The 144,179-nt window shown below is 36.0% G+C and overlaps 1 protein-coding gene across 14 annotated transcripts; it reads right to left on the bottom strand.

Moving 5' to 3' along the window:
* Window positions 1-6,137: 6,137 nt before the first annotated feature.
* On the bottom strand, window positions 6,138-106,830 carry PICALM (phosphatidylinositol binding clathrin assembly protein). 14 transcript variants are annotated; one of them, XM_060605428.3, is made up of 23 exons: window positions 106,407-106,829; window positions 73,280-73,422; window positions 69,860-69,935; window positions 66,696-66,798; window positions 60,024-60,117; window positions 56,749-56,860; window positions 55,377-55,483; window positions 53,343-53,384; window positions 50,854-50,939; window positions 48,666-48,789; window positions 48,267-48,403; window positions 45,808-45,911; window positions 40,127-40,276; window positions 36,295-36,375; window positions 31,828-31,935; window positions 29,352-29,468; window positions 29,227-29,257; window positions 28,954-29,053; window positions 25,143-25,166; window positions 23,676-23,735; window positions 22,057-22,161; window positions 8,777-8,879; window positions 6,138-7,509 (listed from the first exon to the last, which is right to left on the bottom strand). In XM_060605428.3, exons 1-22 carry the CDS (start codon window positions 106,534-106,536, stop codon window positions 8,787-8,789), a joined length of 2,127 nt encoding a protein of 708 aa, XP_060461411.3. In that variant the 5' UTR covers window positions 106,537-106,829; the 3' UTR covers window positions 6,138-7,509; window positions 8,777-8,786. The 14 variants fall into 14 exon arrangements, with proteins under 14 accessions (XP_060461411.3, XP_060461410.3, XP_060461412.3 ...); XM_060605427.3 differs by having other exon boundaries at window positions 29,352-29,483; window positions 106,407-106,828; XM_060605429.3 differs by lacking the exon at window positions 25,143-25,166 and having other exon boundaries at window positions 29,352-29,483.
* Between the last annotated feature and the right edge of the window lie 37,349 nt (window positions 106,831-144,179).

Here is a 144,179-nt window from a genome sequence, read left to right on the forward strand (position 1 = left end):
TGAACATGAGAGTAAGGTATCACTTCAAGATCATGATTTTGTTCCCTGCAGATATATACCCAGAAGTGGGATTGCTGGATCCTACTTCTATTTTTAATTTCTTGAAGAAATCCCATCCTGTTTTCCGTCGTGGCTGTACTAGTTTACATTCCCACCAACAGCACACAGAGTTCCCTCCTCCACATCTTCACCAGCATGTTATGATTTCCTGTCTTTTTGAAAATAATCTTCAGCTCTGTTCTTTTCCTGGCCTTTACTATATATCCCTTAATAATGGAGATAATCTCTGGGATTTATCCCTGAACTTGCCCTTATTCCACACTCACACAGTTGTTTCTTTGATAATCTCAATCCCCCTTCCCCAGATATATGGTGCTGATAAAAACAGCTTGTTAAAAGTCCACCTTCTCTTTACTCCAGATCCCTTAATACTGGGATTTTTATGGAGGCTTCTAATGAGTGGCTTGGTTTTTCTAGTGACCAGCCTTCATCCTCTGAAGGCATCCAGGAGCCAAGAGTTGCCTCATTAGAGCAAGACACCCCTGGCACCCAAGAAATTCCAAGAGATTTAGTAATTTTGTGTCAGGAACCAGGGTCAAAGGCCATTTAAAACAAGAGATGCTCCTAGGACTAACACTTAAATTATAAGAGTTTTAGGAACTCTGTGCCAGGAGTAGGGAACAGAGACTTATATTTTCTATAATTTCCTATTATCCTATTGTATTGTTGCTTTTAAGCCAGAATGACACCAGTTTAACCTTTGTAAGATTAAGTGAACCGTCATTCTTTCATTTCTACTTCGGAGCCACTATGTGACGTAAATTCTATCACAAATTATTAAGGTCCACATATGAGTGTAATGGTTGTAAAAGATCAGCTCCGAGCAACAGGTGTTATGAACACCAAACAATGGGCACAGCCATCTTTATTGGGCTTCGTGTCATCTCTGTTTTTCCCCCCCTCCTACCACAGTGCCTCTGCCTGCCTTTTCCAGGCCCTTGGAACCTCCTTCAAGCAATTACATGGAAGCGAAAAGCTTTTCAATTCCTACCCTACTTCAGGACAAAAGTGACCAGAGAAATACAGATTTCATTTTGTGCCTTTTAACATGACCCCTAAGTTAGCTGGCAGTGCCGTGTGGTGTGCCTGATGCTTCCATGTAAAGAGTTCCAGAAAGGCCAAGGAAATCAACTGGAAGTTCTGCATTAGTGCAGACAGCATGGAGTCCAGGTGCAGGTGGGGAGTGGGGATATCTACTTTGTTGATACTTTCTTCCCTACAGTCCCAGTCGAGGGGCAAGGGCATGATAACCCTGTGCTTGTTTAAATGGGAGTATAAGACAGCTGACAAGTACCCAGTCTCAAGGGAGACAGGCAGGGTGCCTGAGTGTGGAAGGCTCAGACTGAGCTAAGGTTAGCTCCCCAGGCGATTCTCACACGGCTATTTTTATTTCAAAACCAACCTTAAAATAATTTTTGGGGGAAGCCTGGGTGGCTTAGTCTGTTGGTTGAGCATTGGATTCCTGATTTCGGCTCAGGTCATGATCCCCAGGGTCATGGGATTGAGCCCTGCCTCGGGCTCCATGCTGAATGTGGAGCCTGCTTAAGAATCTCTCTCCCAGGAAGATCTCTTATGCACTGCTGGTGGGAATGCCAACTGTGGAGGAGCTGTGGAGGATAAGCTTAGGAATCCCCAGGGCTTACACCAATGGATTAACAAGGCATAAAGAAGTACAAAGCCATAGGTTGCTCACAGGTGAGTTTGGGTAAACAAGATTAGGTAAGGATAGAGAGAGGGGGCTTAAGCCCCCAGAATAGAGAGGGAGAGGCAAAGGCCCCAAAATAGGGAGGTGCCCAGGCACCAATATAGAACATAGGTATAGGAAATAAACAAGATTAGATATTCAGAGTGGAAGCACCCCCAATTTAGTACTATAGCAGAAAGCTGCTTTCAACAGGAAGAAAGGACTAAGTTAGGTAAACAGGTAAATAGGTCTATAGACCTCTGCGCTGCAGGTGAAGCAGCCCAGAGGAGAGATGGTTAACAAAAGAAAAGGTGCTTTGTCAACCCTGAGGTGATTTCCCCAGTCTCATCCCTTAGGCTAAGATAAACAGAGGTGCTGCCTCACGTCCCCTGCAAACAACCTTCCGCCAGGCTGCCCGCCGTCAGGATTTTGCTTTCTATTAACCCAAACCCCTAACCCCAAATATCTTGAAGACCCCCTTTCCCTCACGTCCACAAGTTAATGTTCAGAGATTTATTGTCTCTTTGTGCACATCCACCGCCATGTTTGTAAGCCTTCTGATCCTAATAAAAACAGGCAAGGACCCTTATTCGGGGCTCTTGTCTTTTCCTGGACATTTAGCCATCTCCTGCTTTTCATCCTGAGTCCTACTCTCTTGCCAGACAAGAGAGAACTTTAGACCCAGAGTCTATGACAGTGAAGCCATTCTGGAAAACATTATGGAGGTTCCTCAAAAAAATTAAAAATAGAACTATCCTACAACCCAGCAATGGCACTACTAGGTATTTATCCAAGGGATACAGGTGTGCGGTTTCGAAGGGGCACACGCACCCCAATGTTTATAGCAGCACTATCAACAATAGCCAAAGTATGGAAAGAGCCCAAATGTCCATCGACAGATGAATGGATAAAGAAGATGTGGTATATATATATATATATATATATATATATATATATATATATATACACACACACACACACACACACACACACACAATGGAGTATTACTCGGCAGTGAATGAATGAAATCTTGCCATTGGCAGCTACATGGATGGAACTAGAAAGTATTATGCTAAGTGAAATTAGAGAAAGACAAATATCATGACTTCACTCATGAGGAATTTAAGACAGAAAACAGATGAACATAAGGGAAGGGAAGCAAAAAGAATATAAAAACAGGAAGGGGGACAAAACCCAAGAGACTCTTAAATATAGAAAACAGACAGAGGGTTCCTGGAAGGGTGATGGGCTAAATGGGTAAGGGACATTAAGGAATCTACTCCTGAAATCATTGTTGCACTATATGCTAACTTGGACGTAAATTTAAAAATTTTGGAAAAAATACACTAAATGTGATGAGCACTGAGTAATGTATTCGTTTGTTGAATCATTATGTTGTGCACCTGAAACTACTATAACACTGTATGCTAACTATATTTCCATAAAAATAAAAGGATTGTAAAATATGTATTTGTAGCTGAAAAAAAAAAAACACTCCATCTCCCCTTCTGCCCCTGCCCCACTCGTGCATGCACGTGCACACTCAAAAAAATTACATTTCGTAGCAGATAACTATTCTATAGTTTTTGTGTGTTTTTAAGTAGGCTCCAAGTCAAATGTGGGGCTTGAACTCATGACCCTGAGATTAAGAGTCACTTGGTTTACCACTGGGCCAGCCAGGTGCCCCATGGAAGAGCTCTTCAAAAAATTTTTTAATGTTTTTATTATTTTTGAGAGACCAAGTGTGAGCAGGGGAGGGGCAGAGAGAGAGGGAGACACAGAATGTGAAGCAGGCTCCAGGCTCGGAGCTGTCAGCACAGAGCCTGACGCAGAGCTTGAACTTGTGAACAGTGATATCATGACCCGAGCCGAAGTTGGACACTTAAACGAGAAGCCACCCAGGCGCCCCTGGAAGAGGTATTTTAAATAAGAACCTATTGGAAAACAAAGCTTCTATAAAATTTTCCCTTTTTTTTCTCCTGTCTGCCTACCATCAGTGTAACCTACTATCCTGCCTCAAGAGAGTTGTACCTGCTCCCTCCCCCATACCACAGAAAGAACTTTACACAACTTTTGACAATGTGAGTAATTTCATATATGGCTTAAGAACTCAACTTGTATGCTTCAATAACAAATGGGACATTCACTAAATGCTTACATGAAAATTAGACTACAAATACTAGCTGAAGACTTAGAAAACATTTCTAATTGGTGGCACACCGAAATAGATGATGATACTGCAGCTCTCCATTCAGAGCCCAGACAGCAGAATTCCAAGCTAGTCAGACCCATGGAAGGTAGCAAGTATGGCTGAACAAAGAACTAAGCTACTTGGGGAGGCCACTGATGGAAGCTGTGAAGCCATCTTTTCTCCAAGAGTAAGTTCATCTGGCTGTGTGCTGTGACCTCTCCATACAGTCTGTGACCCAGCCACTGCTGAACACATGGAGCCACACTCATCCCGAGTACTAAGTACATCAGTACTCTGAACCTCAGACTTTGAAAATGTTTGGTGATGATGATGAATAAATTATTCAGTTGAAGGAGAAACTTATCCCATAAAGGCCTATTTTTCAGGGGTCATGTTTTGTTGGTTTGTGGAGAAGTAAAAAATTCCTAGTGTAACATAGGTCTTTTCCTAAATATGGACTCTCACAGTCACTGGTTAAGAAAAAGACAGCTTTAAAAAAATGAGTCTGGGTGGCTCAGTTAAGCCACCTGATCTCGGTTCAGGTCATGATCTCGTGGGTTGTGAGATCTAGCCCTACACTGGGCTCCGCACTGACAGTGTGGAGCCTGCTTGGGATTCTCTCTCTCCTTTCTCTCTCTGCCCCTCCCCTGTTCATACTCTTGCTCTCTCTCAAAATAATACACTTTATTTTTTTTTAAAGATTTTTTTAAAGTTTATTTACCCATTTTGAGAGTGAAAGAAACAGCAGGAGTTGGGGAAGGGCAGAGACAGAGGGAAACAGAGCATCCCAAGCAGGTTCTGCACTGTCAGCACGGAGCCCAATGTGGAGCTTGAACTCACAAAACCATGAGATCATGACCTGAGTCGAAACCAAGAGTTGGATGCTTAACCAACTAAGCCATGCAGCAGGTACCCCTAAATAAATTAAAAAGTAAAAAAAAAAAAAAAAAAAATTAAATTAAGAAATGCTGAATGATAATAACAAGATGTTAAGCCAAAAGCAAAAGACTAATTTTGAAAATGATTTGGGACGAGTATAGCTGCCCTCCGTAGCTAATAATCTAACTTCACTCTGCAGCCTCCACCAACTTGGTATTTGGGAACTAAGATGGTTTGGGCATGTACAGGTTTATAACCTAATAATATAGTTATGCATTCAACATCTAAGTTACCTCACTTGTTACATTGTGATTAAAGTTAATATGATCATATATTTTGTATATTTCCTAGTCAATAATGTCTGGGCATCAGAGCAGGAAGCAGGAAATGTGCTTTTCAGAGAGGAAGTCCGTGTGGAAATGAAGAGTAGTCATCGGTCTACACTGCACAGGGATACAAATCTTTGTTTAGTTTATACACCTGAATTAACAACAGCAGGTCATAAAAAGGACAATGGACCATGAAACTAAAGACCAGACTCCTCTATTAGCTTATCAACCTGATCAAGTTCCTTTTCTAATTCCTGATTTCAATTTGTAAAATGGGTAAAATATGGATAATACCTATCCAACAAGCCCAGAAGTTTTTTCAGCAATAGGATGAAAATATTTACAAAGCACCCTCATAAACATACAAAACACTACTGCTGCTGTAATTATAAAAGGAACAAGCCATAGACCTGAAATATGAACATCCACTCAACATAAGACAAATCAAAATCTGTGAGAATGTTAAGGAAGTTAACTACAAAAGTACAATTTCCCAGTTTATATGAAAATGGTTTAATGATAGTGAAACTTAAAAACTAGTAAAGTTAACAAAGTATATTGGCTACAGATGAATTTTTTCCAACCATGGCAAATACTATGCAGATAATTATCAACACAAAGCCTTTAATCCCTCTCTCATGTACTCTGAATCCTACTTACTCTTCAATATGAAACACGATACAGTCAGAGGTTTCCTTGGCACAATAAACACATGCATTAATATGCCAAACATCAAGCATTTTCTCCCTTAAACTTACCTGACTGAAGGCATCTGATCAAAAGACATAAACAATTTTAGTAAGTAGTTTAGATTATCAATGAGTCTAAAAAGTGACACAAAAGTACAAAGAAAAATCCTTAAGGAAATTAAGTTAAAACAAATAAAATTTACATTTTATTAAATCAGCAAATATAATCACCTGGGTATATTTTTATTAGCAAAAAATGATACTGATGATAAGGAAAAAGGAAAAAAATGCACCTCAGACCAGAATACCATAACAAAAATTTTGTGGAAGCTGCATTTTATTTGAAAATCCACCCATTTTTGCTAACATACATTTTAATATTGTAAACAAAAATAGAATCTGCAGAGACAATGCAACAAGTATGCTTAAACTCATGTACAGAATTGCTTTCCTACAACGAACTGTCCTTCTTAAGGCCCCTCTCAACCGAAACGTTAAGATGTATTTACACAAAGCACCGATCAACAGTGCAGTTTAATTCTTCGTTAACTAAACTCTTGGCTAGACATTAACTTTAAAGATACTATTTCCCCTTATTTAAAAGGTACATGATCATAACATGGCATGAGCCAAATAAAAGGTTTCAAGGATTTTGTCCCCTTCCCTCCCCCCATAACACCTCCTAGAGTTTTACTGAAAAGAAGGAAAGTCTTGAAGTGAAAGCAATTCCTCACATTCATTTTGGAAAGGCCCTAATGTCAAATGGAAAATAATGACATGCCAAGCACAAAGCAGTAAAGTTCCTTCCCAATGCACTAATGCTGAATTTAAAATGTAGTGCTTTTCCTAGTCAGTGAACTGTTCCCTTGCAAAATCCTAGGCACAGAATTGACTATAAGGATTAATGCATTTATAATGCTTCCCTAAATCCCATAGAGACTGAGAATTCTGAAGCGATTCAGACCTATGGACTTGCCTTAAAATATTTAGTGCTCTGTATGTCAGCTGAAAAGCATTCGGAATCAGATTCATTCTTATGGATAAAAATCAAACATACTGTTTACATCCATACTCATTTTCATAAAGAGGTCTGATACAATATTAATGTTACGTAAATTGATAATCATAAATAAATACAAATACTTAAGGAATGTCTACTGCAAACTGAATATATAATTTTTTAAAAGAAAAGTTAATTTTAGTTACTGTTTCTGTGTCTGTGAGGACTGGAGAAAAGAAAGATACTGCATAATTAAGAATTATGATTTTGATCCCCCCAAAAGAGTCCTGTTGCATTACAGGAAAGGACACAGCTCTTCTCTCCAGGCAGCTTTTCCAAATACAAATTTCACACTTTCCAAATAAGGGCTTTTTTCTTGGTAGGTTACTGATTATGGGTATTAATAAGAGTTGAAAGAACTGAAGGGTTAGTCACCAAAAAGATCTTAGTCTGAAATCATGGCAATTCTCGGCTTTATAAACTGTATTGATACGTTCTCCTATATACTAGTCCCAATTTCCTTCATGGGCCTTCACTGGGTTACTGTAGCATTCTAATGGAAGAAGAGAGTTTAAGAGACAGCAGTTTGGATTTTGCTCGAAGTAAGTATTTGCTGCTTGAGCACTTGTCTTTTTGGAGTAATTCCATTCTCTTCCATCTAGTTACATAAACTGTATCTGGAAAAAAAAAAAAAAGAGTGTAAGTTGATTCACTGCATTCTAGGAAGTCTTCTCACAAATAAAAATGCTTTGTGGCTTTTACCATTCAACTGGCCCAGAAATGTTTATAGCATGTTTATCACAATGCTGATCACCAAACTAAGTCAGTATTATCAGCTTATCATGTGTCAAAACTCAATATGTAAAGACTAACTATAGGGACTTCAAATAGATTTTTCTAATTATTAAAAACCAAGAGATGGGGAAGAAAGAATATGAACGAGCAACTTTTCAATAACAAGTTCAGAACATCTCTCCATAAACACAAATATTCTATGTGAAAAATCTCATTTAGAAAAGCAAAGTGTGAATTATTATTTACAAATGATGTCATAAAATTAGAGATAATTGAGGGAACTGTAATATGCTTACTAAATCATTTCTTTACTAACATAAATCAAAATCTCAAAGATCTACACAGGAAAAGATTTCAAATAGGGCATCACTATTTGCTCAGATACTTCACTCATGAATTCCCTTAAACTGTTCCTCCAAAGACATTACTGAAGTAGATGTGCTAATAAACTTGTCAAATCAGAAGAATACAAACTCTCAAAGATCTAGAAGCTATATACCTACACACTGGGGGTTAGAGCACCAAGAAGAACAAATTACACCGTCTTCCAACAAAAAGAGGCAGTGTGAATCAAACACAGAATCCTTCTATCAAAAAGGACAGAAGTGTTCCCTTGCCCTTAATTTAAAAATAAAACAAAAGTCTGTTTTGGGAAAATGTTACTATTTTTAAATGAAAAGGCACACATAAACATAACACTTTAAGAAACTGTTAAAATGAATTCTTCACAACTAACATTCAAGGACATTATATTAAAACTAGAGATGCTCCTAATCAAGCTCTAATCCAGTGTGTAAAATTATGTTTTCTATGCAAATCTTTTAAGACTGACGAAAATACCCAGTTTTTAAGGGTGGTATTTGATCTCATCCATCTGCTGTGGGCAGTGGATGCTCACATGTAAACATGAAAGATGGTTCTTTGATTTCACACCTTCTAATTATGTTAAAGGTATTTTCCAAAATTGTTTGTCCTTATGTCCTATTTTGATCTATTTTTATTCTTCACCTAAAGAACAGAGAAGGAGGAGGAAAAGAGAGAACCTAGAGTCCTTTAAAGAAACAAAGGAGAAGAGTGAATTGTGTTTAACACTTGATAAATTTTTAAAGTATATAAGTCCCCATCTCCCCCAACAAGCAGCAATAATACCTAAAGTGATTTATAAGAAATCCTCCAAAGAGAGCTCTGCAAAAGGGTCCTTTCCTGAAGCTCTGTGAGGACTGTGACTGGAGGGGCTGGATGCTGCCGACAGCTGGGGGAAAAGAAGACAGAGAGAGGGAAAGAAAAAAAGATCTCTGAATGACAGAACATGAAAGCAGAAAATGTAATGAAAGAAGAAGTGGTTTTTGTTTTGTCATCTTTAATAAATATAAAGGCAGCCTTTAGAGAAAATGGAATTATTAAAACAAAAGTTTCAATCACATGTCAATTTAAAGGGTATCCAAATGGCATGTGTTTTTCAGAAAACAAATTGTTTCTGAAATTCCAGAGGAATAAAGTATCTTATTCAAAAAGGTCGATAAAAGCTGACCCACAGTTAAGACTTCTATTGGGGGTGCAGGGGAGAGAAGAAGTGCTTGTGATTTTTTACTTTTTTAATTGAGGGAAGATGGCTTCGTGTATCCAGGCTATCTGTCAAAAGCTGTGCAAAGTCCAACCTCAGTCCAAACCAAATGCATCTAGCTGCCAATAGTCTTTCCTTCCTTCCTCCTAAGAGGTGGAAGGTCACACTTTTTTCACATGGGAGTTGTCTCCTGCCTGTTTCTCTGGATATGCTGTAGTTGATACATATACTAAGAGGTGAAAGTGATCTTTGAGGTCACCTAGTCTAACTGCCCACATAATACCTTGAATATAGGGAATACTTCATATCTTTGATTCTGTTTTCTACTTTATTACATTTGTTTGATTCTTGGAATTAGCTGCTATCATTTAATTTGAGGCAAATCGTTTATTAAACTCAATAACATATCTTTAGTATTCCTTCAAAGAAAGACAGTTCCTGAAGAACAAAGATGTTCATTTCCTTATGTCACCAAACCTACCTTGAGTATTTCAAACCAAACCCGAGCCATTTTAGTTTGGAGTAAACTTTTTTATGGTTTTTTTTTTTTTTTTTAATGTTTATTTATTTTTGAGACAGAGAGAGAGCATGAGTGGTTGAGGGGCAGAGAGAGAGGGAGACACAGAATCTGAAGCAGACTCCAGGCTCTGAGCTGTCATGGGGCTGGAACCCAAGAACCGTGAGATCATGATCTGAGCCAAAGTCGACATTAAACCGACTAAGCCACCTAGGTGCCCCTAGTTTGGAGTAAACTTTAATTTTTTTTTTTTTTTCCTCTCCCCCTGCAAAAGAATGCAAAGGCATGCAAGCACGGGGCTATTATGAAATGAGTCGTCCTTTTAGGGATGTTCAATTGAGTACTAAATCAAAGATGATCAAGTGGGAATGGTTTCAATTCATACTTCCAACATTCAAATTCTATAACAGATTTCAAGCCTCATAATCTGTCTTTGCTAGTTGAAGGTGATCTCATTTCTACCTTTAATTTTTTTTTTAAGAAAAGCACTATAGAAAATGGATAGCCAATGACTTTCAGCAAATATTACATCACAAGTACATGCAATTTGTTATTGTAGATGCCAAAGTCAATTTAAAAGTTGAAAAATCATCCTCAGTTATTTTAGTGGTTGAGTCATTTTCCTGATCCATACTTTGTTCTCAGAAATAAATGTTCTAAGACAATGGAAAGAGACAATGGAAAGATGATGGAATTACACAAGCAGCTACAGACGGGAGGATGGAGCAGCTCTCTGGGTTTGGGGATTCAAATAACATCCAGGTAGAGACAGATTAAGGTGCAGCTTAATTGAAAAGACGTCTCCTCCCCACTTCAATTTTGTTATTATTTTTAATGTTTATTTTTGAGAGAGACAGAGACAGAGACAGAGCATGAGCTGGGGAGGGGCAGAGAGAGAGAGAGAGAGAGAGAGAGACAGAATCTGAAGCAGGCTCCAAGCTCTGAGCTGTTAACAGAGCCCAACGTGGGGCTCGAACTCACGAGCCTGAGATGAGCGACTGCGCCACCCAGGCGCCCCTCCTACTCCCCACTTCAGAGCAATCATGGATGACCATTCAGAAACAAGAATGATTATATGCAAAGTGATCATCAGTCACTGAGCTGGATAGAGTCTAAGATTAACTGGGTTTCTCTCCAAAACAGATTCTTTCACTTGAAGTTAGAAATAAAAACAACAAAAATCCCTGCTTATTGTGGATAGACTGCATCCAAAATATGAAGTCTCCTATGAGAGCCCACAGTAAAATGTCTTCTTAAATCACATGTTTTATGAGGATAGCAGGCAGTCTGAAAACCTGCCAGTCCTAGAGGGAAATGCCCCTTCTATTCTTCTCAATGTGGAGCATACTGATAGGGAGAAGTCCCACAGGCTTACAAATAATGTTTAAGAAGATCAGTATCTTTGGAGGGGGAAAGTGCCAGTTTCTAATACTACTATTAGTCTCTTAAATTGGTAAATTTAACACGTTTATCTTACATTTATAAATATGTAGCTAAATTAAAACATGAGAAAACAAGATCTAATACCCCTGTAGTAAGTTTCAAATCATCAATGCTCATCCCAAGCATATGAAATGATGGCCCAAATTGGTTTGGCTGACTGGAGAGTGCTAAGGGAGGGGCCATGAAGCAGCCCTGGACCACCTGTACCCACCTCTTCCTGGCACCTGTACCAAAGCACAGACACACGATGCACTGGTGAGAAGTAGCCAGTTCTGAGTAGTAAATAAGGATAAAAAAGTAAAGGAAATATGCTGTAATAGCCCAATTACTGCTCAAGGAAAGGAGGAAGAACAAAAGAGCAAGACAGGGCAACAGGATCTGGTGGGAGCACCTGCAAGTAAAAGAGCTGACCCTCCTTTACTTAAGTGAGTAAATCAGAGCCTATGTAGGGCTCTAGTACTAAAATACAACTAATTTAAGAAAAAGAAAAAAATCCAACTATCTTCATTAACTGTAAAATCACCAACTTTTAAAAGTCAGCAAAAAACAAACTGTAGGTGACCATTCCAATTAAGTCCTATTACAAATATGCCATCACAAAAAGACAAAACATAGCCAATTACCCATTTATTTCAAGTAATATTCTCTATACCAATTCCCACAGACCTATAAAAAATTAGCATACCTATCACAGTTTGTTCAAATTAAACTGACCTATACCACAAAGGAATATGCCCTTTAAAGAAAGTAGTCATTTACCGTGAGTCTAATACAGACATATTACTTACTCTTCCTTTCTCATTTTATAGGAAAATAAAATACTGAGAAGCAGTCAAAGGGCAGCACATAAACAGAAGCACTAAGATTTACAAGTAACTGATGATGGTAACTCTTAGCTGAAATTCTTCTACCCCTTCCCTCCACCCTAATCAACCTTTAAAAAATAATGTTGACATGAAAACAAAAATTCTAATGTTACCAAAAACTTTTGCTTTTATCTACAGAGCAAAGATTTTTTTGGTTGTAGGTGTGTTTCGTATAATAAAGGCAGAGTACAGAAAACATAAGTTATCTTTAATAAATGGCAAACACACTTAAAAGGTTTTTTTTTTAAACAAAGAATTCTACTGCTACACCAAATGTCATAAAACAAAAATGGTTACTCCCTCATTAGACTCCTGTCCAACAGCAAAGAAAGAAAATTTCAGGTTAGAACAAGAAAATAACAGCAGTCTCAGAGAGAGACTAGTCCAAGTGAAAGCTTTGGAGAGAATGAAGAATTGATATTTAAGGATAAACTTCTGACATATCATTGGCTGTGCTTAAAATTCTTAGAGAAGAAGCAACTTTGCCGCATCTTTTCTTTCCATACGAATTCTGCAGTCACCCCAAAGCCTGGGTAGCAAATAGCAATGCTGTAGAGATTCACTTTGTCTTTGGTGGAGAAGTGAAGTCAACATCTTAAGAGAAAAATGGGTATTACTTCCTTTGTCCAGGATGACAGAGTTTCGAAGAAGGATGGCATTGAATCTAATCCTGGCTTTTTTATAAAATGGAGTTTAGACTATCTAGACCTGATATGCGTGTCTCCCTTTAAGACTATCTTGAGAATTAAAATATACATAAAGCAACCAGTATGTTGCCTGGCATATATTAGTAGCTCAAATACTAATTACACCTACAATCAAATGCTCTTCTATTCTTAAATAAGAGCCCAACTCTTAATCTATGTTGCTCATATTCTTCCACTGTGTTCTCAACACTCTGTGTTTCTCTTCTAATCGTTCTTATTGTACCATCAACCAGTCATTTGTTTGTCCATATTATACTCACCTTAAACGGAGAAAATATACTTTACCTGATTCTTGTTCAGAAACTAGCAACCATTTACACATAGTAAGCATTCTATAACATGTTAAATTAAAATGCTTTTTGGTGATAAAACATGCTGTGTATAAAAATAAAAATGATCTACAAAATAGGACATTAGAAATAAAACCTAGAACTTCTCTCTTAATTTTTACCTATTTAACACTTCTATTTTTGTATATTGCTGTAGGAACATATAATTTATAAATATACATACACTATGGGTTACATGCTTAAAAAAAATATTTTCCCGATAATGCTGTACAATCAAAACACTCAGAGGCAGAAATACCAGTTATAAAACTGAACACAGAGTTACAGAACATCAGGACAGGAAGTTGTTTTTGGATAATATGAACATATGAATATGAACAGAACATGGCCAGGACACTAGTGGTGCAATTGGATCCAGTTGCATAGGAACATAAGTATACAGTGTTGCATTCTGGTATTTTATATTAAAGATAAAGCTATTCCTCCTTTGTCCCTGTGAAGTGTGGCTAAAAGGATTTCTTTACTGTGGAAGGTAGAGGGCCTGCCCTGTAGGTTTACTCTAGTACCTCTGATAACTGCTTCTTGGGTTTGTGCTCAACATAACCCCATCTTGGGTTTCTGCCCATCAGTAATATCACAAAGTTATGCCACCATTATTCCTGTCACCCTCAAAGCACTACTCACCTTGAGGGCATCGGACTACTGCTAGAGTCTATAATAATTTACAACTGTTAATACGGAAGCAATAAGTTATTCCAAAATGGCATCTAACGTCATCTCATTAGAATTAGGGCAACCTACATTGACCAATAGTTAAAGAAAACCAAACTGGAGAAAGGGAAATAGATTACAAGATTTCCTAAACTCTGGGAGAAAATATTAACTGACCTAGCTAAAAATAAACATCCTCTGTATATCATAAGTGCTTCCTAGAGTAAGAGAAGTCCTTTTAAAGTCCTACTTAATGGGTGGGCATCACAGAACACTGGCTCAACTTAGTTGAAATAAGTGCTCACTGCTGATTCCTACTAGATTTCAACTTCTTACTCCTCAAAAACCAAGGAAAATGAAAAGCTAAGGTTTATGTCAACTGGTGCCAGAAGACAAAATAATGAAATGTGCCTATAATGTACTACTTATTTGCCATTTATTGGAAATGCAGCACTTCAGCTTGGCTAAAAAAGTTTTTCCAAACTGTCTTCCATATATGAGCTTGCTTTTGCCTGATTTATATACTGAGTTTCCACTAAAAATTTAAATATTGAATATATATTGAATTCAATATATACTGAATTTCCACAAAAAAGTTTACCCCTCCCCCAAAACAGAGTAGTTTGTTTATTTGGTCCAAAAAAATATTTCAATTATTATAAACTAAAGTTTTATACTTCTGGGTAACACTATCTTCCATAAATGGTGAGCCAATTAAGGTGCTTCTGATACAGTCCTGAAGAATGATGTATCTTGGTTCTTAAGAACGATGTCCACAGTACACTGTGCATGTGGACAATCCATGCCCTAAAGCACGCTGTGCTCAGCCCGACTTCCCCATCTCACCACCGTGGCCTATGCCTGCGTATTTACATCTGATGTTGTCAGAAAATAGTGAGTCGTAATTAAGGTTTCAAAGTAATGAAGTATGAATTATTTACAATCAAGATTACTTGTAATGCATGGAAAGAAATATAAACTGTATTAGAATTAGAATAAATTAAATTAGAATATGGAAATAGAGACAAGCACTGAACATGAAGCAACCTTATAAAATTTCCTTCTAAAAACAAAAAAGTTCCTTATAATAATCAACAAAGAAAAACAACAAACCTCCACATCCCTAAGTCAATTTCAAATATTTTTATCTGATTCTTATGGCAAACATAAAGTACACAAGGTAAAATTACCATTTTACAGATAAGGAAACTGAGGTCCATGCAAGTTACTTAGGCAACTTGCCCTGAAATACCGTTAGTGAGAAGGTGACACTATTGAATTGTGTCCTCCCACAAAAACATGAAGACCTAAACCCCAGGACCTATCTCTGAATGTGACCTTAGGGAAACAGCGTCTCTGCGGATGTCATCAAGTTAAGATGAAGTCGTTAAAATGGGCCCTAATACAATGACTGGTGTCTTTATAAGAGGGAAATGCCACATGCAGACAGACACAGGAGGACGCCACGTGACAGAGGCAGAGACTGAAGTGCCAACCAAAAAGTGACTGGGGCTACATCTTTCCCTCTGAAAAGAAGAAAGGAAGGATCTTACTCTGGAGGATTTGGAAGGAGCATGTCCCTGCTGACACCCTGTTTTCAGATTTCTAGCCTCCTGAACTGTGAGAATACACTTCTGTTTTAAGCCATCAAGTTTGTGGTCCACCTTGTTACAGGCAGTCCAAGGACACTTAACAGTAGACTCAAAAGCAGATCTGCTGACACCAAGGCAGGTGCTTTGATTCCTCTCTAAAATCTGCTATCCCAATTAATTTCAACTTAGCTAGAATTTATGGCTATATTTAACATACAGGGAAAAATTATAGTGAGAGTAGAGAAATAATTTTTTAAAAGGGACTTCTCTAGTAAATGTTAAACAGTCAATAAACTGTTGTGTTTTCATCTATACAGTGCTGTATATGGTCACTGATGTTCATCACGAAGATTTTGTAGAACTTTACAGTCATTCAAGATTTTAAGAATATGTTCTGGTTTCAAGACAAGAAATTAGATCTCCACTTTTTACAAAGAAAGTCCTCAGCAAAAACCCAGTAAGAAGGTCTTACTCTACAGGTTGTCTTAATATCTTCAATTGTCAGCAGATGGGACTCCTCAAATTTTTGACTGATTCACGTGTGCCCTGGGGACTACAGAACCACTCTCACCTATGGTGCTAAATCCCAATTCCCAAAATAAATTTCCTTACAGTCTACCAGGCAAGAATAAATGAGCATAACACACTGCTGACAAGGCAAAAGGCCTTTTTCACAGAAATCCAGCTGGACAGATCAGCTGACAGAAGAGGCACTGCCAACACCCACAATTAATGCACCAGGAAAGTTTAAAAAAAAAAAAAGAAAGAAATAAAGAAAAAAAGAGAAAGAAACTAAGCCCCAATAACAAAAAGAGTCACTAATTCTGACACACAAGAAAGTCATTAAAAAGGCAATTTTTTGTAAAACTTGAATTATTCCTATATCTAACAATGTTCCTATTTAGAAGGGTAAAAGGCACTCACAACAAGCCTTTGTTTCCTTTCAGACACTTAACTGATGTCAGACTTATTTAAAATTGGCCAAACTGGCCATTACAAACAAAACACAGCATCCATTTTGCATCTTTAGCCATATCCTCCATAAACAAAACTGGCAAGCCTCCATTTAAAAAACAAACAAAAATACAACAATACCAATCAAAACCAATAAAACTCTTAAAAGCTATTTTAAAAATTAAATACCCAAGTGTAACATTCTGTTTTTCATATTGCTTTTGAGAAAATACATTGGTATGGAATCAGAGTGAGTTTCTCATACAAGGAAGTGATAAGAACATAACTAACACAACATTCACTCCCACCTCCCCCTGCCCCGCCCCGCCTTTAGGATCTTCAACAACATCTAAACTGCCTGATATTCAATAAAAGAGTGTTATTTTACATCATAATGACTTTCAAAAGAAAACTGAAACTAACTAGATTAACTGTCTCCATGCTTCTAATAGAATAGCTGCATATTGCAATGCAGGATAAGTTTAACAAACTACTGGTCAGCAATGGACATTTCCATGTATACACCAGTATACATGGTATCAGTAAGTATTAGTAAGATTTACATAAAACACCATTAAGAGAAGGTGTAAGAGTCCCATTCTACTCTAGTTAACAAAAAGGCACACTTGTAACAAGCCATTAAATAGTGAATAAAACTGAGAGGAAGCACAGAAGAGAAAAAAAAAAAATCACTAACCACAGGGAGCTGGTATTTTCCATGTAGTCAAACATCTAGGAAGATGCACTAATGTAGAACACATATATATTTTTTTAAGCTACAGTGTTGGGCATGAAACAGAACATAATCCCCATCTTTTTAAGCAACTAACAGTTACACAAAACTATCTAAAAAATACAAAATAAGCCTGCACAAAAAAATGAGATGAGAACAGGGTAAGTGTATAGAAAGTCATAATTTCACTACTATAGTGAATACTACAGTGTAGTCTATTAAAGACAATATACTAAAGAACAGAATAGTCTAGTCTGAGCTAACAGCCATCCGGAAGGTATTAGCTAACAGGCACTAATGCAGCACTTATAACCTAGATATAATGTAGGACACAGAACATATTGTTTGGAATGGCTCATTAAATGTAATAAGATGAACATATCTAGGAGGGCTGAGATACTCTCAAAAATATTAACTTTATTTAGAATAATCACAAGACCAGAAGATACAAGTAACGTTCTGGGTGAGTAACAGGACTCAAAAAGGCACTTCAAGGAGCAGGGAAAGATTTTTGGCACTAGGTGTAGAACTGGGAGTTGATTAAAAGGTTCTATTTTAATGGGATTTCATTTTACATTTAAATTACCATTTCATTTACCACGTACAAAGATGGTGTTGGTCTTCAAGTAAGTAGGAATCCAATTGAAAAAAGGGGCGGAGGAAATAATGAGAGAACTAAAAGGTAATTCATTAAGAAAAATTATTCTGGGGGGGGCACCTGGATGGCACAGTCGTTTAAGGGTCCAACTTCGGCTCACGTCACAATCTGTTAGTTCGAGCCCCATGTCAGGCTCTGTGCTGACAGCTCAGAGTCTGGAGCCTGCTTCAGATTCATTCTCTCTCTCTCTCTCTCTGCCCCTCCCCCACTCGTGCTCCGTCTCTCAAAAATGAATAAACGTTAAAAAAATTTAAAAATGTAACTATCTGGTTACAGCTAGCATTTGAATGGACAAAATTAATTCAAGGGACTACCTAAGAACAATTAAAAACTAAAACATGAAAAATACTCACCTACTTCAAACATAAATAGTTTAATTGTTTTAATTATTAAAAACAGTCAATCATAGGGGAGCCACAGTGGCTCGTGGCTCATGAGTTTGAGCACTGTGTTGGGCTCTATGCTGACAGTGCAGAGTCTGGAGCCTGTTTCAGATTCTGTCTCCCTCTCTCTCTGCCCCTTCCCTACTTGGGCGCTCACTTGAGCGTGCTCTCGCTCGCTCTCTCAGAAATAATAAATAAATAAACTTAAAAAAAATCAATCACAAAATTAAAAGTATCTTCATTCCTTAGGTGACAGTTGTCAAATATTTTAGGTTACAATAACCATTAGCTAACAAATTAAACCAATCTTAAACATTGCTCTAAATTATTACAGTGGTCATAAGTAAGTAAAAAGAGAGGTCAATGAGGAACAAGTAAGTTACACAACAGAAAAGGAAAGTTTTTCAACCAGATTCACTTGTTTGACAATGTTCAAAACTATTACGAGTCAGGTACTATTCTAAGAACTAGGGACACAGAAGTAAACAAGCCACATAGAAGCCTGCCTCTAGGAGGCTTACAATCTACTACAGGAGTCTCTTGTTACACTGGATGGATGGATGGATGGACGGACGGACGGATGGATGGATGGATGGATGGATGATGGATGGACAGATGGGACAGATGGGACAGATGAACAGATGTTAGATAGTGGTAAGTTCTATAAAGAAAAATAATACAGGATAAGGAAAAGAACTTTAGATCTCAGAAGTACTGAAAGGGCATGAGAGATGACTAAAGAATTAGTGAAGAATGAACACTGGGACATGTATGGAATTGTTGAGTCACTACACTATATACCTGAAACTAATATAACACTATGTGTTAACTAACTAGAATTAAAATAAAAACTTAAAGAATAAATAAAGAATTAATCTACTTTATGACAGATAAAGGCCTTGTGGCAAAGATAGTAAGTAGCAGCAGAAAACTGGATACTTACGGAGAACTATAAAGGCATGGGAATTGAAGAACCTGAATATTCTGTTTACTCACTATTACTGTTACAAATATGGAGACTTTGTGAGGCAGCTGTTAAGCCAGAAGGAAAGCTAAGGGATGTTCATATGTTGTTATATTTAGATTCACTTCCTTATTTTTAAATATGGAGATAAGACGCTAAAAATACTGCCATATCAGATTACTGGAGTATTTATAAAATAGATTAAATTACAAGGCAAGATACACAGGGAAACTACTGCAAAAGAAACCTGAGATTAAGGGTCCCTGCAGAAGACAAGAAGGGTGGATCTAATGACAGCAGAGGAACAATTAGTAGGGCTTTGTGATGAGACACCTGGAGAACAAAGGGAGAAAAGGAATTAAAAGTAACATTAAAAGATTTAGGATTCTGCCGTTCAACTGATTCAAACTGACTGAAGCTTTTTTGAGTCACTTCATTGCCACCTGATTTGTTTTCCTGGTTATCCATTTGCTTCCTTTATGTGCTTTCTTTAATCTATAATATTCAAAGTTAAGTACTCACATCAAATTTGATTTCTTAACTGGAAGAAATCAGTTAATTATTATCAGCAATAATAGAGCATTATTGCTCTAATGTTTTCATTTCTTTTCTCTTTTGACATAATTTGATTAGGAAAAGGTAGTTCTGCCACTGTCTCTCTTCATGACATGAAAATTATAGCATGTTTTTTGATGTTTCATGTTTGCATATTTTGGTGTTATGTGGATTTTAGAAGGCAACAGTATATAAAACCTGGATTAAGAGCAGATGCTAGGGAGTCAGCACTTTTTATAAAGGTAGATTTTTACTATGATTTTTTTAACCATATATTTTTTTAAAAAAGCAAAATTCATACAAAATGTTTCAGGAAGGTTGAAAGCATTCCCTACAACTATAGATGTTCTTGACATTTATAGTAGTTATATCCTGAAATGTGTAAATGTAGTTTATAATCCAGCAGGAAACTCAAAAGATTGGCAGAGTGGTTCAGTGCTACATGCTAGTAGAATAGCCATATGGACTCAGTCCCATTAGTACAGAGGCAGAGTGATACAAATGAGCACTGCACCAGAAATGAGGGATTCCTGGGGATAGTTGCATTTCACCATTTACTTGGCTGAAGAACGTTTCCAAGTCTCAGCTTTCTCTATCGGAAAAATAGGATGGTTGGCCCATCCACCTTAAGTATTATGTTGAGAAGAGGGTGAAACAGTAAGTGCCTGCAAACAGTCTGGCGTTATCCAAGCTTAAGTTTATGAAGTATTATGTTTCCGAGACAGGAGCCTGCAAGATAAGACCCAGACTGGGGATACAGGGTTTAGTCACACATCAGGGAAAAATTACTGTAGTCAGTAGTTCCTGGTAAATGTATAGCTCTGGACTGTAGCTTTTTCTCTTAAATACATTTCAGGTGCTAATCACTTAGTCCAATCAGCAAAAAAAATAAAAGTAATTTTTAAAAATAAATGATACTGGGGCCCCTGGGCAGCTCAGTTGGTTAAGCATCCAACAACTTTGGCTCAGGTCATGATCTCACAGTTCATGAGTTCAAGCCCTGCGTCGGGCTCTGTGCTGACAGCTCAGAACCTGCTTCAGATTCTATGTCTGCCCCTCTCTCTCTCTGTCCTTCCTCCCTGTGTGCTTGCTCTCTCAAAAGTAAATAAACATTAAAAAAAAGTTTTTAATTAAATAAATGATACATATCTGAAGTTAAAAGTATAGATAACAAAGAAAAAACTGAAAAAGAAAAAAAACAGAAAAACAAAATGACATGAGGAAGACATATAATCTCAAGAAAACATCTACACCAACAGTTAGGGAAATCATCAACATTTTAAAAGATTATCAAAATCTAATATATTTCTTTCTTTAGCAAGTTAAGTCAGTACTTAGGCCTACTACTGGTAAAAGAAGGGAAAGAAAGGTATACATATCCATAATCCATCTTATAAAAACAAATACATACGAAATAAGTGACTTATAAAAAAGTTATGGCTGCATCAAGTACCCTTACTCCCAGCAACCTTCATGGTAAATACTCTGATAAACAAACAGGAAGATCACTTTAACATGGAAAAAAGAGGCAAGAGGGTAAATACATGAATTGCAAAGAACATGGATTTTACCTTTTAATCAGAACGAAATTCACTACCCATTCCAAGTTACTGGTACTCCCTAAGATGCTAACTTATGAAATGAGTTAAATTCTTCAAAAGGGCTGAAAAACAAAAGGATCGATCCCCTTGTGATAGAAAAAAAATTCTATCACTTCCTGAGTGTCTCATCCACTAGTATGCCAGAAAGAAGGGACTAACAAATTTCATAGCTCTCCTACCCATAATGAGGAGAAACTTTCAAAAAACAAAACAAAACAAAAAATCCAGATTCCTCTAATGCTAACAAAAATGGGATGAAAAACAAACAGTATTTGGGGTGAAATTTCAGGACCTGGGAGAGGGTCTACGAAACATCTGAAAAGTCTCTCCTTCAAAGAAATTAGGTCAGCATGGCATTTCAAGTTTTTGTTTGTTTCTTTGTTTGCCTTCCTCCCCACAACCCCCCCACCCCCACCCCCACCAGTTTGTGTTTAAATACAATCCTCAGTGGCAGGAAGTTATCTAATAAAAAAAAATAACATTCACATCTTTTTGTAGACGTGTCTTGTGGTACAAACATCTCAAGGGCAACGTCTTTCGTGTAGCACCATTCAAACCAAGGGAGCTCAGTTTCTAGGGTTCACAAAGGAGAGCAAGCCAGAATCATGAACAGAAAGTAGGTTCCTTAATCTCAGAAAAACCACCCTCTGGATTGACCAACTACAAATTATCAAGAATTTTTCATCTTTAATGTTTGTAATCTGCTTGTGCTTTCCTTCCAAATAATATTCTTAAAAGCTCTTAGATGATAAAGAGGCAAACAAGACAACATTCACCATCAATGGGGAAAAAACACTAATAGCCTGTTTCTCAAGTTGTATAAGAGGAATTCTTAGTATTATATTCTTTCTACATCAAGCACATTAAAAGTTACATATGGCACATTAATACCTGTGCTCCTGATACAGGACCAAAGGGGTTTGGTGGTCTCATGACAGGCTGGCTATATATTAAGGTTGGTTGGGTCATTACAGGTACACTTCCCATTTGAGGAGGCTAAAAAAATAGAAAAATATTAAGTTAAATGATGTTGACGGACATCTTCCTTAAGTAGTACACAAGAAGGATGTCAATAATGAAAAATACTAGTACTTTTGCTTTAACTCAAAGGAAAAATTCTTGTAAATACAGCTACAAATTCTTAAGAGCTTTTTTTAAGTCTTTAATGTACTCACTTCTAAAGTCTGTTTTTTTTTTTTTAAAAAAGCTTAAATTTAAGAAAAACATAAATCTTACTACAGTATGACAGAGAAAGCAATTCAAACCAATCCAAAATTTCCAAATTTGTCAGTTTTAGACACAGGAAAACTTAAAAAACTGTAAAATAGTGAAGCTATTTCAAAGTAAACTGCCTTTGTATATTAGATCAAGTTCTTACATCATTATGCAAGTAATCACAAGTGAATAGAGTTGTTTCTTTGAAGAGGTTTACTCTCTATGGCTCTTTAACTTTATTTCTGCTACTGTTAGGGAGAACCAAGAAGAGGTTTAAACCAAGAAGAGGTTTAAATAACACATGAAGAGCTTAGTTCATTCTATAACTGAAAACAGAATCACAACCAACCATCTGTTTTTTTAAAAATCACCACTCCATGGTATAAAATCAGCATAAGTAAGTGACCAAACAGAACATACACAGACCACTATGTTATTTTGGTTAAAATGCCATACTCTGAAGTCTTATCTTTCCATAAGTTCTATTTAACCTTTCAACTAAATTCCTATTTATAGCAAGAGCTTCACTTTAACCTGTGAGATTTTGTGCACACTCCTTTCTTCTATAGTAACCACCCATCCAAAAGCTGTGAAACTTCTTCATATGTGGGAAACAAGCTACTTCCAGAAGATGTAAATAAAGAAGTAGCACAGAGTCCGCAGTAACAATACCAAGGAAGGTGGTGCTGTCTCCTACTGGTAACAGTACCTCAAACATGTAGGGGGGGTGGGGGGTGGGGTTGAAGCCACTACCTCCATTTCTTATCTAAGTGAGTGTATATATTAAGAAAGCTAGGAGAGTAAAGGCACTGTAGAATGTGGATTGTAGGCAGCTTAAAGGTTTAAAGGACTATTTCTGTATGGTAGCAATCACTGTCAAAGGAAAGTTTCTCTGGCCTTTACTGGACTGAATTTGCCCCGATACAATTCAACAAATGTAATTCCTGCCCTTCCCCTACAGTATTAAGGTTTTTATAAGACTTCAATGGTATCAATGTAAGGTCACACAAATGGTTGGAGTTAAAATTAATGTTTAAAAGAGTTTGTAATGAAGTAGAAAATGCTTAGCAAAGTTATGAGGGAAAAAATAAGCTAAGTAATACTGGGAAAATTCATAAACAGTATCAGCTGTATAATGACTATTCTAGAAATATTTATGAAACCAATGCTGTAAGATTCTGTGTTAGGCACTAAGAGTATGTGTGGCACTAAGTGCTTTTTTTAGTTAAGTTTGAATAAATGCATGTTAAACATGAATTAATCTATTTTCAAAATGTGTCTAGAAAGATACTTACGATTCCATATCCTATCATGCCTGTTGGTGTAGTAGCAGGATAGGCCATTACAGGGGGTGCCTGACATGGTGAAGAAAAAATAAACAAGGATGTATATAACTTATGTGTGTCAACTGAGTACATGGAATTAATAGCTTGTGGTTCCACTAAAAAGAATTGCTAAGACAGCTGTGATTAAATGTGACACTTGTGATCATTAATAACTGTGTCAATTAATGCTCAATGAAAAAGAGTGTCTTGAAATTAGCAGAAAAGCAGAATTATTAGAAAGAAAAAAATACCATGTAAACTTAGATACAACAGTGATCTAAAATTTCTATGAGCTTTTTACAGCTTTAAAAATCTTCAGATTTTAAAAAATATTCAAGATTCTAAAAGTTAAAGTCCATCACTATCAGTAGCATAAAAAATATTTACCTAGAAAAAGTTGTATTACTGAATGTTTTCCTAGGTACTTCATTTTTTGAGCAAGAAAAAATAATTTTTAAAGATCCCCAATCAAATAACCTGATCTTCCAAAAAATTAGTTTCTAAAGACCTCATTTACTCTTTTCAAAGAGCCCCAAAGATTTCAAAACACTACTGAATAGGACTATTTCTATGACGCACACAGTTCTTAACATGGAGTACGTACATTAGCATTCCTTCTAATCTACCCTATAAATTACTTAAACTATCTTCTGCAAAGCACCAATTTGGAGGAGCAATACATTTTTAAATCTGTTTATGCTTTAATGCTTAAAAAAGCCACCTAGCCCTAGGATGTTTAAGTTCCCTTTCTCCTCCTACTTTAACTCATGCTCTGTAAATATACAATCTGAGCACAGAAATCATTTTAGATATATTTGCTGTCTTAACAACATTCCCTGTGTGTATCTTATAATGAAAACTGAAACTGAATACAGGAGAAAGACCAATAACACTGCTGAAACATAAAAAATAACTGAAATTTTATGGCAATTTGAACATATGCATGGAGAAGTTAAATGAAGCATAACTAAAGTGAACAGTTAAAAGTTGAGTATTTGAGTAAGCATGTAGGACTTATTGGTCTCTCCCTACTTAAAAACCGAGAGCTGCAAGAGCAGTAGACAAACTGCCAAGTACAGCAGAAGCCTGTAAGATTTCATGCAATTGTTATTGTCAACATTACCACAATCAACATTTCCCTTCATTCAGAAATCATCAAGTGCATAGTGGCAGCACAGATACACACACAGACACCCAGCCATCTGGCAGCAAATGGCAGAATATTAAGCAAGAAAAAAAAATCTGTATTTCCCATGCCACCATCAGAATCAATTCGGCAACACATCCATGAAATCAGTAGATGCTAGGAAGAATTTTTGGCACATTGAAAATCTGAATGTGAAAACAAGTAATAGCTAGAAGGTTATGAGATTCGGCTACAGCAGTGGTTAATAGCATGCCAATTTATTGCAAAAAGGCTAGTTTTTGGTCACTTACGTATTGTGGAAAATGCATGCCATTCTGTTTTTCCCAGGAAGAACAATTACATAATGCAATAACACTGGATTAGAACAAGTACTTACACAACAGAAAATACACAGAGCATTTTAGTTCACATGTACATTCACTAACTACCTAAAATCTCTTGTATTTCCAAAATCTAATGGAAGAACACCTAAACTAAAACACTATCAAGGTTACTAGGAAAATTTAGTCTCCAGCATAATCCCCTTACATACCTAATAGTTTACTATTACAAGTATCATAAAACATAAATGCAAAATTCATTGCAGCCCATGAACAGGGTTGCATGTCTACCATAGAAAAAAAGCAAGCAGTAATTAAAAGTAATTAAAACCATATCTATTAATAAAATACCAATGAATTTTTTAATTAAAAAATGTTCAAAAACCTTGACAGTGTTTATGGATTAATAAAAAGGTTAGAAATGTAAAGACATGTCATAAGCAGCAGTTTATCTAAGTTGTGAATCACATCACCAGCCCTATATGTTAGTCATTAAAAGGAAACTCTATGAAATACATACATACAAATTTTAACATTTTAACAAAATTCTTAAGAGATGACACACATTGACACAATACCATAAATATCATCAACTTACATACAAATTCCAAATGGCTAAATGCCTATTCCATTCTGGTAGTCAATCTTAAGTCAAGTGCTGTCTACAAACTTCTAATATTTCATATAGTCTAATACTAATTTTATAACAAAATATTCATTGTATTTTCGTATCAGCATTTGGATTTATATTAGGTCTCATGTATTATCAATGTACAATTCACACCTGAGGCTACAAAACCCACTAAACTAACCTCTTGTCATCCCCTGGTCAGTGAGGTATGTTATAGTGTGGATAAACACTGGAATGGATTTAAACTAAAATCTGCTTTCTAGAGGCTTTGTACTTAAAAAAAAAAACAAAAAAACTGCATAACTTTATTCCTATAATTGGGATGATACCTATTCAAACTTCCCAAGAATGTACTGTTAACAGATTCAAGATAGTGAGTGAATACGTATGTGTAAAAACCTAACAAGCTACTTAACTGCAAGGATATATTAGTAGTAATGGCAGTGAACCTTATCAATGAAAAACTGTTGCCTTAAAAAGGTAGCTAAATTTCCTTGTTATTTTCCAATTAAGAAGATGGATTGGATGGAATGGATTTCAGCTAAAATCTGCTTTACAGATGCTTTGTACTTAAAGTACTTTGTACTTAAAAAAAAATTGAACAACTTTATTCTTATAATTGGAATGGTATCAATTCAAACTTCCCCAAGAATGTACTAGTAACAGATTCAAGACAGTGAGTGTATATGTATGTGTAAAAACTTAACAAGCTACTTAAATGCAAGGATTTATTAGTAGTAATGGCAGTGAACCCTCTCAATAAAAAACTGAAAAATTGTTGCCTTAAAAAAGGTAGCTAGGGGCGCCTGGGTGGCTCAGTAGGTTAAGTGTCCGACTTCAGCTCAGGTCACGATCTCGCGGTCAGTGAGTTCGAGCCCCGCGTCGGGCTCTGGGCTGATGGCTCAGAGCCTGGAGGGTGCTTCCGATTCTGTGTCTCCCTCTCTCTCTGCCCCTCCCCTGTTCATGCTCTGTCTCTCTCTGTCTCAAAAATAAATAAACGTTAAAAAAAAAAAAAATTAAAAAAAAAAATTAAAAAAAAAAAAAGGTAGCTAAATTTCATTGTTATTTTCCAATTAATTTTCCAATTAAGAAGACTAGAGCTGGGGCGCCTGGGTGGCTCAGTCAGTTAAGGGGCTGACTTCGGCTCAGGTCATGATCTCGCGGTCCATGAGTTCGAGCCCCGCATCAGGCTCTGTGCTGATAGCTCAGAGCCTGGAGCCTGCTTCTGTTTCTGTGTCTCCCTCTCTCTCTGCCCCTCCCCCATTTGTGCTCTGTCTCTCTGCCTTTCAAAAATGAATAAATGTTAAAAAAAAAAAAAAAGAAGACTAGAGCTAACAAAACTTTTTGGGTATTGTCACAAATTTTATCAGCACACTATTTTTAGCTCAGCCCTAGTAATTTTAACATATGATCAACCCCAGGAGAAACAGGGTAGTGCTCTAGAAGGGATTTAATAACAAGTGGCTGTAACAGGGGTAATGGTGGTCTCTAAAAACATCAGGAAGGCTACAATGTGTAATCAAAATGCTTCTATTCACAGTTATAAGAAAGCATGTTTTAAATTTTTCTATGAGAAAAATTTTCTATGAGAAAAAATTGGTTTTCTCTGATGCAGGAAAACTTATTGCACTGATGAAAACAGCAGCTGACCAAGGATGGGGGGGGACAGCCACAAAGCTAACTCTGGTACAACCATACTTTATAGTGATTAAAAATATGTGGGGTGCCTGGGTGGTTCAGTCGTTAATGATCTGTATTCGGCTCAGGTCATGATCTCACGGTTCATGACCTCAAGCCCCGCCTTAGGTGAATTTGAGCCACTGCTTCAGGGTAAAAAACAACCAAAAACCAAAAACCAAAAACCAAAAAACACATGAGCCCCTGCCTTGGGTGAGCCCTGCTCCTTCCCCCCGCCTCTCTCTCCCGCCTCTCGCTCACTTGCGCCCTCCTTTCTCTCTCAAAAAAATTAGTAGGACTTCTTCAGTACTAGATGGTAACTACTTAGCATATACAATTAATCCTCATTTTTCACAGATTCTGTATTTACAAACCTGCCTACTTGCTAACATTTATTTGTGATCCCCAAAGCAACATTTGAGGTCACTGACAGACATGCATAGAGTCGTGAAAAATCTGTTGCCCAACGCCTTTGTTCCCACCTAAAGGTGACCAAGGTGAGGTTCTGCCTCCGAGGGTGGGGAACAGGGCAGGGTACTGCAAGCAGCTCTGACTCTGGCTATGGCTTGAGTCTCAAGTCTGGCACTTGTCAGTGCAGCAGCCTCAAGTAAGTAAGTCACCTAACACTTATGAACTGCATTTTCTTTTTTGTAAAATAAATTTAAAAAAATAGCATCTACTAGAATGAGTTTGATTAGGATTTAAAACTATAATATTTGTAAGGATTGTGTATGTGTTAATTCTCCTTATTTGCTGCACTTATGTTGTTAAAGTAACACAACACAAAATCAATGATTGGTAAACCATTACTAGAGGAAATAGGTATGTATGTGCGTGTGAACCTAGCAATGGTCAGTGCTCAGGGGATTTTAAGAATATAATTACAGCAAATAAGGAAAACCAACTGTATGAACTATTTGACAATATTAACAAAAACCAAGCAATGTATAGTTTCTTTACCAATGGTGAGATCAAAAAAATACTAAAGATTTTATATTCTAGATAAATAATAGATTTGAGACCAGCAGTAGAGGGTAATGTTTAAAAGCATTAATCATTAACTGCTCTGAGGTTAGACTGCCCGGGTTCTAAAAATTCACCCAATCACTTAAGAACTCTGGGAGCCTAGGCATATTATGTAACAACACTGTGTCTCCATTTCCTCATCTGAACACTGGGGACAGTAATAGTTACTACCACGTAAGGTTAATTTGAGGATTATACAAAACAAAGCCACATATTATTTATTGAATGATGCCTGCAACAGAGGAACCTTTAAATATATGTTAGCTACTAAAATGTACTCGGAAAAGATAGTCAAACAGATTCCTTTAAAAACAAAACAAGAACAAGTTTCTTATATTTCTAAAACTGAATAAACAATCTTTCCATTTATAGTGATCACTTTAAAAACATTTTCATGTCACACATTCACCTAAATTATTCTCGTTACTGTGAGCTTTTTCAACTCACCATTGTTGCAGCATTCCAAGCAGTTGTTGGTGCAACCTTTGGTTGCCAGTTAGATCCTCCAGTTAGCTTCTTTTCACCTGGCTGACTCCAATTTACATCACTTTAAATAAACATAAGTGAGAACATTAAATGTCTGTAATTATAAACGTTCTTTCCTATACATTGAGATTGAACAAAAAGATGTAGGTTTGGCATCTCTACACATACTTTGGAGATGAAAGCCAAATCAACTTTTAAATGGTACATGAGAAAATAACACAAATAAACACTCACTTCTTAGTGGTTCCATTTCCAATGCCAAGATCTATGACAGGAGAAAAAGAAAGCATTTAAAAACCAGACTCATTTTTATTACAGCTTATTTTAAAGTAGATTAAAAGAATCCAAAGAATACTTACTGCCCACAAGGTTTGCTAAGGATGAATCCAAGTCATCAGATACTAACTTGTTAGGTGGAAGTTTGGCAACAGGAAGACTCTGGTTCTGAGAAGCCACTGTTGGTTTGAGAAGTCCACCTAGTTCATCAAAGCCTTAAAGTTACAAACAGACGAAATAGGATATGTAAGGGACTTTATGGTGCTACAGCTTTCTAAAGGAGATCTTTGCCTTTTCTACTCGTTTGTTTGTTGGAAAAGTCCACCAGAACATTGGACATTAATAAATGTCCTTAAATGAAAAAAGGGAGAAATGCGTCATTTGATTCATGAACTGATTGAAAAGGCAAATTTGCTTTGATAGAAATCATGTCTTACTTCATGACAAAACTGTATTAAGGTTATAAGGATGAAGAAAGAGGCGCCTGGCTGGCTCAGTCAGTTAAGTGTCCGAATTCAGCTCAGGTCATGATCTCACAGTTCGTGGGTTCAAGCTCCACATCAGGCTCTGTGCTGACAGCTCAGAGCCTGAAGTCTGCTTCGGGTTCTGTGTCTCTCTCTCTCTCTGCTCCTCCTCTGCTTGTTCTCTCTCTCTCTCTCTCAAATACAAATAACAAACATAATAAATAATAAAAAAAGAGAGATGAAGAAAGAAGGATTCAGGTAAACAATTTTTATTCCAAAGTGGTGAAAGAGGAGGGAATAGAATGTAATTCTCCCCCTCGCTTGGAAAATTTTCTGAAGACTCACATACACCTGAAGAAATATAGATAAAAATACATCCCTGTAACTTTGAAAAGTTTTTCTTCTAAGAAATATCTCCTAGACCTCTTTACATTCTTCAGCGTGGAGAATGTAAGGTATCTGTAAACCAGTATGTTACAAGCAAGTGAAAATGAACTGCTTGATCATCACTTTTCTTCTATTTAAAACCAGCTAACCTAAATTACACTGAAGAAACCGCTAATGCCCCAATTGGATGAAAACATCTAGTAAACAAGAACACTGCTTAGAAATGTAAATAAAATAAAATTCCTTAAGGTTCTCTACCAAAGTGAGAAGAGAAGGTAAAGCAAATCCAAACAAACACACTAAAGAACACAATAATAGCGGGATCTAGGGGGCGCCCGGGTGGCTCAGTCCATTAAGCATGAGACTTGATTTCAGCTCAGGTTATGATTTCATAATTCAGGAGTTCAAGCCCTGTAGTGAGATTCTCTGCTCTATCAGCACAGAGCCTGCTTCGGATTCTCTCTCCCTCTCTCTCTGCCCCTCCCATGCTTGCTGGTTCTCGTTCTCTCTCTCTCTCAAAATAAATAAAGCAAGCAAACACACACACACACACACACACACACACACACACACACACACACACACACACAGCATGATCTAGAAATAACAGAGAATTTGAAAAAGAAAGTCACCAAAAATGGTGGTTTACAAACTATGAACAGTTGAGCTCTACTTCCTTTATCCTTCATCTCAGAAAGACAAACTCAAAAGGAAAAAGTCAAATGCATCAAAAAATATAATTATAAAACAACTAGTACGTAGAAAAAAAATCTTAGTTCATACATATTCTTTATAAGCCTGCTTCCTATTTATACATACAACTAATTATATATAAAATTAAAAACACCTCAATGTTTCTTTAAATGGTATGAACTTAATTACTAACCAAAATCAAAGGTCATCGCGTAGTAAGAATAGTCAATTTTATGGAACTCTTATTAATCTGTACAAACTTCGAATTAACAAGATATTATATGAAAACAAATGGAAACCTGGCTCTACAAATTTACAGAAGTTCTTTTAAGACAAATGAACAAGCATACTATAAAAAGAATCATCCTTAAAATAACAAAAAGCCCCCACAGATCTGATCCATTCTAGCTGTTTATACATGGACTATCTCAACCAGTCAAGGTACCACAGGTTTTCTTTTCCTTGTTTTCAAAAAAGCCAATTTCATTTCAGTAAAGGTAAAAATTGTAATGATTACAAAGCACAACACTCTACATATAGTCACTAACAACTTAACAGTCTAATCTGAGCAAGATTCATTTAGGTCTGGGAGAGAAAATCTTCCCAGTGTCAAACTGCCACTAAGAAAAGGGTAACAGTTAAAAATCTCTTGAAGTTCTCTACTAGTGGTTGAAAAAGAGAAACAACTTCATTGGCTATCCCAATTTAATCTATTTACACCTGTTCAGAGGAGTATTATTATCTGTCCTTACACAGAGTCTATATGAGAACATTATAGTTATGTTAGTAAAACAATTTTTTCTGGGGTGCCTGCGTGGCTCAGTCAGATAAGCATCAGACTCCTGATTTCAGTTCAGGTCATGATCTCATGGTTCATGAGTTCAAGCCTTGCATCAGGACCCATGCTGACAATGAGGAGCCTGACTGGGATTCTCTCCCTCTCTCTTTGCCCCTCTCCCACTGACACGCGCACTCTCAAAGTAAATAAATTACTTAAAAAACAAATGTTTCTTACCCCCAGAATCTACAATAACGTTGGTAGATTTATTTCCAAACACAGATTCAAAGTCAACATTAAGGCCAGCTGAAGGATGTGGCTGTGCAACCGGAGATGGAGTGAATCCTAAGAAAAACCAAAATGGAAAAAGTTCAATTCTTCACTAAATCTACATTTATAGCTCTTAATAATGATGACAGTTGAATGGAAAAAGCAATAAATTCCATCAACAAAAAACAAGGCCAACCCTTCAAGCAAAATGTTTCTTAATATTACATTTTTTTGTGGTGATGACATTTTCTGTAACAAAATCATCCTACTGACAAAGAAAACTAACAAAAGAACAACTGAAGTTGAACCACTATTTTGTTTCATTACAAAAAAACCTTTGCTTATCTTTTTACCTTAATTTTGTATGCTGATGATCTTTAAAAAACTAAACACATCTAAAATTCCAGGATTTTGCATGAAGCAAAAAAAAAACAAAAAACAAAAAACACAACGTTAAGTGATCATTTGGTAATGAGCTAAGCCTTCTATGGTGCTTAAAAAATACATGAATCTACTTAGTATACCCAGGAGTCTTCCCCTCCCTCTACCTACTCACCTTCCTTCCTTCAATGGTTAATCAAATGTAATACAGTTTAAGTTCATTTGAGAGGTAAAAAGATTCTGAAAGTTACAACTCACTAATCCTTACATCCCTCTTGTGTCTAGGTGCTTTCTGAGTATCAAAAACAATAAAAGAGACCATGTTCAACTCCTGACCACCTTCTAACTTCAAGTTGCTACTTCAAGAGTGAAGTGGCCAACTATACAATTAAACACGCTAATTTACCTAATGCAAATCTGAAATACCAGAACATAAATAGGAAACCTTCTTTCCTGTCTGTTACACTGATGCTGGTGGTACTAAGATAACACCCAGCTCATATCTCTGAAACAGGCTATCCTCAGGTAACAAATGAAGATTTTCAAAAAATTGTGAAAGGTTGTATTTTTGTGAGGCGAGGTTCTGAATTTCTAGGGTTTGAAAAGAAGAATTAAAATCATCTAAAAATAGTTGGGCTGCCACATGATTTGGGGAGTATATTCCCAGCAAAAAACAGTCTAGCATCTAGCAAGGATTACAAAAAAGGAATTCTTTTACTTTGTGGAAGGCTATCATAAATGGCTCCTAAGTTCTCTTCAATTCTAAATTCTATAAAGTCAAAATGTGTGTACACATATACGTACATATATATTATATACAGACATTATATATAAACATTATATATGTGTGTGTATATATATATATACACACACATATATATATGTGTGTGTATATATATATATAAATTAGTATTAGAAGATTATCAAATATATCATTAGGGAAAGGTTAACCTATTTAGTCCTCAACACGGCCTCTCTTCCCTCCCTCAACTTTCTGCTAAAGGACTTTCCGTCTGTCAGAATCTCACTTTGAATTCTTAAAATGTATACCATCAGGATATAAAGTACAATGATAATTGTACTAAAAAGACTGATTTTTAAGAAAACTGTAAAAAGTAGGATAAGACTTGGTGAAAAGTCCACGAAAGTCCTCAAAGACAAAGAAGCTAGAACAATGACTTATCAATGACTCACAGAGCTGATACACATCAATACTACTACTTTAAAAGTAGCATTTTATTGCTAGCATAAGTATTCCATAGGGCACAAATTTTTAAAAATGTACTTATTCCATAATTACTTAACATTTAAACTACTCTTAAAGACACTGGTCATATAATGAGAACACAAATACAATCAAAATACAAAATAATTTAGTATATAAATCTGGCCATTAATCAAAAGGTTCCCAGATTTCTAGACTTACCAATTTAACAGCATTTTAAAGCGTACAAGCTGTTTAAGAATTTTACCATGGGCTCACTGCTTCTTCTCATAACTCCTTACAACTAAGAACTGATTTTATCTACTCAAGAAAGACAAAAATCTACCATATTTACTTATGTGCCCATCTGTGAGAAGTATACATATTGTTCTTTAAATCACTGTGGAAACAGTATCTTGGCTTTATTTCCAAACTTTAGAAAATACATGGAATAATAATTTATAACTAGGATAGCATATCAAATTCCTATTTTTTCCTGTTATTTTGTCTTAGCTTTGTAGAATTTGGTGATTATCAGAGATAAGCCTATCCTTTATATTAATCCATTCATTACTATGTGTAAAGACAGGAACCATTTCCTGAGGTCCCTAAGGGCATCAATCTGTGTAATTACAATACTATTATTACCTAAAAGTAGAAAAGGTTTGAAAGGATATTAAGTAATCCAGAGCTAGTACTTCAAATTTAAAGTCTCTAGGTATACATAAGCGAAAAGTAAAATGACTATTTTTAATAAATTGTAATAGCTGACAGGCTACCAGGGAAGAAAGCAACATATTTCACAGTAATAATCTTTTAAGTAAGGAATGTATATAAAACATGTTGAAGGTAAGAGTTCTGCATTATCATTTCAATGAACATTATCAACTTAATGGCCTTTTATCCCAAGTCACTTTTGGGGAGACTGTTAGGATTTAATTTTTAAAAGTTACTTAAAGATAAAAAAACTAGGATCACCATTTCAAAAGGAAAATTTAGGGACAAAAAAAAAAGATAAACAGGCTCTCTGAGTTAAGGTTAACTGTATGAAACAATCATGATATTGAACTCCCTACTCTTTCATTTCACCAAGGCCCAGTGAAAAACTCTGCCACTGACCGGCACTAATTCATAGTTTAACATTTAGAAACCACTGCCCTACATGGCAAATCTCAGAAGAACAATAATAAATTAACTGAAAGTACAGGATGAACAAGCTTTGGGGACAAAAAGGCATTCCAAACACCTTCCAGAAAAATTTACTGTTTTGTTAACAGATTTTGGTGGTAGTTCCAAAATAAATTAGACCTCATACTTTTTGTGAAAGTAACTTCTATTTATTAAACCCTATTAAACACTATCCAAAAGCTTTATAAACAGTATTATTATTTAAATCTCACAACAACCCCATAAATAGTTATTATTATTCTCATTTTTACGGATGAGGAAACAAGGAGATTAAACAATTTACTCAAGACCAATGATTTAATAAGTGGCAAAACCAAGACTTAAACCCCAAATTGTCTGATTCCAAAATCTTTTAGGTGTTTTCAGTTTATCCCAAATATTTCATATTATATAAACTAGTTAGTAGAAAATTTTATTATTACAGCTATAATATTTATTCATCAGGACTATTAAAATTGTATGACCTTCTTGAGCTTTTCATAGCAAATGCTGGGCCTAAAAAGTGAAGAACCCATGGTAATTTTAAAACCTGAAAGCAATGAAAGAAGTGTTAAGACTGTATCTGATAATTAAATAATAATGTGGGTAAAAAGTCCATTGCAAATATTAAGGGAGCTGCATACACAAGATGGTTTTAATAGTTTCAATGATAACTCTATGTACCAGGCATAGTGCCAGATGTTATATTGTCATATATGTAAACTTCATGGCAATCCTATCACCCATTATTATCCTATTTTTCCTTGGCTTAGAAATGTTAAATACTTGTTTCAAATCATACACGTAAGGAAGTAAACTGGAATTCAAAAAGGAACTCAAACGTAAATTCACTGGATTCTAAACACATACTTTCCATCAAATGTCCTCATAAATTTCATTTTTATTTATTTAATTTTTTTAAGTAGGCTCTACACCCAGCATGGAGCCGAACGCAGGGTTCAAACTCAGGACCCTTAGATCAAGACCTGAGCCGAGATCAAGAGTTAGATGCTAAACCGAATGAGCCACCCAGGCGCTTCATAAATTCCATTTTTAAATCCTTTAATCATGTCCAACTCTGCCAGTTGTTTAGTTGTGTTAAACATACTTTTTAATACCAACTGACCTAAGGTAATCAATTCCTATGCAAAAAAAAAAAAAAAAAAAAAAAAAAATCAGCTGGATTTTGAGGTTTCATCACTACTGCACTGGCCTAGAATATGTCTGCAAAGACAGAAATGAGTATCAAGTTGGCCATGCCTCTCTGGAAACTGTTTCCCATTTCTACTGTCTTGCATAGTGCTAGAAAAGCACACTTGTTTCCAACAGAACCTCCCCACACCTGTGCCACAACTGATCGAGTCGAAATTACTTAGTGTTTGTTCTATCACTAACATCTATACAAAGGGCTTTAAATTCCATAAGCTTGTAATATTAAAATGTTATAAATTCCTCTGAAAATGTGAACCTTTTGAGTATGGGCTAAAGTAGGAAGATGACAAAGTATCCATTCACAAAACAATCCTGTGTTTAATCAAGGAAAACAAAATTAGGCAAAAAAGCTGTTATTCAAAAGTATTTTTTTCTTACAAAATTAAAAAAACAAACCTCATTTTAAGGCAAACAACAACAGAAACTCCCTCCTGCATAAACAGATGATCTTAAGAGATACCATTACCTACCTCCAAATAAACCAGCTACAGCAGAAGACTCGTGGCACATAAGGGTAGAATCAGGATAAGCCTGAGTGCCACAAAAAGAATCTGACAAGGCATACATGGGGGAAAAAAGAACAGGAAAAGGAAAAAAAAAAAAAAAAAAGAGAGAGAGAGAGAGAGAGAGAGAGAGAGAAATGAGGAGGAACAGTTAAGAGTAGAATGGAGTAATTAAAAACACACAAAACAAAAACAAAAACAAAAACAGGAGAGTCCAAGCTCTTAGTGTTCTTTAAATTACAACCTACTTAAAAAAAAAAAAAAAAAAAAAAAGCGCCTGTCTCCATTATGAGTGTTATATTTAAAATATATCCACAACAAAATTTTGAAATAACCAACACTGCATTTCCTTAGAGAAATAAAAAGCAGTTGGCTTTTGTCAATATTAACATGTCTTCTTTTAATGGAGTAAGTAGGCCTGAACAAGGTCACAGACATGGGATGGCTAGGATCACAATCCACTCTTCTGGACTTATAATTGCTTTAATAAGGACTAGATAGTACAGCGAGCATCACATCACCAGATCAGTATCCTCCTCTGGAAGGGTTAGAGGGTGTCTAGGTAGCTATTCTGTGATTTTTCTGGGTCATTCTTAATCCTATAAAGCAGAAGCTGGCAAATTACAGCCAGTGGCCTATTTTTATATGGCTGTGTGAGCTAAAAATGGTTTTTACATTTTTAAAGGGTTGTTTTTAAAAATGAAAGAAAACAAAAGAAGAATATACAACAGGGATTTTACGTATCTTGTAAAGCCTGAAATTATTTACTATCTGCCCCTTTACACAAAAAGTTTACTGACCACTGTTCTAGAGCAGTACTATCCTACAGAACTTTCTAATAACAGAAATGTTTTATAAATCTGCTCTGTCCAATATGGGAGCCACCAGTCACATGTGCCACTGAACAACAGAAATGTGGCTAATACAGCTAAGGAAGTAAAATTTTAACTTTAACATTTAATTTCAATTAATTAGAGCTTAAATGACATGTAGCTAGTGGCTAATTGGACAATATATCTCTGGGAATGACATATTTTGGGTGGTCCTTTCATGCTCTTAATACTCTAAGAAAACTTAGAATTTTTATTACACAAATGTACTTCTCAGGAACTTTTAATATGGATTAAAAGCCTTCTTATTAAAAAGCCTCTTCTTAGGATAGGCATTAATCAGCAAACTAGGTGCAGGTCTTTGTAAATAAAAATTTATTGGAACACAACCAAGCAACATGTTTACGTACTGTCTATGGCTACTTTCATGCTATAAAGCCAAAGCTGGTAGCTACAACAGAGACTATGTGGTTCGTGAGCCGAAAATATTTACAATCTGACCCTTTAAGAAAAAGTGTGCTGATCCTTGTTCTATACTAATGCCTAACAGTCTAAACCACATGTGTGGTTTTTATTTTGCCATTCTGTAGTCATTTTTACAAAAGGTAAGTACTTATTTTTTGCTTATGAAAAAATCTTGGCAGATTTGTTTGTTTGTTTTTTAAAGTATACTTGATACTTTAGTCCGCACATCCATAAGGGAAAGGGCAATGTAGAGCAAAGCTAAAGGTCTCCTGCTTCGAGCTTTTGCTCCTACTAGCTGGGTTGTCTTAGTGTATTAACTTTTCTGGGGACTCAGGCGATCCATCCAGAAAATGACAGTAATTATCTTACCAATATGAGAGTTGAAACTTGACCAAACATTCTCTGGAGGTCTTTGTAAGCCCTAAACCACCAATTCTATCATTTTATCTTCAAATGCACCAACTCACCTTGGCGTACATGGCCATCAAACTTTACTTTCTGTGCTTTCTGGTCTTCCTCTTGCCCAAACCCATGGGCTCCAACTTAAGAAACATTTGGAAAATGACATTTCTAGTATATTCCTTTTGTTACAGACTTTCCTTGGATAGCTTTTATACATTTTTACTCTTCTATTTCAATGTGAAATAGCAATGGCCTTTAGCACTTAAGCTTACTGACCTCCATTCTACCCCTCTTCAGTGAATAGAAGATTGACGGCCTGAAACATATGCACTGCTCTGACTTAAATGATGGAAATGATAGCCCCAAAGCAAAGATACCTTTCATACCCCAAATTAAAGCAACTGACTTAAAAAGACACAAGAAACCATATTTACTAAATATATACCAGTTCACATTCAGTAAGCATAAAGAAAATACAAAGTTATTAGAAAACCTGATTCAAAGGATAACTCCAGTAACCCTTTATTACCAGGCAAATAAGGTACTATATTTCACAAATTTTGTAAAGAGTAACAGAATGTGAAATTTGGTTTCAACCATTTTTTATTTAATTTGTAATGAATTACAATGACATACAGGAATTACTGTAATTAATTATTATAATTTGGAGCTATAAGACTAGTTATATATAACTAGGGTACCTGCCTTGGAACTCTCTCAAATCTCCAACTATTGTTTTCTCGTCACCTCCCTTCTGCCCCATTAGCTATATAGAACAGAATGTTCAGAATATGGCCACATGATCTCTTTAGGGTACACAGATAACTTTCTACATGCTGCTTTAAACAAAGATTTAGGGGCGCCTGGGTGGCTCAGTCGGTTAAGCGTCTGACTTCGGCTCAGGTCACGATCTCAAAGTCTGTGAGTTCGAGCCCCGTGTCGGGCTCTGGGCTGATGGCTCAGAGCCTGGAGCCTGCTTCCGATTCTGTGTCTCCCTCTCTCTCTGCCCCTCCCCCATTCATGCTCTGTCTCTCTCTGTCTCAAAAATAAATAAAAACGTTAATAAATAAATAAATAATTAATTTTTTTAAAAAAAACCAAGATTTAAATTTACATCACTTTAAGCTGTTTCTCTGAATTGAATAAAAGCAATTTCACCAACTTTTAAGGAGCGTTTATCATCTTTTTGGAGGTTCAAAAACATTAATTTCAGGTTAGTGTATATTCAAAAACTTACATTTTCCTGCATTAACTCTAGAATGAAATTCTACCATTTTATGGATTTTTATACCACAATTAAATGCAATTTAGTCAAGTTGTTTTTCATTTTCTACTTGTCATTTATCTCCAAGCTAACGATGAAGTGAAACCCTTAAGAATGGGACAGGGTGCCTGGGTGGCTGACTCGGTTAAACTAACTCTAGATTTCAGCTCAGGTCATGATATCAGGGTTTGTGAGCTGGGGCCCTATATGGCGATGACAGTGCGGAGCTGTCTTGGGATTCTCTCTCTCTCTCTCTCTCTCTCTCTCTCTCTGCCCCTCTCCTGCTCATGTGCGCCCATGTGCTCTCTCTCTAAATAAACTTAAAAAAACACAAAAGAATGAGACATACAGTATGTATTTATTTGAGACAATCTAAAATAGTACTATTCACAGTATTAAAAAAAAAAAAAAAAAGAGATAGCTACTAAGAGTGATTAACTACCCTCTCTCCCAAACACAGAGGGGGAAAAACAGAAGCATGCATAAACATGTTGGTAACTTTTAAGAGATGTTACCCTATAACCAACTCTTCGAATTAATAAAATGTGGCAAATGATGTTAGACAGCTTGAGCATCACACTAATATGATAGATAACAAAACACTAAAAAAAGCACAACTTCAAAGGAAATTTTCTTTCCTAAAAACTTGGATTAAATAAAATTAGGGATACTAGTGTTAATTTAAAAATCTCACTACATTAATGCTATTTATTTTATTTTAAAATTTGATATTAAAATCCAAAATTATTGCAGTGCCTTAAAAATAATTGATGAATACGTAAAAAATACTTAGGCAGTATAAACATTAATTGGAAAGAAAGGTTAAATTGTACTTTACCAACAAACATTTCATGAGTAGGTGTCCTAGTAGTAAAAGTGGATACATCTGAAGAAATGGGAAGGTGAACATCACCACTACTTTTTGTGAGGAAAGGATTTAAGCTTGGAATGGCATCATCAACAGCATCTACAGTAGCAGAGAAAGGATCTGTGCAGTCCAAGTGCATTACAGCAAAATGAAGAAAGGAAGTAAATTAATTAGTATTGCAATTAGTCAAAAGATGCAAAGTGAAAAGTAGTAGCTATATTATTGTTTATTAATCTCAGTGCAAAATACCTAATCATCAACATCAAGATGGAAGAACTACATTTAATTATTTTAAAATGAATCCTCAGAAGAAAACATTTATGTATCCAATTAACATTGGTAGCATACTAAGGATAGATCTGCTTTCCAACATCAGGAAGCAAATAGATAGTTAAAAAAAGAGAAAGAAACAAAATGCATCTATAAAAGAGCCACCCACCCTGGACCATGTTCCCTGCCCTAGGTGGGAATGCATTGGTTTTCATGGCATAGCTATGTTTACTCAAATAACAGACATAAACAATCAATATGTGTGTGGTATTGAGTAAAATTTCAAAAACAAAGAGAATCAGGGGTCAAGGGGTATTTCTAACAGGTGGAGGTAACTCGTGTATAGGTTCAGAGGTAAGAAATTAAAAAATACAGATGAAAAGGTCTAATGATTTAGAAAAAGGAAAGGAATTTTAGAAAAATGAAGAACAGAGGCATGAGTGGTGGCCATGTAGTAAACTGGGAACTGCTCTGAAGGTCCAGTTAAGGATTCTAAAGCCAAATCATTAAGCCTTTAAACAATTTGCTGAAGGGACGCCTGGGTGGCTCAGTCGGTTGTTAAATGTCTGACTCTTGATTTTGGCTCAGGTCATGGTCTCACGGTTTCTAGGATGGAGGCCTGCGTGGAGCTCTGCACTGACAGTGCAGAGTCTCCTTGGGATTCGCTGTCTCCCTCTCTCCACACCTCCCCCATCTGCACTCTCTCTCAAAATAAATAAACTTAAAAAATAAATAAATAAATGATTTGCTGAAAAATAACAAAAGTATTGTTCCATTAGAATAGTACAAAATATATATTATTACCAAATCCTACCCTAAAGTTATTTTTAGATCAGATAATTACTTTACCTATACCTCATTCAAGATAATCATCATTCTAATGATTGAAAGCCACTCATCCTACCTTAAGTAAACAAGGAGAGAAAAAACAAAAAGCAGCAGAAATACTTTTAACCTGTACTTCCTGTACTTTTAACCAGCAGCCTGTTCTTGCCTATCCTCGTCTAGTTTGTGATCCTCACTTAACAATGTAGTAAGCACTATATTTTACCCTAAGACTGACAGAGTAAGACAGCAAAGGGCTTAAGGACCAGCTCATTCACTATAAGCATACTTTCCCTAAAGTCAATAAATTCAAATCCTACAACTGGTTAAAAAAGAATACCAAGAAAATATTGAGATCAGTGGCTTGTACAGAATCTTTTTATGAAACTTTGATTTTTGTATTATTTTTTTGTATTTTGTATAATTATTTTCTAGGAATTAATCATTTTTACAGAACATCAATTCACACCCCAAAATAAAGTCCTACAAATGTATCAAAATTCATCGATGTAGTGTTCAAACTCATATGATCATGTTTAACATCTTTCCCACCCCTCCACTCCTGAATAAATGGAACAATGGATAGAAGAATCCAAAAAAGTAACTGAGAATTAAGAAGTAGAAAACAGATACAAGAAATGGGTTTTCTATACCAAAATAAAAATGTAATGATAACCAATCTAACTCCTTCCTGAGTAAGAAAGGAGATGCATTATGTTTACAGTTGATCAATTTGCTGTAAGTACTATTTTAAAATACTGAATAGTGGTATGGAGTTTTTGAAGTATATCATACATTGTTAGACTCAAAACATCTCTCTAGTTTTCCATGCCTTTGGCTATGAGAGAAGTCTTTCAAAAAAACACATTTTTCTATTACCAATCTATTGGTTTATGAGAAAAGACATGTTTGGGAAAAGTTGTTACTTATCTGCTACTCTAATGAATGCTTAAGTCTTACCTAAGTACTTATTATCAATAATCTTCTATTATATGAAACATCCTAGAGAAGAATATACAGAACCATGTAAAAATGCCGTATTTAGGTCAATCAGACAATAAGAAAAAAACAGTTCTTAATCTACTGACAAAACACGAGGTAATCTAGATGATGTTAATCTGTTAGTGAACACTATACTATCAATAATAAAAACAGGGCGCCTGGGTGGCTCAGTCGGTTAAGCATCCGACTTCAGCTCAGGTCATGATCTCACAGTTCTTGGGTTCAAGCCTCACGTAGGGCTCTATGCTGACAGCTGAGAGCCTGGAGCCTGTGTCAGATTCTGTGTCTCCCTCTCTCTCTGCCCCTCCCCTGTTCATGCTCTGTCTCTGTCTCAAGAATAAATAAACATCAAAAAAAATTTTTTTTAATAATAAAAACAAGTTCATTAAGATAAAAAAAACAATAATGTTTCAGCTATCCCAACTTAAACTTTATTTACCAGACTGGCAACTACTATAAATCCCCTAAACTTTTAAGAATAGTTTTTATCATCATTCATTTGACGGTTTAATTTTGTTACAACATTCAAAAACTAATCCAAAAAGCTGAGGATCAAAATAGTGTTGAGGTCCTAAATACTGGATACCTACATTTACACAAAGACAAATGAGTTTTTCATATAGTGTTGTGTGTTTTGTGTCAGCTGTGAGTAAAGCAAATTAAACTTCAGAAAGGATAATTCTTTTTTGCCTGAATTAAACTTTGAAATCTTGCTTAAAATATACATCAGTGCATTGAACTGACAATATTGTATATTTTTAGATATGCTGTGACACTAAATTTTAAAGGTGATATAAACTTAAATATTCTCACCTATTAGTATTAAACACCAAGTGCTTGTTGAGACTCCAAACCATTTCTTGAAAAATCAAAGGCTCATTAATATATGCAATGAGGGGAACAGAAGAGCTTGTGTTCTCTCATGTTCATTTTTTAGGTGGAATCTTAAATGCCTTTTATATAAACATGCAAACCTTACTTTAACTCTTTAACTCTACATTCCTAACTTATCTGTGGTGCTTGGGATAAGAACTAAGTTAATACCAATTCTGTTTTAAAAATACCAAATTTGTTATTTAAAACCATTTTTAGCAAATGAAAGCAAGAGAAACATAGAATAAGATCCTATCTTTGTTTTGCCACATGGTATAAAAGCAGCATGATGTAAAATGTCACATTATTTCAAATGTTTAGGTAAATGGTTAATTTCAAAAAAAAAAATCTTTAACACTCTACTGTTATGATCAAAACATTTTATATACAGTTTAAGATTTATTTATCTTAGTCTAACTTTAATTTTAAAAATACAGTAAAAAATCTTAATCCGAATGTCCTCGATATAAAAAATACACTGAATTAAAAAGTATTGAAAGTCTTCACTTAAAACACTCTTCAGCTATCCAATTAGGCAGAAGCCAAAACTCTAAAATTATCACCAGCTCAGAAACCAAGTATCTTTATATGAAAGTCAAGACTAGATAGAATTCTTAAATTGAGAGGCTCATAGTAAAAATCACTGTCCTTTCCTCATATGTAATAAGCTTTTGGAAAAATAACAGTCAATTGCTATGGCCTCTGTTCCCACTGTACTTGATTTGTATTTTTAATACTTTTAACAGTCTCACTTGTACACAGAAAGCCTAATGTTAAAATATGAAGGAAATTTTGATGGAAATAATACAAAGAGTAAAATAACCTAAAACAGAAAACTAAAACTTGACTACATGTATTCCAACATACTGTTTTCAAAAACTGCTATGAAATAATTTCTTTTGGCAGGACATAAAACAATTCTTAGAGGCTGAAATTACTTGAAATTATTCTCCCACAATAATCATCTACCCACCTTCATGTAAGAGTTCAATAATCCCAAGCAGAAACTTGAACTTTTCATTATTAGAATTAACTATCCAAACAAAACAACTTCACAGTTCAGTTTCTTTGAAGTGTCCTATCAGTTCTCAATAAGCCTACTGTAAAATTTCTCACCTATTTTGAAAAACAACGTTCAGCCTTAACTTCGGAAAAAACAACTACACTGTTTTTTATAAAAGCAGGGGAGGGTGAAGCAAGTTAAAATTGTTTAAATGGACATGTCAATTCTATTAAACTTTTCTAAAACAATTCACAGTAAGCGGAAAATACGTGTGTAATTTTGCCGATTAAAAATCCTAAAATTAGGACTTATCATTGGGATATTAAGGAATTACTTTCAGATAAATAGTTCTAAAGTATTTATTGACTTTAAACTAGCTTACCATTTTTAGAAATTACTTCTTAATCATAAGATTTAGCTAAATTAAACTAATCTTCTAAGTTAGTTTTTTAATCAAGTCATGGCTCACAAAATTAGTGTAGAAATCTAGTGTTCTAGTGTTTCACTATTCCTGTTCCCTGCTGTATCTTGAACCAGAAAGAAGCTGTCCAGAAAAGAAAGAAAACATCCACTCATTCAAAAAACATTAAAAATCAAAGCATCTAGGCATTGATAATACAGCACTGAACAAAATATTTAAAAAGCCCTGCATTCACAGAGATTATGTTCTATTAAACTAAATAGAGCCTTAAGAATTAACTATAAAAAATAATGAAACAAAAAAGTTAAGACTCCAATCATCAAAATATAGATGAAAAGTCTAGTTCACGTTAACATAAAAACTCACAACAATTAATTTATCTTGCTATGAGAGGTAAACTGATCAATTCAGATTTTACATGAGCAATGAAAATTTTAAGGTAGCTTGCCATTCTCTATAGTTCTGTAGACAGCATCCTCTCAGAATATCTCCCCTTTCTGTCCCAAATAATTTTTGAGTGTCTGTAAAATAATACATATATGCAAACAAAAGCACCAAAACCAAGCAAATGGAATCACTTGAAAACATATTATATGTCTAAGCAAACCTGCTTAAAAACTGACAGGGACTAGGCTCAATCCTTCAAAGATGCCAGGTCAATGATCACGATACAGTCACCTTAAGATCAAAGAACTACTCCAGGGCAGCAAACATTCCTATTGCTATTAGGGGAAAATTCTTTGAATACCAAAGTCTTAATGATCTAAATTAAAAGCTGTAAATACAAGTAGCATAAAGTTTGTCATAACATTCCCAGTCAGAACACAGTTTATTGAGTAGTAACAGTGTATGCGTTTTATTAGAATCTTATCATACATTTACATAGCACGAGTTTTCTTCCCCCATTAGTCATTTTATTTTCTATACCAAAAGCACAATAACCCTTATGCATTTTCTGATTATGGAATAGATATTCAACATTGAAAGAATGATTTCATACTTCAATATACATTGGGTCTTTCCTTTTCACCTTCATTAAAACCTCATTTCATAATTTAATTGAACAGAAATTCTAAAATTACATTTACAAATACATGAATGTCTTCAAGGAACAAAATTACCTTACTGCCATTTTAAATATGTTTAAAGTTCACACGTATCAAATGTAACCAAAAAGTACACAAATGAGTGAAACACTACAGAATGCAGATGGGAAAGGCTTACATAACAAATAAAGTAGAATTCATTAATGCTTACCTCCCCATGTACTTGCTACCTGAGAAGTAGATGGCATAGGAAGTACAGATGGGTGAAAAGTTGGCTGTTGTAAATCAAGCAGATCATTTGGTAGCTTTGATGTGCTAGAAAATATTTTGAAAAGATTATTTATTTATTTATTTATTAGGTAAACCTTGCTGTATCGGCCACTCCCTTCTGTCCCAGTAAATAAAAACATTAAAAGTAAGAAAAGGCCCCAGTAATGTAAACCTCAAGAGGAGGAACAGTTTCAGCAAGGTAACAGTTGCATACCTTTAATATATACAACAGCATATCTATATTTATAGTAGCATATTTCTACGGAAGTCTGGAAAAAATATTCAAGTACCATATCTTAAATTTATATAGGATTCAAATAATTATACTGTACCCCTTTTGGAATGTATCAGTGACTATCCTGGGAAAATACTGATTTCCTTACGGAAATGTACCTAAACAACATGATTCTGAAATATGAAACATTATGGCAATTTTAATTTTTTTAAGGAAATTTGTTTTCTTACTTTTAATCTTCAAAGAACTTCCATTATATTTGTAATACTAATCCCTCTAACAAAGCAAATTACCTGTTAATCTCACTTGCCCTGCTTCAATATCCAAACATATCAATAATACAGGAAAAAATTATACATGCATATATGATATAAACTTATAACAGAGCCACCCCATTACACAACTACAGGGGGCATTATTTACATGATATGTATGACTTTTATGTGATAAAGGAATAACAACTAAAAAAAGATACCAGAGGAGTGCCTGGGTGGCTCAGTCAGTTAAGAAGCCAACTCCCGAATTAGGCTCAGGTCACGATCTCATGGTTTATGGGTTTGAGCCCACGTCAGGCTCTGCACTGATGGCACAGAGCCTGCTTGGGATTCTCCGTCTCCCTCGCTCTCTGCCCCTCCCCAACTTGTACTCTCTCAAAAATAAACATTAAAAAAAAAATCACAGAGTTTCCATGAATTGAAGCATTGTGGACAAAACAACATACATCATTTTTAACTTATACTTACTCAAAAACAAAATGTCTCTTCGATGTAAAAAACAGTTTTACAGGTAAATAAAAATATAAATGCATTTAGTACTTTGGGGGAGAAAAACAGAATAAGGCAATATGCATTCTGTTATAGGCTGTTAAGATCTGCCTTCAATTAGAATTAAAAAGGTAAAAACTAAGAGTGTATTAAGTGAAGTAAAAAATAGCCAAATTAGCTCTTTATCTAATAATTTTTTTCATTCTTAAACACTCAGCATCTTTTCCATTTATTTCCCCTGAGACAGAGTTCTTTCTAAGGTCCTCAAGTGGGGACGTTTCATGGGTTCAAAGTTATTTTAATGGGGATTTAAAAAGGCAGCATGCCAAACAACAAACAAAACAAATGAGAAAACAATAATTATAAAGTTGAAAGAAAAACACTAAATTCAACAAACATCTATTAAGACTTTAGGGAACAAGCAGCAACTAAGTAAGTTACATTGAATGATGACAGGTCTCAGGTGGGAGGGAAGACCTTCTAAGGATGAGTTAATAATAAAATAAACAGCAACAACAACAAAATCAAAGATATTGTTTAAGATTGTGTGCTTTAGTATAGGACTGTGCTAAATCTTATGCTAGCCACATGGCAGTCTGTTGGAAACAAAATCTTGGGCCTCACTTTATATCTACTGTATCAGAAACTCTGGGGGTGAGGTTCAGAAAGCTGTGGCTTTAGAATCTCTCCAGGTGATTCTGCTGCTTACTAAAGAATGAGAACCACTGACCTATACCATACAATACCTTATGTGGAAACAGGTTTAAAAAAAAAAAAAAAAAAAAGATTAAGAAATAACAGCCAGGATTCAAACCAGAATCTGACTTCCAAACTTCTACTTTAAACCACTCTGAGGTAAAAGATAGGACAAATTTAAAATAAACCAATTATTTGAATTTTCCCGGAAATATTATTATTTCCATTATTAAATAGCTTCAATTATTGACACTGCAACAAGATTATTGATGTTGGCCTGGTAGGCCTCAATACCACAGAAATCTGACAACTAAACTCTTACGGTGTTCCAGAGTACGGAGTTGAACATAAGGCAATAAATAGACATGAAAGACATTTAATATCCAATGAAAGGATACTGTGAAATATATTACCATACCCTTATATGTACATATCCATATATATAAATGACACATCTGCCCCATAGATTACCCACTACATTCCAATTAGTATAAATTTGTAACTTAGCCATTTTCCATTTCCTAAATATGCAAGGTATATACTCTTAACATTTTATATTTAATTATACCATTATCACCATTTATTAACACCACTGTGTGAACTTCTGAATATAAAATCATAAATTAAACTAAATTTGAAAAGCTCTTTCTATTAGAAGCCTTTAGATCTAAGTATTCAAAGGTAATCTTTACCTTCTCCACCTACCTGTTAGAAGAACTAGGGGTAGAAAATATGTCAATGGCTGGTGCAGTCATTATACCCCCTGCAGAGGTGGACACAGGAGAGGCTGCAGTTGTTAAAGAGGTATGAGGTTTCTTTGCAAGTTCTTTTAGGCGCTGTTCCTGTTGAGAAAGGGAACTAGCATAAGGAATCCAAAACCCAGATTTGTTTTATGGCCACTGGAAAAACACATTATCTAATTGTGTTCTGATAGCAGAAAGGTGTTCTTGGTTTCATCAGTCAGTCAATGTCAGGATAAAAAATCAGATCATTGAGTTTCACCCCATTTGGATAACTATCATTAAGTTAGTCTATTTAGAGGTTCCAATTCCTTTATGAACACCTGTACCTGTTTTTCCGAATAAAGAGAATGCAAACACCTACCTTTAAAGCTTTTAAACGAGCCTGTTCTTCCTCTAATGCTGCCTGCTTTTCCCTTTCATCCACTTTGGTTAGAGACAGGCCAGTGCTTGCCAGGGAAGAGACTGCGTTGGAAAGTGTTGTTGCCCTAGGAAATTGGACAAAGGTAATTTGGCTTTCTGCAACCTGGTTATAAAATGGTCTGGCAACACTGCCATGGATTGGTATTACAATTATGAATTTACCTTTTGGAGTAAAAATCAGTACTTCAGATAAAATATTCTACCTAGTGACCCACAGGATTATTAGCAATTAGCTAATTTATACAAATATTCCCTGCTTTTTAAATTGTTAGACTTTGGAAAGAGTTCACAATAAAGGTATGGGACACTGCTTCTTCCAAGCCCCAAGGAAGGGAACTAATGCAATTAGAAAAGAGTTCACATACTCCCAGGAAAACCCTGATGGGTAAAATATATTGAATTTCTCACAGGAAATTACTCCACTAATTTACAGCATAGGTTTTGGCAGTACCACTACAGGAACACTAAAACATTAGTACCAGTAATAAATAATGTGTGTCTAGAGAGGTTTCCATTATAATAACACCCAAAGATGTCATTCCCGGAGGATCACAGGTTCCTTCAAAGACAGATCAATTTCATCAGTCCATCTGGCACCTCCTTTCTATCTGCTACCCTCTTGCCAAGCTAGAAGTTCCTTTCCAAACATAGTACACATGCGCAATGCATCACCATAGCAAGCCACCTCCTTCCCCTTATATCATACCATAAACCCCAACAACATATATTCCCGAATGTCAATTCTAGGCAATATGAACACATCTAGGAAGAGTTCTAACCTGAAGAACTACTACTCATGACCTTCACTCATTTTCCTTTTATCACACACCAATCATCATTAATTTATACTCTAAGCATACAAGTGGCAGAACTACTAATAATTTATGTAAAATCAATTTTTATAAAATACAACTCAGAAGACAAGGGAAGAGTAATACAGTTGTGATAGAAATGCAAGAAACCCAGCAAATTTTATGATAACAAAAGTATGAAGTTAAATCAATGTACCTCAACTACTTGGCCATATTTTTTATTTATTTCTTATATAAGTGCCACATAATTTGGCTTATGCTTCTAAAAACCTACTAGAAAAGTCAAAGAACAAATTTGGAATGAAAAAGTACTAAAATCCAGTAACATTTTCCTTTAAAAATTACTTAAATTCTGCCACCACAAATAAAGTTCTGAAACAAAAAAATCTAAAGAAAATGAAGGTTCTCATTACATTTTACAGAATTTTTTTTCATGCCATTAAAAGGAAATCTTCATAAAGAAACATGAGAATTACTCAAGTCACACTACCCAACATAAAACTCATGTTACAAAGTCAATATGAGATGAACCGTACTATTTTCAGTTTGCTAGGTTAACTGGTTTTAGTCTTGGAAATCCACTCAAAGCCCAACAGACTGATTAAAATATGTCAAATATCAATCCCATGAATTGGTATCAGAGAAAGATAATGATATTTGCTATCAGATATCCTAGGTTTGAGTCCCAGAATTACTACTGCACACTTCACTGGGCCACAGTGAGGGTTAATCAAATTTGTAGACAGGCATCTTATAAGTACAAGACACCACATGAATAAATGAATTATCACTTTTAAGAGAAATACTGACACTGTGAATACAGCTGTAAACCAAGTACTCTGTGTTATCATCTTAAGAGATGCTGACATCAAGGGGCAACTGGGTGGCTCAATTAGTTAAGAATCTGACTCTTGGTTTCAGCTCAGGTCATGATCTCATGATTTTTGAGATTGAGCCCTGTGTCTGCGCTGACAACGTGGAGTCTGCTTGGGATTCTGTCTCCCTCTCTGTGTACCTCCCTTGCATGCTCTCTTGCTCTCTCTCTCTCAAAATAAATAAATAAACATTTAAAAAGAGAGAGAGAGACAGAGAGATGCTGACTTCTATTGAAGATCAGGAACTATTCCAAGAATTTACATGTATTAACCCATCTAATCCTTGGTAGCAGCCCTACCAGGTAGATATCATTAAGTTCATTCTAATATATGATTAAATCAAGATAAGGCAAAGTTAAATGCCTTGACATTTAAAAGGTAGATTCATCAACTCTCTCAGGAACATAAAAACCTGCTCTTTGCCCTAGGAACAGTAATATACCTGCTTGCAGCTGTAGAATCTTTGATTTTCTTTCCTTCCAAGGAAGCTAAATGTTGTTCCAAAGCATCAAGTAGACTGCTGGGGGCCTAAAATTGTACAAATATTAAGATTTTCAGGATAAAGAGACCATTGGTCAAAACAAATTAAGTATCACCTAACATATGAGAGGAAAAAAATAAATAGGTATATTCCTCATGAATTAACAGTGGAGTTTTGTTTTTATTATGCTCTTATTTTTATTACATAAGCATGACCTAGTAAGGGGTATTAATAAACATAATCAAAAAAAAATTGAGACTATGTAAACACGAAACATTAAAGAGTTCTTGCAAGTACTTTCATTAAATATATTAACTTATTTGAATTTTAAATAAAAACATACTCTTAAAAGCTAGACATATCGTTGGGAATGTTTCTGGTATTTTAGTAAGTACTTGAGTAAATCAAAGTGTGCAAAGATTATTTTTGAATAGTTATTGATAAATGAAACTACAGACCAGCATCAAGAAAATGCAAATTAAAATCACGATGAGATAAAATTTCTTAACCACTAGAATGGCTAACATTAAATAGATTAGCAACATCATATGTTGGTGAAGATATGAAACAACTGGAACTCTCATATGATGCTGGTCAAAGTTCATCTTAAAAAATGATCTGATTTTTTTTTTTTTATGAAGTTAAATATACATCTAGCTTAACTACCCAATTCCACTCCTAATTATTTATCCAAGGGACATAAAAAACTATCTCTACAAGAAAAGATTTGTTGAAGAATGTTTTAAGTAGCTTAATTTACAACAGTAAAAAATTACAAATAATCCAAAAGTCCATCATTTGGAAAATGGACAAACAAAATTGGGGTAAAAGTCACACAATGGAATACTATTCAGCAATAAAGAAGAATGAATATGAGCAATACATTCAATAATAAGGACAAAGCTCAAAACACTATGATGAGCAAAAGAAGCCAGATATAAGAATAAATACTTGCGTGATTCCATTTATATCACATTTAAGATCTAATAAAATTATGCTATTAGAAATCACATCAGTAATTTGTGTTGGGGACTAGGGAAGGACCAGAAGGGGCCATGAGAATTGCGGTGATAGAACTGATTTAAATACTGAATGGTATGCTGGTAACACAAATGTTAATTATCAAGCTTCACTGAAATGGATACTTCACTCAATTTTGTTTTAAAAAGAAAGACTGGGGCGCCTGGGTGGCGCAGTCGGTTAAGCATCCGACTTCAGCCAGGTCACGATCTCACGGTCATTGAGTTCGAGCCCCGCGTCGGGCTCTGGGCTGATGGCTCGGAGCCTGGAGCCTGTTTCCGATTCTGTGTCTCCCTCTCTCTCTCTGCCCCTCCCCCGTTTATGCTCTGTCTCTCTCTGTCCCAAAAATAAATAAAAAAATAAATAAATAAATAAATAAATAAATAAAAAGAAAGACTGGCCTTTAAAGACTATATATCAAATCTCAACTTAATATGAAAAGCTAGTTACTTTCAAAAGGAAACGTTTTCAGTCAGTTGAAAAGGAATTGTCCCCTATCTTTAAGTGAAACAAATGCATCAGGAGCATTTACTTGCCCCAAATATTCTTTAGGATTTGAGATAAAGAGTTACTGGATTGTAGGCATCTAAATCTCTCTACCAATTATGACTTCAACAATTTCCTTCATTCAGTGTTTTCCCTCTACATGCAAAACCTTAGTATAAGAAAGATACAGTAGAAAACCAATTAAAGCCAAAAATATTAGATTATAATATTAACTTCTATGTTGAACAGAGAACACATGTATACCACTTCCCAATCCCAACATAATGTCTGCTAAGACTCCCAAAGACACTAGTATTATCTTCATTTTACAAATAAACAACCTGAGACAGTGAGAATTAAGTAACTTGCCCAAGATCACTTGTCTGATACACAGCAGGAGCCAACAAAGGGTCTTTGGTATATATGACTTGAAAGTCTAGATATTAAGTACTATGCTACAGAATCCTTAATTAAAACCAGGCATTTGATGGGGTGCCTGGGTGGCTCAGTCAGTTAAGCATCCGACTTTGGCTCAGGTCATGATGTTATGGCTTGTGGTTCAAGCCCCGCGTCTGGCTCTGTGCTGACAGAGTGTAGCCTGGAGCCTGCTTCAGATTCTGTGTCTCCCCCTCTCTTTGCCCCTCTCCCGCTCTGTCTCTCTCTCAAAAATAAACATTTTTTAAAAGTTAAAAAAAAAAAAAAAAGGCATTTGAACTGTACACATTAAAGGAAATCAACTAAAGGAATGGTATAGTAATGGCTAGCTCCACCAACATAAGAAATGAGATCATAATGTTAGAAGTCAGCAATATATGTTCGAATCTGTCATGAAAAATCACACCAATCCCTTAACAGTAGTAACTGCATATTATTCATCTTTGTACCGTTCACACCTAGCAATACATATAGCAGACAGTGAAATGATATTATAACCATACACTTACCTGTGAAAGGTCTGGTATATCACCTCTGTCAATTCCAACTTGCTGTAAAAAGAAGCAGCATTGTACTTAACAAAATTATAATAAAAAATAAAAATTTAGAAAATGACATTATGGCTAGTACCACGAACAATATTCTAGATTGACTTCTTTAAAATCAGAAGACTATTTAATCTCCAGAGGGATCATTCACTATTTCCATGGGCTTAGATGTTATTTACATGGTTCTAAAAGTTGTAAAAGGAGAAGAACCAGAGTTGGAAATCCAATTAAGAGTATCCACATCTTCTGAGCACCTAATACTTAAGCTACCTTGTCACAATCTAAAAAAATCCATCACTTTTATGTGTCATATGACAAAAAGACTACAGCAAGAAAGAGAAAGGCTGACCATGAACAAGTTTCCTGGGGCATAAAAAAGAAGTTAAGGAACAAATTTGAGGATAAGGACTTTGTCTTTCTACATAAAGTATGCTTTTCCTGGCAATCACCACAGATAACAGTTTTTAAAACCCATGTTCATGCAAGTAGACCAGGTTTTATACAAATGCCAAGTGATCTTCCAACCAGAATATAACTATCTACACAAACCAATTCTAATACACTTTCTTAATGTTCGGGCATTAGGCAATTTCCAGCAAAAATGATAAAAACCATTCATATTTTTCTCGTGACCAAATTAAAAAACTTTTTTCCCTTCCTGTGGTTATGTTTCATTTTCTAATCATCCTCTCTTCCTTTCCACAGTTCGAGGGCAACTCCCAGAATGGTATCAGAAAATTTGACAGAATAATCCATACTAAGATCTTAATAGCTTATCACTAACTGATATACATGAGTCCCCTCCAAACACATTTGAAAAGGTTACTTGTACCTTTACTCAAAGGACTAAGGTCTCATAATGAAACTGCAACCCAAAGACAAAGACAGCCTCATGAAAGAATATTTTATTCCTCAGATCACACAGAGTAAATGGTCTATTTCATCTCAGACCAGAATTTACCAGAAGGTAAATAAAGGCTTAAAACTTAAGTCAGTAACTATAACTATCAAACGCAAAGAACATAAGAGGCCAAAGGGAAAAGTCAGCAAACTAAAACATTTAAAGAATTTACTGAAAACACAGTGTAAACACTACCTTTTTCTTGTTTTAGTATATGACTAACCCTAAAAAAATGGAAAAAATACATTGATCTCTTGAGGGATACTTTAAATCCAATATAAACTTCAGTAGATTTCATAAGATAGCTAACATAAAGCTCTTTTTTTCAAAAGGTCTTATGATGCTGTTTTATTTCATCTGCTAGAGAATGAAATATCACTATGGTAATAGAGCTAGAATCACCAACTTGCAAGTTCCAGATTAACTACTTTGATATAATTGATAAATGATAGTCATCTTCCAGAATTATCCTAAGGTACAGGAAGGGAAAACAAAAAAACTTTGAGAGTTGCCTCTGTGCAAGCAAGATAGTGCCTTCTATGATCATTTCAGAAAATTATTTAAACAGATTTATAAAATTAGACTGTTCTACAACCTACATTCATGGTGTTCATAATCAATGACAAACAATAAATACACTAAATTCACTTCTGTGGGGTAATGAAACATTGTGGACCATGTGATTCTAGCTGCAAATCTCAGTGGAAGAAAGAGACTTGTACTCACACTGAAAATTCTCTACCATATAATAAGATAAATATGCTAAAATATATGGCTAATGCCAAACACAAAATTCTATTGCACCACTGTGTGCCACCTTCCTTATTTTAGCGAGAAATAAACAATTTAAAAATGGATTACGTTTCAATATTCAATATTGAATTAAGTATGTAAGATATATCTTAGTCAATACCATATCACATTCATAACATAACAAAGAATTCAATATAGTATATGGATATGACTGAATATATACTTTATTTATTATATTTAAGATGTGACTTTCATTTGGATAATGACTTATTTCTCTAAAATCTATACTTAAAGACAAAAAAAGCAAGTTAAAAGACCTAGTTAACTTAAGGACAGTTTACCTCTGCAACTTTGAGAAACTCTGAGATTCTTGTCATCCTAGTCAGGAACTTCTTATAGATGTCCAGACCTTCTTTGCATTGGTTCTTTTTCATATCAAAATATTTTTCTGCCAAAGGTAAATGTAAAAATACTTTTATTCACATCAAAAGAGAAAATTCAAAAGTGAAAACAAGTAATAGCTCCAAAGAGATCATATAGGTGTCTCAGAGAACAAACTCACCCTACAGGAAAAATGTCAGTGTTAAATTAGCTGAGATATTTAAATTGAATTAATACAGAGATGCTATATTAAAAACAGAAAAATCATTTGACTTCACTCATATTACTAGTTTGTTCTATAATATTTCTATAATTTTTATTAACACATTATACTTTTTTCCATTCCAAATATTCTTACTTTCAAATATTCTTACTAATAATGTATTAACATATACTACTTCCAAATATTCTTCTTCCAAATATTCTTACTAATAATATATTAACATATTAATAAAGATGGCAACTTTACCATGTCCAAATGTCACCTGGAAAGCTTATTTAAACTTATTATATGAACAGCAATAAAGAGCTTAATTTATAAGTAATTGTAGGGTGACTGACTCCCAAAATTATGTAGAAACCTCCCATTTTTTTGTGAAAAAAATAATCCCAATTTCCCTATCTTCACAGAGTAAAGCATCCCTAAATAAGTTTGTGAATAAGCCTATAAACAGCAAATTTAAATAATTTTTTTAAGTGAGGAGGGGAGGGAAAACAAGCACATTGGAGTGAACACACTGTGGACATCTGAGACCGATACTTAGGCACTCTTTACAGACTGTTACTCATCTACTCCATCCAAATCCCACAGGAAAAAAAGATCATTTCTAGGCAAAATTAAATAACTAGGAATACACACATTCCTAAAATGCCTCAAAAGTAAAAGGCATCTTAAAAAATAAATTTTTAATCCATTTAAAATAATTATCAATTTTAAAATTAGGCCTAGAAAAAATCTATCAATTTTATAATTACAAAATTGTGACGAAGTAAATTGTGAGGAAGTAAGATTCTTCTGGGAGAGAAAATAACTTTAACTTAATTTTAAAGGGATCTTTATATCTCTAAAAATAATAAAACTGACATAAAAAAACATAAAGATATATCTACAAAACAAGTTCATCCAGCTGAACATTCTAGTTGTAAAAATAAGTATTTAATCTCTTAGCACGCGTAACTAGAAATAAAATCTTTTCTCCAAATAAATTGTTACAATCAATGAATAGCCCAAGGAGTGGTTAGGCAGCTCAAAGTAACAACTCAGACAACAATATTTATCCATATGACACAAGATAAAAAAAATAAAATGTATTCAGCTACAACAATATTTACCCAACAGGTTAATAATTCCTTCATTGTATGCTGCAAACAGTCTAATGGCATCTTTGAACAGGAGCATGAAGGCAGCATTTATTACCCCATTTGTAAGTTCATTGCTATTAACCTAGGGAAAAATTAGAAAAAAAGATGAACTAATCTTAATCTTTTAAATGACAGTGACTTCCTTCAAATTAAAATACAGTAAATGCAAATATTTAGGTGTATTAGAGAAAAATACATTTATTTCTTTCAGAGTTACATCCAAATAGTGCAAAAATGTGCCTAAGAGCTCAGATTTATGTAAAAGCCACAAACAAAAATTCTGTAACATTCAATGTAATTCAGAAGTAAGTCATAAAGAAAAAAATCCCCTCTCTCGAAATTCCTAGGCAATCACCAAGGCACAAAGCTAAGCTAGGTAGAAGAAATGTATTTTTTTTTAAATATACCTTTTTCGACTATTATAAACAAACTTACCTTCAAAATGGTTATGATATGTCTATTTCATATGGTTATCTGGGAGAATTAAATGATACACTGATCGTAAGGAGCTTAGGACAGTACCTTACACATAAAGAATCAATAGTATTATTACTAAATATGCTGTAACAAAAAGCCAGCACCTATTTATCTATCAAGAATACAGGAAAACCTTTAGTTTTATCTCAAGAAATGAAATCAAGAAGATAAACCAATGAACTTTAAGTTATTTTTTAGATTATACAAATAACTACTACATGAAAATTCATTTTTTGGTATAGAAAAACATAAGCACAAGTTAAATGGTAAACAACACATTGGTCAATACATGCAAAATATCTAACAAGGTTGACTTCCACTGTAGAGAATCCTAATAATAAAGCAAATGACAAACAATTCACAATATACAGTTAGTAACATGTGAGAAGACCTTCAATTATCAAGTAAATTAAAATATAATAATCAATTAAATCACTAAACTATCCTTTCTTGAGCACCAGATTGGTAGATACCAAAATAATCAAAACCAAGCTATTATTCAATGCCAACAAGGATGAAGAAAAAGAGGTACCTGTTGACAAGTGACTAGGTTTAAGCCTTCTGTAATGTAAGTTAGCAATATTTATTAAAAATTTTAATGTTTATGGGAATACAAGCTGGTGCAGCCATTCTGGAAAACAGTATGGAGGTTCCTCAAAAAACTAAAAGTAGAACTCCCCTAATACCCAGCAATTGCACTACTAGGCATTTATCCACGGGATACAGGTGTGCTGTTTCGAAGGGACACATGCACCCCCATGTTTATAGCAGCACTATCGACAATAGCCAAAGTATGGAAAGAGCCCAAATGACCATCGACGGATGAATGGATAAAGAAGATGTGGTATATATATACAATGGAGTATTACTCGGCAATCAAAAAGAATGAAATCTTGCCATTTGAAACTACCTGGATGGAACTGGAAGGTATTATTCTAAGTGAAATTAGTCAGAGAAAGATAAAAATCATCTGACTTCACTCATATGAGGACTTGAAGACCAAAAAAGATGAACATAAGGGAAGGGAAACAAAAATAATGTAAAAACAGGGAGGGGGACAAACAGAAGAGACTCATAAATATGGAGAACAAACTGAGGGTTACTGAAGGGCTTGTGGGAGGAGGGATGGTCTAAATGGGTAAGGGGCATTAAGGAATCTACTCCTGAAATCATTGTTGCACTATCTGCTAACTCATTTGGATGTAAATTTTAAAAAATAAAAAATAAAAAAAAAATTTTTTAAGTTTATGTTCTTTGATCCACCAAATTCTTTTTCTAGGCATTAAACTTATGGAATCAGGTTTATAAGTATGTAGATACACACATTAACACACACAGTATTTAGTGTATCCCTCATGTTTTTTTCCCATTCATTTTCTGTATTGAAAAAAATCAGAAAAATTCTAAATCTCTGTCAATAGGAAGATTGTTACATACAGTGAAGGACAACACAGACCATGAAAACACATAATTTTATAAAGCATTCACAAAATACTAAGTGAAAAAAGTTTCATGGTTGAATCCTCTAATAAAAACCAAAATGAAGCATAATAGTTACATTAATCCCCTACATCCTCCACACTAGGGATCCACAACTGTTTTTTGTAAAGGGCCTGAATCTGAGTACTTTAAACTCTGCAGGCCTGATAGTCTCCATCACAACAACTCAAATCTGGTTATTACATCAAAAAAGCATCCATAGACAATACCAGTGAGCCCCGCTGTAGTCTAACAATACTATTGTAGAAACTGAATTGAAATTCCAAGTAATTTTCACCTGTCAAAAATATTTTTTTATTGTTCCAACCATAAAAAAAAATATAAAAATCATTCTTAGCTCACAAGCCATACAAAAACAGGCAGCAGGCCATAGTTTGATACAATCTGTCCTAGATGGAAGCATCTACAGAATTCATTCACTGAATGTTTCCTGAACATACACTCTATGTGCCACATATGCCTTGACAATGGAGACACAGTAGAGAAAAAGCAGACCTGGTCCCTGCCCTCAGGAAGTTAAAGACTACCAATTAATAGCAGAAATAAAAGAAAAAAATCTATTTCATCATGAAATTGTCAGTTTCATTCACTAACTTGCACTTATAAGCTCTAAAATAAAATATCTAAAGATAGATGCCTCCAAAAAGAACAAACTTGAAAATGCTAACACTTAACATATTAATAATATGTTAACAAATTACATGTTAACATATTAACAATAACATATTAACAAACGACAAAGCTGGCAACCTAGTTTAAAAAATGATCATTAAAACAAAAATTCCAAGGAACACATTGCTCTTTGACAACAACTATATATATAACAAGCTGTTGTAAGTGTATTTGAACTTCACTGTATTTGTTAACTGTCATATTCTGAGTTCTACGATATAGAGAAAAGTGAAATATTAAGTGGTTTATTCATAAAGAAAATCTTTACACATTTTTAAAATCTAAAAACCTTTATCAAAATACATTTTCAGATCAATCGCTTCATCTCTCCCTCACTTTCTTTAGCTTGGTATACCCTATAATTCTAGAGCTAGAGAAACACTACCAAAGAAATTAGAGTAAATCTTTAAAAATCATATAAATACCAAGTGATCCGATTTGGGACCACGTTTATAGAAAATCCTTAGCCAAACAAGATATTAGTATGAAAAAACTAGGGTCGATGGAAACTTGAGAATAAAGACTCTGACCAATTCTAATAATACATATTTTTTAAATCTTAAATTTTTATAAAGTCATTTGTGTATTCAACTTACATTAAAATCAAGAAGGGCATCCATCTGATTTTGAATAATTGGTACAGTTTTAAGTAGTTTTTCTGTGTTCATTGTTCTCATCACACCATCAGCCCTATTTTAGAAAAAAAAAGAACAAACTGAATTTGTTATTAAATCTATATTTTAAGCTCTCATTTGGTTCCCTATTTAAAGAAAGAACAAGTTGCTATGAAACATCACATGTTTTTAAGTCATTATTGAACCTGAAACCTCCAGCAAAAGACATACAGGAAAAACAAAAACAGGAAACACTGTTATGTCCAACATTGAGGAGCTTAAAAAAAAAAATAAAAAAGGTGTAAAAATATGAGACATAAAAGCATACATTAGAGTCAGGTTTATTGCGTATTTTTCACATGAGGAAACCATCTGATCCTCACACTACTCATATGTAAAGGGCAGTTCTACAATTTTTTTAATTGGAAAAAAAGAAATCATTTGCCTCAAATCACTAAACAGGACATGATGAGCCAGCAACTAAACTCAAGTCTTGGTAAGCACTGCTTTATTTAAGGTATTTTATTCATGACTCAAACAGCAAGACTTGTAAGCCAGAATATTATAACTAAAATTGTTTTATTACAAAATAAAGTCCAATTTTACCAAATCATTTTTAATCCAGCCATTAAAATATGTGATACTTAAGACGAATGTTTTTTAATAAAGTATTCTGTTAAAAGTCCCAAAATAGATTTCTTTAAATATTATTGCTTTGGGGCGCCTGTGTAGCTCAGTCGGTTGATCACCTGACTTCGACTCAGGTCATGATCTCACGGCTCATGGGTTCTAGCCCCTGTCTCGGGCTCTGTGCTAACAGCTCAGAGCATGGAACCTGCTTCAGATTCTGTGTCTCCCTCTCTTTCTGCCCTTCCCCTGCCCACACTCTCTCTCTCTCTCTCTCTCAAAAATAAAATAAAACATTTTTTAAAATTTAAAAAATAATAATAAATAAATTTTGCTTTAGGTATTTCTAAAAATAGATACAAGAAATATTAACAGTACCAATATAAAGAATTTTACAACAGTGGTACCAAAAACACTAGATAAGAGGTACCTGGGGCTAAAGTACACAGTGACCATCAGGCTCCATACTAAGGGCTTGATGTATGTTTTTCAAATCCTTACAAAAATTATATAGATAGACTTCTCCCATTTTGTAGATGATCAAGTTCTATGATCAGTGAGATTATATGACTGTCTAAAGTCAGAGAACTACTGGGTGGCAGGGTCATTATGTAAATCCAGATGTAATAGACTCTAAAAGAGTGCTGTTAATAACCCTTTGTGAGAGTAACCATCACTTCTTAAAAGTGTGTAGGCTTTCCCTAATTTACAAATGACCTACTTACTTATAAATAGCCACTCTACTCTGAGCCACTACCCCTTCAATCATAACCCCAGATACCAGAAAAACAATTAAGCTATGAAAATCAACAATAGTGTTTTGCAAGACAAAATCACGTTTAAAGAACAAACACTGGACTGCCTTAGGTAGGCAACCATTATCAGCCTTAGTCCAACATTTCTCTCCAATAAGAAGTGTTAACCCATGGATGCCTGTTTCCCCTCCAAGTACTATACTCCACTGGTTGGTACTAGCTAATGCAGTTTGGCATAAGGACACCACTTGCTCTTCACAACCATTTTTTCGTTCTCATACACCTCACTCTAATTTGATCAGTCTCCTTTTAGTCTCCCTCCTCTCCTTGCTGAAGTTATTTTTGACCTGCTGGTCATTTCCTCTTTACCACAGAAGACCTGAATACTGGCTCAATTTTTCTTGGTTGATTTCAACATCTACATGGACAACCAATGCAAAATTTTAATCTCAAAGTTCCTTGACTAAAGATCCTATTCCTATGGTCAGATCATGACCTCACTGTCCCCAGAAACCACATTACCCCTACCCCACCACCAATATGAAAAAAGATAAAATTTATACATCTTATCCTATGACAATAACCTCCCAGCTGCCTTGGTCAAGTACCACCAAGGCAAAACTATTTGATTTCATCATAAACTTGAATGTTTCAACTTCTACCACTATCCTTCACATTTTTACTTCCTTCATCTAGCTTAGAATTCCACAGATCATTATTGTGATAATTACCTTCCAAATACACTCAACTCTCTTATACCTCTCTTCTTCCCTTGCAGTCACTTGGTAAATTCATAATCCTGGCTAAGCAGCTAAGTGCTGGTAAAGAAAACCACACAACAGAGCAAACTGGTAAAACTCTAAATTTCATTATCATCAACCTCAAATGGGCACTCGGCACTGCCAGCAATCCTCTTAGCCTTCTTCAGTAAATTCCTCCAAGTACTTTGAAATCTGATTCTCCCACCCTTTCTTCCCTGCCTCCCCACACCCACACACAAACTCTCAGCTCATAACTCCCAAATATTTCATTCAAAAACAGAAGATGACAAAAAGAGGTTGTCTAGTCAACTCGCCAACAAAACTACATCTATCTGGTCTGGTCCAATTCAATGGTGGAAATCTCTCTTTCTATGAAATATAAATACCATTCACAGAGGTCCTCTGGATCCCACTCTGTCACAGTCCTTTGGTTGTCTTCTTTTTCTCTAACACAGCACTGTCCAACTATCTGCAATGGTGTAAATATTCAATATGTGCACGATTCAATACGGTAGCCACTAGCCACATGCAGCTATTGAGTATCCAAAATATGGCTGATCCAATTGAAGAAATGAATTTTGTATTTTATTTCACTTTAATCAATTTAAATTTAACTAGCCACATTGGCAAATAGCTACCATATTGGACAGTGCAGCTCATTAACCTCTTCTTTTAAACTAGACCATTCCCATGAACATGCCGGCAAAGTCTCTATTATCACCATTCTTTAAACATACACACTCCACTAAACCCATATGCCCATTCACCTACCGTTTATCTCACAAAGTCAAATACACTTCTCAAAAAGAGTTCCATGCTCATTTTTCATTCATTATTCAGTTCATCTCAAAATCGGCCCCTCTCCTACCACTCCAGTTAAACAGCTCTATTTTAGGTCATGTAGAAATTCTATGTTGCTTCTCCAATGGGTACTTGTCTAACCTTATCTGACTAGACTTCTCACAGTATTTTCTTCACTATCACTTTTTCAGTTTCTTTTCTTGGCTCCTCATCCTCTGTTCATCCTCTAAAATAAATATTGTATACCTCAAGTGTTCCTGGGCTCTCTCTTCTCATTCTGTACTTACCCCCAAGATGATCTGTTATTTTCAAGACAGAAACCACCAAGATGCCAATAATGTACTTATACTCCTAAACGAAAACTTTTAAGTTCCAAGTTAGTATGTCCAATTGTCTACTTGATACCTCACCTTGTATAAATCACAGGCATGACAAAACTGGTATTTCCAAAACTAAATCTTTAATTTTTTGCCATTATGCCCAACACTACCCCAATCTAAAATCTTCCCAGTGAAAGGTGCCCATCTCCCCAGTGACTTACACCAGAAGCCATGGGGACAATTTTGATTCCCCTCTGTCACTAGCCTCCACAACATTTCTTTCCAAAGAACTTCAAATTTCTCAATTAAGATAAATCTTAACAGTTACCAAATACTTTTATCAGACTTCAAAACTCAATTCACAAACCCAAATGCTTCAACATGATTTGCACCAAATACATGACAATTCATATTCCAAGAAGAACACAAGTTTTATGACTTCTTAAATACATTTTAATTCAATTCAGACACTTGCTTCTCAAATATAAAAGCAAGAGATTAAAGGCTGACTATCCATGTCCTTATTTACAGAAAATAACTGGATTATTCTCTGTTTTGCTTGTTACGTAACAGTATCTTGATACTTTGAACCAAACCAATTTAGATTTCAAGATAATTCAACTTAATACTATGAAAAAATGGAATGTTAAACAAAAAGAAAATATAGGGACTGATGTTTAACAATCAACTGGAAAGATAAATCCATAGGCAACTTATTGGATTCATTTTTCATAAAGCCATTTAATAAACTATTTACAAACTGAATTAGTTCTTTTTTCAAGAACTGTTAATCACCTAATATAGTAGTTTAGACTGTACAAAGTCCTGAAGATACAAATGTGAGTAATGCTATGTTGACCTTGTGGAAGTGACAGTGCTATGTAAAATCTAACAGCAGAAATAAGGTTTCCTCTGGGGAGCCTGGGTGGCTCAGTCAGTTCAGCATCCAACTCTTGATTTTGGCTCAGGTCATGATCTCAAAGTTCATGCATTTAAGCCCCTCACTGGGGTCCATGCTGACAGTGTGAAGCCTGCTTGGGATTCTCTCTCTCCCACTCTCTCTCTGCCTCTCCACCATATGCATGCATTCTTTCTCTCAAAATAAATTAAAAAATATATATATACAAATATATAAAAGGATGGTCAGAAAGATGCACTGCTTTTATAAGATAAAAACTGAGAGTAAATCAAATGTACATCTAGAAGAGAATCCCATAGCCATCCAAAAGAATGAGATCTGAGTACAAACTGAAAATATCTAAAATACACAAGAGAGAAGGAAAGCAGTCTTCAAATAATGTAATTCAATTGTCGTGTGATTTTCTATGGGTCTTCCTACATATATTTATTTCTATTTACACACAGAAAGCGGGTTACATACACTAAAATGTTAACATTTCTTACAAATTTCCTACAAGTTACAACATAGGTTGCTATGCTGCCTCAGTTTTTAAAGTGTATTAGTTTTGTAAACATAAAAAATTATTACCCTAATAAATACAACTTTACTATTTACTACAAAACTCCTCTCCAAAACTGAAACAGTTCACTGAGGTTCTAGCCACGATATAATAAATTTTAAGTGCTGCCACATTCTCAACTTACATCCCATGTCCTATATTTTTTCTTTAATACAATGATATATATGTGTGTATATACACATACACACACACACACACACACACACACACACACACACACACATATACACACATACACGTATCTGTGTGTATGTATCAATTTTGTGCTTCTTGGTTCACTCAATTATGGCTCCTTGATTCACTTTCCCTATCCTCTAAGAGTAATTTCCTCTACGTCAATATTAAATATATTGTGCATTATCAAGGGGTGTTCTCAGCTCTGTTAAATACAGAAATGCAGGGGAACCTAGTGGCTCAGTTGGCTAAGTGTCCCACTCTTGATTTGGCTCAGGTTGTGATCTCAAAGTTCAAGGGTTCAAGCCCCATGCTGGGCTCCATGCTGACAGCACAGAGCCTGCTTGGGATTTTCTCTCTCCCTCTCTCTCTGCTCCTCCCCTGCTCTCTCTTTCAAAATAAACTTAAAAAAAAAAAAGAAAGAAGGAAATGCAACAACTCCCCTCAATCACAAAACTAGTCCTTCAAAGATTAGCTTTACTGAACACACTTTACACTGAAGTGTTAATATAAGCCCAAGTGGAAAATGGTTCACTGGACAGAATACTGGAATTAAGAACCAGACTTCTAAGATGAACTCCTCTATTATCATCTCACAAATGACAGAGTATTTAAATATATGAAACAAAATCTGTGGAATTTAGTTTTGGTAAGTTCCAAACTAATCACCTCCTGATTACTTTGGAATAGTGACACAGAACATTTAGGTTCAATTTTTAAAATGCTTAAATTAACTAAGGGGTTACTTCTATTTTTGTATTAAATTTTCCATTGCAGTCTAGTAATTTAACATTTCAAGAGACCTACTCATTCATTCATTCATTCATTCATTCATTCATTCATCCTTTTAGAGAGAGAGCATGTGCAAGTGGGGGACAGGTGCTTGGCATGGAGCCTGATATGGGGCTCAATCCAATGACCCCCCCTGGGATCATGACCTCCAGTGAAATCAGGAGTTGCATACTCAACCAACTGAGCCACCCAGGTGGCCCCTTAAAAGAACAATTTAAAGAAACATTAATTGTTTAGATGGAAGCAGGGAAATTCAGAAAGGCATTCACAAAAATATTTCTGCAGAAGCCAGATTCCCCTTAGGGCAGTCTTTCAGACCTACAAGGGTTACCAGTGCCCCTTAAGAATGTCTTTAGTGGCTTTATCCAAGGTCTTCTCATATATCCTAAGAAAAATCTGTATACCAGGCTATATCAGGTAGTGATCCACATTAGAACAAGGATGGTACAACTTGAATATATTTTACTAGGTGAGAAAAGCCAAACTCAAAAGGCCATATAACATATGATTTCATTTATCTAAAATATTCAGAATAAGCAAATCCATAGAATCAGAAAGTATATTTGTAGTCGTCAGGGTCTGGAGAAAGGGGGAAATGGGAAGTGATTGCTAATGGGTATGAGGTTTCTCATAGGAATGATAAAATATTCTGGGATACTTATGCTGCACACAACTTTGTAAATATATGAAAACCCACTTAATTATACACTTTAAAAGGGTGAATTTTATGTTTTGTGAATTGTATCTCAATAAAGCTATTACAAAGTTTGAAAGAGCTTTTAAAAATCCTAGCACAAAGCATATGATATACTTCAAATAAAAAATAAAATTCTTATTTTAAACTGGCCTGAAATCATAATTCATAATCTATTAATTTCTATGGTTCACATTTTAAAATATTTGAATCCATTAGATATCAAAAAAAAGGGAAAGCTTAACTCACCCTCTTTTCACTTTTGTGAAATCAAATGCAACTTGTCTGTATGAAACTGCTTTTTCATTAAGATATCTACTATACCGCCTAATAAATGTAGACATGTCATATCCTGTAAGAAAAAAAATAGAAAATGTTTTCACAAATTATTAAAATCCCACTTTGCTTAGAAAACCAACTCATTTCATCCAAAGGCCATAATATCTTGCTATCCCAACTCAATCTAGTGATGTAAATTAAGTGACTAATAATGAATAGCATCACATTAAAAACTCTAACACTTCACATGTTTTAAGTCAGGTATGTCATAGGTGGTTTTGAAAAATCTTCCCCTTTAAAATTTCACTAACATAATATTTTTATTATACTTCTGATCAACATTCCTATAGGAATTGGAAAACCATGTTCTCTTAAATACTTCTTGATAACTTCATAACTCAAACTGAACATCCTATGGAACCATAAGCCCCTCTCTTCAAATCAGTAAGCAATTTTATAATTTTCATACTTAAGAAATCTTCAGTTATATATTATTTGGAAAAACCAAACTTATGTGTGCCAACCTTATAAAAAGTACAAAAATTACTATATAGTATGACGAGAGAAATGGCAATACCTAAGTTTAAGGCATAATAAGAAAGAACTATATGATGTTTTCAGTAAAACTTGAAGATTTTCTTTCATCATAATCATGAGATTTGAAAACTTCAGCAACATAAAACTTAATCAATGTTATTAAAATAACAACTTTTATTTTAGTTACTGCCTGGCTTAGGTAAGTTTACAAATTTTTGCTGCTAATTACGAACCAGGTCCATCTTATTTTAGCTCATCTTCACCAACAAATTTCACTTTATTTGATGATCTCTACTACTTTAAAAAGACAAAACAATAACAACAAAAATGTCAAATAACTGAATTTAACATCATTACCAATTCATTTATTCAGCACATATTTCTTGAGCCCTACTAAGTGCCACTGGAGAAAAATGAACAAAATAGAAAAAAACATTATCACCCTCATGTATGCTCATAAGTACTACTGTATTTTATAAGGTGTTACATACTCACATTCCTCAGCTCTTTAGTTTATATTGTTCCCTCTCATCAACTTTATTCAATCCTCCTGCTGGGAGAAATACCTACCATCCTTCAGTCTCTGACACTTTCCCTGAACTCTGTGTTTCCACATTATTCTTACTTCATGTACAGTTCCTAGCTATATGATGTACATAATGTCTAATGCACTAGACTAGAAGCTTATTTGTATTTATATATATACCCAGTATATATATTATAAAATATAATGAAATATACCAGACTCCACCCAGCAAATTATATGAGCAACCAGAACTGCCAAAACCACTGAATTACATACTTTTAATTACTGTTTGTTTTATCTTTATAATCTCTTCAGAATGAGCTTTAAGCAAAAGGCCTAAAAAATGTTCTCTACATAAAAGGAATAAAAATCCTAAAATATTATTACCAGAAATGCTTAATTTCCATCTTAAGTGGAAAATCAGTAGCTAATAAGACACCAAAAACTCCATTTGCATATATGCATATACTCTGTTTTAGAGTAGTGGTTTGCAAATTATTGTCCACTGACTCTTAAAGTTGAAATAAACAGAAATAAAAAGATAAGCAAGTAGCATTTCTTCCACATCCCGGAAAACAGATCAGCTCCAGTTTTATCTGTTATATATTTCTGGTTGCTATTTAAGGTTTTATTTGAAAAAGTGATTCCACTGCTTAATTTTTTTTTTAACTACTTGGAGCACTACATCTTTGTCAAAATAAAATCAATCTTACAACAGTTCTATATACAGATTACTGGCCTTCCCAAATCTCTGGAAGATAGGGTATTTGATTCATTCTAATTAATACTTTCATCTTCCAAAAGTGAACAAGTATTGAACCGGACAGCTCCCAACCCAAACAATGTTAGCCACTAAATTCCACTGATGTTACCTCCACAAAAGCCACAATTCAGGTCATTAACTTTCTACTAGATGACGAAAACGTTCTACTAGATGACCAAAAAATGACCAGAACAGTCTCAATGTCTTCAAGACTTTATCACTGTAATCAAACTTGTACTTAGGTATGGCACTCTCACACAGTCCTTCTCCCCTTCTCCCTCTACTCAAAAACATGATGGTTTCTCACTGCATTATAAAATCCCAACTCTATCAAAATTTTCTGTGTCTGATTTTGGCCCCAAACAGCTCTAGAGGGCTATCTGCCACTACCTTTTCTCCAATATTATCATCCATACATTCTATTCATATTGATTTGCTCTATAAATCTTAAATATCCCATGCTCTTTCATGTGTACTTTTGCTTAAGCCAACCCATGTTCTCATCTAGCTTTCAAAGCCCAGCAGAAAAATCTCCCTTCTCCAAAAACATTTCCCAGATTGAGCCCTACTATTGAATATTCCCAAATCAGTTAGTATGTTCTTTGTGATGTTATTCCTAGAGCTGGCATTGTATAATGTTAAAGACCTAGTTCAGGAACTAAGTATGACAGATCCCAGTAAGACAGAATGTGCATGGAGTACCAATGTAGCAATCTCAAGTTACTGAATTAAAAGCAAAATAAATAACAGGTCTGAGTATCAATGAGCAATTCATCTGAACAATACACCATACTTACTTTTGCTACTAAAATGTATGATATTCACAACTAAATTTCTTGGAATAAAGCATAAAATGGTAACAATAACAATGAAAGCTCATACTTACATGGATGGTGATTCCTGTGTACCAGACACTACTGTAAGCACTTTATAATTATTAACTAGGTTAAGCCTCATGACAACCCTACAGGGTAGGTGCTACCATTATTCCTGACTTTACAGATGCAGAGAGGTGAAGTAACTTGCTCAAGTTCATGCAGCTGGTAAGTGGTAGAGATGGTACTGAAACAAGGCAGTTTAATTCGAGTCCATGCTCTGAAAGCTCTACCCTATTTTATTTCCTAGAGTTCTAAGTGTCAAACACTGAAATCAATCTTAATCTTCACATTAAAACACAGTTTTTTCTTCCCCTACACCTTTTACTGAAATATGAAGTTCCTCCACAACACATGTTCTAAAAGACAGAGTTCAACTCTACAGTAATCATCATACAGGGTTGATTTTCTATAATGAGTAAGGTGTCTTTACCTTGCAATCCACTTTTATCCAAAAAATTGCTTAAGTTAAACAATGTGTTTCTTGAAGCCAAATACTGAATAAAACGCTGGAAAACAAACAAACAATTATGTCAAATTAAGATAATGCCATCTAACAAAGTCTAATTTGAGAATGTGGGGGGTGGTTGTGTTTAATACATTCCATTAAGCTTATCTAGCTTAAATTTCTCATTCTCAGTCCTGTTAACTAGTTACTAAACCTAGAAACATAATCCATATTTTTCACTAGCATACAGGAATTGATTAAAGCCTAATACCCATGGCTTCAGTATCAGCGTCTAAAAGGAAGTAGGAACTTTTAACCTAGAACCAGTAATTTTGGCTTTACTGCAGCATATTAGGGCTACAGCTAGTCACACTCAAGTGGAATCTTTATACAGCTACCTAGTGACCCAAATTTTTATGACCTTTTTAAAAACAAAATTATAATCATACAAGAAAACAGTATTACAGATATCCTCCCTTACCCACTGTCCAGATTAAACACACTGCCATATTTACTTCAGATTTTCTTAGAGAAACAAAACATTAAAAACTCTATTGAAGACACACACCTTCAATCTCATTTCCTTCCCTCTTCAAAGGCAATAATTTTCTAAAGTAGGTTTATATCATTCCCACACACATTTTTATAATTTTTCTATATATATATCCTATAAACTGTACATAATTTTTTCTATTTTAAATTTACAGAAAAATCATACTGTATTCTTTTCCAAAGTGCTTTTTAACAACTTTTTCCCAAGAAAAAGTATTTAATTAATATACGTAGAACCAGTTAATTCATTTTAAATGATGTTCTAGCATTTCAAAGGCCAGTATATCATTACGTATCCATTTCTTATCCAGTTCTTTCCAATTTCACTATTATTAACCATGTTTCATGGACATCTTTGTACTTGGTCTCCATGTGCAAACATACAAAAGTTTCTCATGATATAAACTTAGGCTTGAATTTTTGGGTCAGCATGTATGCAAAAGTTCATCTTCTCAAAATACTGTCAAAATTCTCTCCAAAGTTCTTACCACAGAACACAACCTTAACTTCCCTTTACATACAACCTCTAAAATAGAGCTAATTCCTTTCAATTTCACTTCCCCTTAAGATTTCATTTTTTTTTTTAATACATGCAGAGGGTTACTATCAATTAGGATATACACCAGCACTCCTCTAATTCAATCTTGTTTCATCTGCGTTCACCCCAACTACCAAGCCAGGATTTTGAAAAACAATTTATAAATCAAATACTGATGTTTCATCACTTATCCTAAAACAACTGGTTTCAAAAAGGTGTTAAAATATCCTAAGACAGTATTAGACCCCATGATTTTCATAACCTGTGATAATTCATTGTTGTGGGAAACCCATCCTGTGCATTGTAATGTTTAAAAGCATTCCTGGCCTCTCTACCTACAGATGCCAATAGCAACCCCATCATTTGCAACAAATGTCCCCTAGCAGGGGCAGGACAGATCACTCTCCTCCTTGCCCTATGGTATTCTCATCACCACAACAGAGTAAAATCCTATGCATACTCTCTCACAGACTACTAAACCTGCCAATAAGAAGAGTATCGAATTTGTCTTAGCTGTTTAAGGGAAATAAACATGAGTTTATCTAAAAACCACAATGAAATACTATCTTTCTCCTCTTATTAGTCAACTGTAAGGAACCGCTGTCAACTTTCTGTTTCCTTACTTTTATCAAAGTTTTGTGTCTAGTATTATCACCTTATTCATAGTCCTGGAAAGCCATGACTAATAGTCTTCCTCTTTATCTGGCATTCTAATTGGTTATACTCGTGGCTTTTTCTTTTTAAAGGATAAACTACATTTTCTTTAAAAAAGGTGAAAAATGATATATAAGCCTGAAATTCTTCACAGTAAATAATCATGATCTTAAGTAAACACAATCCCAATAAAAGCAGAAAACTGTTATCATAGTTAAGATAAAAAAATGCTTCAAGTTATGCTAAAGTTAGTATATATAAACATTCCTATTGACTCCATACACTGGTTACAATAAATCAGAAAACTGAGTCATGTCTGTTGACTGAGACATCATATTTCAGGTAACTTCTGGGAATAACTTTTAAAACTTAAACACTACAAATAAAGTCATCCAATGTGATGCTGCTGTAACAGTGAATAATCAGAAAGCTAAATTTCTAGGAAAGGGAAAGTTAAGAAAATTATGGAATATATGATCCATTAAATTGTCACTAAAGATAATAAATACAAAAAAAAAACAAACACAGAACATGGAAATGCTTATGGTGTGACATGATATAAAAAAGCTAAATATAATAGTTTGTCTAAATTATGGTTATAGCTATTAAAAACAAGGACCAGAAGAGAACACCACAATGTGCATGTAGTAAGATCTGTTGCAATGATCAAGTTGAAGGTAAACTCTGGCTTTAATTCTAAACTAATTTAATGATTCTCTATTGGTATCTTCCCAAAATGACAGAAAAGCCTTAGCACTGAAAGCCCCAAATGAGTAACGTGATGGATGTCAGAAAGTCATTATGCTCAAAAGTCTAATACCAACACCTGAAGTCTCTCCCCATCTCTCAACAATTGGTGGGCTGCATTTTTCTAAGGTGCACACTAAGTATAGATTTATCTAGTTGCATTCAAGTATTCTTGTAACACAATAAAAAAATCAGCCACTAGCCTATCATGGAAAACAAGATGATTCTCTCCAAACATTAAAATACAAAAGCTTATGCATCTTTTTGTTACCCTTTAGGGCAATGAAGACTTCAGTGAAGGTTTAAGACACCTTTCTGCTTAAGAAGGCACTCTTTAGACTCTTAAACACAGAGGAACAAACTGAGGGTGGATGGGGGAGAGGGGAAAATGGGTGATGGGCACCTAAGGAGGGCACTTGGGATGAGCACTGGGGGTTGAATGGAAGCCAATCTGACAATAAATTATATTTATAAATAAAAAAGGGCACTCTTTAATCAGTCCCTCTCAGCAAATGCCATCTTAGTGCTCAATGTAACAGCTTTGAACTAGACAAAGCGGTTCCAAAGACAACTATATAAAATCAGGGAGAAATCTGATTGGCCATAATAAAGCACACAGATATAGACAAACATACAGTCTATGCACAAGGCCTGCAAAACCTAGTGCTGCTTACGGAATCTACCTCTAGACATTAATCCCTATTTCTTGATCCCATTATTCAAAATGCTCTGGGCTTTGACCCATTATCCTTCCTCAAATTGTAGAAGCTACAATTTTATTTCTGCCTAGCCCCCTTGCCCTTTTTACCTATATAATTTGGTTGCTAAAGCCATTCCTGAAGTTTCCATGAGAGAAGCAAGCTGAATAATCAGTCATCACACCAGTATGCTTGTTAATCAAAAATTTGGCTTACCTCATTTCCATACACCATCAAATGATGAGTTGTAATGAGAGATTTGAAGACCACGACCCAACTACTATTAGTAGTTCTTTCAAATAAACTGTCTGCCAACTGTGGGATGTTCACATTCATCTCATTTGTGCACTGAATTAAGTCTGCAATTAAAAAAAAAAAAAGACTTACTCTGCAGCTTTAATTTATTATTAATGTCGGATGTGCATGCTAACAGGTGAAAAATCTAACAGTGGAGCAACAATAGATAGTTTGGAGAAGTTATTAAAAATCTCTTAGGAGAATAATTGAGACCACTATAATCCACCTGAGAAGTAACACTGATTAGGAAGGATAATATTAATTACAAAGGATTAGGAAGAATAATATTGATTAGAAGGATATTGATTAGGATCATATAAAGGATCAATACCATTAAGTAAATCAAATTTCCTCAGAATAATTCACCCTCAACTATTTTATTGATCTCAAAAAGAACTATTTTAAGGCCCTGTAGAACTTTCAGTTCTCTTATTACTCATAAACCCTCAGAACTACAATGTTAGTATTATTCATCCCTACCATTCAAAAAAACACAAACAAACAGACATATAGAAGCATGAACAAACTGAAGGTCAAATGACCTTTATTAATATTCTCCCTAGAATGTTGTGTTTGTACTATAAGGAAGATAGAGCAGATATGTGGTCTGTGAGTGGGTAGGATCTCGGTTTATATAAAATTTTCATTCTTCTCACCCTTCAGTTTTACCATTAGCTCAGTCATCAGCTGATATCAACTAGCTAACTCTAACAAAACTGGAAATGAACTGAAGCTTCTTGTTGCATACATGTCCAAGAAGAAATGATCCAAGAACTCTATTTGCTATTACTCTGAAAACAGCTAAAACAATCTAAGTTCCAATTTTATATTTCAAGTGGGAGAGCATAACTATAAAATGGTTTAATATACAATTGTTTCAGCCCCGAAACTGGGGGGGGGGGAGGGGGAGGCAACTCTTAATAACCTCAGAGTTTTACCTCCAATCTACTTAAGGGATATTATTGGCAAATTCAGTGAAGAAAATATAAAATACAATCCAATTGAGAGAATAGAAAGGAAGAAATGAGTTGTTTCACTTGTAAAGTAACATATAAAAAATGTATAAATATCTCAGCTATAACTGTGGTAAAGGGAAAGAAACTAAAGTTATTCATGACTCATAAGTAGTTTGTCCATTTTTAATCTTCAGCACATAATGATTAAATAAAAATTCAAGTGACCTAGCTTGGCCTTGATCACTAGCAAGAAACACTAATGTAACTATGACCATTTTATCTGCTTACAATCTTTTAAAAACATTTCTTCTTATAGGTCCAATTATTATACAAAGTAACATTTGATAACAAATGAATTTTAGATAAGCAGTCACCCTAGCCAACAAAGCTTAAAGAACAAAGCACAAAACAGTCCAACAGAGTGCCCATGGAACAGAAGAATGACACAAGGCTTTCACAATTCATACTTGCAACAAAAATTAAACAGTACTTTCACAATTTGGTGTGTATGGTTCAGTTTCTGATAGTAAAAAAACACAATTTGATCTCTGCCTTCTCTGAATTTTCTTGAACAGTACTTCATACCTGTCATACAGCACTAAATATATCACATACACCTTATTCCCAAAGTTAAGCTTTCTCTGCCTCTCAAAAAATAATGAGGGCAAGGCATATATATCTGTCTTGCTCCTTTTGAATCCTTTAGAACCTGAAGCTCATTGATCAAGGTCTGAACCCAATTATAAGGAGTTATCTTAATTTTTTTCCTCCATTTATCTTGATATATCTGTATTTTTTCTTTTTTAATGTTTTATTTTTGAGAGAGAGAGAGACAGAACATGAGTGGGAGGGGCAGAGAGAGGGAGACACAGAATCTGAAGCAGGCTCCAGGCTCTGAGCTGTCAGCACAGAGCCCGATGTGGGGCTCAAACCCACGAACAGTAAGATCATGATCTGAACTAAAGTTGGCCACTTAACCAACTGAACCACCCAGGCACCCCAGATATATCTATATTTTTCTATACCCTTCCAGAAACTATCTTGATAAGCTATTCAATTCTTAAACATGTTTACTTCCCCATGATGGTATCATTTTATACACCTCAGAATCTTTTTTAGCTTTCAAAACTGAACTTGTCACAAAATTTGTCACAATACTACCCCAAAAGTGCTCCTACCTGTGTGTTTATATACACTCCCTACAGCCCATCAATAACTAAGTCTCCTAAATCTCCAGCCATTGTACTTGTTCCTCTCCATTACACTGTCATTGCCAAAGCCAGAATTCAAGTCCTATTTATTTCCTAACCAGGAGGTACCACCACTCCTGAAAGTATTCAGAAATTGGGGAGGGGGATTAACACACAGAGTTTTTACTGGCATTTAATATCAAGTGGGAAACTAACCATCCTGCAATGCACAATCAGCACTTCATAATTTAAAACTACTCTACCCATCGGGGTACCTGGCTGGCTCAATAGATAGAGCACGTGACTCTTGATCTCAGTGTCATGAGCCCAGGCCCCAAGTTGGGCACAGAACCTACTTAAAAAAAATTTTTTTTTAAATAAATAAAACTGCTCCACCCAAAATTGTCCCCACTGAGAAATGTTGGACTGACTGGCTGCTTCACTTCTGATTTGGGGTCTCACTCACCTCACACCCCTAAACAGTCTCTAAACTGACCAAAGAAAGATCTACAACACAACACTGTCACTGCCTAACCTCAGTGAGGTCCCTACTACTTACAGGACGGCACACATTCTGTCCTCGTCAATATCCTCCCTTCTTGACTTTTGGCTTCCAAAACAGAACCACTCTCCAGTTTTCCCTGATGTACCTTGCTGTTTCACACCTGAATCTTTTCATTCTTACTCATTCTTCGAAATGAGTCAAGTGTTCCCTTTCACATTCTAAAGTACTCGCCAGTCACTAAAGCTGACACATAATCCTACACTACAGAATTATTCCATACTATAATTATCTACTTACAAATGATTTTCTTCTAACTAGTTTGAAAGACCTTAAAAGGAGGCTCCAAACATTTTTGTTAGCAATTTCCATACTCTTCATCACAGAGGTAAGTAAAATGCTACATTAGTCAGAAAGAGCCTGATCTGGGGCGCCTGGGTGACTTACTCAGTTGAGTGTCCGACTTTAGCTCAGGTCATGATCTCACAATTCATGAATTTGAGCCCCATATTGGGTACCACAATGACACTGCAAAGCCTGCTTGGGATTCTCTCTCTCTCTCTGCCCCTCTCCCTCCCTCAAAATAAACTTTTTTTTTTTTTTTTTAGAGTCTGATCTTAAATGAAGCAAAAAGTAGATTTTAGTTTCAACAACTAGAGGATTTTACATATATTAGAATTTATACATTTTACCAGTGCTATGTAATCCCTCTGTGACCAGCTCTCTCCTCTGTATAACTTTGCTTCAGTTACACTGACGTCTCCTTTGCAGTGCCTCCCAAAGGCCAAATACTCTTACCACAGGTGCTCAGGACCTGCTGTTCTTACTACCTAGAATACACTTCTCCCAGATATCTACACTTCTTGCTCCCACATTTTATTCCTATAGATCTTTGCTCAAATGTCACCTTATCAGATAACTCTTCTGAATAATTATACAAAATTACAAAGCCTCAGGGCACTCTTCTACCTCCAAACCATCACTATCCACCCCCTTAACTCTTGTTTTGTCTCCAGAGCACTTACCACCTAATTCATCTTACTGTATTTAATGTTTTTCTCTCTCAATCAAAATCTAAGTTCCAGGGGTGCCTGGGTGGCTCAGTCAGCTAAGCGTCTGACTCTTGATCTCAGCCCAGGTCATGATCTCACAGTTCGTGAGTTCACAAGCCCCACATTGGGCTCTGCGCTGTCAGCTATCTATTGCTTGGGATTCTCTCTCTTCCTCTCTGCCTCTCCTCCATTCTCTCTCTTTCTCAAAAAAATATAAACATTAAAATAAGTAAATAAAATCTTAGAGCTCTTAAAAAAAAAAAATCTAAGTTCCATGTGGGCAGGGCTCTGTTTTGTTCTCTGCTATATCCCTTAAGGTCCAGAATAGTGCCTCATGTATAGTGGTCACTCATACTTTTTGATTCATTTTAATAAGCATATTATTATAAGCATACACAGCCTTAGCATGACTTTTTTTTAAAGGCATCCAAAATGGTATTTTTTACATAGACTAAAACCAACAATTTCAGACTATCTGCACAATCTGCTATTCCCAAAAGAATAAAGAACCTGAGCCCATTACATGTGGAAATTTTCAAATTTCAAATTTAAGAGTATCTAACAAATAAAGGTTATTATTTGCTTATGAAAACAATACTTTAGAAATTTCTACACTTTAGAAATGACCACATAAAAACTGAAGGATAACTCCAGAAACTAAAATATAGCACTTCACATGAAACGGGAAAAAGAAATAAGCATTCATGTAGAGATTAGGAACCCAGAGTAGAGCAAATGCAAAACCAAAGTTATATAAATACTGCTGAGAAAAAATACTGAATCATTACACCAACTCTACAGACTATACTTCCCCCATAGTATTTTAAGCAGTACTCCAGGCAGTAATTTTTCCTCCGCACAATGTTTCTACTACAACAATAACCTGAAAATGCTTCCAAGTCTGAGCTCTAACAACTCAGGAAAAAAATGTTTTCCCACTTCTGACTAACCAAAAGCAAATAATTCCAAATAAGAATCATGCATATTATGGGAATCTTGACAGCTACTGCTTTCCCTATTCTCAATTCAGAAGACTTCAGTTCTTAAAAACCACAAACTTGGTATTAAATTTCCCTTACCAATCGAAAGGGTTCCAAAATAGAAACACATCTTATATTTTCTTTTAGTTATTTCCCTTAAGAATATAAAAACTAAATACCTTCTTGAATTTTACATTATAAATAATTCATAAACCTCACACTCAAAAAAATTACTACATGGGATACAGGATCTATGCTTTAGGTACAGAAGAGAATTTTCAAGAGGATTTCTAGTATTTAAGGTCAAGAAGAAAATAGGCCTACTAAGGAAATGAAGAGCATTTTTCCAGAGACAGTGGAAAAAACCAATTCCTACTATACAAACAAAATACTCTCCCTTTTACTATTTAATATGCCCTTCCAATGTCTGTGGCAGGTAGACATTAATTGTATCAACACAGGCAAGACTTGCCCAAAGGTTAGGTCACACGAGCTCACTACAAAGTAGTAACAAATTTAGGATCAGAATTAAATTTTGTAAAAGATAAGGTGTTTAGAAACATATATACCAAGTGAATATCCAAATAGCCAATCTAGTGCAAGTACTAAACTTCTAATCAATTTAAAACGAAAATAGTAAAAAAAAAAAAGTAATGAAATGCAGAACAGTATTTTTGTATTCAGAGGAAAATGTTCAGCAAAATATCAAAAATTTAGTAGTAACCAATTACCAAATGGCTTCATTAATGTTACAGCCATATTCCTAGTGCAGGCCACTAGCCTATACACATCTCCCAAGGCAAAGTTCACTAACTTTAGAAACTTAAGCCACTTAGAGTTCACTTTCACAACTCAGGCAAACACCATCAGCAGAATGTATAGGGTCTCAAGTTCCCAACTGTACAGGCATTCACTAGGCTATATCAAAACTATGCTGATACCCAAGTAGATTTTTTTAATAAATAAACTTGGCCAAAAATAATAGTAAAAAACAAACAAAAAAACCTACAATGTATCATAATCACTCAGCCAAATGCTACTATCTCTTTCAAAATGATCACTCTGAAACCTACTGGTTTTTTTGGTGTGTATGTGTATCTACCTCGTAAATTTTGAGGATTAGTTAATGCTACTGGAACTACAAAGGAAATGCTCAACAAATACTGGTAATTAAGTACTACTATATAACATATAATATACCTATGTCACATACATTAATAAACATCTGTAGTTTAAACAATTCAAAATTTCTATGTGTTTTATATCAATTACATTTTCCTACTGTTAACCCCCCTTCACCCATTTCTCCCACCCTCATTCCCCACCTCTTGCAACCACCAATCTGTTTCCTGTATCTATGAACTTTTTTTAGATTCCTCAAATAAGAGAGAGAACATAGTATGTGTCTTTCTGTCTGACTTATTTCACTTAGCATAATGCCTTGGAGGTCCATCCATGATGCTGCAAATGGCAAGATACCATTCTTTTCATGGCTGAATAATATTCCACTGTGCATATACCACAATCTCCTTATACATTCATCCATCAATGGACACTTAGGATGTTTCCATATCTTGGCTATCATACATAATACTGCAATGAACATGAGGGTACATGTATCTTTTCAAGTCAATGTTTCCATTTTCTTCAGATAAATACACCAAAATGGAAATGCTGGATCATATAGTTCTATTTTCAATTTGATGAACCTCCATGTTTTCCACAGTAGGTACACCAATTTACAGTCTCACTAACTGTGCACAAGAACTCCCTCTTCTCTACATCCTTGCCAACACTTGGTATTTGTCTTTTTGATAAAGGCCCCTTTCCCAGGAGTGAGGTGATAACTCACTGTGGTTTTGATTTGTATTTCCCTGATGATTAATGATGTTTAGCATCTCTTTACATTCCTGTTGGCTATCTGTATGTTTTCTTTGAAAAAAATGTCTATTCAGATCCTCAGCCACTTTTTAATTGAATTGTTTGGTTTTTGGTTTTGACTTGTATGTGTTATTTACCTGTTAGCCCCTTATCAGATATGACTTGCAAATATTTTCTCCCATTCAGTACATTGCCTTTTGGTTTTGTTGACCGTTTCCTTTGTAGTGCAAAAGCTTTTTTAGTATTATGCAGTCCCACCTATTTTTGCTTTTGTTGCTTCTGCTTTGTGTGTCAGATTCAAAAAGTCATCACCAAAACCTATGTCAGGGAGTTTACCACCTCTTTTCTTCTAGGAGTTTTGTGATTCCAGGTCTTACATTCAGGTCTTTAATCCACTTTTTTTTTTTTTTTTTAAATTTTTTTTAATGTTTATTTTTGTCAGAGAGAGAGAGAGACAAAGCATGAGTGGGGGAGGGGCAGAGAGAGAGGGAGACACAGAATCCAAAGCAGGCTCCAGGCTCTGAGCTGTCAGCACAGAGCCCAATGTGGGGCTCGAACTCACAGACCGGGAGATCATGACCTGAGCAGAAGTCAGACGCTCAACTGACTGAGCCACCCAGGCGCCCCAATCCACTTTTTATTTAATTTGTGTATGGTTAAGACAGTGGTCAAGTTTCTTTCTTTTGCATGTAGCAGCCCAGGTTTCCCAGCACCATTTGATGAAGAAACTATTCTTTCCCTAATGTGTATTCTTGGCTCCTTTGTCATAAGTTAATTGATCATATATGCATGCATTTATTTGTAGGCTCTCTATTCTGTTCCATTGATCTATATGCCTACTTTTATGACAATACCATACTGTTTTAACTGTTTCAAACATTTTTATTTTTTAAATGTTTATTTATTTTGAGAGAAAGAGAGTGGGGAAGGGGCAGAGAGAGGGAGAGAGAGAATCCCAAGCAGGCTCTGCACTGTCAGCATAGAGCCCAATGCAGGGCTCGATCCCACAAACTGTGAGATCATGACCTGAGCTGAAATCAAGAGTTAGACCCTTAACTGTTAGAGCCACCCAAGCACCCCAATACCATACTGCTTTAATTACTATAGCTTTGTAATATAGTTTAAAATCAGGGAGGGTGTGTGATGCCTGCAGCTTTGTTCTTCTTTCTCAAGACTGCTTTGGCTATTTGTGTGTGGTGGTTGTTTTTGTGTAGTTTCATACAAATTTAAGAATTATTCTATTTCTTTGAAAAAATGGCATTGGAATTTTGATAGGAATTGCGCTGAATCTGTAGATTGCTGTGGGTACTAGGGATATTTTAACAATATTAATTCTTCCAATCCATGAACGCAGAGTATCTTCACATATGTGTTTTCCTCAATTCCTTTCATTAAGCCCTGTAGTTTTCAATACAGGCCTTTCACTTCCTTTAAGTTTATTCCTAGGTATTTTTCTTCTTTTTTGATTCAATTGTAAATGGGATTGTTTTATTTCCCTAATTCATTATTAGTACACAGAAATGCAACAAAATTTTGTGTATTTTTTATCCGAACACTTTACTGAATTTGTTTATTAGTTCTAACAGTTTTTTTGATGAAGTCTTGAGGGTTTTCTATATAATATCATGTCATCTGCAAACAGTGACAGTTTAACTTTTTCCTTTCCAACATGGATTGCCTTTAATTTCTTTTTCCTGCCTAGTTGCTCTGGGTAGGATTTCCAGTACTATGTTGAATAGAAGTGGCAAAGAGTGGACATTCTTGTCTTGTTCTTTCTTGATTTTAGAGGAAAGACTTTGAGCTTTTTACTGTTGAATAGGATGTTCGCTGTGGGCTTATGATACTTTTTGCAACTGCCTTCAGAATCAATTTCAATAACATGACCAATTTCTTCAGTCATCTGGAAAATTGGAGATACACTGAATCTGGAAGGCAAATTCAGTAAATCATCAAATGTTGCTTCATTGATCAGATCTTCGACATCTTTCCTGGGTAGGGGTACAAATAGGTAGGAACAAATATTCACCAAGAAACAGTAACAAAAATAGCCAAGAAACAGTAGCAGACAAATTTCTGAACTTGTGCTTTTTAAAAATACCAGCAACATTATTCTCATTTAGCAAAAACCTGAAAATATTTCTAAAACATGCTAGTTGAAATCAGACTTAAGCCCAAAGAATTATACACAGAGGCACATCTGCCCTTGTCATAAGCATCAAAAGTGTGAGAATTGGAATGCATGGTTTTATACCTTATTCCACTCAATTTTTTGTGTAAGGGTAACAAATTAAGATGTAACTTACCATTTTATCTTTATAGTTTGCGGGTACTCTGTGTGAAACACAATGCTACACTTTTGCATAATTCCCATTAGAACTAATTCAGAAATAGGGTCTTCATAGATTAACTTATGCCTTAAGAAAAAAAAAATCTAACCAACTTATTAATTTGATGTGAAGATAAAAAACTGGGGAAAGACTTACATACTATAGAATTCAGTACAAGTAGCAAAGATTGAGTTAATTTGAAAAGAGGATAGAAGGGTGCATTTCAAAGTATTAATAAGGAATAAAGATGTCCGAATGGCTTTGATAAAAGTGCTATGAAGTTAAAGGAACTAAGTTACAATGTAAGAGGACATGTTCAATAATGGAGGAAATAGTTCATTACATGACAGTGGTCTGACAATGAAATACTATGAGGCCAACAAACACAGGGCAAAAAAAGCTGACAAGGGAAAAATGCTGATAGTTCATTAAATCAAAGCCATGTTAAAGAACAATACACAGTAAGATTTCATTTTTAAAATTGTAAGCATATAATATTTTCTGATATATACTGATATGCCTAAATAGGTTGATGCAAAAACAACTGAACACTTTCAAACTTATTCAGCAACTAAGTTATATATGAACAGTAATCAAAATCAATATGTAAAGAACTATATCACTATTATTTAATTTTACAAATCTCAATAAGCACCTCTCATGTCACACATCAAATACCAATCCTGTACCAACTTATTAATTGGATGTGAAGGTGAAAACTGGGGAAAGACTCACGTACTACAGAATGTTTAGTACAAGTAACAAGGACTTAATTTGAAAAGAGGAGGGAAGGGTGCATTTCAGAGTATTAAAAGTAAATAAAGATATCCAAATGGCTTCGATAACAAGTACTATGAAGCTAAAGGAGCTAAATCAATGCACAAGGACATTCCAGACCCTCTGGGGCATACCATGATCAATGGCAGAAAGGACAGCCACATGTGTTCATTTATTTCCTCAAGCATGTGAGGAAGAGGTGATACACGCACAAGAGTTGCATGGCAAGACAGCTGAAATCTGGTAGCCACTGTTCCATTAAGTAGGCCAATATGGAACAAAAGTTCAAGCTCTCACCATGGTAGAAGGCCCTTAAGTTATCTCCAAAACCCACCAAGTAAGGAAGGCAAAGGCCCACTTTACTAAAAACCAAACCAAAACAAAAACATACAGCAGCTGCAGGAAAAACCAATCTGTGAGCACAACTAGATATGCTATTTCTGTCACTGTGTTCTCTGCAAAATTAACAAAAGATTCACAAATATGAAAACTAAGAAAAATAAAGATAACTCTACAATTTGGTGATAGTACATGTTATATTTAACCTGTTTATTCCATGGTGTTTCTTTCCTTTTAACTGATTTTTTTAATCACCATGTAAAACGAGGTTTTTCTTCCCTTAAAACTATTCAACAGAAAAATTACTATAACCATGCCATTACAAATTCATTATCTGGCTATCCCTATTTATTTTAAACAAAGTCTTTTTAAAGATGCATTAACTCTAAAAGACCTCTATCAGTGCTAATTTCAGGTGCTTATGGAAGCCACCCAAAAAAATCAATTTTTGTAAATAGACGAATAAAAAATTTGACATATTTAGAAAGTATTTCTAAGTCTGCAGCATATGTGGGATATATCACATAAATGTCAAGTGTTGTGTTTTCAGAACACTTTAAAAAACAACAAAAAACAAAAGACTGACCTCCTCTATATCTGCAGGAAAGAAATACAACTAAGGAGGGAATACCTAAGAATTCAGATGAAGCTAGGTAAACAAAGTCAACCCTAAGATACTCTACATTAGTATCTGGCTGAAACTTAGCCTCTTAAGTGATAGTGAAAACAAGCCAAGTTTGCTGAACTGTCTATACTTTAATTTTAAAAGTGCAAAATAAAGTGTTTTAGTTAATGGAATCATTACGTAACAGCTCTAAAATTGTAATCAATATACAAGTGTCTTTTTCAAATCAGTGCAACCTATGTCTCTTAAAATCATCTATCTTTATTTATGCATTTGCCTCTTCACCCACAAATCTTTTATAAATACATAAATCTTATGAGAGCTGAAGGAAGTTTAAGTCATAAAAATGCTCTATAGAAAAACACATACTCTTTGAATACTCTCAGAATTCACTACCAATGATTTATATTTTCCAGCAAAAAAGGTCATTCTTTTTTCCCCCATTATCAAAATGTTTTAGCTCCTATATAAGCATTCTTAATATTAAAAAAAAAAATCTGAAAACCTACAGCTTCTCCTGGGTGTTCTGGTGTATTCTGCATTCCTACCACTAGATGGCAGACTGTACAGAGAAACAGTAAGACTCTAGGAAGAACACAGGTGGGTTCAGGTTTATCTCAATTTTGAGACTGTTTAGGATTCCATTCAAGTACTCCAAAGTGGTGATTTCCAAACCTTGACAACCTAGTCCCATCCCAGATTCCAAATAAGGATCTTAGGGGTGAGGAAAATCATATGAGAGTAAGTACTACCCCCAAAGGCAACTATTACTTCTGTTAATTTTTAATTTACCAGAAAAATGTAAGATGATAAAGTTACCTAACAGAATAAAACACGTGGCTTGATATAAGAATAAAAAATATTTATTTATAGGAAAACAAAATGAAAGCATTACAGTGATCCAACATATAAAAACACCACTTCCACAATATAAACAAAGGTGTTTTCCTTCCCTTCTTTGAAGATCTGAAGTTTCAGAATCATCATCCTACCTGCAGGAAAGGAAACATGTAAGTATCAAGTAATTTAAGAGTAAATACAAAAATTACAAATTCTGTCTTTTTGCATTACATTTTAAGAACTTAATACTTCATCAGCCCACTTAAGAAGATATAACCAGGATTCTTAAAAATAATCTAATACTGGATCAGAAACACAAAAAATGATTTCCTAAGCAAAATAAAAGGTCAAGTAACAACTCATTGCGAGTACCGCACTTACCGCCATCAAGGCTGTAAACCAGAAGAACAGTCCAGGGGAGCAGGAAAAAATGAAAAGAATTCCTTCATTCCAACAAGACCAAGAAAAAGGAATCAAAGCTTGACAAGTTCCTCAAATGCAGATCAGAGTACTATGTAGGAAAAAAAATTATCTGTGGTCCAAGGAACTGGGACTAAGTATGGAGAAAAGTATGTTATTCGTAGGAGGTGATCAAGTGTCCTGGTTTTCCTGAAACAGTTCTGTTTTACACCTATTGTCTCAGTGTCCCATTCAAATAGCACATCCTTTCACTCTCAAAAGTGACCCAGTTTGGAATATAAATTATATGTCACCCTAGTTATAAGTGACCTAATAAAAGTCTACATGTAGCTAAGGAATTAATACACTACCACCATGTACTCCTAGGGTATTTGTATTTTCTTTCTGAAGTGCTATATTGTCCTTCTCCAGCCTTCTTAAAACACAAACAAGCTTCGATTCTATTTGTTTTGTCCTCTCACCCTCAACCCATGGGCATTTTCCTAACATCAATCTCTGGTTCTATTTGTTTCACCCTGAGAAAATTATCTCCTAACTTGAGCAAAAACCTCTATGCAAAGCATTCTCAAATTTCTTCTCTGAAAACCAGTCTAAGGTTGTCTGGGGAATTGGAGATACTAGAAAATTTCACCTCTATATCCGAAAATATTTGATGCATGAAAAAAGAGTATCATCTCAACTATAATCTGAGTGTCCCTTTTTTGTTTTAAGCAATCAATATTCATCCTTTACTCTGTTAAAATAAATTCAGGAATATTTTGTTTTCCTGTGTCTTCCACAATGTGTGACATGATGGTATAAATATTTATAGATTTATACGTGAAACAAAAGTCTATTTCTCCATTCATAATACTGGTTGCGGGGGGGAGGGGTGGAGAATAACGGGCAAAAAGTCATACCTAGGTTATACTATAACAGCCCAGCCTATGTCTTAAAAGTAAGTAAGTTAGGTAGTAAGCCCAAAGATTTTCATGGCTTTTCTAAACAATTTAAAGTATGCCTAGTCATAGTGAATAATAAATTGCAGTTAGACTCTCTGGGACTGTGCACCTCATCCAGAAAACACAACATGTTCATGTCCTGGATGCAATTAGAACAATAGATGGAACAATATATTCCATCTTCCCATAGCCTTGCAAACCTTAGTATGAGCAAGTAGAAATTCCATATATTCTACAATATTCATCATATGCCAAATAGTCTTAGGAGTTAGAAATTTGCAATAGTGGACAAAGTTGCTGCCCTCAGGAAGCTTATACACTAGTGGGGAGACACAATCAATAAACTAATGAACAAATATATGTCAGATGGTGATAAACGGCTAAGGATTTCTTAGCACTTAAAGAGTATAGGACACGTGTTTGGGTAGGTTGCTAATTATACATGATAATCAGGAGTCTTTGGATAAACAGATTTGAAAATCACAGTAACAATGCTCATGTGTCACCAGTTGCCTCTATGGAACTGACTACCATGATCAATTACATCTCCCAGAGAGTGGGGAAGTATGAAGGTATCCTATTCATTCTGTATCACAAATGTCTGCTCCACCCTTGCCAAACCACCCTTGCCAAACCAAAGTCTCATTGAACAGAAACCTTCTCTTGTTGATTCTACAAAGCCTCCAGTTTCATGTAGATTAAGTAGGGACTGGGAATCTCATTTATTTATTCACGCACTTCACCATTAAATCAAAGTGACCTTGTGTCAAAATTACACCAGCCTTTTACTACAGTTCATTAAATTCTGCATTTGTGGCAAGCAGGTATCAAAAGACCCTTCTAAACCATTAACAAATGAAGGCCTTTTCTAAAAAATCTTTTTTCAAACCCCTGTAAACAGTAATGACATATACAGCCAGAAAATAGTTAAGCACCAAATAATAAGCTATCTACACAGCTTTAAGTTTCAAAATAATGCTCTGTAAGTGAAAAATATGAGTTACTAATATTATAAATCTCCATAAAATGAAATAGAAGTATTTTTCTAATAAGCCTTAAACCTAAGCCTTTAAGTTTCTACAAGAAGGAATAATCACTAGGAGTGTTTCAACAAAAAATATCTCCACCCTCACACGTTTCGTAACTATACAACTGTTCTTCTAAAATTCCATTATGGCCCATGTTTGCCTATTTCTCAGCATAAAAAACAATTAATCCTCTGACAAATCCCCTTCTTAAAAGGCATACCTTTTGAGATAAAAATTTGTTTTATAAGCTAGCAAAATCAAAATTGAAGATGTTACTTTATTTAACATAAAAATTCCATATAAATTATGCCTCAATAATGCTGATTAAAGGAAAAAAAACTCCTACCAGTTTGAATCTAAAAGTTCAAGTTCGGGGGCACCTGGGTGGCTCAGTCAGTTGAGCATCTGACTTTGGCTCAGGTCATGATCTCACGGTTTGTGGTTTTGAGCCCTGTGTTGGGCTCTGTGCTGACAGCTCAGAGCCTGGAGCCTGCTTCAGATTCATGTGTCTCCCTCTCTCTTGCTCTCTGCCCCTCCCCCGCTCACACTCTGTCTCTGTCTCTCTCAAAAATAAATAAATGTAAAAGTCCAAGTTCAGCCATAAAGTGTTTGGTGATCTAAAAAGAATTTTTTTTTTTTTTTTAAACTTTGTTCATTTAGAGAGACAAAGAAAGCACACCAATGAGAGTGGGGAAGGGGCAGAGAGAGAGACAGAGAGAGAGAATGCCTCCACTGACAGCATGGAGCCTGCTTGGGATTCTCTCCCTCCCTCCCTCTCTCTCTCTCTCTCTCTCTCTCTCTCTCTGCCCCTCCCCCACACGCTCTCAAGTGTGTGTGTGCGTGCTCTCTCTCAAAAATAAACATTAAAAAATAAGTTGACAAGATCACAACTTATTCTGCACACTGCACAGTTAATTATGGATTTATTTCCCCTAAATATAGGCTTTAAGTATTTCTCAATACAACACATTCCCATAAACAGACTTCTGCTGCTAGAAAATTTAGAAACAAAAAATTTAACACAACATATATTGTACATAACACAGTGGTTTTTTATTTAGTTCTTCTGCTCCTATGTACCAATGATAACAATACTAATAATAAAAGGCTAAGAATAGTCTCAGTTGATTCTTTCATACAAGTAGCTATCTATATTTAGGTAGATAGACAATATCACATATATTTTCAAAATCTATATTCCATCTGTAGACAGACATCTAAATAGTCCCTTAAATTTCTGAGATAATTTATCTTTCTCTTGGTTATGAAAAGGCAATATAAATCTTAAATGGTCTAAAGTAGCAAAGAAAAATTTAACCACCTTTCTCCCTTTCCTATAATATCAACCTTTCACCAATTTCCCTTTTGCTATGATGACAAAAGACCCTCAAATAAGCCTTCTTCTACCCAACTAAAAGGCTACCACTTTGAATACTACTGCTTTTCAAGTATGATCTCTTTCTAAACTTGACAAATATTGGAGAACATTAACTACCTTTTTGTTTCACTGCTATATTGGATACCTTCCAGAATGAATCAGATTGACAGATGGAAAAAAGGGGTGTCTATTTTTAGTTCTTTCTATTCTTTTAAAGTTCATTTCTTCCTATTAGAGCTCTTTTCTGACTTACATTCATTTGATAATCTATCCTAAGTACTATTCATTTCCAATCTCTGCTTCAAACAGTGATGATGAAGGTGCTCATCTCACTATCTCTAAAGCTCTGTTCTAGGCTCTCCCATTTCTTTACATGGTGCCATCCATTTCCATGTGCTAGGACTATACTGTAACAGGATGAAGTGACATCAGAATGAGCAAAGGATGTAGAATCAAATTCCAGATCATTATCATTATGACTTCAGGCAAGTTAATTAGCCACTCACTTTCAACTTCTCTGTATTAATAGGAATAAAATTGCCTTTCACAAAAGTATAGGAACATATTTAGAGTATTTAATAAGCTTTAAATATTACAAATATTGTTAGTTTTACTTAGTATCATATTTTACTGATGAGTTTTCCCTCATCATTTTTCCAATACAGTATTGTGAAACCACTTCCAAATCAATGACTTCTGCACAACCTTCTTTAGAAGGTTTATAAAACTAAACTTCCTCAACTGGAAAATGTAACCATAGTTACATGCATACATGGCAAAATCTTTACACATGCAGATCTCTCTATGCTTTACAAAGTTTCTTCATATCCTTAGTTTTCTATTACAATAGCCTTGTGATGATGCAAGGGATGCTCTGTTATCTCCATGGTAAAGATTTAAATACTTGCCTATCTAAGTAACACAATACAGTGGCTGTGTTGGAACTAGATTCTTTAAAACAGTAATCTTTCCACTAGAGGGATAAAGATACACACATATTTTCTCTCAATTCTCTCTCTTCAATCCAAGTAGTCTTGTCATCACCTTATCTTCTAAAATTCATACATCTCTCTTTTTATCTCTCATAAATCTAATTCCCAGTACAGACAGTAACCACTTCTTGTTTGGTACAGTATTTTCTGCTCATTGTCATCATCTTCATTCTGGCTTCATTCTTGTCAAATGAAGATGACAAGATATAAGGAAGGCATCATATCATTCAAACCAAGTTCACAAGGAACAGGTTTCAAGAGTTTGGGACATCTCCAACTCCAAGTGCCTCAGAAACTGTAAGCTTTAATTTACAAACAACCTTTAAAAAGATGAGAATGTTATAAAACAAAGTCAATTCACCAGATTTCAGGTGAGGAGGCCTAACATAGTTTAACATGAAGAACACATAAAGCAGTTTTCCAGTCCTCTGGCCCAGAGATGTAATCATTACCAATTCTAAGAAATAGCAAAAGAGAAAAACTATGTTTAAAAAAAAAAAAAAAAAAAAAAAAAAAGCTACAGGTTAGTCACTAAGTTAAGAAAACATAACTCTGATGAAGAAGCTCAAAGAAAAAAGCAATTCTAGGTTAAGTCTACAAGCCCCAAAATAGGAAGCAGCTTAAAAGGTTTCCATCTCCTGTTAAGAAGAAATGCTTTTCGCCCTGCACAGCACCTTCCAGCAGTTTATCAAGGAATGTCTCAGCCTCTGAGCTGCTCTCTAAATAGCTTTCTAACTTAGCTGTCAGTTACAACTCTGTAACTAATTTTTAATTCAGTGTCTATGATTGATCTTTATTGCCACTCAGGTGTGTTGTGGGATGATTCTGGGATGTGCTAGAGAAATTACCTAAAAATAATGCCTTGGTCCACTCTAGGTCACCAATTCAAAGCAATATTTTCCAAGAATATGAACAAAAATAGGTAAGTGTTCATACTGTACCAAGTCTAAAAGTTTGTACTGGATACCTAACACAAATTCCAAACCTGGTAACTAATACACAAGTAAGTAGTTGTGAAATAAAGTTACAAAAGCTGATGTTGAGAAAAGAAAAAGGGGGGAATACTGCACGCTAAACCATAATTTCCCATCATTTAACAGCTGGTTTTACTTCTCAAAGTATAAATTGGCCTAAGGATGATGTGGTTACATCTTCCACATCTGAAAATACAAGACAAAGTGATCATATAAAGAACACACCAGATCTTTCCTCCAGTTTCATACCAAAAGATTAAATGCAGCTATCTTATAACCCTCATGAATATGCAGTTAAAAAAAAAATTGCAGAGCAATATACTCAATTTTGTATTTACCAACAAATCTTCACATTGGCCTTATAAAATTGAAACCAGACCAATTCCCCCATGACAGCTCCCCTGAAATAAAGCTAATAACTGAAATTAGTGAAATCGGTTTTGTTTGCTACTCACCTAATATAAATGCTACAACTTTCCAAAATCCTGCCCCTCTTTCCAAAGATGCTATCTGCAGACAAACTTGGCAGTTAGAAAAGGTATCAGCAACTATTAAAACAAGTTTCCTAGATATAATTATGAATTGAATACAATTAAAGATTATTCTAAACTACACCAGTAAATTGCTTATTTAATTTCAAGTCACAAAAGGTTAAAAAAAAAAAAAAATGGCCAAAGAGAAAGCACCACACTGTATTTGAAAGTCAACTCAAAACTAACTACATATACAAGTAATGGAAGTGAAAAGGTTGAGACCAAAAATGAGGAAGCAGCTAGTCAGAAAAACCAATGCAACGTTGGCCTATTCTAGAATTTTAGTATTAATAAGTAGACATAGCCAACCCTCATCCACAATATGTATACAGTATACATATACGTCAGAAACAAAGTCCTTTCAACAAGCAAATAAATTAAGAATCTTTGAAACAATAATGCTTAGAAGAATCCAATGGTTCTAAAGTTAAGGAATAAAAATACAGTTTGAGAAATAATTCACAAACTCATCATGTAACCAAATAATTTTAAGATGGTGTTACTATATGTAAGAGCACATGGTGATGGATTAGTGATGCTCCATTATATACCCATAACTGATCTCCTATTATGATCAACAGCCACCAAATGCAAGATAATTACCCAGCGTAGATCATTCGGTCTACGGCAATAGTTAAGGCATCACCACCCTAACCTTTTTTAGGTATCAATTCATAATCCTGGAACAAACACTATTACCTGATCAAATGATCCAACTAGCTCAAGACCAAGACCAAACATATCTGGATATTTTCAATATAAAGATGAATTCTATCCAAGAAGTATTTCACATTTAAAAAACAAAAAACTGTTAACTAAATAGTACATTAGCTCAGGACACTAAGTCCATTATCTCCATGAAAGATTTATTTAACATTTACTAAGGTACTATTACACAATTACACTAGGCATTACATTCTGGGTACTAGGGATACCAGGATAAATAAAGCTGAGTCCCTGTTTTCAGGAGATAAACATGCACAGAGTTAAGAAAGAAAACGAAAAAACGGGCCTCTACAGAAGGACAGGGGAACAATTTGATTACAAATGCTACCCAAGCATGCCTCATTTGGCAGGGTGTAGTGGGAAATAGAAGTGTCCAGTCATCCTTCACCAAACCAGGACATCCAACCCAAGCATGCTTGCCCAAAGGGGCAAATCTGAAAAAGAGATAAACATCCTGTAGTCAACCTGACTGACTGAAGTGAAAAAATGTGGAAAAGCAAGCACGAGACATAGATTGAAAGGCTAGTAGGCAGTCTCTTATTATCAAGTATCCTTTATATTATTCCCATTTTAAAGAACACTAGAAGAAAATTCTCATTTTTGTTGGCAATTTCCTCCTAAAACGAAGTCACAAAAAAACAGTGCTGCCCCTTCATCCCAATGACAGTAAGATATGCAAGTTCAAACTGTTTTTCAAATAATGATGATATGATGGTAGGCGGGGCACTCCAATGGAGATTGAAGCAAAAGCTCATATAGAAACTGTCCATAGTCTTAGTTTTCAAAGCACTAAGCCAAGAACCCAAAAGCTAGAGGGACACAAATATATAACATCACAGAACAGCTGAGCAGGGAGACAATTTAGAAAATAAGAAAAGTAAGTAAGGGATTTCCCTAAGGTCAAATGGAGCTGGGGCAGACCCCCCCCCCCCCCACCTCCTCCCATATTTCGGTTCAGGGATTATTCCTTTTGAAGCACATTAATAATTTAAGAAGCAAAGGAAGTGCTGTTTCCAAATGTAATCTTATGTATTTATGAAATTATATTTCTCAAAGAAAGATTTTCTCCTAACAATATCCCATTCCCTAAAAGTCCTCTGTGAGCTAAGAAGTTCTTCAAATCGCCTGACTTCCATTCAAGGTTGTTCACTGAATTTTAATGGTAAAATTTATTCTCTATTTCCTTTTCCTAGTAGAGTCTCAATTTATGTAAGGATTGTGTTATGGTGCAAGACAGAAAGGATTCTTTAAATCTTACTAGCTATTATGCCTATAATGCAAGTTATGCCCTAATTAAATTGACTTGATCAGATTTTGTGAAACACCAAAGACTGAAAAGTCACCTTAAACTTTTATAAAATCTCTATGTCCAGATCAAAATTAGGTATATATCATTTCTGTTTGGAAGACTTTTTCATTCATTCTTGAGCAATCTATGGACTCAGAAATCCAGAAACCTTAGATACTGCCACTATTAATGCAGTCTGTAATAATTAAGGTAACATAAAAAGCATAAAGCAGCAAAATCCCATTTCCAACTTCAAGATCAGCCAAACTCCTTGTCTTCTGTATTTTAGCACTAGTGACAGAAAATAAAGATATAATACAATTTTGAAAATCAGCTCTACAGTAACCAGAAGCTACCTGGAGGTGAGATATATCTAAAGGTTTTATAATTAAAAACCATACTCCACAATCTAGCCTCAAATGCTCCAACTGTATTTCTCCTTACTCCCAAACCAATCTCTTTTCTGGCTCCACAGCACCCCATTCACCCTCTACAATTAGTTAAACAGACTCCTTTGTTCCCCAAACACACTTCCAGCCTTCCTACCTTCAAATGTTTGCTCATGTTGTTTTCCCCACCTCAAATACCTACTGTTCCTGACTACTTCTCATTTAGGGTCCAGTTCTCTCCCTTATCAAAAGCAGTATCTTTGTCTCCTATGATTTTCAACAACATTGACATGAATTTTATCTCACATTACCTGTTAATACAGCTATCTGTATATATCACCTTCCCTACTAGACTGAGGATGTGATCAGCAATTTCACTTTTGGATTTCTCAATAATCTCAAACACAGTAACTCAGATACACAGTAGACACTCACGATGCAATTGCTAATGAGCATATTAATTTCTACAAAACTAGCTAATAAAGTCTTGTTTGGTACAGATCCAGCTTCAGAAAACCTATGAATGACTGATAATTAATATATCATTTGCAGATAAACAGATGTCAGCAATTAAATCACATAAATCAAACATGCCTCCAAGAATCTTGTGACTAACTGGTTTATCAAACCTTTTCTATTCATAGTGGTCATCATCATATGATGATTGTGTTTAAGTTCATTCATAATTTGGAACTCAAAAAAATTCAAAAGCCATGAAGATTGGTGTACCTGATTTTATTTAGCAACCCAAACCACCACGTATAGCAATATTCAGAAGTCCAATTTCATATGCCAAAGTCATCTAACCCCCTGCACAAATGGCAACAGGATTGTACATTCCTTCCTTCCCTATCCCTTTCAATAACCCTACCACAAATTACCTAGGAAAAGGGAAGAACACTTCCCCAGTTCCATAGCACTGGCATCTAAAGCTAGGAGAGCAGCTAATAAGCAGGAAGAAAGGGAACTCTAAAAGGAGGATTTGGAGAAAAGGGCTACAGAAGACCAGATCTATCAAAGTAACTCCTGCCCCAATAAGACCTTTAATGGTTCCCTCTCCAGCCTCATCTCCCTCTTACTCTTATGAACACTTCACATTCCACCACAAAGAACTACTCAAAAATTTCCCCAAACACATCATAATGCTCTTTCTCACCTCTATTGTCACTGCACATGCTAAATTATTTAGACAAAACTTTGTCCATCTGGCAAATCACTATTCGTCCTTAAACCCCTTAGGCTCCTCTATGAAGCTGTCACTAACCTTCAAAATTAATTACTCCAGCCCCTACTTTGAAGCTTTATGTAAAAAGTATTATGCAATTATCTCAATGTATTACAATTATTTGTTTACACATTTTCACCATTAGATCTCGTGTTCCTTTTAAAGTAAGGATGATCAAGTGTCATCTTTACATTCTTTTCTAGATCTTGATCACTTTCCCTCAGTACCCCACTTACTGCTTCAGACTAGGGTTTCTGTTGGTACTGCTTGCTACATGTTAAACAGAACTCCATCTCAGGACTTTTGCCCCATATTCTTGCTCTTACAGCAAGCAAAAGATTTTAATGGTTCCCTAAGGAATTTTAATCCAATAACACAAAGTTTTTAAAAAATTATATATATTTGCTCTTACAATTTTTTGTTCTCAGATCTTCTCCCAGAAAAAAAGTCACACAAAATGATTAACTCTTGAATCATTAAGTTCACAAATAAATTAAGATTTACCTACATGTCACTTTCAAAAGAAAACTAATTTGGATTTTCACAGGCAATTCACCAGAGTCCTAAAACCAGCAGAGAAAGGGCATAACGGAAGTGGGTAGTAGGAAGAAACCAATCAAGGTCAATGTTTGACTCATTCAATATAGCCTACTAAAGTCATATGCTTCATTTCTGGGTATCTTTATTTGCACTTTAAATGTTTTGCCAATGTTTTATAACAAAGCACACAATGCTTATTTCGCAAACAAGGCCTTACAGCATTCTGCTATAAGATGCGGATTATCATGGATAACACAGAATGTAAAATAAAGGACTGCCTTGGAATTTACTTTTAACAACCAAAGAAAAGGAAATAATAATGATGATGATGATGATGATGATGATAGGAAGAAAAGGAAAGCAGAAGTAGTAAACCCAAGATATGACAAGTTTAAACCCATCTGTTTGAAGTTAAATATACCAATAATAGGTAGGTCCTGAAGTGAATAATACTTTGTTAAACTGCTCTAATTTTACATCTAATTCTGGAAACTTATTTCCCAACTTCCATAATTTCTCACATTTTCAACCAATAATTTACTTGATCACAGAAATGGAAGAAGTTGCAACAACCACTACTCAAAGACAACTTCTACAGCAACTATCCTCTTTATTTAAAAAAAAAAAAAAAAAATGCTGTTTGAATACACATCAGAAACCCTTAATGACAATTTCATTCCTTCTTTATTCACTCGGCATCTTTTTACTGCATATTTGTTACATGCTGTTTGTAGCACAATAAAGACCACACAAGGGCTCTTCATTTAAGAAATTATAACTATAGAAGCTATAAAGAATTACTACATAGTGCAATTATCTCAATGTATTACAATTATTTGTTTACACATTTTCACCATTAGATCTCGTGTTCCTTTTAAAGTACTCCACTACATAGTGTTTATGGAGACGTACAAGATACTATGGCAATATACACACTACTCTGTGTGGACAAAAGTAACCACCTATCGGTACTCAGACAACTAAGTATTATCTCTTCACACATTTAAAAGACTACATTGGGGGTGCCTGGATAGCTCAGTCAGTTAAGTGTCAGACTCTTGATCTCTGCTCAGCTCACGAACTCACAATTCATGAGTTCCAGCCCCACATGGGGCTTTGCGCTGACAGTGCAGAGCCTGCCTGGGATTCTCTCTCCTTTTCTCTCTGCCCACCCCCTCAAAATAAATAAACTTTAAAAAAAATAAAAGACTACACTGGGACCCTAAAAAAAAAAAAAAAAAAATGTGCATTGGATTAGAGTAAGCAGTCCATCCAGTTGAAAGGATGTTTGGTTCAAATATTTCTATTTATCAGTCAACAAACTATGTAACTCAGTACTAGAAACTGCCATCAAGGAGATCTTTTTTCTCCCTCACAAATCTCTATATTTATATTATACAGGAGCACAGTAGAGTTATATCCCATGACAACTTCAGAAGAAGGGAAAAAAATACCCTTAATTTTCCTTACTACCACCTTGCCACCTCACACTACATACAAAAATTAAAATCTGATCAAACCTAAAAGAGTGAGCTAAAAACTATAAAGCTCTTAAGTAGTAGGTTAGGCATAAATCTGAATAACTCTGGATTAGCCAATGGTTTCTTAGCTATTATATCAAAAGCACAAAGAAAAAAATTGCAACTTCAAAATTAAAAATATTTCTGCATCACATCAAAGGACACTATCAAGAACAGCGGAAAGACAAGCCATAGGATGGGGAAAAAAATATTTGCAAATCATATGAGGATCAAGCATCAGGAAAATGTAAAGAACTCATCTAGTACTGAAATATATTAAGGATCAAATTTAAAAATGGGCAAAGGATCTGAATGGACATTTTTTTCAAAGACATACAAAGGTCAATAAGCACATGAAAGATGTTCGACATCATCAGTCATTAGAGAAATGTAAACCAAATCACAAGATACCATTCATACATTGCTGCTGGGAAAGTAAAATGGTGCAGCAGCCGTGGAGAAGACTAGTCGTGTCTCAAAAAGTTAAAAAAAGTACCACATGACCAGCAATTCTTCTCCTAGGGATATACCCAAGAGAACTACTATGAACATTCCTGTACAAAGTATGTTCATAGCAGTATTCTTCTTAGTGGGTTTCAAGAGGGAACTGACCCAAATGTCCATCAATGGATATGCCGCATTTTGTGGCACAAGGGAATATTATTAAGTTATGGATAGAATGAAGCACTCTTATATGCTACAACATAAATAAACCATGAAAACATTAAGCTAAGTAAAAGATGTCAGACACAAAAGGCCACGTTATGTGTGATTCCATTTACATGAAATGTCCAGAATAGGAAAATCCATAGACAGAAAGTAGCTTAATGATTGCCAGAGAATGAAGGAGGGGAAACTGAAAGTGATATGCTAACAGATATATGACTTCTTTTGGGGGTGACAGAAAACATTCTGGAATTAGACAGTGGTGATGGTTACACACAACATTGTAAATATACAAAAAACACACTGAATTGTATACTTTAAAATGGTGAATTTTATGTTGTGTGAATTACCTCTCAATTTCAAAATTGAAGAACTCACCTTGCCTCATAATCTCCTTTTCACGTTAGATTTGGATTAAATAATATTCCTAATTATTCCATACCCTGCATGAATCAAATTTCTGCAAAGTGTTTCAAGTACATCAAAAATCCTGCCAATCCTGTGTGAGCGGTGTGATGGGGGGAAAACCATCCTTCTACTTAGTTTTTGGTATATACTTGAATTACAGTAAGATTTTCAAACATTAGATGTATTTAAAATATGGTACATTCGTATTAAGCATCCACAAGACAACTGGCTATATCACAGCATGTAACATTTCTAATATCGCACACACACACACCTCTTATAAAGAGCTTATAGTCACATGAAGAGGTATATAATCAGTAGACACATGTACACTAAGTAAAAATATGAAATCACTTCTAAAGTATACCTGCAATCTTTAGTGAGAGAAAACATTTCTAAAGCAATGCTGCTTCAACCACTACTTGGAAGAAGTGTCCCTAGAGTAAAATTAGAGCCCCTAGAATGCTTTCAGGTAGTAAGTTTATGACTACAAATATCAGTACCATTTTGAAAATTACTGCTGGAATTCCAAATGTTCAGAGAAAACTTTCAGTAATCCCCATTAGTTCCTAGAATCAACTTATGGCCTAGATTCAGTGGTCCTACTATCATGACCATCACTACTACTCTCCAATGCTTGCCTTATATCTCATAAAGCTTCATTCTAAAACAGTCATTTCTTTTCCTTTGCATTTTGACATTAAGTGTACTTTATCCTTCCTTACATCTAAAATAAGTTTGCCATACAGTTAGTACTCTGGAGACTCCCTGCACAGAGACTACAATGTGATCAGCACCTCCTGGAATTGTGTAAGGAAACAACTCTATTGACAAACATTTCACATTTATTTCTGGTTCCCTGTTTAATTCTTAAAATTAATTTCTACTTTCAAGAACATATCCTCAAAAATATGCCTCAGTATAGTTTTCAAACTGAGCAACTGCAAACCCCAATTTTTTTGGCTATGAAAATATTTTAAAAACATCACCTACTATTTTAACAAAACTAACCCTCTTAATGCCTCATAGGTTCCATGAAACAGAGAGCAATTTTGTTATGTTTTTTTATTGATGCTACCAAATGACTTCTACATTTAATTTTGAAACCGGCTAATTACCATTCATTGCAACTAAGAAAATCACCATAAAATTATTAAATGTTTACTGGAATAGATCTCTATAGTGACTGTGTCCCTAAGTTGTTCATGGAATAGTCTGAGCTGGGAAGGCAGATTATGTGTAATCATCTGAAATTTACTGAGCACCCACAGGGTCACTGATTAGGTACTTTGAGAAGAGATCTAAAACAATACAGAAATGTATAGTTCCTGTTCCACAAACACATGTGAACCCAAAATATATATAAAAGCATGATACTAACCACAGTTTAACAAGGTATTATTCAATAACGTCTTTAGTAAAGAGGCTACTTTAACTGTGAGTGTTAAGGAAAGCAAGTTAGTTTTGAGAAGATTTAAAAGGAAGAAGGTATCTGTTTTGACAAAGAAGATGTTTTACGTCCAAAGAATGGTATGTCCAAAGAATAACTGCTAATAGTTTGGGAGTTAGAACTTTTGGCATAATTGGTGACTAACGTGCTTGGCTGAGGGGCGCATAGGTGGCTCAGTCGGATAAGTGTCCAACGTCAGCTCAGGTCATGATCTCAGAGTCTGTGGGTTCAAGCCCGTCGTCGGGCTCTGTGCTGACAGCTCAGAGCCTGGAGCCTGCTTCGGATTCTGTGGCTCCTGCTCTCTCTCTGTCCCTCTCCTGCTTGCACACACTCTCTCAAAAATAAACAAACATCAAAAAAATTAAAAAAAATAATAATAAAGTGCTTGGCTGAAAGGGATAGCTTAGATGTAAAAAACAATGAGGAAAAAATGGACCAGGAGTCCCAATTAATGATGAACTTTATTAAGGCCTTTCAGGAAAAGAATTAGGTATTATTACTGTTAGATTCTTTTTGCCCCCAGCAGTCTCCTTTCCAAGTCACATTTCACTTTCCTTCCAATCTACTTAACAGTATGACCTAAAGGATTATGCCACGTCTCTTCTCAAAGTCCTCCAAATGATGGGTCACTGTTACCTACCAAATTATTCAGAGTTTAAAGGACCTCATATATCTACTTTCTGAGTAGCCTTTTTTCCCCTCTAATATACCTTCTTCTTTAGGGTTACATTTTCTAATCTCAGGACCTTTACAATCTTAAAAACTGAGGACAGACCTCAATGAGATTTTGTCTATGTGGGTTTTCTCAATTGATATTTACTGTATTAAGAATTAAAATTAAGAATTTTTAAAATATTCTTTTTAAAATAATAAATCTCATCCAATGCTAACAGCTTTCATGAAAAATAGCTATATTTTCCAAAACCAAAATTTACAACATTGGTATTGTTTTACCTTTTTGCAAAACTTTTTACTATCTGGTTTAATAGAAAGTTGTTGGACTGTCGTATCTGCTACTACATTCAATCTGCTGCACTATCATGCATCACATAGACCCTGGAAAACTCTATTGTACACTCATGAAAGTACAAAAATTAAAAAGACAAATAATGTCCTAATATATGAACATAGTTTTGACCTCACAAATAAGCTGAAAGGGTCTTGGAAACTCCCAGAAGTGCCAGGAATACACTTTAAGAGCCACTGCCATGAATAAATGAATATTGTTTATTCATTCCCTGGAACAGTAAAGCATTATGTAAAAAGTCACACTGACATGAAAACACAAACCTGATGCTAGACTACCTGGGTGCAAATCCCAGTTTTCCTCTTCCTGGCTGTGACCTTGAGCAAATTACTGAACTTCTCAGTGCCTTCGTTTCTTCTTCAGTAAAATGGGGATAATAATAAAACCTCTCTCACAAAGTTGTTAAAAGGAATAAAGTTAATAAACGTAAAGTGTTTAGTGCAGTGAGTGCCCAGCACAAAATAAAGACAAATAAGTATTAAATATAAATTGAATCAATGCATACAGAATATGATTTGCTGTACTGCCACTACATTCTAGTATAACTTGAAAAATTCTTAATACTATACTCCTGATAACCTGGCAAATTACTAGTCTGAACATAAATTTTAATACTAAGGTCTAGGTTCATCAGCATTCCCTTATAAAGGAGTATCGTTAGTAAAACTGACTACCCGGAAACGTTTCTCCATTAAAAGAGCCATACACACAATGAACATACAAAATTCTAAAAGGTCAAACCCAAAAATTGCAATTCTCTAGAGAAATGTATAAAGCAGTTTAACGGGGAACATACTGAGACAGAACACAAAGTAACGGAAATGCCACTTCAGCCACTAAAAGAACAGGAAGAGCAAATACTAAGGCTGTATGTACTTTGAAAATCTAACCCTATTTCTTCTTGGTAAGACTCTAGCCTCTTGCCAAGAAGCCTTTAAGTTTATTTTTCTTACTTCTTTGATTTCTAAAAGGGAAATCACGAACACAAGCATTTTGGATATAAAGAAAATACTTGTCTATGCATCATGGTAAACTTTTACATTAAATATTCTAAATCACAGGGTCAAAATAATTTTATTTAAATTAAAGCAATTCTAGTAATTAATTAAAATAGATTACTTTAACTATTAATGTACTTTTAAAATAGCTAATTAAATATTTCATATAAATGCTTCACAAATCAAATGAGGAAAAAGAAAGCCTAGTCACCTCTTACCAAGTTTTACTTCTCACCTGCCGCTCTAAATTAAACTCAAAAACACCTTTAAAAACTATTCAAATTGATAAAAAAAAACACAGTAAACATAAAAAACCTTGTTATAAGGATAAAAAATACATGCCTAGAGTCTAATATTAGGTATTTTTAAAAATTGGGGCGCCTGGGTGGCGCAGTCGGCTAAGCGTCCGACTTCAGCCAGGTCACGATCTCGCGGTCCGTGAGTTCGAGCCCTGCGTCAGGCTCTGGGCTGATGGCTCAGAGCCTGGAGCCTGTTTCCGATTCTGTGTCTCCCTCTCTCTCTGCCCCTCCCCCGTTCATGCTCTGTCTCTCTCTGTGCCAAAAATAAATAAAAAACGTTGAAAAAAAATTTTAAAAAAAAATAACAAGTCCACTAGTGCAGCCTAATTACTTTTCAAAGGTATTTGAGAATAAATTTGCTAATTATGCATAAGGCAGCTAGCAAAATGGTTATATACCAAATTCTCTTCTGAGTTTCCCTTTTAAAACATATACAATTTAGAAACATAACTACGTGTAACAAGGAGGGAAAATTACATCTGTGTAGTTCTACTACATAATCTCAGGCCATGTGACATATTTGACTCCATTACCATTTTCTTTTTTCAGAAGTATTAAAGACTAAATAGTAAGGAACAGAATAGGTCAAATAATGAAAAGTGAAAATATAAATCATATGATTAGTTCTTAAGGGAAAGAATAGTAAGCCCATAGGTCAACTACAAAATAACTACCTCTTTAAAACAAGATCCATCCTCAGTTACTTTATTTCTAAACAAGACACATCGTGGGGCAGATTACCCACTTAGTATCTTCCTCACATGCATCTTCTTGTAAATCAGATCCCAGTTATCAGGTACCTTCTTTAACAATATGCAAACTAAGCACCCAATCCATGCCATTAATCAAGACACTGAAAATCAATACATTTGCTTAAAAAGGTAATTATTTCAGGTACTTTTTGATATTTTACATACATTTTCAATAGTTATACAAACCACTAATCCAAATACAAATTCCACCTTCTACATATTCAATACATTCACAAATTCTTCCTCTTAAAATTGTTTCCACAACTAAATTTAGGCAGGATATGGATCCAGCCCACAACACACAAATACCCACACTATATCTACTATAGAGATATGCTTATAATGGATGCTTAATAAGAACAAGACCTCAATTTGTTGTCAAGAATCTAAGGCAGAGATGCCTGGGTGGCTTGGTGGGTTAAGCGTCTGACTCTTGGTTTCGGCTCAGGTCATGATCTCACAGTTCAGTTTGTGGAATCAAGCGCCATGTTGGGCTCTGTGCTGACAGCATGGAGCCTGCTTGGGATTCTCTCTTTCCTTCTCTCTCTCTCTCTGCCCCTCCCCTTCTCTCTCAAAATAAATAAAACAAACAAACAAAAAGAATCTAAGGCAGATGATAGTTGGAATGAAGTGTCCCTGGAAATTTTAACTGGGAAAAAATATGGATGAAAAAGTGAAGCCATTATAGCCATTAACATAAATATTATGTTTCAATGCAACATGTTGCAATGTAAATGCCCAAAGACAATAAATTAAACAAGTATAGAAAAAAGAAAATTAAGTATTCACATCAAAAAACAAAGGCCAACGGTTGTGAAGTTAGATAAGAATGTTTTTTAAATTAAGAATTTATAAATTTAAATATTGTGTTTTATTTACACTTCAATCATTATGGATGTTTTAATGGAGGTAGAAACTACTTTCTAAGCATGTGGCTTGCCTCTCCCATAGCCATGAAAGAGGATTAAATTAGATAATGGTTAATAAGTGCCTGGCAAATTGGAACACCTTCCAATTTAAGGTTTGCTATTCTTGTGCCTTGATTATGACCATTAGAGGCCAGAAACTAAATGCAAATCATGTTTATTTCAAGCTGGACAACTCTTCACACTAAGGACCCTAGTTAATACCATTATCTACAGCCACCTATAAGCAAAGCAAAAGATCTTTCTTAAACAAGTATATAATGTAGTATGAATTAAGCTGTAATTCGTAGATTATAATAATTACCTCCTAATATGGAAAGACCCTGGAGAAGTACACAGAAACCACCTCCACAGTCTAAAGGCCTATAGGAAAAAAACAGTCCTAAGCATATTTTTGTTAAATACTAATATTTAAAAGATGAAATTGCTTTCACTGAGTTGGACTAAGTAGGCAATAGTCATTCAAGATATTAAAAGGTGCAACAGAACTAAGCACTCACTAGAAAGAAAAATTCCTAGAAGAGGAAAAATTATCTCTACATTAAAGCCTGAAGTTCATGGTGTCAAGCCACAGAAATGTCTGTGAAAGCCTTTTTAATATTCTGGAAACATGTTAAAGTGTGTGGAGAAGGAAGGTGTTTAGAAAAACCATTCACTGGCCAAACTTTACTTAATATAAATCTATGTCATTGCTGAAAACTGGCTACAAGCGCATTTAAAACAATATAGGGAAAATAGTATTTCAAAAGCCCGCAGAACAGAACTAGAGTATAAGTTCTAGAGTATACTAGAGTATAAGTATAAATAAGTGGCTCCTTATTTATGTGGATTAAAAAAAAAAAAATCACACAATACCACATATATTCAAGTTCTAAAGTGGGAGCTTATTATAAACACAGCAGTAGTAGAGAACTACAAATGAGAGTTTATCCTCCAAACCTAATCCCAGTTAGCATCTGCAGTAGCTACCACAAGAGAAAAAGAACAGCACTAATAAAACCACAAACAAGTATCACCCTCCTAACCCCATTTAGCCTATTTTCTGCCCTTCTTGGTAACATGTTAAAATAACTACTCCTACATTTGAAATAGGCAAAGCTATACATCTTTTTGTTATAATTTATCATTTTGAAGAGAGGAAAGAGAAAAACAGTTCATACAGTAACAAGTAGTTTCTTCACCTACCCATCACCAAAAAGAAAAATAAAAAACAATTAACAAGAATTAACACAATGTTAGGACAAACCATTAAGACTGGGACAGCAAGCCAATTAGTCACTTGAAGGGAAGTAAACAGCAAAACTGTCCACTCCAAATATCAGATAATCAAAAAAATCGCGTAAGGGTCCACTATACATTTTAAACAACTTTCCATTTATAAGTGTCACCATTTAAATATATTCTGCATTTTCTAAACAGGCAAGGACTGATTGTTAAAAAGCAGCCTGCTCAATCAGCACATTAAAGAACCAAGCAGTATTTTTTTTTCTTTTACTTTTCCACAGTGAAGGAACAAGTCACAATGAATAATGGGTCTGTAGAAATAACTTGTTCTAATAGCACTTCATGAGCAAAGTATCTTGGAAGAATTCACATTTTGTACATTTCTTTTTAAAAATTGCAGACCTTACGGCCAAAGTCCAAATGAGAAATCCAAACAGGACTCCTGTCAGTGAATTCCCTTTCAGGACATGCTCACTCTTGCTTCAAACAGTAAAGCAAAGTAACTTTCATGTAGAATAAAAGCCAGTCAGGCTAATGTGTCCAGTTACCATTTTAAAAAGGAACTTATTACTGTGCCTATTTCCGTGTATTTTCCTGAAAAGTTTTCGGTCACTCCATTGAGTCAAAGCTTGAGTAATCCACTGAGCTATCTGTACCTCGAGGTAAAGGAAAGAAAAATGAGGTATTATACGTGACTTCCAGGTTTGTAAAAAGTTGGGAGGAGTTAGCTCTGGTAATTGTGTGTAAGTTAGTGAATGGAGTAATATTATGCCGTATAAGAGAAGCTAGTCTCCCCACATAACCAGAATAAATTAAAAGTAAATTGAAACTCAAGTATTATCAATCACCTTTTTAGCATTTTTAAAGACATGTATGTAAATTGTAGTTTTAGTTATTAATCTATGTTTTACTCCAATAATGTACACTTTACACTCAACCTTCTAAATTCAAATCGCCAGGGTTAACAGCTCCAGGAAATGATACCAGTATCACCCAATCCTTTTCCAAATCCCCATTAGAGAAACACGGAGGATGGGGGCCTGACATTCACAACTTATCCAAGAAGCATGAAAATAGAATGATTAAATTCCACCAAAGGCAATTAAAAACCCCAACTTCCCACAGAGCGTTCCCTACACCAAACGGAATCCCTTTATTTTCACTCTCACGAAGAAAGTAATTTGGGATAAAAGTCGGGTATTGAGTATGATATATCTAATATAAAATGAGACGAAGGAACCTAACTGAAGCTACAGAAGCAAAGAAACGTAACCAAAACGGGAGAGGAAAGCTGGAAGAGAAACCCGAGAAGGAAAGGGACAGAAGAACCTAGTGGAGCAAAGGAAGTGGAAATCACTTCAACGGAGGTAGCCTTCAGGATTGCAGAGAAATAGGGATGTAGGTCCACGGAACCGGGCGTTTACGGAACTCCAAGGCTAATGGGGAAACAATGGGGCGGTGAGACCGGGAGCAAGCGGAGAGACGCTCAGGAGAGGGCGACTAGGCAGCACGGGACGGGGGGGATGAAAGAGCAGAAGGCTGCAGTAGACACAGGCGGCAGGGAGGTAAGAAGCTAGGTGGAGAGGCAAGTTGGTCGGGTGTTGGTCAGCTATCGTGGCGCACCGGGTTGGAAGCGAGGGTCCCCTAGGAACCCGGGATGGGGGTGGGGGGGAGTGGCTTATCAGGGATTTTTAGACAGGGAACGGAAGCCGTGAAGGCAGGTGTGATGGAAGCGAAAACACACCTCGGACCAGCACAGGACCCGACGTGCCAGACAAAACGCAAGGGAAGGAAAAGACGGCTGAAGGGGGTAAGAAAAGAGAAGAGAAGAACGCCAGTCGCGGGGACATGGGCCGCGGTCGGCTTCACTCACAGTCCAGGTGCTTTTTCTTGGGCCCCATGATCTCGTGGGTCGTGGCCTTGCATACTGTCTTGGATACGGCGGAGCCGGTGACACTGTGCTGGGCGGCGGTGATTCGGTCCGTCAAGCTCTGGCCGGACATCTCTGCGGCTCCTCCGCCACCCTTCCCGCTCGGCAGCCGGCGGGGACTGGGACCCCCAAGCGCCGGAGGACCCCCACCCCCCACCGCACCCCCTACCCCCACCGGCTCCTTCTCCGCCTGCCGGCCTGGGGCGGGGCTGAGGGCCGCGCGCTGCCACCTAGCCCGGAAAGAACCGGCTCGTGTCACCCGCGGGGTCAGGCACAGTGTCGGGCACTCCCCTGCCCCCGCCTCAGCTCAGCCCACCCCTTCCCTGGTCAGCTGGAGCCGGGCTGGGCAAGAGGGACAGGCAGCTGCAGGAAAATGGCGGCGCCAGGCTCCTCCTCGGAGCTTTCCGGGCTGTCCCGGGTCACGTGACTTGGGCGCCGCCCCTCCTTCTTCTTCTCCCGCCCCTTTTCCCTTCCCTTTCCTTTTCGACGCCCGCCCTCCCTCGCTCCGCGAGGGAAGAGCGGGGCGGCGCCCGCGCGTTACGTGATGGAACCCGCCCGGCGGGCGCAACAGGAGGCCCGCCTGGGGGCAGTGCGCTGCCGGCCGCGTCACGTGACGCTTCTTGCCAACAGGTCGCCCGAGGCGGGACGCTGGGGTCACAGAGGGTAGGTGGGGCGGGGGAAGGGCGGGAAAGGGATCGCAAGTCTGGCGCTTCGGGGCGCGCCAGGGAGTGGCATCCGCCTCTCCCCTCTCCCACCCCAAGGGTCTCTTGGTGCCTGTGGTTGAAACCAACATCTTGACAAAGAGGAGGTGCGGCTGCCTTCACCGCTCTGCGTGGGGAAGGGGCTGTCAAGACTCCCGCTGCCCGGACTTTACTAGCTGAGTCAGAATTGAGTTGAGGAACTACCCCAAAGCCGTCCTCCTGGTTTTAAGCAAAAGGAAAACGCTTCAGTTGGCCCATTTTCGGAGCCTGCAGGCAGGCCTCTCCCTACTGTGGAACTGTTGAAGCTCTCCCTTCTTACTTACCCTAGAAGGGTTGGGATTTTTTTCTCATTTTCTTGAAAGGCTTGCAAATGTCACCTGTTTTTGTTTATCTCTCTCCTGTTAAAAGTCTGACGCGTTGCTGCCGGACTAAATTTAGATACTAACCAGCCCGTGTTCTTTTCGTAGGGTGTCAAATAGGACAGGAAACACATAGCTTCACTGGAATTTGAAAAGGGAAGTAGTAGGATGATGTCAACAGAGATTAGCTTGACCCTACAAGGCTGACTCCTGTGGTGATTAAAGGTCCAGACCATAGAAGGAAGTGAGAGGGCTGGTAAATGGAGAAGTCCCATTGAAAGAATTGAGACATCACTACCTGCCATTTCCCCTGGTTTAGTCTTTCTTCCCTTTGGCCTTTTTTCTCTTTGGTAAATCAGATTTTCAGGGAAAGGAGACCTGGACACTGACCTGTGAACATTTTAGAGGAATTACTGTATCCTGTGAATCTGTTCTTTGAGATCTGTATCTTTAAGAAAGCCTTAAAAATGTAATTGGCGGGGGGGGGGGGGGGGGGGGGGGGGGGGGGGGGCGGCGGAGGGGAACCTGGGTGGCTCAGTTAGTTAAGTCTCTGACTCTTGATTTTGGCTCAGGTCTTGATCTCAGGGTTGTGAGATGGAACCCTGGTGGGCACTGTGTGCTGGTAGTAGAGTCTGCTTAAGATTCGCTTGCATCTTTCTCTGCCCCTTCCCTGTGCTCGTGTGCTCGCTCTCTCTCAACAAAACAAAACAAAGAGCCCCACATTTAACTCAGGTTTAGGGATAAATTTTTAAATCTATGAATGTTAAGTTACTGTGATAGTCCTACATAATCTAGCTAGTTCAAATGAAATGCTACCATACTCCAAAAGTCTGTGTACACCATCTGCCAGCCAAATCCAAAATTTGTGCTTCAATCTGGTGACTCTCAGAAGATGCAAAGCAAATAGTTAACATTTTATGTATCATATCACAGGTTTTGTGGTCTCGTCCCATTCCCTTTCCCCCTTTTTTTCCACCATGGCTGGTGAAAATCTGCAGCACCATGCTTTGCCAAGAACATATAGTCTTAAACCAGCAGGCTTCATCTTTGTCAAGCCAGCCCCAAATTTCCTTCAGTGCATCTGCAGTCCTTCTGCGGTTTGGTGCCCAGTTTGCTGCCCCATGCCCATTGTGCAGTACAGTTACCCCATTCTCAAGACCTGTCTGCCATCCTTGCTACTTTTCACGGAGTGAAAGTACTTTTCACGGAGTTCCACGGAGTGAATTACCAGTTGACCTGAGCCTCTGTACTAGTGAACCCCCTGCTGAAGTAAGTAAACATGAGGCATGGCATTTAAGTGTCAATAGCTAAATATTTCAACCTTAAGAAAAGTTCAGAAATTATTCCTAAGTACACAACAGGAAATTTGTATGTTTTGCACTACTATGAATGACATTATAGGATAACATTTCACTGTTACTTTTACCAAAGAGGTTGTTACAAACCACCTTTATTCAAATTGTGATCATGTTCACCTTACTAATAAACTAGCTTCTGTTAGAAATAACACTGTTATTTTTTTTTTCAAGGACACATTTTTACAAATTTGTAAGTAAATAGTCATCATTATAGAAGTTTATGTACAATGGTGAACTGAAAGATATAAAGAAATTTAGAAGATGATGGGAAAGTATTCTGAGGTTAGGAATTACCGACCTGCCTGCCCTGTCTTATATAAGTTTTCTTATAACTTATACGTTTTCTGTGTGTTCTACTTTCCTTGGTCTGGTCAAGAAATATCTTTATTTGAAGTACCACAGATGCTTCAAACTTACTATGGCCAAAAATGACTTCTCTTGCCCTTGCCCATTCCACATCTGTAATCCATATGGATCTTCTTCTTTGTTTATTTTCAGGAATGGCCTTACCACCTGCCTAGAAATCCAGGTCAGAAAACTATGACTCATTCTTAGCTCTGCTTCTCTTATTTCTCTTATCTAGCCTAATCTAGTTGTATCCTTCAAACCCATTTGTTCTCCAACATCACTTCTATTGCCTTAGTTCTAGCCTTTATGATTTATTACCACTTCCCCATGTAGACTGTTCTAATAACTTCTTAGCTGATTTCTGTCTCTCATACCTCAACTCTCCAATCCAGATCTTTCCAAACCTAAAATGTATTCATCTTTTCTTTGCATTAAAACCCTTTAGTCACGATCTCGCGGTCCGTGAGTTCGAGCCCCGCGTCAGGCTCTGGGCTGATGGCTCGGAGCCTGGAGCCTGTTTCCGATTCTGTGTCTCCCTCTCTCTCTGCCCCTCCCCCGTTCATGCTCTGTCTCTCTCTGTCCCAAAAATAAATAAATAAACGTTGAAAAAAAAAAATTTAAAAAAAAATAAAACCCTTTAATAGCACCCCCAAGCACTACTCTAGAGGATAAAATCTAGGATTCTCAACTTGGCATATAAAGCCCATCATGATCTAGCCCCTACCTAACTATAGTTTGTTGAACCTCATCCTTCCCCATTTCCCACATGCACTCCAGCCAGTATCACATGACTGGCTGTACCTGGGTATGCCATGCTGCTTTGCACCCTTTTAAGTAGTCAGTGGTTTCCTGCTGTTACTCGTGTAGTTATCTTATACAGTCTCCTACTAATTATTTTTGTAATTGTTTTATTGTGCTAACATGAGGCACAGAGATATCTTCTTGCTTATGTTATGGCTGATGCAAAATAGACACACAGTAGAATGCTGGTTGAATGAACGAATGAATGAAAACACTTTGAAGTCACCCATTTGGGAACACCACTCCAAACTTCTCATTTGATAAAACCTGCCTACTTTTTCACACTTACAACATGTCCATTCCATAAGTATCCACCTGGAGGACCATCCTTATTTCAGTAACTTATTAATTCATTTACGAAAATAAATGTATTGAACACCCACTATGGGTCAGGCAGTGTTCTAGGTGCTGAATACTGTTGTAACAGTGAGCTCATCAGTCCTTTGGGAACTAATAAGCTCTTAACTTTGATCATCAACTTGAAGGCCTATGTGCTTTAATTACAAATGAACAAAAACAAAACAGAAGTAAGGAAAAATTTGAATAGCACATGATATTTCCTAGGTTCTCAAGTTAAGAAGTATGCCTTTTATGTGTTTGTAACACTTATAAATTTTTCATTTCTCATTACTATAACACTAAAAAGGATTGTACTGTTTAATAACGGGGGGGGTGGGGGGGGGGAACAAGTTTTAGAAGTTAAGTGCTTATATAATTTTTCTCTATTGCTTAAAAAAAAAAAAAAATTAAGAGTTAGAGGTTCCAGAATCCCTCAGATAATGAAGTAGCAGAAGCGAGATTTAAAAACTCATTTTTCAGTTTCTTTATCTAGACCTGTTCACCAAGACTTGAAGCAACTACCCATAAAGATTAAATTTATTCAACAAATTCTTCTTGCCTGCATACTCTATGTTAGGTATTGCTAGGTATTAAAACATAATAATGTATGAGACCAACATGGTCTCTGTTCCTAGAGTCTTACATATTTTCAGTGGCAATAGAGGAGAAAATAAATCAAGTGAAGAAAACTTGAATCTTGAGGATGTCTAAACTTCAAATTAAGACAGTAAGAAAGAAAAAGAATTTGGAAGAGAGGATTAATTTTTTTTTTTTAACGTTTATTTATTTTTGAGACAGAGAGAGACAGAGCATGAACGGGGGAGGGTCAGGGAGAGAGGGAGACATAGAATCTGAAACAGGCTCCAGGCTGTGAGCAGTCAGCACAGAGCCCGATGCGGGGCTCGAACTCACGGACCGCAAGATCATGACCTGAGCCGAAGTCGGACGCTTAACTGACTGAGCCACCCAGGCACCCCGAGAGAGAGAGGATTAATTAACCAGAATTTTTACCTCTTATTACTTCACTTAAGCTCATTCTCAAAAGCAAAGAGTCTACCACTTTACTCTATTCCCACTCTTCTTGGACATTAGAATCTATAATTTAGATTTATAATATAAACTATAATCTTTTGATATTCTGTAAATTAAGCCAATATGAACAGCTTGGCAATCCCTTTCTTCCTCACCTGTCTATGTTTATACTTCCTGATGCTGCCAAATGAATTAAAGATCATAATCTTTAAAAGGTAAGGAATTGTCTTTGAGTGTATGTGAGTTCTCTTGCTAAAACTTCCATGCAAGTACTCCACTTCCAACTGTGTGACCCTTATTCAGGCTCTCAGCATACATACTTGTGATAATAATGGTAATGTAACTTTGTTGGTTACTTACCTTGTGCTAAGCACATTATCCAGTTGAACCCTAAAACAACTTCATGACCTTAAGTGGCAGGTGTCTTCACCAAAGTCTGTTTCCTTTTCTCCTGAGCACACACATTGTATTTCCCAGACTCCTTTGTAATTATTTGGGGTCATGTGACTGATTTCTGTCCAGTAGAATGTGAACAGAAAAGATGAAAGCCATTTAAGGTTTGGTCCACAAAATCTCTAGCACATCCTACACATGCTCCATGTTCTCTTTCTTTCTGTGTTTATCAGGAAATGAAAACTTCAAAGAATTTACAGGAGGGGCACCTGCATGTTTCAGTTGGTTAAGTGTCCAGCTCTTGATTTCACCTCAAGTCACGATCTCACAGTTTGTGGGATCAAGCCCCATGTCGGGCTCTGCACTGACAGCATGGAGCCTGTTTGGGATTCTCTCTTTCTCCTCTCTCTCTGCCCATCCCTTGCTTGTACTCTCTCTCTCTCTCTTTCAAAATAAATAAATAAACTTAAAAAAATTTTTCAGAGGAGGCCAAAACCACAAAACATGAAAGCCTGGGGCCCCCAAATTAATCCTTGCAGAAATGTCCTCCAGGAGAACAGCATGGTGAAGAACACCTGTGTTGGATTTTACTTGTTTTATTAAATTATGCCTGTGAAATTATGATGCTGTGTTTTACAGTAATTAGCTACCCTGCCTTTTCTCTCCATTTCACTGATGAAGAGATTGAGACAATGGAAAAATTAAGTAACTTGCTTAGCTATTAGATGGGGAAACTAGGAGTAGATCTCAGGTCTGTCTGACTTTAGAGTTTGAGCTGTCACTGCTTAAGTTTCTCATTATACCATTTCATGTATTTCTAAAAATTTCATAAGTTTCATATGGCCTTTAGTACACACTGCTTCACCTAGCATGCTGAAATGACAGTAATATTAGGGTGACCTCAAGGTTCTCTCATATATATAAGGCTCTCTTACTTTTTTTTTTTAATGTTTATTTATTTTCGAGAGAGAGAAAGATAATGGGGGAGGGGCAGAGAGAGAGAGGGAGACACAGAATCTGAAACAAGCTCCAGGCTCTAAGCTCTCAGCACAGCCTGATGCGGGGCTCGAACTCAGGAAGGGCGAGATCATAACCTAGGCCAGAGTCGGACACTTAACCAATTGAGCCACCCAGGTCCCCCTCTTACTTTCTTTAACTCATTCCTACCACACTTTTCTTTCTTTTGAGTATATTAATTTTATAATTTCAGTATATCTTACAGTGTATTTGGATCCTATATGCCTGTTGAAAAATGACATGTAGATTAGTTTTTAAGTACCATTCTTCCCTTTGAAAGGAAGATTTACCACCCCTTGACCATGAATAATCACCAATAACTAATTATGAAACAGAATAAAAATATGATACCTGAGCTGTTAAGATATCTGAGGCCCATTTTCTGTAATCTAAAGAGGCTAAATCAAGTACAAATATACTAGAACATGCAACACTGAGTTAAAATAAGAATAGTTTTAATGTTAATGTTATATACTTATTTAGAGAGAAAGAGAAAGAGAGTGGGGGAAGGGCAGAGAGAAGGAGAGAGAGAATCCCAAGCAGGCTCCGCACTGTCAGCATGGAGCGCATCATGTTGCTCAAACTCACAAACTGCAAGATCATGACTTGAGCCGAAATCAAGATCACTTAGCTGACTGAGCCACCCAGGCGCCCCTAATGTTAATTTTAAAATTAGGCTATCGAATTTTGGCTGATATGTATCAATAACATGAAGGAGATTTAATTAATTCATTTGACGCAATGAGGGAAGTACTGGAGTAATGCAGTCAGACACACTTAGGTTCAAAACTCAACAAGTTATTCAGTTTCCTCATATATAAAACAAGGATAATAGTACACGTGTTGTGGATTTCTTACCAGGATTAAAATAATGTACATAAAAAACTAATACAATGTTTGACACACAGTTGTCACTCAATAAATAAAATCATACAACAAACCTTTATTCAGAATTCACTATGGGCAAAGCATTCTGCTAGATTTCCAGGATACAGAGATCAACCAGACAAAATATTAACGAATGTATTAAGTAATGTGATAGAGATATGCATAGAGTGCTATAAGAATAGAGAAAAAGGACACCTAGTTCTTCCTGGAGGGATCAGCAAGGTTTCTCAGGGGCAGTGACACATATGCTGAGTCTTGAAGGATAATTAGGAATTGTGAGGGAACCATGGGACATCTGAGTGGCTTAGTCGGAGGAGCATTCAACTCTTGCTCTCAGGGTCATGAGTTCGAGCCCCACGTTGGGTGTAGAGGTTACTTTAAATAACTTTTAAAAAATGAATTCTGCGGGAATCAGGGAGAAGTTATTGTAGATAGAGGAAAACCGCATATGCAAAAGAAGTAGCAAATAGTTTTATATGACTGAAACATATTACGTGTGAGCTTTTTATTTACTCATAAGATCAGCAGGTAGTTGTTGAACACCTATATATGCCAGATAGCATGCTAAGTCCTGAAAACACATCAGTGAACCAAAGAGAAAAGTCTTTTGCCTTCTTGAATGGTGCGTACATTCAAGAGGAGCATGTAACTAACAGATAAATATGAAGAAAAATTAAGCAGGGTAAAAGAATCAAGAATGACAGAGAACTTTAGATTAGATGAAGGGAAAGCCTTTCTAAGGAGGTGGCATGTGACTTAAGTGGATTGTGGGAGTCAGCAATGCAAATATTGGGGAGAATCATTTTGCAGAAAAGGAACAATAAGTACAATGGCTCTCAGACAAGAACAAGATTAACTTGTTTGCAGAACAAGGCAGCCAGTGTAGCCAAAGAAAGAGTGAAGAAGGGAAAAGAGAATTAGGAGGTTATCTCAGAGATATGACTAGATCATGAGGGGCATATTGAGGACTCTTAAATAATATCTAGAGGTAGATAACCCATGAAAATGGACAGCTAGCCTTAGATCCTTGGAACAAGCTGATGACTGCCTGAAGTAGGGTGTTTCCCACCAAGACCTCTGGAACTAGACCCCCACTGATTGCCATGTTCTTCATATGCATATCCCCTTGGCTTTTCATCTTTATCCTCTTGGCTATTCCCTCTCTTCTGGATTAAGGTCCTAAATTATTATGGATACATTTTTTTTTTTTTTTTTTTTTTTTTTTTAGTAAATACATATTATTCCCAAGACCTGTATCCTTGAAAACTACCAGATACAAGATTAATTCTTCATTCGCTGGTAAGGTTGAACAAACCCTACCCAAATTAAAGGAAAAAAGAAACTTGATTGTATAAGGAAGATTATGTCACATGTCCAATTTTTTAAAATTTATTTTGAGTATAGTTAATGTGCAGTGTTATATTAGTTTCAGGTGTAACAATATAGGGATATAACAGTTCTGTACTTGTCCTATTTTTAAAATCTAGGAATATAGCTTTGAAATGCCTTGCAAACTCTAATCATTTTTGTCTTAGTGTCTGTCTGCATTGCAGTTACCAGATGTATGATCTTCAGAGTCTTAAATGCTGCTGCACAGCTACTGCTACATTTGATGATTTACAAATGATCATCCAACAAAAAGAACAAGAAGGCGTGATATTTACAGAGGTTAATATGACTACCATGAAAAACTCAATACATAACTACAAATTATTAAATAGCAGTGCAGATCTGATCACGTTCTCTGAAAAATAATGGCCTTTCTTCTAACTTAGGCTAAAGAATGACTAAGAGAATGGGGACTGAGAAATGAAGCAAAAACTAAATCAACTATGCTATTGATATGCCACACAAACAATTCTAGCTCCTGTTTTAACACCAATTTGTGTAGACTCCTATGTTACAAGACCACAAACTGATTTAACTGTAACTCTGAGCAGACTCAAATGTTCTAGTAATTCACTCAGCTTACAAATTCTAATCAGTCCCTGCCGAAGCTAATAATATCTACTATAAAAGCACCCTATGATTAATAGCAGTCCCCTCTCAAATTCCTGTATCTTTCCCTAACTACTCCCTTTTGAGACATTATTGAGACTAGGTTACTGTGATTCTTCCTCTTACCAGCAACTTTAACAAATCCAGATTTTTATCATCTATAGGGTTTCAATAGTGCTATGTTTAGGTCTCAGTCTTTGGGTGAGCCTGTGGCCATGGACTGTGAACTTTACCAGTGCTTCTCAGTTTTTGTTTTTGTTTTTTATTGAAGTGTAGTTGATACATAATTTTACATTAGTTACTATGTACTATGTGTACAACATAGTGATGCTACAACTCTATATATCATGCTATGCTCACCACAAATATAGCTACTATTTGTCACCATATAGTATTATTACATCACCATTCACTGTATTCCCTATGCAGTACCTTTTATCCCCATGACTTACACATTCCATTATTGGAAATCCAGTACTTCTGATTCCCCTTCATCCATTTTACACATCCCCCACACTCCTGCCCTCAGGCAACCACCAGTTTATTCTCTGTATATATGGATCTCTTTCTTCTTTTATTTATTCATTTGTTTTATTTTTTAGATTCCACATATAAGTGAAATCATACGGCATTTGTCTTTCTCTGACTTATTTCACTTGGCAGTATACCTTCTAGGTCTATCTATGTCATCACAAATGGCACAATCTCATTCTTTTTTATGCCTGAGTAATATTCTATTGTGTACATATATATGTATATAGATATAGATGTATAAATGTGTAAATTATATATATATATATATATACACACATATGTGGTATGTATGTATATATGTATGTATATATTCCACATATGTATGTATATATATTTACATACATATGTATATAAATATGTATATACTTATGTATGTATATATACGTATATGTGTATATATACATATATACATATGTATGTATGTGTATATACATATGTATATATGTATATATATACATATATATGTGTGTACCACATCTTCTTTATTCATCTATTGATGTACACTTGGGTTGCTTCCACATTTTGGCTATTGTAAATGATGCTGCAATAAACATAGGAGTGCATTTATGTTTTCAAGTTAATGTTTTCATTTTCTTTGGGTAAATACCTAGTAGTGAAATTACTGGATCATGTGGTATTTATATTTTTAATTTTTTGAGGAACCTCCATACTGTTTTTCCCAGTGGCTGCACCAGTTTACATTCCCACCAACAATGTATGAGTATTCCTTTTTCTCTACATCCTCACTAACATGTGTTATTCTTGTCTTTTTGATACTAGCCATTCTAACTGGTGCAAGGTGATATCTTGTGGTTTTGATTTGCATTTTCATGATGATTAGTGATGCCAAGCATCTTTTCATGTGTCTGTTGGTCTTCTTTGGAAAAGTGTCTACTCAGTACTCAGGTCCTCTGCCCATCTTTTAACCAGCTTATTTGTCTTTTTGGTTTTTTGTTTTTTGCATTGAGTTGTATAAGTTCTTTATCTATTAGATTTTAATCCCTTATCAGATTTATCATTCACAAATATCATTTCCCATTCAGTAGGTTGCTTCTTAGTTTTTTTTCTTGCTTAGGCAGGACAGGGTAGACAGAGGGGTCTGGAGTTGTCTATTTTTCTCCCACCAGATACTTTAGCCTCTGATAAAACTTCAGCAGAATAGACTCAGGCAAAATAGTTTCTACTGAGGGTAGGCCATGTTAAGAACAGAATACTCTGGCATATATTGAAATGGTTCCTTTCCCCTCCTCCTGCTGGAAACACTAGGGGAATTTTCTCTGGTATTTACTGAGAGGGCTTGGTAGAGTTCCCATAGGTAGAGCTAACAAAAGTGTGGGAACCTCCCCCATACCTTGTCTACACTGAGCCTCCAGCAATTTGTCAATCACAGTTTAGGCTTCCCCACCCTGGGACAGTTCTGGTGGTGGTTTCTGCTTGTACATTCTGCCATTTTAAGCTGTGATTCTCAGTGTTCACCTATTTCTCCAGTATAGGGAAGAACAGTGATTTGCCCTGTGACCTCACTTCTTTGACAACTAAGAAGAGTTGACTTTCAGTTTGCATAGCTTTCTACTTGTTCTTATGTTGGAGTGGTGCTAAGGGACAAGAAATCAGAAGACTGGACATACTGATTTTGGGTGCCCATGAGACACCAAAATGGAGCTGTCTAGTATACCAAAGAATATAATATGGCTTCGGTAAGCTAGAGATACAGATCCAAATGATATGAGTGTACAAGTAGTTGGCAAATCTTGGAGTATATGAAGTTAAATTGGGAGTTAGCTCCCAAGAGTGAAACAGAATCCTGGGGAATTCCAACATTAAAGAGGCAGCATATAATTTTATTTTATTTTTTTATTTTTTAAATGTTTCTGCTTTATTTTTGAGAGAGAGAGAGAGAGAGAGAGCGAGCTTGGGGGGGGGGGGCGGGTAGAGAGAGAGAGGGAGACACAGAATCTGAAGCAGGCTCCAGGTTCTGAGCTGTCAGCACAGAGCCCAATGTGGGGCTTGAACTCATGAACTGTGAGATCATGACCTGAGCCGAAGTCAGATGCTTAACTGACTGAGCCACCCACGTGCCCCAAAGAGGCAACATATAATTTTAAAGGAGCACTGAAGATATAGTCACTCTCTGATAAAACTAAATTTTCACAGGTACCTTGTTATTACTCATATAAATTTATCAAAGTTCATTACCTTTTATTCTTTTCCACCCACACCTCCCACACCCCAATTAACTAAAGCAATTATATTACATAATCTGCTCATCCTGGGACAATTGTTAACATGGAGACTTTTCAAAATTAAAATATTTCAAACTACCTTTTAAATAAGGTTCTATAGATTGGTCTATAAATCTTCTTCTGTTTAAAAAATATCATCTTAAAGGAAAGATATTTTATTCCAGTAGGCAGTCCAGAGAAAGTTTCTGAGTACCAAATTCTAAATCTCCAAAAGTAGGATTAAAATTTTAGATACTGAAAGATTCCAGGAAACGTTTGCATTTCTGCATGCTACAGTAAAATGAAGGCAGGAGGGACACATCTGCCAAACTTTATATTATAATTAAATCACTTTGTACTGACATAGCTTTACTTTAGAGGAGAATGTTTGTGGGGATTTTTAATCAGATAAAAATAGGGCTGCTGTTTTCTCTATACCAATTAACATAGTTGACATTTAGCCAGATCTGCCCTGGACACAGCAGGGGATGTACAGTTTGTCCTGATTCTGTGGGAAATGAAAAATGCAGTACTTGGCACAAGAAAAAATATGTGAACCCAAAAAATGTTGTCAAATATAGAAGTCAAATTAAGAAAATTGATTTACTGAAGGGCAGTCTATGCTTTCTAGAGAACAAAGGAGAAGAAAGACTCTCTGGACTATTCAACAACATTATGGACCTTGAGTTTAACTATAAATATGATATGCCAGTGAATAAATATATCTGGTTAAAGATATTTTTCCACAACTCAATTAAATATGCAATTATTACCGTGAGTTTCAGAAAGAAACTGCTCACAGCTCACAGATAACATATAAAGACGTGTTAAAAATATTTGCACAGGGGCACCTGGGTGGCTCAGTGTGTTAAGCGTCTGACTTCAGCTCTCATCATGATCTTGCAGTCCATGGGTTTGAGCCCTGCGTGGGGCTCTGTGCTGACAGCTCAGAGCCTGGAGCCTGCTTCGGATTCTTTGTCTCCCTCTCTCTCTGCCCCTCCCCCATTCACCCTCTGTTTCTCTCTCTCTCTCTCTCAAAAATAAACAAACACTTAAAAAATTATTTTTTGCACATTAAGTCTGCTTAGATATCATCTAATCAAATTCTTTCATGTATGGATGAGGAAAATTGGTCCCAAGGATGTTAAATTACTTCCATAAAATCACACTGATGCATTGCCCTCATAGATCCTTTGGTTCTCAAAAACTTTATGGGAACGTCAAAGCTATTGAAGCATTTCAAATTTATCAGAGTGCCTGAAGAATAGTCTTCTGGTTTATTGAACTTATGATTAACTAATGATGTAAAAGAAAAGTGCCTTTATATTTATAATTTCTTAAAAATTGATCTAAGGCAGGGGCACCTGTGTGACTCGGTCGGTAGGGCATCCAACTTCAGCTCATGTCATGATCTCGTGGTTCGTGGGTTCAGGCCCCGCATTGGGCTCTGTGCTGACAGCTCAGGGCCTGAAGCCTGCTTCGGATTCTGTGTTTCCCTCCCTCTTTGCCCCTCCCCTGCTCACGCTCTGTCTCTCAAAGACTAATAAACATTTAAAAAAATTAAAAATAAAATTGATCTAAAGTATTTCACTTCATAGTTCGACCTTTATAAGTAGTAGATTGGAAACATAAAATCGCTGCTGTTGGATATTTACCCACAAAAACAGCAAAATTCATGTATTTCAAACTAAAATATGAAGGTGAACTGAATATTTGAATAACTTGTAATAATTCAAGTTCATAACTGCAAAGAGCATTTTATATACTTAGGGTTATGGCTCCAATACAGTAGTTCAGGTGACTGTGTAGAAAATATTTTGACTCCCTGTATACCCTGAAAAATTTGTGGCCTGTGCTAGCTAGCCTCCCAGATGAATTTCACTGATCCTCATCTTCTGGTTTTTGTGCCATTGTGTAGTCCCCTCTCACAATGAATAGGAATGACCTGTGTAACCAGTACAATATTGGGGAAATGATGGTGTGTGACTTCTCAGGCTACTCTCTCTTGGCTCTCTCACACTGGCAGAAGTCAGACACCATGTTATGAGAACACTCAAACAGTCCAACGGAGAGGTCCACATGGCAAAGAACTTAGGCCTTTTGCCACCAGCCTGCATTAACTTGCCAGCCTTGTGAGTGGGCCATCTTGGACGCAGATCCTCTGGCACCACAGCCAGGCCTTCAGAAGCCCTGACGAACATCTTGATTGCAACCTCAGGAGAGACCCTGAGCCAGAACTACTCAGCTAATCTGTTCCCAAATTCCTGACCCACAGAAACTGCGTGAGATGTTGTTTTAAAGCCTCTAAAATTTGGGATAATACATAACTATATTGGACTTTTAAAAAATATATATGCCCTATGTGTTAGTTTTCCTAGGGCTGCTCTAACAGATTACCACAAATCTGGTGGCTTAAAACAAGAGTTTATTCTCTCACAGTTCTGGAGGCCAGAAGTCTGAAATCAAAGTGTTGGCAGGGCTGTACTCCCTCCAAAGGCTCTGAAGGGAGAATCCTCCCTGTGTCTTTCAGCTTCCGGTGGCTCCAGGTGTTCCTTGGCTTGTGACTGCACAACTCCATTCTCTGCCTCCATTTTCAGGTGACCTTCTCTTTTCCATGTGTCTCTCCTTTATGTGTGTCTAACAAGGACACTTATCCTGGGTTTAGAACCTACTCAGATAGTTGAGGATGATCTCATGTCCAGATCTTTAATACAATTACATCTGCAAAGAGCTTTTTTCCAAATAAGGTTATATTCACAGGTTCCAGGATATGGACATATCTCGGGGTGGGGGGGGGGGGGAGAGGCGGGGGTCACCATTCATCCTACTACACACTGTAAGAGTTTATATATAGTTTGAATATGTAATTTACTTAAGTCACCTAAAAGAGTCATGAAGGCAAACTAATGATAAGATGGTAATAATAATGGGGCACCTAGGTGGCTCAGTTGGTTAAGCTTCCAACTTCAGCTCAGATCAGATCTCTCGGTTCGTGGGTTCGAGCCCCACCTCGGGCTCTACACTGACAGCTCAGAACCTGGAGTTTGCTTCAGATTCTGTGTCTCCTTCTCTCTGCCTCTCTCCTGCTGGCACTGTCCCCCCCCCCCTTTCTCTCTCAAAAATAAATATGAAAAATAAATAAAAAATAAAAGATGATAATGGTGGTAATAAAAGACCTGGTTAATTGAGTGCTCTAGTGGACGGGTTTGATTACTCAAAGCTGCATCATAGCATCTTTTTTATGAACAGGAATCAGGAGTCCTGGGATCCAGCCTCCACTGGCTGTATGGTCTTGCAGGAGACTACTTCTATGATCTTTCCTGGGGGGAGGATCTTTTCCCTTAGCCTCTGTGTGCAGAGACATCTACTAGAGTAGCACCTCTGGCCTGTCTTTGCTTCCTTACTCATTCTCCCTAGTGACTTCAGGAAAAAGAAATGAATGTTCTTTGCCAGGACCAGGACTAGTATAAGGTCACCAGGACTAGGGAGGCACCAGGGGCACAAAATTTAAGAAGACCCTCACTCTCGTGGTGCCTGGGTGTGTCCATCAGTTAAGCATCCAACTTTGGCTCAGGTCATGATCTCAAGATTTGTGAGTTCAAGCCCCACGTGGAGCTGTCTGCTGTCAGTGTGGAGCCTACTTCGAATCCTCTGTCTCCCTCTCTCTCTGCCTCTGCCCCTTCCCTAAAATAATAACTAAATAAACAAACAAACAAAAAAAGACGATCCTCATTCTCAGGGTCAGGAGGCAGACACATTCCAGGTATTACATTATGGGCCTCACTCCAGTGCCACTCTAAGAAGCTCTCCCTGCCAAATGATTCAAGATCACATCAATCCTTCTCTACTTTGATGCTCCATAATAGTTGCCTGTATCTCACAGTTCACAGTTTTTATAATCTGTTCTCTAATTGTTCCAGTATACATCATTTAGATTGTAAACACCCTCCCTTTAATGTTGTCTAACCACGTTGGAGCACATTATGTGCACATCACTACACATTTATTGGTTGACCAAATTAATAGACACACTTCTTCAAGAAAAACCTACTTAACATGTTTTTCCTCCTTGAAAATCATTTTTTCTCAAAAATCATTCATTATTTTAGAACATAGTACATTTTCCATTTGGACTATTTTCTTCACAGAAATCATGTAGTTCTTAAAACATCTGAATCCATTGGGGCGCCTGGGTGGCTCAGTCGGTTGAGCGTCCAACTTTGGTCAGGTCATGATCTCACCGCTCGTGGGTTCGAGCCCCGTGTCAGGTTCTGTGGCTCTGTGCTGACAGCTCAGAGCCTGGACCCTGCTTTGGATTCTGTGTCTCCTTCTCTCTCTGCTCCTCCCCTGCTCATGCTCTTTCTCTCTCTCTCTCTGTCTGTCTCTCAAAAACAAATAAATAAACATTAAAAAAAAATTTAAAACATCTGAATCCATCATGCAGTCTTCTGCAAGTTAGTTATATTTTTAAAATGTGTTCAATTCTTGGTATTAATTTGTTTTCCCAGTTTCTTAATTTGTGAGTCTATTTGTGAGGCTACTGATCTAATTGTGTTATTTTAGACAGGGTAAAATACCAGTTAGGCCAAAAAGAGCTTGCTTGGGTAACTGTGTATAAACTCTGCCTGAAAGTCCCACCGCTAACATTGTGGAGGTAGAACTAGACCATACACAGAGCCCGGTATCATGTGCCTACATATTTAAAAGTTATATATCAAGCTCTTAAACTTTTGGAGAAGTATGTCCTATCCTTCTACTTTGATAGATTTTTTTTTCTTTCCAGAATTTCATTTTTATATTTTCCATTTCTATTTTGGCCTCAACGTGATCTCATTCTTAATGCTCTAAAAGATTAAAAACCAAATGTAATTACATTGAAAGTATTCAAATTGTGAGTATATTTTCCATCAAAAAAGGTAAATATAAAAGACTGAAAAATTACAATTATTTTTGGGTGAAGATGGTCTAAAGTACAAACTTCCAGTTATAAGATATATAAGTTCTGGGGATATAATGTAGAGCATGGTGACTATAGTTAATAGTACTGTATTGTATATTTGAAAGTTGCTAAGAGAGTAGATCTTAAAAGTTCTCACCACAAGAAAAATAAATTTGTAACAATGTGAGGTATGGATGTTAACTAAACTTATTGTGATAATCATTTCACTGTATATACATACATCAAATCATTACATTGTATATCTTAAACTTACACAATATTATGTCAGTTATTTCTCAAACTGGAATAAAATTATAATTATTTTACATGTTTAAAAAATGACTTCTCTAAAGAATTCAAAGTTATATCTCAAAATTGAAAAGGAAAAAATAAATTATAATTATTTAATATCAAAATTTTAAATCAAAATCATAGAGAAAACTTAAAATTTACCTGCATCTATTTAAATATATTATTAAAAAGAAAACTATTCTTTATTCTTGCATTGACCATCTGGTAGTCAGTGGGAAGAATTGATATCATGCTTCATGCATGTTATGTCTAGCTTACATATTTACACATTCAAGAGTAATATGAATTGTTTTATATTGCAAATGTTCCTCAGCAGTCATGTTTAATTATTACAAATAATATACTAGTTCATGGGTACTTCTGGAAACACAAAATGTAAAGAAAAGCAAGAGGGGCGCCTGGGTGGTGTAGTGGTTAAGCATCCAACTCTTGATTTTGGCTCAGGTCATCATCTCACGGTTTGTGGGTTTGAGCCCCACATTGGGCTCAGCACTGGCACTGCAGAGCCTGCTTGGGATTCTCTCTCTCTCTCTCTCTCTCTCTCTCTCACTCCCCTGCTGCTGCACTCTCTCTCTCAAAATAAATAAACTTAAAAACTTTTTTTAAAAATAGATACTGGGTGAAATGGAAAATGATACTTCACTGTGCAAAAATCTTTTGCACTCATGCTGAGAGGAAGGAAATGAAAAGTTAGTCCTTTCTCCTCTCTAGGTACTCCTCTTATTCAAACCCACCCACATCACTGGTGTTCATCTCCAAATTTGGTGGCAGTACAATCCACAAGACCTTACGGCATTTAGACACAGTTGCCTTTTCACTCAAGAAATAGGACAAGAGAGGTAAAGAAGCGTTTCCCTGGAGGCTGAATGCTGTTAAGCATGAAAGTGGATGTTTAAGGACACATGTGCCAGTGCTGAGCACCAAATCACAAGTGCCAGAGGTACCCATGTGCTATTAAACAGATTTATTTTTTGTGTTTGTGATATGTGGGGCCTTCTAAAACAGAGCCTAAAGCGGGGCCACCTTGCTTGGGTGGCAGGGTTGATTGTATCACTGTGCCAAAAGTCAATCACTGAAGGTCAGAAAGTTCCTTCTAGTCCCAATAGGGTTCATGGGTTAAAGAATTAAGCTATTTGTAGTGATACAGTATAATAGTGAGAACACAGACTCTGGAGACATAGTGATTGGGTTCACATCCCAACTTTGCTACTTAGTTGTCTAACCTTGGACAAGTTAGTTAACCTTTCTATACTTCATTTTCCTCATCTGTAAAATAGGGATGATAATAATGATACTACTTTGAAGGAGAGTTGCAATGTTTAAAAAATACTCATCTCACTGAGTAAAGTGAGTAAATATATGTGAGAGAAAATGTAGTGAATATATTTTCCATCAAAAAATGTAAAATGGGGCGCCTGGGTAGCTCAGTTGATTGAGCATCCAACTCTTGATTTAAGCTTGATTTAAGCTCAGGTCATGATCTCACAGTTCATGAGATAGAGCCCTGCATTGGGCTTGACAGCATGGAGCCTGCTTTGGATTCTCTCTCTCCCTCTCTCCCCCTCCCCAACTCATGCTCTTTCTCTTTTGCTCTCACAAAATAAATAAATAATTTTTTTTAAATGTAAAGTAAATATAAAAGATATTTTGCAATATAAAATTACTCATATTACTCTTAAATGTGTGCTACATAGGCTAGCATATGTAGGCTAGCATATGTAAGCTAGACAAAGACATATATCAACTATGTGCACCCTCCAAATCATTGTGTAGAACCAATTCACTCTTGGAAAAAGTACAATAATTAATTTTAAAAAAATAACAACAACAACCAGCTTTTGGATGCCTTTTGTGGCCAAGCACAACATTTACATTATATCATTTAATCCTCAGAACAGTCCTCAGAGATAAACATTATTTTCAGTTTTCAAGGAAGAAATTAAGAAAGGTTCAGTAATCTGTTCAAGGACACAAGTAATAAGCAACGGTGCTAAACTTCAAATGGATGTTTTCTGAGTACTAAACCTAAGCTCTTTTCAGTTTGTTCTTAGTGGACCAAACCATGTCTCTTAATCGCAAATTCTAAATTCTAAGATCATACAGTGGTAATGTTATCGGTAGGAATGGAAATTATAAATAACTTGCCATCACCAAACTTTGAGCTCTTTGAGGACACAGGTTGTTTTATTTAGCTCTTAGCACAATGCCTGGAACACTGTAGACACTCAATAAATGCTTGTCAAACCAGTAATGATTAATCTGGGGCCAAAAACAGGCTAAAGAAGTTAACATCATATTTTGTTAATTGACAGTGTAAAATAGATTCATTGAGACAACTACAGTGCTCCCTCTACTTCATATAACAAAATTTTACATGATTAATATTTTTTTAAAGTTTAGTCATCTCTGTACCCTTAGATCTTGTTTTGACATTTTTAACCATGGCATATGGAGCTTGACTTTGATTCTTCCATGAATCTTTTTAAAATGAGGACTCAGTTTATTCAGATTTATCTGGATGGCACTATTACTTCCCTGATCCTTGCTAGAAAATAAGTTACAGAATATTTGAAGATGTTTTCCTTATTTAGATTTGAACTGCATGGGCTTTTTATTGTTTTCCAAAAAATTCTCATGGGCCACACAGGGTTCATACCAGTCTGGAATATGGTTGTTTGGCCCACCCACCATTTTCAATAACATTTAAACTTAGGTTTGTATATTTAGGGATACAATGATGATGCTACGGATTTTTATCCTGAGTTTCAGTTCTTTTGGTGTTCCACAAGGAGCAACCACATCTAGTACTGAACAACATCTTAAAATACATTTCCTAGCAAATTGTAAGGGAAAAAAATGAATTCCTTCAAGTTTGTCTCTCTTCTACTAGACCAGAAACATCAGCTATTTATTTATGCTTTAGTCCAGATTGGGAGATAAGAGGAGTTCAAAGGGAGATCATGTAGCCTTCTTCATGTCTATTTTCTTCAGTTGGGCTGAAAAAAAAAATGTGATGACTGAAGCTCCAGCAATAACTTTGGGCCACTAGGTACAAGCTACATACTGAGGGTAGCAGAGCAACAGGGTAAAAGAGAGTCTGTGTCCTTGATGATTATAAATCTGCCCTACCAACCCTGGACTGTTTACTTCCAGACTTCACTTACGTAAGAGAGAAATGAATTTATATCTCATTTAAGCCACTGTTATTTGCAGCTTTCTGTCTTTTTCACCTCTACCTAATCCCAACAAAGAGGCTGTATTAAAGTCCTCATATGTTGTTTTATTGTGGGCAAAGTAAAAAGAAGGATGTGACTTTATCTCCATGATCATCTTTTTCTACTCCCAATACCAAATATTATCCCATTTCCATCTGGCCCATAGAAGCCAGACACCTAAACAATTCTATAAGAAGACGGAACTTATTAATTTATCCTAGCATATGAGTGTAGTAGCAATTTCTCAAATAACATGCTTATATTTTCCAAGCTGGCCTAATTAAATACACTGGATTTTGTTCTATGAAATTGATTTAAATGATTCTCCTGCACTTTACACAGTTCATTAATTATATACCTTTAGGGCTCTAGAACCTTTTCCTAGAGTACCAAGAAATGTAAACTAGCCAAATGTGACTTTTAACCTCAAACTTCAACCTGCTTTATATGTCACATTGAAAAGTACTGCACAGCTGTTTTCCCAGAAAGACTAGTTTTTCTTTCAAATCTTCCTTCATTTTTATAATCTAATCTCTAAAATGTTTCAACGTATGATTATATATTGAGTCCTATATTATAAGGCTTAAATTCATTTCTTTTAAAGTTTTCTTTTTACCCTTGAAAAGGTATGCATTCTCAATAGTGAATAATTATTGTGAGATAAAGAATAGAAGGGAAGAAAAAAGAAATTGAAGATAAGATTGGGCTTTAACACAGAAGAAAACTTACCTGGGTGCACATTAAACATTTGGCTAAGTAAATTCTTACAAGGAATACCAAAAGATTTTTAACCAGCAGTAACAAAAGCTTGACAAAACTAAAAGGCAGGTTTCCTTATGATCTAATAAGATAATTTTGTCTTCATAATTAGCAAATTGATGTTGCTAAAATAGCACATGGAAAAGTATGCTCAAATGTTCCGCCAATGGGAACAGTGTGCATGATTCAGACTGTGAGCAAAGACAGCATAGGATGACTTTAGGGAAATGCACACAATTGCCAAATCATATCCTCAGGCACCAGAATGTGTGAGTCCTCTACCCACTACTGATTCTTGTCTCTAAGATATGTTGACACATTTATTTGTCATGTGTCTTTCTTCAGTCTGCAGTGTGGTGTAATACAAAAAGTATTGAGTTCAAGATCAGAAGACTTGAGCTCTAGGCCAGGCTCTCACACTTATGGCCCTGTGCATGCCACTTGACCTTCCCCAGTGTCGGTTTCCTCATCTGTAAATTAGGGTTAATAATACCTGTAATACTTGCCTCACAAGTGTGTTGTGAAAATCAAATGACATGTATGTATTAGTGCTTTGTAAACTACAAAAATTAAGCATTCTCTTCCTTCAGATTTTACCACCTGTACCTTCTACTTATGATATTTCTTTTCCTGAAATCTGTTTTGAAAATTAAGAGCCGGTCTACATCTTCTAGTGGCCTCTCTCAAGAGCAAATCCTTTATCCACCTGAGCCCCTTTATCTAAAAATGATGAGTTGGACTAGACTGACAGGTCAGAATTTTATTTAGCAGCAGAACATTTTTAAATAGGCTTATTCGGAAGATCAGCATAATGAACAAAAGTAGGGTTGCTCTTAGTTGAGATGGTTGAAGCTGGGATGAAGAGAACTCAGAGTCCTGCCTAATTAGACCTCCCCCACAAAGATACACACTATACCCCACTCAACCAGCTCCTAAGGTCCCTTACAACAAACCTTAGAGCCTCCTACTCTGACTTTTCTATAATGTTGATGTTATGATTCCAGCCCTGATGTTTCTATGATTCTTCAAGCAAAATTCACTCTACTGTAAAGGAGTAGAGAAAAGCTGTAGTATGTTATGGATGGATAGATGTGACATTTGAACTCTTGTTAGCTGACCAAGAAATTTGTTGAAATGTAGCCATGTCAGTCTAATCATGTAAGTAACAAACTACTTGAGATGGAAGCTGTGTGAAATATCTCAACAGTCTTCATGGATCAGAGCACTCTGCCGAAACTATAAAAGTAAATATTGAATGGGCACTTCTCCAATTTGTTCTCCACTAAATATACAGCAACACTGCAGTCTCTTTGAAACCATTTTCAGTAAGAATGACTCAGAGATTAAGAAGCCACTTATAACAAAGTAAGTAATGCAATGCCATTTCTCAATGCCCCCAGACAACTGAGACTGTGTATGGAGGTTGGCTTCAGTGTACACAGATCATAGAATCACAGAAAGTCTGATCTGGAAATCATGTTAGAGAACAACCAACCTATTTTATAAATGATGGGTCTGAAATCCAAAAAGACTGTGAGCTGCCCAAGTTTAGGAATTCATTCAAGCTTCATTAAGTAAACATTAGCTAAGCACTAACCATGTGCCAGGTGGTATTGATAGGAAGATAAATAAAACATGATCTCTGTCCAAGTAGTGGGAGAAGTCAGACAAATAAATCCATAATTGCAGTCAGATTATTGCAGCACCAGGACTCGAAACTCTGTGTCCAAGTTCTTAGGCCAGTGTTTTTACCACCAACTTATACTGTCTCTCAAAACAAAACAAAACAAAACAAAACCCATGAGAAATTAGTAGTGAGGAACTATAGCCAAATTGATCCAAAGATATATTAATGTAAACTAAGCCTAGGTCTTTGGGATGCACAAGTACTTATTCACATTTCTTGAGGACCTAAGAATAGTAAGAGGGTTCTTTCTATCCTTGTATGAAAGAAAATGCTTACAAAAATCTTTCACTAATACTAGTAAGGACTTCCTAGAAGACTGAGGAAATCATGAATGGAAAAGTCCTACAAACTAAGCATACATAGCATGGCCTTTGCTCCAACTTTGAGGAAGTTGCCATCAAGGTCAAATTCATGAAAAATTCCATTACCTACTGACATACTTTTCAACCTATTTAAGCAAGAAAAAGAGATTTTAATTAGCTGTCTTCCTGTCTTCATGTGCTTATTATTTTTATTTAGTATTTAAAATACTGAAAAAATACACAAGATTTCAAAGATCTATGCCACCATCCAGAAAGAAAAAAACAAACAAAAAACTATGGGCATACTTTATAAAATCTCATTTCTTCATTACTAGTAAGATTTTAGGATGAATTTTTTCTGCATTCCTGCTCACTGTCTTCTCTAAACTGCTTTGTGGTTTTCAACTACATCAAAGTAAAATCAGCACATATACCTAACAAGAGAACTTCAGGGAACAACACCAATCAACCTACATTTATTTGTCCAAAGTTTAGCACTAGTAGATCTGAGGACAGGCATCTTTACAAAGAATCCATCATCTATGCATCCATTTATCCATTTGTTCATCTAGGATGCATTTATTGACTACGTTCTACATGAATACCATGATATGAAGAGCTATGTGGAATACTAAAAAAATAGAACAATGTTTCTCAAAGTGTAGTTTGAGGACCTACCTCCATCAGAATTACCTGGAGAATTTGCTAAAAATGTAAGTTCCTAGACCCCAGTAGTATAGATTTTCTTTATTGGTTTAGTTCCCCATTGCAAGCAACAAAAACAAATTCTTGCTACCTTAGACAAAGAAGGAACTGACTGAAAGGATATCAGGGATTCACATAATTGACCAGAGATTGGAACCGAGGAAGCTTTAGAGGAACCACAACAAAAATAACAACACAGGAACAATGTAGTCATCATGCTGACACTGTAATGATTTCCAGTTCTAACTTTGGTGTTGTTTTACTGCTATAGACTGAAATTTCTGAAGTAGAGTCACCAAATGATGGAGTGTCACCAGGCCCAGGTGACACTTCTTCAGACTAATCTTCCAAAGGGAGATTCCTCTAAAGGGAAATTAAGATGAAAATGAGAAGTGGCATTAAATGCTGGTTAAAACTGACAAATGCCTGGTTACATATTAAATCAGAATCTCTGAGGGTGAGGCTGGGGGGGAGGAGAGGGTATACATTTTTTAAAAAAGCTTTCAGATAATTATGAAGTATTCTAAAGTCTGACCAACACTGATGTAAATGATATGATCTATCCCCTGAAATAGATTTAAATCAAAACAGAAAGCAAAGACATCTTATTTATGAAACTGGAGAATAATTCCAAGTTTCTAATTAAGTGTTGTCTACCTGTGGTGTTGCCCCCATTTCCACCCCTTGCCCTCATCAGCCATCCAATCAAAAATGAGCATCTTTATAAAAAGGTATGTAATGCTTATTACAATAAAAAGTAAGTATACACATATTTTTATGGAAAAAATAGATGCATAAAAAGCAAGTTTGGAAGACTACATATCAAACTGTTAACAATGGAAAAGAAAGAATAATTCCAAAGACAATATAAACAAGTTCATGACAGTTATATAGCATAGATATACTTGATATAAAAGATATAAAATAAAAATAAATGTAACTGAAATTCTTTATTTCAAACTCTTATGTATACTTTCTGTATTTTATAATTTTCCTGGAATGAGGAAAATAATGTCCTAATCCAAATTATTGAGAGTATAATTGATCATTGTTAGTGACCATGTTTAGACTTTCATATGGCTAGTCATTTCAGACTTTCCAAAAACACTGCATGTCAGATTTTCTTAAATTATAGAAATTTTCGGGGTGCCTGAGTGGCTCAGTCAGTTAAGTGTCTGACTCCAACTCAGGTCCTGATCTCACGGTTTGTGGATTCAAGCCCTGTGTCAGGCTCTGTGCTAACAGAGTGCTAACAGCACAGAGCCTGGAGCCTGCTTCAGATTCTGTGTCTCCCTCTTTCTCTGCCCCTTGCCCACCTGTACTCTGTCTCTCTCTCTCAAAAATAAATAAACATTAAAAAAATTAATTTTCATCATTATCACTTACTGTACATTAAATGAAGATAAATGGTCACCAGCAAGCTCCTCTAGTACAGCTAATGAAATAATATGTTTGTCTGTATTTACTCATTGAGAACAATATCTGAGGATCTTCCACATATATAGTTTTATCCTAGGAACTATGTTATAGGAAAACAAATGTAGGAAGGCACTAGCTAAAGAAAAAAGATAAATTTAATAGGAAACAACTAAAGAATCATGTGAAAGCAACTTATAAACAAATACATGATGGCATAATCTAGATTCTAGTTAGTGTCATCTCAAACTAAGCAGTGGATGAGAGCAAGACAAACCATGAGCATTTTTTTGTTTTGTATTCATATTAGGTAGGCATAGACTTAAAATAGAAGACTTACAGGCAATTCTGAAATAGAGTGTCAACCACTGTGTGGTAGCTGTGGCCTAGGGTAACCAAGAACAGCCTGAGTCTTTTCTTGTTAAGAAAGTGTCAACTGGTCACCAACAATTGCCATGTCTCTAGCTGATCACAGGGCTCAGAGGCAAAACTGAGAACAAGGAGCCAACAGAGCAGTTAGTAGCTGTGTTCAGGAATTAGGATGGTAGCTGGCTCCTAGTAGGAGCTCAGTAAATGTTCCTTGTTGAATAGTCATTCATTTGGAAAGAACTGCTGCTGTTACATTGATTTATCCAACCTTTCTCCCACCCTTTCCTCCTCATTTTCTCACTCCTCTGGGTCCCTGCCACATACAACACAGCAAGATAATAATCACCATCCACAATGTCATCTTTGAATGAAATATTAAATGTGTATCTGGATGCCAAATACTTAAAAATACGTTGCAAAACATAACCTAAAATGTGCATTTAGCTACAGGCCCATCTAAAAAAAGAAAGAAAGAATAAAAATAATCTGAGTTCAAGGGAGAAAGAATGTGCTGTTTTTATGCATAATATTTCAAGCTTTGCCTCTATGAAGCTTAGATTTGCTAAAAGCATATTAAAATGCAGCTAGTTGGCTAATTCACAAGTCAAGTCTTGTGGGTGGAGACCATTATTATTATTATTATTATTATTATTATTATTATTAACATTTAATAGTATTATAAATATTTATGTACTGCTGTACATTACCAAAGTGCTTAAAATTAGTTAAAGCCAAAAGCAGTATCATCTTTGTTCACTAATGAGAATGAAGTTTGACTGTTTTGTGGAAACTACAGAGAAAAAGACACATGGACTAGAAATTTAAATATTTGATATAAATTTCAGTTAAAATATTAAACTGTGTAATTTAACTAAGAACATAATGAAGCTCTACACATTAAAAAATTAAATTATTAAGATAATGTTATTTTATGTCAAATTTTGCTTGTAATTATAGGACATGACACTGAAAGTCCATATCAGTGTTCCTATAACTTTTCTGATAATATGAATCACAAGGAATGTTTGTAAAAAATACAATTCCTTGACTCCCAAGACTTGGAGTTTCTGATTCATTGAGTCTGGAATGAGACCAGGGAAATTTTATTTGTAACCAATACCATAAGAAATTCTTATTATCAGGGAAAATTGAGAAACAGTTGTTTCTGTGAACTAGTATCCAACTCCAAGACCCCATAGGAACTTGGAACATACAAACTTTATAATCAATCAAACCTTACTTGTATAATCAATCCATCAGGCACTGGGCTGATCCACATCTCTTTTGATCTTCATGGCATTCCATAAGATATCCATTTCTCTGATCAAATTTTGAAATGCTGAATAACTAGATGAAAAGAAAAATTGGATAATTAGACCAAATTCACAAAGCCAGATCTATCTGGCTCCCAAACCTATGCCAAATCAGTATGTATTTTTGTCTGCACATTGCCAAATCTTGCATCTTAGAAAAGACAAAAAGGGAGGAGAGGGAAAAAGAAAACAGAATTCCAGTAAGTGCCCTTAAGCTTTTCAAGAGATTATTGAATATGCACACTAAGTTAAAAAGTTAAATCCACCTTAAGTTTTCTAGTTGAAATGTAAAATTGTTAGGAATTGTTTAAAAATTATTAAAAATTGTTTTAAATTGTTTCAAATTATTAAAAATTATATTCTCGGTGCCTGGGTGGCTCAGTCTGTTGAGCGTCCAACTTGGTTTTGGCTCAGGTCATGATCCCAGGGTCATGGGATTGAGCCATGCAGCGGGCTCCACACTGAGCAATGGAGCCTGCTTAAGATTCTCTCCTCTCCCTCTGTGCCTCTCCCCCCTTCCTCTCTCTCTCTCTCTCTCTCTCAAACTAAAGTAAATAAATAAATAAAACATAAAAATTAAAATAATTTAAAAAAATAAAATTACATTCTCTAGTTGAAATGTAAAATTGTTAAAAAGAATCATGTTCCAGGGGAAGACCAAAGGGAGTAAATGGTCATAAAATAAAAAAATATAGTTGATTTCTATATTAGTGTTAAGATAGATGTTGTTAGGAAGTGTAGAGTTCCTTTTGGTTGAGGAAGTAGAGGAAGAAGTAAATAGGTCATGGTATGTAAGGGAATCTGATGTATTATTTCTCTGAAGTTGGCAAGTTAAACTATAAGGAGACCATTCTTTTCTTGTGGGTGCAACTCTTAATCCTGACTGAAGGACCTAAGGCAAAAGTTATGTACAGTCCTTTATTTTACATTAGTGCTGCTGAGAAGGAAGATTCTCCAAAGTCTCTCTCCATAAGCAAGCCTACTTAAGAATCAGGTTATCTTGTACAAGTGCAAGAAATAATTGACCTGAGTTGAGCTAACTTTTTCAGAGAACACAAGCTGAGGTGAGCTAGTTTTTGTACAGAATACAGCTCTAATGTTACCTTGAAAGGCCCAGCAAACAAAACCTTTGGGCCTTTGATGTAGAAATGGGACAAATAGCATGACAAGAAGCGGTAGACTCTGTCAGCAAATTGTTATTGAAATTAATGCCCCTCCCATTTTTGGTTTGTGGTAGTGGTCTGAATGTAGACAATGGTGATTACCTTTCAGTTTTGTTATAAGATGTGGCTACTTCCTTGGCTTTCAAAAATTCTACTTCCTTGGTTTCTTTGTCTCAATGTATCACAGTATTTTTGCTTTAAGTTAGGGGAGATGACCTTGAAAATAGACTTGGGAGGGGGGCAGCTATAGTTTAAGGGAGAACTCAGTGTAGTAATGAACTTAGCTCAGAGGAGCTTTCAAAAAAGTAACAGACCCATCAACCAGTAAGAAGACATTTATGGGAATGAGTCTGTATAATGAGATGGCCATTGTAAAAGAATCTGATAAGCTGAGAGGGCCTGCTATAAAGCAACATCAAACCATATTAAGTCCTATCCTTCTTATATAGATGGGACAAGCCAGAAATTAAGAACTTTGTGTTAGAAGAGCAAAATGATATCCCAGTGGAGATGTTTAGCCACTAGGGCAAAAGCCAGGAAGGGTGGGTGGGAGTGTGGGGAGGTGCCTGGAAGGATGGTTTTTTAGTTTCAAAGAACATTTTGCATATAAGGAAGCATCCTAGTGATTATGAATTATTTTTATGTTTTGGCCATATTTAATTTATTTTATTTACACTTAATTTCTTAGCTGAAAATAGGTTTTGAAGACCTAAATGTATAAAGTTGTTGAAGAAAAGGCCTATTTCTCAAAGGCAGTAAGCTCTCTTACAAAAATAGAGTAATGATCGACTATCAAAAAGAATGAAATCTTACCATTTGCAACAACGTGGATGGAACTAGAGTGTATTATGTTAAGCGAAATATGTCAGAGAAAGACAAATATCATATGATTTCATTCATATGTGGAATTTAAGAAACAAAACAGATGAACATAGGGGAAGGGAAGTAAAAATAAGATAAAAACAGAGAGGGAGACAAACCATACGAGACTCTTAAATACAGAGAACAAATTGATGGTTGCTGGTGGGGTGTTGGGTGGGGGGATGGGCTAAATGGGCAAATGGGCACTAAGGAGGGCACTTGTTGGGATGAGCACTGGGTGTTCTATGTAAGTGACGAATCACTAAATTCTATTCCTGAAATTATTACTACACTATTTTAACCAACTGGGACCTAAATTAAAAAAAAAAAAGTAGGGGCGCCTGGGTGGCTCAGTCTGTTGGGCGTCTGACTTTGGCTCAGGTCACGATCTTGCAGTTTGTGGGTTTGAGCCCTGAGTTGGGCTCTGTGCTGACAGCTAGGAGCCTGGAGCCTGCTTCAAATTCTGTGTCTCCCTCTCTTCCTGCCCCTCCTGTGTGCATGCTCTGTCTGTCTCTGTCTCAAAAATAAACAAACATTAAAAAAAACTTTTTTAAAGTAATGATTAGTAAATAACCACTGAATTTAGTAGTGATAATAATAAAGTAAGTAGTAGTGATTCTTCTAGGAATTGACTGCCTTGATACCTTGCATGCCTGAGATCAGGAGCTAAATCCATTGTTCTTTGAGATCTTTCCAATTTTAAGAACTATAAATTTATGAACCAGAATCTGAGGGAGAAGAAAAATAAACCCTTTTCTCTTTAGTGTGTCAATGCATAAGAAACATTTTCAAACCAGATTGTATTATTTTTTCATGCCATGCCCTATTCTATCTGTATGCCAAGTGGAAAATGTAGTTGGAAATGTTTTTTTTGGCCAAATATAACTCTGTTCTGGGAAACTACTTCCTTTACCAACCACAGCTATTCAGACACATATTAGAATGTAGTATAGGTGTCCAAGGAATATCCCCCATGGTCCCCTAAGCCACTGCATTAACTCCTAGGGAAAATTGCAAGTTGATGACAGAGGTATCTGGGACTGGCATGGGTGTCTGGCCTCTTTCTTAAAGATCTCTAACCTAGCCAACAAGATGGCTGTGTGTTGTGAGAGAGGACAATGGAAGCATCTGGTAATAGCCAAAGAAGTTGTCCTTTTAGACATTTCCATTTGACTATCTCATAAGTCTACCATACTTAACTTTCCCAAATCAAAACCAATTCCCCAAAACACGTTCAACCTCCAATCTTTCCTATCTCAGTAAATGGCACCATCATATGCCCAAAAATTCAAGTCCAAACCTAGGACTTATTCTAGTTTCTGCTTTACCTCACTCCCCAAATCCAATTTATCAACAAATTCTGGAAATTCTGAACAAATTATTCTGAAGGAAATCTTGAATTTCCCCATCATTACTACTATTATCCTGCTCTAAGCCACAGTCATCACTCATCTGAACTACTATAAAACCCTCCCGTTTTCACTGCTGTTCCCTCTAAACTCCATCCTCTAGCCAGAAGATGGAATCATCTTTTAGAAAAACAAATCAGTCCAGGGGTGCCTGGGTGGCTCAGTCGGTTAAGCTTCCAACTTTGTCTCACATCATGATCTCCCGGTTTGTGAGTTTGAGCCCGCGTTGGACTCAGTACTGACAGCCCAGAGCCTGGAGCCTAGAGTCTGCTTCAGATTCTGTGTCTCCCTCTCTGCCCCTCATCCGCTCACACTCTGTCTCTCTCTCCCTCTCTCAAAAATAAATAAATGTTAAAAAAAATTTTTTTTTAACAAATCAGTCCATATCTTTTCCTGGCTTAATCCAACTTTGTCCATAGCCTCCCACTGTAACTTGAACATAATCAATGGTCTTGCCACACCCCATAAAATCCTATATGGTCTGGCCTCTGCCTACATCTACAATCTCATCTCCTATCTCTCACCCCTTTGTTCAATTTACCCCAACTACATTGTCATTTCCTCTGTTCCATGGACAAAGCTCCTTTGCACTTGGATTCCTTTTCCTGATATGCTCTTCACAGGCCTTCTTATTAGCTGTCTCCTCCTAATTCATGTCTCAGCTCAGTTATTAGCTCCTCAGAAAAGCCTTCCCACCTTTCTTCTCCCTATTCATTAGATTTGGGAGGAGATAATTTGGTTGTTGTTGTTTTTTTTTTCCACTATGTGCATTTATTACTTTGCTTTGTAAATTAAGGTAAAAATGTATAAATAAACAAAATAGCCTCTTTAATCACTATTATATCACTTTGTTTTGCTTTCTTCATTGTAGTCATCATTTTCTCACATTAATTTTCTTTATTTATGTTTTCTTATTTATTGTGTGTTTCTCACTGGAATGTAAGATCTATGAGAGAGGAATTATTTCAATGACCCACGTCTGCCATGTCAACCAGTGTATCCCAGCACCTACAAGGTCATTTATACATTGCAGATTCTCAATAAATATTTGTTAAATGAGTAGATTTCAGTTGCCTAAAAAGTTGTTTCCTTTGGCTGAGAATGGTCATGTGCATTCATTTGAAAAGAGTGTTTAGTGAAATATTCTGTTTGCATATTAAGATACTATTGCCAAGGGACACCTGGGTTGTTCAATCAGTTAAGGGTTCAACTTGGGCCCAGGTCATGATCTCATGGTTCGTGAGTTTGAGCCCCACATCGGGATCTCTGCTGTCAGCACAGAACCTGCTTCAGATCCTCTGTACCCCCCTCTCTCTCTCTCTGCCCCTCCTCCCCCTCAAAAATAAATAAACATTTAAAAAAAGATACTACTGCCAATACCCACGCACGTGGAATGGTTCCTTAATACAAGTGAGAAATTGTCAAAATACATGCAAAGCTCCTAACAAAGATGGCAAATAGATTAGTATCCAAATCTATTTCACATGTCCATGGTAAGGTTCACATCAATGTGAAAATTGAAAAGCAAACTTTATGTTGTTTTGAATCTGATAGCTAATACCTGAGTTCTGCTTTCTAGGCAGTGGTAAACTGTGTGGAATTGCTGATGCTGGAGTTGAAACCTGAATATGAGGATGCTCTAAACTGATTTGCAGCACAGTAAAAATGGAAGAATAAGAGGTAAGGATAATTGCCTACACACTCCAAACAAGACGCAAAGTTATGAGGATGTGGCTATGACAAGTTGTTTAGAATTAGGGCTTTGAAAAATAAGAGTTCTCATTGATTGAATGCCTACTGTGTGCCAGGTCATTGTCTATAGTCTTTATAGAAACAATTTAAGTGGGTATTATTTCCCCATAGCTATGTAAAAAGTAGAGCAATAACTTAAACTAGATTTTTCAAATCCCAAAGTTAACATGCTGTCCACTGTACCACTCAGTCTTCTTCTGATGATGCACTCCATTTATTTCTGTGATTCCTAGCCCAAGTTTAGAGCCTGGCACAGCATCCTAACAGAATCATGCCTCGCTGGACAGTAAATGCCTCTGCTGCCAGCGGAGGGGGCACCTAAATGTCCAAGCTGAACTGAATCCAAGGTTTGCTGACTAAGCAGGTTTCAAGTTTCATGCTCACTCCTCTTCCTCCTCCCTTTCTTTCCTAACATCCCTTGAAGCTCACCTCTCCCACCGTCCACTGGGGAAAGCATCTTCCAGGTGCTAATAAGAAAGAGACTCTGGCCATAGTGTGATGGAAAGAGGCAGCTCAGCAAAATCACTGCTGAGAACCTGGACAGGCTTAGACAATGTGATCTGAAGAGCTGAAGTGTGCAACCCACAGAGAGAAAGAATTGGGTAGAATGCAGAATTGAAGAGGATGAGCTTAAGAGGAAAATCTTCCTGACAGAAATGAATTAGTTATGGGATCAACTCCCCAAGGAAAGGGATGTGGCTCCATTCCCTAACTCCCAGGCAGAAAACATACTAGAAAGGACAAGCAGGAGACAAGGGGAGACATCAATGACTAATCGGTGCTTTTCACCTTTGAGTTTTATGAAGATGAATGGAGCACTTTTGAATGGAGGAATGAAAACAATAATAAAAATGAAGAGATGGTACTGACTAAGGCACTGCAAAGATAAAGAGGAATAGAGGCTTTTTTGGCCCTTGTGCAGAGTGAGAAAAAACTTTTCTTCCAACTGGGAGATGCAGAGGTGAGCAGTTCAGAGTTTTGAATTCACAGTTCAGGCTCTGCCACTTGCCATTTATATGAACCTGAGTAAATTAGCCTTTCTAAGCTACAAAATAGGATAGTATTCCTATAGGAATCCTATAGGAATCTCCTATTTTGTAGGTTATCTCTCACTATAAAATAGGGATAACATCTTTACAGAGGGTTCTTGTGAAGATTAAGGGAGATAATTTGTGTCAAAAACAGTGTTTAGCACGTAGTAAGCACTCACTGAATGACAGCAATTATTAATGGGTTATGGCTTTGTGCAGAGGGAGAAAATAGCCAAGATCACTGTTAATCAAGGTCAGATTATGGGGACAATTCTTCCCTTTAGACTTAAGGATGGTGCCTCCTTGGTTGAATCATTTGCTACGTTGATGTCTCACACCCTCTTTAGTGACTTGGCTTTCGGCTCACAGAGAAGATGAAGCCCAAATATGATAGACACCACCCCTACTCTCAGGCAAGCTTGCTAAAGAGCAGCTCAACCTGTGTTGGTACTCTGCATCATTCTAAAGATAAAACCATGTCCCCATGGAAGGATATTGTGTACAGATGATAATAGTAACAACACCAGGGGCGCCTGGGTGGCTCAGTTACTGGTAAGGTTCCAATCTAGGCTCAGGTCATGATCCCGCAGTTTGTGGCTTTGAGCCCTGCCTTGGGCTCTGTGCTGACAGCTCACAGCCTGGAGCCTGCTTCAGATTCTGTGTCTTCTTCTTTCTCTGCCCCTCCCCCATTTGTGCTTGTGTGTGTGTGTGTGTGTGTGTGTGTGTGTGTGTGTGCGCGCGCGCGCGCGCTCTCTCTGTCACTCAAAAGCAAATAAATAAACATTAAAGAGAATAAAATAGCTAAAAATAATAGTAACAGCACTATACATTTACTCAATCTTTTACTATTTACAAAACACTGTTACTTATAAAAGGTTACTATTTTTACTTCATAGATGAGGAAACAGAGGCTTAGAGAGGTGAAGCAACTTGATTAAAGTGACATAGATAATTGGTGGGTGGAGCAGGGATCCACACCCAGCTCCTCTGACTTCAAGTCTGGGGTTTTTCTATATCACAAGATGATGTAAAGGATGGGAACAGGTAGCAAATTAGAAAGCCATTTGCTTCCAATCATAAAAACATTGAATTTTATTTACTTTTTAAATTTTTTTAATGTTTATTTATTTTTGAGGTGAGGGGATGGGCAGAGAGAAAGGGAGACATAGAATCCAAAGCAGGCTCCAGGCTCGGAGCTGTCAGCACAGAGCCAGACGTGGGTCTCAAACCCACAAATGCGAGATCATGACCTGAGTTGAAGTCAGACGCTTAACCGACTGAGCCACCCAGGCGCCCCACATTGAATTTTAGAACAGAAAGTAGCTTTCAGATTGCCTAATACTGTGGTTTTTAGACTGTATCCAAGGAATCCTGTAGGAAGTGGGAAAAACCAAGCAGGAAGTAGGATTGTATGCACCTCAGTTTTTATCAATTAATTTTATAACATTACAATGTACTTTGAATGAATGTTTAAATCATTAAGACTTTCCTTTAAGAAGAATGAAGTTGAAAACTCCTAATCTAGTGCAACTGTTTTCCTTTCTCTAGTATGATACTGAGGCCTGGTCTGGTTAAGTAACTTGTCCAAATTTCGTAACTAGTTAGAAGCAGAGTGAGGAATAACACTGAGTCCTTGTCACCTGCATATTTGATAAGCATGTCGTAAATGTCCTCATTCTCCAAATATTTCCCTTTGATTATCTCAAGCAGTCATTTAAATCATCAAGAAATAAGCCCTGGGGTTATTCTCTCCTGATGATTCACTATGTGACCTAATCAGTCCACTGATCTCTGTACCCTTGGCTTTTCCATAGGTAATAGGGAATGATAATTCCTGTCTAGGCAGCTCTCAGTGGGGGTGTTGTAATGATTGTAAAAAAGAACATGTGGAGGTTCACAGGTTTCTTCCAGGGAAGGAGACTCAGAAAGTTCAAGATCTTAATTATTTACAAATGCCTACCAAGCATGTCATTGCTTCTAAGGTGACCTTTGCAATTTACCATCCCTGTGTATTTATTGTTCCTCATTTGAGAAGTCAATGTAGTTTATTTTTGTAACCATGTCAAGGTTTATGAAATAGCCTCAAAACTTATCACTTTGGCTTTCTGATAAGACTGTGATTTCTTACTACCTGTAGGCGGTAAGTAAATCTTTTAAGGTTAAACACCTTTCATTATACACATGTTATAAAGGAAGTGATCACTACTGGGTTCTAGCAATCATGGGGAACCTAGAACCAGATGAAACCAAAGGACTTGCATGCAGGTTACAGAGTTTGTAATTTGTAACCCTTCCACCTAACTGGCAGTTTTTCCTTCTTCAACAAGGAATGCTAGGAAAATGCTATCACAGACCTTCAGGCTAACCTTGAAAGCAGCCTGAGGACTGTGTGTCATCTTGGCTGAGTTCTTTATTTCTCTGAGCTTGTTTTCTCACTTGTACAAGGCAGACATTACATTCCCTTTCCACCTCACAGGGTCACCAAGGATCAAAAGAGAGAACATAGGGTGACATGTTTTTAAAACCGTGATGTGTATGCTAACTGAAAAGATGGTCATTTTTAAGAATGTGTTAGGGGCACCTGGGTGGCTCAGTTGGTTGAGTGTCCAACTTTGCTCAGGTCATGATCTCGTGGTTCATGAGTTCAAGCCCCACATCAGGCTTGCTGCTGTCAGTGCAGAACCTGCTTCAGATCCTGTCTCCCTCTCTCTGCCCCTCCCCCACTTGCATTCTCTCAAAAAAAAAAACTTTAAAAAATTTTTGTAAAGAATGTGTTACATACTATATTTATAATGTACGTTTCAACTAAGTCTTCTAAATTTGTTAGGAATACCTACTTTGGAATGATCAACTACTTAGGATGAAGAAAGGTATTTCAAATTATGCTGATCTCTATAAAGAGAGTAAAGTGGCAATATTGAGCAAGACGAAGTTAGAGCTAAGGAATTCCCTCCTTAACTGGAATTATCACAAAACAAGAATAATTTTCTATTTTCAATTAAGAATATTTTAAATATAGGGGCACCAGGGTGGCTCAGTCAGTTAAGCATCCGACTTCGACTCAGGTCATGATGTCGTGGTTCATGGGTTCAAGCCCCATGCCGGTCTCGGTGCTGACAGCTCAGAGCCTGCTTTGGATTCTGTGTTCTCCCTGTCTCTGCCCCTCCCCTGTCTCTCTCCCTCTCAGAAATAAATAAACATTAAAACATTTTATAAAAAAAGAAAAGAATATTTTAAATTAAAAAAAAAGAAATTAAACAGGTCTTTACCAAAATTCTACTCTGGATGCCTCAGATTTCTAACTACAACTCTTGGAGAGTAGCATTTCTATGCTTATTCATGTTGATACTTTCAAAAATCTGGACCTAGTTTCCATTATGCAGACAAGCCACAGAAGTGGACCAATATTTTAAGACTACAATGTTTACTAATGGATGTCTGGCTAGAAACAGTGTTGGCAGAATTTTGGCGGAGGCATTTACTCTCACTAATGATGTGGAACAGGGCTGCGTAATCATGTCCACTTGTATAAAGTCTACCCAATACTTCATATTTTGAAATAGAACCAGAAACAAGCACCTCCAAAAGTCCTGGGATTTTACTGGAAGAAACATTATATCAGAACTGGTTTAGACCTTCTGACCCATGACTTCACAGGTAAAGTGGGTATCAGATGCTTTTGCAGAATATTTAGAGACAAAAAGACAGTATATCCTATGTATGGGCCGTCCAAGGCCAGGAAAAATCTTTCAAACATTTCCTTAAGAAAATATATCAACTGTTTTTCCTGCACATATATTAACAAATCTTTAAAGTAAAAGGACACTCAATCCACACCACTGCCCCTTCCTTCCATGCCCCAGGAAAGCTATACTCAGTTATGCATTATCAATTTCTTTCTTAGCTATACTTGGGACTAAAAGCATTAGCAGTTATTCATCAATAAGGAAGAAGGACAATGACATTCATTTAGACTGTTTGGACATTGTTACTATATCACTCTTCTGGGAGAAGGTAATTTCTGTCTATTAAAAGAGACAGATTCCAAACTAAGATATGTGGGAAATCATAAGGTATTTAATAGAATTCAAGTAATGCATGTGGTCCTAAAAAATTGTAATTAATAAGGATCTAGCCAAGGAAAATTAATAACAGCAAACCTTTAAAATGGAAATCCTTAGAATAAAGGAATAGCTGTTAGAATATTAGTATTACTCTGTATTAAAAATGTCAAGATACAGTCTTTGGATTTCTTTCCCTTCTACCTAGTTCTAGATCAACAAAGAATCTTCATTATTTTCTGAAATTAGATGCTGCTTCAAAGATTTTAGAAGTAACCATGAAATGAGTACACTGAAGAAGCATTAGTTTTTGCAGATTACTATTAAATTACATTTTTTATCCCACATTAAAACTTAATCACAACGTTTGTCAAATATCTCAAAGATATGCTTTAGACAAATACCTAGCATTATCTGAAACCAAATCTGATT

This window comes from Panthera onca, chromosome D1 (assembly GCF_046562875.1).
Source record: "Panthera onca isolate mPanOnc1 chromosome D1, mPanOnc1 haplotype 2, whole genome shotgun sequence".
NCBI lineage: Eukaryota > Metazoa > Chordata > Mammalia > Carnivora > Felidae > Panthera > Panthera onca.

What these genes read in the sequence shown, in the direction of transcription:
- PICALM (XM_060605427.3), bottom strand. Translation starts at nt 106,536, where the DNA reads ATGTCCGGCCAGAGCTTGACGGACCGAATCACCGCCGCCCAGCACAGT. An exon ending in GGAAATGGAACCACTAAGAA is followed by an intron (nt 29,054 to 29,226) that starts GTGAGTGTTTAT and finishes GTTTATTTAAAG; the next exon opens with TGATGTAAATTGGAGTCAGC. An exon ending in GCATGCATTTTCCACAATAC is followed by an intron (nt 23,736 to 25,142) that starts GTAAGTGACCAA and finishes TCACCATGTCAG; the next exon opens with GCACCCCCTGTAATGGCCTA.